General features: G+C 57.3%; 13 protein-coding genes and 1 long non-coding RNA gene across 35 annotated transcripts; 8 read left to right on the forward strand and 6 right to left on the reverse strand.

Annotated features, from left to right (window-relative positions):
• The first annotated feature begins 11502 nt into the window (after window positions 1–11502).
• KREMEN2 (kringle containing transmembrane protein 2) lies at window positions 11503–16145 on the forward strand. Of its 7 annotated transcripts, XM_005591011.5 has the most exons (9): window positions 11503–11866; window positions 12111–12285; window positions 13395–13486; window positions 13563–13687; window positions 13879–14032; window positions 14126–14458; window positions 14536–14661; window positions 14742–14820; window positions 15026–15620. In XM_005591011.5, the coding sequence occupies exons 1-9, from the start codon at window positions 11773–11775 to the stop codon at window positions 15234–15236; spliced, it is 1389 nt and encodes a 462-aa protein (XP_005591068.2). In that variant the 5' UTR covers window positions 11503–11772; the 3' UTR covers window positions 15237–15620. The 7 variants fall into 7 exon arrangements, with proteins under 7 accessions (XP_005591068.2, XP_005591070.2, XP_065393494.1 ...); XM_005591013.5 differs by lacking the exon at window positions 14742–14820 and having other exon boundaries at window positions 11531–11866; window positions 15026–15325; XM_065537422.2 differs by having other exon boundaries at window positions 11562–12285.
• Window positions 16146–16613: 468 nt separating this feature from the next.
• On the forward strand, window positions 16614–20735 carry PAQR4 (progestin and adipoQ receptor family member 4). Of its 2 annotated transcripts, XM_065537427.1 has the most exons (4): window positions 16614–16703; window positions 16896–17093; window positions 18409–18630; window positions 18766–20735. In XM_065537427.1, the coding sequence occupies exons 2-4, from the start codon at window positions 16928–16930 to the stop codon at window positions 19197–19199; spliced, it is 822 nt and encodes a 273-aa protein (XP_065393499.1). In that variant the 5' UTR covers window positions 16614–16703; window positions 16896–16927; the 3' UTR covers window positions 19200–20735. The 2 variants fall into 2 exon arrangements, with proteins under 2 accessions (XP_065393499.1, XP_065393500.1); XM_065537428.1 differs by lacking the exon at window positions 16896–17093.
• Window positions 20033–32891, reverse strand: PKMYT1 (protein kinase, membrane associated tyrosine/threonine 1). 3 transcript variants are annotated; one of them, XM_065537426.1, is made up of 10 exons: window positions 32340–32891; window positions 28984–29117; window positions 28258–28522; window positions 23907–24274; window positions 22562–23055; window positions 21788–21894; window positions 21483–21655; window positions 21240–21397; window positions 20387–20464; window positions 20033–20306 (listed from the first exon to the last, which is right to left on the reverse strand). In XM_065537426.1, exons 3-10 carry the CDS (start codon window positions 28265–28267, stop codon window positions 20195–20197), a joined length of 1500 nt encoding a protein of 499 aa, XP_065393498.1. In that variant the 5' UTR covers window positions 28268–28522; window positions 28984–29117; window positions 32340–32891; the 3' UTR covers window positions 20033–20194. The 3 variants fall into 3 exon arrangements, with proteins under 3 accessions (XP_065393498.1, XP_073884768.1, XP_005591073.3); XM_074028667.1 differs by lacking the exon at window positions 32340–32891 and adding an exon at window positions 29703–29823; XM_005591016.3 differs by lacking the exon at window positions 32340–32891 and having other exon boundaries at window positions 28984–29175.
• A 3813-nt stretch (window positions 32892–36704) lies between these two features.
• On the forward strand, window positions 36705–49653 carry GREP1 (glycine rich extracellular protein 1). The gene is given in 33 exon segments (XM_065536990.2): window positions 36705–36738; window positions 36741–36764; window positions 37014–37046; window positions 37942–37971; window positions 38403–38435; window positions 38518–38553; window positions 38985–39020; window positions 39482–39535; window positions 39807–39866; window positions 40827–40862; window positions 41261–41290; window positions 41387–41419; window positions 42872–42901; window positions 42980–43012; window positions 43101–43136; window positions 43454–43486; window positions 43790–43825; window positions 43909–43941; window positions 44025–44078; window positions 44633–44668; window positions 44809–44841; window positions 45081–45221; window positions 45939–45971; window positions 46489–46521; window positions 46627–46656; window positions 46989–47120; window positions 48020–48061; window positions 48204–48236; window positions 48406–48470; window positions 48553–48580; window positions 48668–48727; window positions 48829–48942; window positions 49388–49653. Coding segments are annotated over 33 exon segments (1626 nt in total). The 3' UTR covers window positions 49540–49653.
• A 14672-nt stretch (window positions 49654–64325) lies between these two features.
• CLDN9 (claudin 9) lies at window positions 64326–65899 on the forward strand. Its single transcript, XM_005591021.5, has one exon. The coding sequence runs from the start codon at window positions 64760–64762 to the stop codon at window positions 65411–65413; it is 654 nt and encodes a 217-aa protein (XP_005591078.1). The 5' UTR covers window positions 64326–64759; the 3' UTR covers window positions 65414–65899.
• Window positions 65900–66109: 210 nt separating this feature from the next.
• CLDN6 (claudin 6) lies at window positions 66110–69672 on the reverse strand. The gene is made up of 2 exons (XM_005591023.5): window positions 69550–69672; window positions 66110–67417 (listed from the first exon to the last, which is right to left on the reverse strand). Exon 2 carries the CDS (start codon window positions 67394–67396, stop codon window positions 66734–66736), a length of 663 nt encoding a protein of 220 aa, XP_005591080.1. The 5' UTR covers window positions 67397–67417; window positions 69550–69672; the 3' UTR covers window positions 66110–66733.
• A 2340-nt stretch (window positions 69673–72012) lies between these two features.
• Window positions 72013–74030, forward strand: TNFRSF12A (TNF receptor superfamily member 12A). Of its 2 annotated transcripts, XM_005591024.4 has the most exons (4): window positions 72013–72136; window positions 72864–72968; window positions 73204–73338; window positions 73420–74030. In XM_005591024.4, the coding sequence occupies exons 1-4, from the start codon at window positions 72043–72045 to the stop codon at window positions 73473–73475; spliced, it is 390 nt and encodes a 129-aa protein (XP_005591081.3). In that variant the 5' UTR covers window positions 72013–72042; the 3' UTR covers window positions 73476–74030. The 2 variants fall into 2 exon arrangements, with proteins under 2 accessions (XP_005591081.3, XP_073884771.1); XM_074028670.1 differs by lacking the exon at window positions 72864–72968.
• A 245-nt stretch (window positions 74031–74275) lies between these two features.
• On the reverse strand, window positions 74276–75615 carry HCFC1R1 (host cell factor C1 regulator 1). Of its 2 annotated transcripts, XM_005591029.3 has the most exons (4): window positions 75492–75615; window positions 75119–75175; window positions 74878–75006; window positions 74276–74643 (listed from the first exon to the last, which is right to left on the reverse strand). In XM_005591029.3, exons 1-4 carry the CDS (start codon window positions 75584–75586, stop codon window positions 74508–74510), a joined length of 417 nt encoding a protein of 138 aa, XP_005591086.3. In that variant the 5' UTR covers window positions 75587–75615; the 3' UTR covers window positions 74276–74507. The 2 variants fall into 2 exon arrangements, with proteins under 2 accessions (XP_005591086.3, XP_005591088.3); XM_005591031.3 differs by lacking the exon at window positions 75119–75175.
• Window positions 75616–75687: 72 nt separating this feature from the next.
• On the forward strand, window positions 75688–80020 carry THOC6 (THO complex subunit 6). 3 transcript variants are annotated; one of them, XM_065536979.1, is made up of 14 exons: window positions 75688–76010; window positions 77576–77845; window positions 77998–78109; window positions 78211–78275; window positions 78350–78453; window positions 78538–78575; window positions 78653–78701; window positions 78804–78875; window positions 78967–79069; window positions 79155–79204; window positions 79294–79356; window positions 79453–79563; window positions 79649–79783; window positions 79860–80020. In XM_065536979.1, exons 3-14 carry the CDS (start codon window positions 78027–78029, stop codon window positions 79938–79940), a joined length of 954 nt encoding a protein of 317 aa, XP_065393051.1. In that variant the 5' UTR covers window positions 75688–76010; window positions 77576–77845; window positions 77998–78026; the 3' UTR covers window positions 79941–80020. The 3 variants fall into 3 exon arrangements, with proteins under 3 accessions (XP_065393051.1, XP_005591082.1, XP_065393052.1); XM_005591025.4 differs by lacking the exon at window positions 77576–77845 and having other exon boundaries at window positions 77994–78109; XM_065536980.1 differs by lacking the exon at window positions 77576–77845.
• BICDL2 (BICD family like cargo adaptor 2) lies at window positions 79981–89221 on the reverse strand. Of its 5 annotated transcripts, none has more exons than XM_074028658.1 (10): window positions 89172–89221; window positions 87476–87771; window positions 83180–83395; window positions 82966–83082; window positions 82718–82864; window positions 81821–81889; window positions 81556–81705; window positions 80971–81101; window positions 80619–80739; window positions 79981–80544 (listed from the first exon to the last, which is right to left on the reverse strand). In XM_074028658.1, exons 2-10 carry the CDS (start codon window positions 87755–87757, stop codon window positions 80377–80379), a joined length of 1401 nt encoding a protein of 466 aa, XP_073884759.1. In that variant the 5' UTR covers window positions 87758–87771; window positions 89172–89221; the 3' UTR covers window positions 79981–80376. The 5 variants fall into 5 exon arrangements, with proteins under 5 accessions (XP_073884759.1, XP_005591094.3, XP_045238363.2 ...); XM_005591037.5 differs by having other exon boundaries at window positions 81821–82015; XM_045382428.3 differs by having other exon boundaries at window positions 87476–87787.
• Window positions 88388–89029, forward strand: LOC107128353 (putative uncharacterized protein FLJ46214). Its single transcript, XM_015442615.3, has one exon. It carries the CDS (start codon window positions 88388–88390, stop codon window positions 89027–89029), a length of 642 nt encoding a protein of 213 aa, XP_015298101.3.
• Window positions 89222–91230: 2009 nt separating the features above from the next.
• LOC141409360 (uncharacterized) lies at window positions 91231–104303 on the reverse strand. 2 transcript variants are annotated; one of them, XR_012429646.1, is made up of 5 exons: window positions 104173–104303; window positions 98857–99180; window positions 97274–97345; window positions 91948–92042; window positions 91231–91367 (listed from the first exon to the last, which is right to left on the reverse strand). It is a non-coding gene; the product is annotated as an uncharacterized lncRNA (long non-coding RNA). The 2 variants fall into 2 exon arrangements; XR_012429645.1 differs by lacking the exons at window positions 91231–91367; window positions 91948–92042; window positions 104173–104303 and having other exon boundaries at window positions 96587–97345; window positions 98857–99797.
• Window positions 104304–104950: 647 nt separating this feature from the next.
• MMP25 (matrix metallopeptidase 25) lies at window positions 104951–119302 on the forward strand. 4 transcript variants are annotated; one of them, XM_015442612.4, is made up of 10 exons: window positions 104951–105600; window positions 105799–105931; window positions 108689–108824; window positions 108934–109226; window positions 115599–115775; window positions 115875–115959; window positions 116096–116178; window positions 116748–116900; window positions 116978–117235; window positions 117395–119302. In XM_015442612.4, the coding sequence occupies exons 2-10, from the start codon at window positions 105892–105894 to the stop codon at window positions 117664–117666; spliced, it is 1497 nt and encodes a 498-aa protein (XP_015298098.1). In that variant the 5' UTR covers window positions 104951–105600; window positions 105799–105891; the 3' UTR covers window positions 117667–119302. The 4 variants fall into 4 exon arrangements, with proteins under 4 accessions (XP_015298098.1, XP_005591090.2, XP_065393039.1 ...); XM_005591033.4 differs by having other exon boundaries at window positions 104951–105386; XM_065536967.2 differs by lacking the exons at window positions 104951–105600; window positions 105799–105931 and adding an exon at window positions 107132–107393.
• On the reverse strand, window positions 112586–113389 carry LOC123570542 (uncharacterized). The gene is given in 2 exon segments (XM_065537661.2): window positions 112586–113307; window positions 113309–113389. Coding segments are annotated over 2 exon segments (690 nt in total). The 3' UTR covers window positions 112586–112698.
• Window positions 119303–124028: the final 4726 nt, after the last annotated feature.

The raw sequence follows: 124028 nt of genomic DNA on the forward strand, positions 1-124028 counted from the left end.
CCTCAGCCTCCCAAGTAGATGGGATTACAGGCATGTGCCACCACCCCCGACTAATTTTGTATTTTTTTTTTCATAGAGACAGGGTTTCACCATGTTGGTCAGGCTAGTCTCGAACTCCTGACCTCAGGTGATCTGCCCGCCTCAGCTTCATAAAGTGCTGGGATTACAGGCTTGAACCATGGCCTAATTTTTAAATTTTTTTGTGGAGACAGAGTCTCTGTGTGTTTTCCAGGCTGGTTTCAAACTCCCGAACTCAGGAGATCGATCCACCTGCCTCAGCCTCCCAAAGTGGTGGGATTACAGGTGTGAGCCACTGCTCCTGGCTCTAAAAATGCAAATTGAAGCATACAACACCTGCCTCAGGTGTACTCGCCCTGTTTTTCGCATCAGGTGTGACTACCTGGTTCAAGGACCAGAAGCCAGACGTACCCAAGGGGGTTCTCTAGAGCCCAAGGGGACGACAGTCCCTGGCCTCAGGCTGCTAGCACCAGCCACGGTTGCCTCCAGATACCCGTTCCACTGGCCCTCCTCCTGCCTCCAGCCACCTGCTCTGCTTCCCAACCTGCGTGGCCAACAGAAGACATCCAGCTGCCCAGGAACGAGACCAATCACCCGGTCCCCATTCTGAAGCCCCAGAGGAATAGGTCCAGCTGGGGGCACTTAACCATAGTCAGGGCCACTTTGTGCACACTGCCTACCAGGCCCCTGATGAGGAGGGCGTTGGGCCTGAGCAGCCTGTCATTGCAGCCTTTGGGGGTCCACACCCTGCCTAATGAGCCTCGCCCCTCACCACCCTCCACCCTGCCAGCTCCTCCACACTCCAGCACACAATTGCTGCAGAACAAATCACTAGAAATTTATCATCTCGAAACAATACCCACTTACCTCACGGCTTCTGTGTGGCAGGAGTCCGGGGAGGGGACTGCTGAACCTCTGCTCAGGGTCTCACAGGCTGCACTCGAGGTGTCAGCTAGGGCTGGGATCTCAACCGAGGCCTGAGGTCCTCTCCTGAGCGCTTGTCGTTGTGTGCAGAATCTTTTTCTTGCAGCTGTGGAGCCGATGGTCATATGCTTCTTTGGCATCAGGAGGGGGCGGCTCTGCAGTTTCTAGCCTCTTAAAGGCTGCACCTGAGCTAGCCAGGCTTAGCCAGATCAACCTCCCTTCTGATTAACTCCAAGTCACCTGATTAGAACCTCCGGTTACACCTGCAGAAACCCCTTCACTGCAACACCACAGGAGAGGCAAAAAGAAAAACAGGAAAAAGGCCCTCCAGCGGTGCCACAGAACAATCCGATCACAGGAGAGGTGGCCCATACTCTAGGGAGGGGGTCACAGAGCACAGAGACCCCGAGGGGGAATCTCAGGGCCACCTCAGAATCCCGCTGGCCACAGCTCCCAGCCCACCCCTCACTAACCACCAATCCCCTCCCTGACCTGGGAGGAGCGCCACACAGGGAAGGGGTGTTGGGGGCCTGCCTGTGGAAGTGCCCTGGCTTGGAGGGACCCCACTGGGCTGTGCCCCTGCCAGCCGTGTGGTTCCAGACAAGTCCCTGTGGGCCCCACTCTCCCTGGTACTGCCCAGTCTAAGGCAGGAAGCCTTGGGGGCTGTGTGGGGTGCCCGAGTGGCCCTTACTGGGGTCCTGAGAAGAGGCCTGCCTGGACCTCACAGATCTGCTAGGGGTGCAGGGGTCGAGGGAAGGCCCCCCTGGGGGACAGGCCGGACACCAAGCCATGCCCCCTGCGAGACCTGAGGACAGCATGGCATGCCAGGACCCAGGGACCCCACCTGCTGGATGCTCACCTGCTCCGGCCTCCACCAGCCCTCTCCTCACCTGCTCCGACCCCCACCAGCCCCCACCTTTGGGGTGCCCATCCACCCACCCCTGCAGGGGAGGGTGCCGCCCAGCGGGGAGGAGCGGCCTCTGCTACCTCCCTCAGTGTTTCCCGGAAGAAGCCCAAGCCCCACGCTGGGGACGGGCCGCTTCTGCCCAGTCCCTCCCTCCTCCACGCCTGACACCTGTGGGGCCGGATCAGGAGCCCCACCTGTGTCTACACCGCCCTCCCCTCCTGGATTCACTGTCACTCAGGCTACAAGAACAGTTGTTCTGAGCACTTATGTTCGAGGCAAATACTCCTCCCTTCTATGAAGCGGTGTGGGCTGGGGGTCCTCCTTCTATCCAAAGCTGAGGGCCCTTCTAGTGCCCCTCAGGCCCTCAGGGAGGGGATGGCGGGGTAGGCAGCTAGGAGGGACTGGACCCCGCTGAGGGGGCTTCCAGTCACCCCTCATTCAGACTGGGTGGAGACCAGCTGAGGCCTTCCTGGGGAGAGGGCACCCCCAGCCCTGCCAGCGAAACTTCACCGGGCCTGCAGGCCTGGGGCAGGGGGGAGCCGGTGGACAGGGGGAGCCACTGAAAGTCCGGGGGGTGGGCACCGCTTTTTAGGCAGCAGCAGGTCAAAGTCAGGAGGGTGAGGGTGGCCAGGACTCTGAGGGCAATGAGGGTCCCCGGGAAATGCGAAGCCCCCCACCTTCCATGGTACTGAGGGAGGAGCCCGTGGAGGAAGGAGTGGGCGGGGTGGGGGTAGGTGGCTCACCTCCTTGTTACCCCTTCCAGGAACCAGGTCATGGTCATCCTCGCTTGTTGGGAAGGGCCGAACTGGCTCTGCTCGCCCCCACACCAGCCCCCAGACCAGCTAAGGCTCTTGGTCTCTCACCTTCCAGGGGTCCCGTGCCCCCACACCCCACTCAGGCCGTGCACCACTGACCAGGCCTGGCCTACCTGTGGACAGCCTCCCTCCCCAGGGTGCAGGAAGGGGCCTCTCTTGATGGAAAGTGAAGCCTCAACCTGAGCGGGAAAGAACAGGAAGAAAGGGCTTGGCTCACCCGCCCCCAGCCCCTGGAGCTGCCCGTGTGGACCCCTCCCTGGCCCTGCACAAGAACACAGTGACCTATTCAGACAGACAGAGAGACACACAGACTCCTGCGTTCAGACAGAGCCCCAGCCCAGCCAGGGCAGGGCAGCTTCCAGCAACTCATGCAGACTTTTTGGAGGCCGAGGCCACGAGCTCCCCAGAAGCCATTCTGAGCCGGCTGGCCTGGGGCCCAAATGAAGTCAGCCAGCCCTGGGCACTCCCAGACCCTGCCAGCCTTGGGGTCCTTATCTGAGAAGGGCAGGTCCTGCAGACCAAGCCACTGGGGTGAGGGCCAGTCATCCAGCATCCCCATGGGAAAACCCCTCCACATCCACCCGGGAGTTCAAGGGCTGAGTTGAGCTCTGAATTTCCAAATCAGGGCCCCTTCCTGGCTCTGCCTATGCTGGTGACCAGAGCATCTAGGACAAGCCGGCAGCAGGTGACCCCATCCCACCAAAATAAGCCTGACTTTGGGCATCTCGCCCCCTGCTGTGTCCCACCCTCACCTGTTCCCCAGGTGGTAGGAGAGGCACAGAGGAACCAGGCAGCTCAGGAGGCAATGGCGGGTGGGGCAGACAGCAGGCTGGAGGTGGAGGGGTGGAGATCAAGGAAGGCTTATCAGAGGAGGCAGCTCTGAGCTCCGAGGCACGAATTTACCAAGTGAAGATGCAGGCAAGAAGCACATCAGGCCGAGGGAACCGCAGTACAGCAGCCCAGAAGGCAGAAAGGACCAGACCTGGGGAACCAGGAGGAGATCATGCTGGGGTGTGGGGGATGCGGTGGGGGTGAGGTCAGGGAGGGAGGCATGAGCCAGTCCAGGCAGCACCTTGAAGTGTTCTGAGAGCTTCCAGAGCGTTCTTTTTTTTTTTTTTCTTCCCTGCTCCCTCACCCAGGCTGGAGTGCAGTGGCGAGATCTCGGCTCACTGCAACCTCCGCCTCCCAGGGTCAAGCGATTCTTTTGCTTCAGCTTCCCAAGTTGATGGGACTGCAGGCGCATGTCACCACATCCAGCTAATTTTCGTATTTTTAGTAGAGATGGGATTTCTCCATTTTGTCCAGGCTGGTCTCGAACTCCTGAACTCAAGTGATCCGCCCACCTCGGCCTCCCAAAGTGCTGGAGTTACAGGCGTGAGCCACTGAGCCTGGTCAGTTTCCAGAGGATTCTTATCAGACCAGCGACACAATCTGATTTAAAGTTTAATGACTCTCTAATCACTTATCTGATAGTTCAGTGTTTAATTACTTGAGAAAACACTGGTTGCTGGTGAGGATGACAGAGGGTGCGAGTGAGGAGTTAGACATCAATAGGGTGTTCAAGGGTATCCCAGAACTTTGGGAGGCCAAGGCAGGTGGATGACCTGAGGTCGGGAGTTTGAGACCAGCCTGGACAACATGGCAAAACCCTGACTCTACTAACAATACAAAAACTAGCCAGATGTGTTGGCAGGTGCCTGTGATTCCAGCTACTTGGGAGGCTGAGGCAGGAGACTCACTTGAACCCGGGAGGTGGAGGTTGCAGTGAGCCGAGATGGCACCATTGCACTTCAGCCCGGGTGGCAAAGCACAAAAATATATAAATAAGTAAATAAATAAATAAAATTTACATGTTCGGGCCGGGTGTGGTGGCTCACGCCTGTAATCCCAGCGCTTTGGGAAGCTGAGGCGGGCGGATCACTAGAGCCCAGGAGTTCAAGATCAGCCTGGGCAACATAGCGAAACCCCATTTAAAATTTAAAAAATAGGGGCCGGGTGCAGTGGCTCAAGCCTGTAATCCCAGCACTTTGGGAGGATGAGGTGGGTCGATCACAAGATCAGGAGTTTGAGACCAGGCTGCTCAACATAGTGAAACCCTATCTCTACTAAAACTACATAAAATTAGCTGGGTGTGGTGGTGGACGCCTGTAATCCCAACTACTTTGGAGGCTGAGGCAGGAGAATCGCTTGAACCCAAGAGGTAGAGGTTGCAGTGAGCCCAGATGACACCACTACACTCCAGCCCGGGCCATAGTGCAAGACTCCATCTCAAAAATACGTAAATAAATAAAATAAAATAAAACAAAAAAATAAGGCCGGGTGCGGTGGCTCACACCTGTAATCCCAGCACTCTGGGAGGCTGAGGTGGGTGGATAAACTGAGGTCAGGAATTCGAGACCAGCCTGGCCAATATGGTGAAACCCCATCTCCACTAAAAATACAAAACAGTAGCTGAGTGTGGTGGTAGATGCCTGTAATTCCAGCTACTTGGGAGGCTGAGGCAGGAGAATCTCTTGAACCCAAGAGATAGAGGTTGCAGTGAGCAGAGATCGTGCCATTGCACTCCAGACTGGCCAACAAGAGTGAAACACCGTCTCAAAAATAAATAAATAAATAAATAAATAAATAAATAAATAAATAAATAAATAAGCTGGCCAGGTGCGGTGGCTCACACCTGTAATCCCAGCACTTTGGGAGGCCAAGGCAGGTGGATCACGAGGTCAGGAGTTCAAGACCAGCCTGGTCAAGATGGTGAAACCCTGTCTCTACTAAAAATACAAAAATTAGCTGGGTGTGGTGGCACATGCCTGTAATCCCAGCTACTCGGGAGTCTGAGGCAGAGAAGTGTTTGAACCTGGGAGGCGGAGGTTGCAAGGTTGCAGTGAGCCAAGATCATGCCACTGCATTCCAGCCTGGGCGATAGAGCGATTCTACATCTAAAAAAAAAAAAAACCCCACACACAAAACACAAAAAAAAAACAGCTGAATGTGGCAGCACGCCCCTGTGGTCCCGGCTACTTGGGAGGCTAAGGTGGAAGAATCTCTTGAGGCCAGGGGACTGAGGCTGCAGTGAGCCATGATCGCACCACTGCATTCCAGCCTGGGCGACAGAGCAAGACCCCATCTCAAAACAATAATAATAATAATAATAAAAGAAATAAAAGGTGACAGGGGCAGGGGTGGAATTTGGACACAGCTGCAAACAGGAAGAACGGCATGTGAAGATGAAGGCAGTTAGAGTGAGGCTTCCACAACCAAGGAAGGCAACACAAAAGAAAAGAATGGGATGGGCAAGGGAGGAGGCACTGGGCCAGGTGCCATACACAGCAAGCTCCCAGTCTTGGTAACTTAACCCACAGATGTTTGTTTTTCAGTCATTCAGAGATTTGTGCCAAGACTTCTGTTTAGCAGGCACCTTCCACCAGGTCACTCAGGGATCCAGCTCCTTCCATCCTCCCCTACGTATCCCCTCCGCTCAGTTGGTGAATGGTGAAGAGAGAAGCTGAGGCTATGGCAGGCCAGACCTGGCAGGGACTTTCCAGGGATCTTGTAAGTGTTCTAGCTGGGTGTGGTGGCTCACACCTGTCATCCTAGCACTTTGGGAGGCCAAGGTGGTAGATCACTTGAGCTCAGGAGTTCCAGACCATCCTGGGTAACATAAGTAGAGTATGTCTCTATTTATTTATTTGTTTGTTTATTTGTATTTTTTTGAGATGGAGTTTCGCTCTCATCACCCAGGTTGGAATGCAGTGGCGCCATTTCGGCTCACTGCAACCTCTGCCTGCTGAGTTCAAAATATTCTCCTGCCTCAGCCTCCCGAGTAGCTGGGATTACAGGTGCCCACCACCATATACAGCTGTTTGTATTTTTAGTAGACACCGGATTTCACCATGTTGGCCAGGCTGGTCTCAAACTCCTGACCTCATGATCTGCCTACCTCGGCCTCCCAAAGTGCTGGGATTACAGGCATGAGCCACTGCACCTGGCCAAGAACCTTCCTCCCTCCCTCCCTCCCTTCCTTCTTTCTTTCCTTCCTTTCATCTTTGAGACGGAGTTGCCCAGGCTGGAGTGCAATGGCACAACCTTGGCTTACCACAACCTCTGCCTCCTGGGTTCAAGCAATTCTCATGCCTCAGCCTCTTGAGTAGCTGGGATTACAGGTGCGCGCCACCAGGCCCGGCTAATTTTGTATTTTTAGTAGAGATGGGGTTTCTCCACGTTGGTCAGGCTGGTCTCAAACTCCCAACCTTAGGTGATCTGCCTGCCTCAGCCTCCCAAAGTGCTGGGATTACAAGCGTGAGCCACCATGCCTGGCCCAAGAACCACATTTCTAACAAGCTCCCCAGTAATAATGGCGCTGGTCCAGGGACCAAACTTTGAGTACTGAGAGGTGTCATTCCTGCTGTTGCCCTTCTAGCCACACCTCATGTAGGGGAAGTGGGGAAATGAGTCCAGTGTTTGTGCAGGAGCTGGAGGAACCGGGATCAGTAAACAAAGGTAGGGGGTGACGCTAGGAAGCAGGCAGGAGGAACACAGCTGTCCCAGGAAGGGGGACAGGGCAAAGTATCATTGCTGCTGAGGATGGGTGAGGTCACAACTAGGACTTGCGGCCCCTCAGCAGGGGCCTCTTTCTGAACTCCTGGGAAGGCCCCGAAAGATCCCCCGGGGCTGCTTTCAGGGGCTCAGAGGGGCCCATGAACCCCTACCCCACCCATTCCTCATCCAGCTGTCACCCTGGAGAGGTGCCCCACTGACCCACTGCCCTTCTGAAGACAGAGTGTGGAGGTGAGGCCCAGCCTGGTTCATCTCTCCCAGGGCCTCCCCAGCCTCCAGGGGGACCCCCTGCCCACAGATTTCTGGGGCCTCCTTTTGCCTTGGTGGCCCTGATGTGCCTCTGCCATGAGGAGTGGGCCCCAGATGGAACACTGTCCTCACCAGAGAGGTGAGAAAAAGGAAGGAAGGGCCAGGCACGGTGGCTCACGCCTGTAATCCCAGCACTATGGGAGTCTGAAGGGGGCAGATCACCTGAGGTCAGGAGTTCCAGACCAACCTGGCCAACAGGGCAAAACCCAGTCTCGAGATTGCAATGAGCCAAGATGGCGCCATTGCACTCCAGCCTGGGCAACAAGCAAGAGACTCTGTCTAAAAAAAAACAACACAAAACAAAAAAACCTGTCTGTACTAAAAATACAAAAATTAGCCAGGCATAGTGGCGCCCACCTGTAATCCCAGCACTTTCGTAGGCCGAGGGGGGCAGATCATCTGAGGTCAGGAGTTCAAGACCAGCCTGGCCAACATGACAAAAGCCCGTCTCTACTAAAAATACCAAAATTAGTCAGGTGTGGTGGCGCCCGCCTGCAATCCCAGCTATTCGGGAGGCTGACGCAGAATCGCTTGAACCCAGGAAGCAGAGGTTGCAGTGAGCTAAGATCGTGCCACTGCACTCCAGCCTGGGCAACAGAACAAGACTCCGTCTCAAAAAAAAAAAAAAGAAAAAAAGAAAAAAAGAAAAGAAAAAGAAAAAAAAAAAGCAAGAAGACCAAGGGCAGCTGAGCAGCCCCAGGTGGAACCCAGGTATCCTGATTGCACCGGGTGTGGCCCAGACCCAGAGCTTCGGGCAGGAAAGGTCTGGGCTCAAACACGCCCACCCTGCATTGCCTTAAGAAGGGCAGGGCTGAGGCCGGGCGCGGTGGCTCACGCCTGTAATCCCAGCACTTTGGGAGGCCGAGGCGGGCGGATCACAAGGTCAGGAGATCGAGACCACGGTGAAACCCCGTCTCTACTAAAAATACAAAAAATTAGCCGGGCGCGGTTGTGGGCGCCTGTAGTCCCAGCTACTCGGGAGGCTGAGGCAGGAGAATGGCGTGAACCCGGGAGGCGGAGCTTGCAGTGAGCCGAGATGGCGCCACTGCACTCCAGCCTGGGCGACAGAGAGAGACTCCGTCTCAAAAAAAAAAAAAAAAGAAGAAGAAGGGCAGGGCTGGGCTGGGAGCGGTGGCTCACGCCTGTAATCCCAGCACTTTGGGAGGCCGAGGCGGGCGGATCACGACGTCAAGAGATCGAGACCATCCTGGCTAACACGGTGAAACCCCGTCTCTACTAAAAATACAAAAAAAACTAGCCGGGCGAGGTGGCGGGCGCATGTAGTCCCAGCTACTCGGGAGGCTGAGGCAGGAGAATAGCGTGTACCCGGGAGGCGGAGCTTGCATTGAGTCGAGATCGCGCCACTGCACTCCAGCCTTGGCGACAGAGCGAGACTCCATCTCAAAAAAAAAAAAAAAAAAGGGCAGGACTGAGCCTGCTCCTCCCTTCCTGGGAGGCTGCTTCCTGGGAGGCTGCTTACTGGGGCAAAGTGGCCTGGTCCCTCCTCTTGCTCAGGTCCCCCAACTTCTCAATTTCTCCCACCTTGGGCAGGGCAAAACCTGTGTTCCATGTTCCATAGGAGAGAAAGGCCAGGCTGGCCTCTGGGTTGCTTCTGCACCTACCTCTTTGGCTCCTTTCTCTCTGCCGCCCCCATGTGGCCAATGTACACCAGCGAACCTGCTTCCCTCAGAGATGACAAGCCAAGCCTGTCAGGCCCTAGGGACCCCACGCTGACCCCTGCCCTGGTCTGGCCTCAGTCTCCCTGTCTGTGAAATAGGCTGCTGGAGATTCTGCTTCGAAGGTGTCAGCTGGCGGCAAGGATATTCGAGGGGTGAGGAGCAGGCATGAGAGTATCTCTGTGTACCCAGAGATCCCTGAAAAATCAGATACCCTGGAAGCCAGATGGAGGTGTCAGTCAGCGTCCAGAACCTGGATCAGACTAAGCGGAGTTTGAAGCCCAGTTCCAACATTTAATAGCTGGTGACGCCCACGAGTCACCAGTTACCACCTCTGCGCCCCATCTGCAGAATGGGGAGATGAAGTTGTCCCCCCTCGCAGGGTGTCAGGAGGGCAGACATGCTGCTGCTTGCAGAGCCCTGAGTGCCAAACGCTTGGGAAGTGGTGGGGGGGTGGGCTTCTTAGTTCTGGAAGTTTCCATGAGTGACCTGAGACTGGAGTTTGCCGCAGGGATCTCCACCCCACTCCATCTCAGTGTCCCAGCCTCAGCACTGAGCACCCCCTTCCTCTCACCCACCGCCCCCTCTGGAGGAGACAGGCCTGGGCCAACTGAACCGGGTGTCACAGTGCCAGGGACAAAGAGACAGATTTTTTAGACAGTGCTCTCTCGAGGGAAGGGGCCGATTCCTCCACCAGCGTCCCAACCCGGCCCCCTTTCCCCACATAGAGTCCTTAATTGTCCCTGTCCCCACCTTGCCCCATCATCAGAGAGTGAAGCTCCCCACGCACCACCATCGACCAGGCCTGCCCCTAGGACACCCTCTGTGGACTGGAGCCTGGGAGGACTTCACTCAGCCCCCTCCAAGAGAGACCGGGCAGACAGGTGGTCTCGGCTGCTCCCTCCTCAGAAAGCGCAGTTGGGTTCCAGGAAGTCAATGGGTGATGGAGGACCCCAGCTCAGGGCTCAGTGAGCCGGACCAGCCTGGCCGCTGAGAGAGCTCCCGGAGGAGGCGACCCGACCGGGACCCTGGCTTAGAGTCTCAGCAAGCCAAGCTCCTTCAAATGCCCCCACCTTGGCTCCACACCCCTCCTCCAGACCGCACTCGTGTGAGGCGCTAGCTGGAAGATCCCTGCGGGTGCCAGCACCGCAGTGGGTGCCCGGGCCTGGCAGAACCTCCCTGAATCCCATCTTGCTTCTCCATCGGCAGCGGGGCAGAGAGGGTGTGGGGGCTGCAGGGCGGGGACAGGTTGGCCTGGGCTCAACAGCTTAGCGAGGGCCTGGTGCGGGCTGGGCAGGCTGGACTGAGGGGCAAAGGGGTCTGGGCGGGGCGGGGCCGCTCTGGGCGCCTGGCCCCCACCAGTTCCTCCCCCGGCCCCCGCCTCTGCCCTCCCACGCACCTGCGCTGGCCTCCCCCCAAGCCCTGGGGGCAGCGGGCGGGTGGCGCTGGGAGATCAGAGGACTCAGAGGAGTCGGGCCCAGGGGGAGGGGGCGGGAATTTCCCCCCACGCCTGCCTGGGCCTGCTCCCCTCCCCCTTCTCCGCCAGGTGGGGGGCGCCGCTGGGGGAATTCCACTGCAGTGCGAAGGCTCGGGAGAGTCTGGGCTAGGGGTCCCAGGGAAGGGCGCGGGGGGAGGAGGGGACAGACTGGGACCTGGGGCACAGCTGCCTTTCTCCCCAGACACCAGCTGCCCCTGCCTATCCCGGACTGAGCGTCCACGACTCCCGCCTGTCTCGTGGGCGCAGGGGCAGGGAGTGGCGCTTCCTCCTTCAGGCCAGCGGCATCTGGACCAGGGGCGGGAGGGGCGTGCGGATCCGAAGAAAGTGTGCGCGTGAGCACCTGGCAATGAACGGGTGAGAGTGCGAACGCGTGCGTGCACTGGAAGGAGGGCGCTTGTAACTCTGACATACCGGGGTATCCTGGGGCGCCTGCGGCCACGGGAGGGGGTTCTGTATCTCCCATTTTAAGGGCCTTCCGTCCGCTTGCCCCACCTGTCCCCCTCCACACCCTCCCACTTGAACCGGCACCGACCTGAGGGAGAGGGGGCGGGGAGGCGCGGGACGCCTGGGGTCTGGGGAGCGGGCGTGGGAGGCGTCTGGACCTGCTGCCTCCGCTCCAGTCCTGGGCGGGGCTTCCCGGCCTCCCACGGGGGGAGGGAGAGACCCAAGGGGAGGGACCCAAGGAGGGATGCGAGGGGGGCAGGAGTCAGCGTGTTGGAGACCTGGGCGAGGGAGACGCCGAGAGCGAGGCGCAGTGAGAGGGGGCGGGTGTAGAGGCCGAGGCACCGCCCAGAGCTCCCTGAGACGGAGACTGAGAACGCCCCCGGCCAGATCCCCTCCGGAGAGACCCGGGTAGGGACAGGGGCAGAGAGACGCCTCCAGGGGCAGAGGCCCTGGGAGGCAAAGACCCCAGGAGAGATTTACCCACCCCAGACCGAGAGCGCGGCTCAGTCGGACGAGGGCAGACTGTCAGAGGACAACGCCCCCCAGGTCTCCTGGGAGAACCCGGAGCGACCCCGGGGGCAGCCCGGGCCGTGTCCGGGCGAGGAGACCTATCCTTGGTTGGGGGCGATGGGGACACAGGACCTGCAGGGCTTCCTCTTTCTCCTCTTCCTGCCCCTGCTGCAGCCGCGTGGGGCCTCGGCTGGGAGCCTGCACAGTCCAGGTAAGTATGGGCACGGCTGACTGGCCGTGTTCACCACGCTCTTCTCGGCCTCCGCCCCCAGGGCCAGACCCCCAAGGCTGGGGAAGGGAACAGAGCAGGTGGCCGGAGCAGCTGAGCAGCCCGAGGGTTCCCGCAGGGGCTGGTGCGGGGAAGCTGGCTGGGGACGCAGGCGGGAGGTGGCGTAGGGGCGCGAGGATGCCCGGCGTGGGTCTGGACCTCCCCAGGCCCCGCCTTTGCCATGCAGGCCTGTCCGAGTGTTTCCAGGTGAATGGGGCTGACTACCGCGGCCACCAGAACCGCACTGGCCCGCGCGGGGCGGGCCGCCCGTGCCTTTTCTGGGACCAGACGCAGCAACACAGTTACAGCAGCGCCAGCGACCCCCAGGGCCGCTGGGGGCTGGGCGCGCACAACTTCTGCCGGTGAGGGGCGGGGCCTGCGCTGGGGGCGAGGCTGGGCTCGCCATTGCGGGGATGGCCCGAGGCGGGGTCTCTGTGCGGGCGGGGTGGAGGTCTGCGGCGGACCGGCAACCCAGCTGCCCAAAGAACCTGGGGGCAGGGCCAGAACGAGGGGCGGGGCAGGGCCAGAACGAGGGGCGGGGCGAGGCGGGGGGGCGCGGAACCCTGGCGAAAAAGGGGTCCTCCTCAGGTGCACAATTTCTGCAGAGCCTCATTTCAGGGCCAGGAGAGAAAAGGACCGGGGCACTCAAAGGACCCGTATGGGCGGGACCTGGTCGGGGGGCGGTCCCTGGAGTGAGGGGACCGGCTCTTGTCACACAACTTATTTTGGGGTTCAGAGCCACAGCTGCAGTCTGAGGCAGGATGGACCGAGCGGGAGGAGAGCCGCAAAGCTCTTCTGCTTTTAAGTGGGGTTGGAGGCCAGGCGCGGTGGCCAAGCCTGTAATCTCAGCACTTTGGGAGGCCAAGGCGGGCGGATCATCTGAGGTCAGCAGTTTGAGACCTGCCTGGCTACCATGGTGAAACCCCATTTCTACTAAAAATACAAACAATTAGCCGGACACGGCGGGCGCCTGTAATCCCAGCTACTCAGGAGGCTGAGGCAGGAGAATCGCTTGAACCCGGGAGGTGGAGCTTGCAGTGAGCAGAGATCACGCCACTGGACTCCAGCCTGGGTGACAGAGCAAGACTTGGTCTCAAAAAAAAAAAAAAAAAAAAAGGTGGGGTTTGAGGGATGGAAGTGGCTGAGGCCCACGCTGGGTGGGGGTGAAGACTACAGATGGCCTCAAAGTCCTCATATATGGAGTCAAGTCTAGCAACAGCTGAAGCCTAAAAACAGCTCTCAAGGCCCCTTTAATGACTTCCCGCTGTCCACTCGGAAGTCTGCGGTCCAGTTCCTTCATCAGGCAGAGCTCTGCGTGGACAAAACTGGAATTTGTGGGTGGACAGCAGGGAGCACAGCCACTTACAGGCACAGAGCCTTGAAGGCCACTTTGAGTATAGGCCACAGGGCCAGACCTGGGTTTGCTATTCTTGGGGTGGTGGGACCCCCACCACCTCCCTCCCACCCGCAGTAACCCAGACGGTGACGTGCAGCCGTGGTGCTATGTGGCTGAGACAGAGGAGGGCATCTACTGGCGCTATTGCGACATCCCCACCTGTCACAGTGAGTGGCGCAGCTGGACAGAGGTGGGAAGGAGGGTTGTTTTTGGAGTCATGGAAGTCTGACTCTCCCCCCTCAGTGCCAGGCTACCTGGGATGCTTTGTGGACTCAGGGGCACCCCCAGCCCTCAGCGGCCCCAGCGGCACCTCCACGAAGCTCACGGTCCAGGTGTGCCTTCGCTTCTGCCGCATGAAGGGGTACCAGGTACTGCTCACGGGCCCAGACCAGTGACCCCTGACCTGGACCTAAAGACCCCACTCAATTCCTATCACTCAGTTGCCAAACCCAGACACCGTTTTCTGAACCTCCAGCCCGATTCCCACCCCGACCCCAGGCCCCACCACTTCACCCCTACCCCAGCCCCTGCCCTGGGGTCACCCAGACTGTGCTCCCAGCTGGCGGGCGTGGAGGCCGGTTACGCCTGCTTCTGTGGCTCTGAAAGCGACCTGGCCCGGGGACGCCTGGCCCCCGCCACCGACTGTGATCAGATCTGTTTCGGCCACCCCGGACAGCTGTGTGGCGGAGATGGGCGGCTGGGCGTCTATGAAGGTGAGGAGTGGGCGGGGACCAGCGGGGCCTGGCAGGGCAGGGGAGCCGCCGTGTCTTGGACCTCAGGGTCCTGACTGCCGGCTCCGCCCTCAGTGTCCGTAGGCTCCTGCCAGGGGAACTGGACGGCGCCTCAGGGCGTCATATACTCCCCGGACTTCCCAGACGAGTACGGGCCGGACCGGAACTGCAGCTGGGCCCTGGGCCCGCCGGGCGCCGCGCTGGAGCTCACCTTCCGCCTCTTCGAGCTGGCCGACCCCCGCGACCGGCTGGAGCTGCGCGACGCGGCTTCGGGCAGCCTGCTCCGCGCCTTCGATGGCGCCCGCCCACCGCCTCCCGGGCCGCTGCGCCTGGGCACTGCCGCGCTGCTGCTCACTTTCCGAAGCGACGCGCGGGGCCACGCGCAAGGCTTCGCGCTCACCTACCGCGGTGAGCCCCGGCCCGGTGCGCCCTGCCCGCTGTTCCCACCCCGTTCTCCCCACCCCGCCTCACGCCCCTCTCCGCAGGGCTGCAGGACGCCGCCGAGGACCCAGCGGCCCCCGAGGGCTCGGCCCAGACCCCCGCGGCGCCCCTCGACGGGGCCAACGTGAGCTGCAGCCCCAGGCCTGGGGCTCCGCAGGCTGCGATGGGGGGTGAGGCGGGCGCGCGGGACGGGAGGGAGTCAGGGAGCCGCCCTCTCAAGCCCATCCTCACCGCAGCCGTGTGCCCGCAGCCCGGGTCTTCTCGACGGTGACGGCTGTCTCGGTGCTGCTGCTGCTGCTCCTGGGGCTGCTGCGTCCGCTGCGCCGACGGTGCGGGGCGCTGGGGCAGGGCCTGAGGGCGGACCTGTGGTGGGGAGCTGGGGCCCCAGAAGGGAACGGAGCTAGGAAGGAACTCCTGGGTTCTTAAGGGAGCGAGGCTTTGGGTCCACACACAGGATCGCGCGGGGGATCGCAGGTAGAGCAGGATGCTGCAGCGGGATTGGTCGGGCTCGGCTGATGTCTGCTCCTTCTCTAGGAGCTGTCTGCTGGCTCCGGGAAAAGGGTCCCCGGCGCTGGGGCCTTCCAGGGGCCCCAGGAGAAGCTGGGCTGTGTGGTACCGACAGCCCCGAGGGGTGCCCCTGCCCTGCTCCCCCGGGGACCCCCAGGTTGAGGGTTCTGCTGCGGGCTACCGGCCTCTGAGTGCCTCCAGCCAGAGTTCCCTGCGCTCGCTCATCTCCGCTCTCTGACTCTGGACCCCCAGGGTCCGCTGGACTCGCCACCAGCGAGATACTGAGATGCTGTGCTGCGCCACGCCCTACCTCGGCCTTGCGCCTGTTTAGGGGCAGCTCGGCCTCTGGTCATCTTGGGGAGACCAGAAGTCGGACAGGAAACATCTGGTGCTATTATCTGGGACTTGCCCTTACCGTGGGGGTCCAGATGGTCCAGACCAAAGGGCAAGAGAAATCCAGTCCCCTCTCCATGGACCTTTATGTGGGGGTGGTCTCTGGTTTTAGAGGTCTTTGAACCCCTCTGGGGGTGATCTTAGACTGCTGTCCTCAGTGAGAGGTCACAGGTCAATAAAAACGGTCAAAAAGACCCCCACAGACTTTGAATAAAGGATCTACTTTGGTCCGGGCCTCGAAAGTTCTTCCGCGGTGGGAGGAGCATGTTAATGACCATATAGGCGCCGAGGGTTGCATGTGTCCATGCAAATGAAGGGCGTTGCACGCAGACTTTGGTGGAGCTGCCTAGAATGCAGAGAAGGACCCGGAACGCAGACAGATGGGTGGGTGGGTGGAGTCCTGTAGAAGGCGGGGGCTCAAGAGGAGGAGGATCGTGGGCAGCGTTATGCTGAAGAAGGGGTGCCTTCCTGGTCCCTGCTCAGGGTGGACGGGGCGGAGGCCAACTTTGCTTCCTGGGCCTCCAACCTTACATCTTTTCTGTTTCCTGTCTGTCCTGGGCAGGGCCCCGCAAGGATGCGCCTTGTGGGCGGTAACTGGGAGCGAGTTGGGCTGAGCCCACGCTCCGAGAAGCCTGGCGCGAAGGGCAGGGCCTCTCCGGACAGCTGCGGGCGCGTGAGGCACGCCTTCACAGGCCTGGGTACCGTGGAGCGCCTTGCTGCACTCCGGAGGAGTCCGGCCGGCGGAAAGATCACTCTGGAGTGGGGGCGCACCGAATCTAGGCCGGACCCAGGCCGGACCCGTCCGGCAGCACCTTGGACAGAGCCCGGTCTGCAGGGTGGGGCTGGGTGGCGGGACTGTGCCCTCGAGGGTGGGTGCCCAAAGGTGCGGAGACCTGGGTGTCAGGCGGAAAGCCCGGATGCACAGCTCTGAGGGACACGAGGTGCCAGGGTCATTCTAGCGGAGCTCGCAGGACCCGGAACGTCGGGTCGCAAGCCCCCAGCCACCCCATGCAAATGAGACTGGGATCGCGCATACTATGCTAGGAGGCGAGGCCTGGGCGGCCTCGGGGCGGAGCCTCCCCGCCGGCCGCGCCCATTGGCTCTCGCTGCGCCGACGTCAGGAGCCCAGCGCGCGAAACGCTGGCCTGCCGGCGGGGACTATGAGCCTGGGCGGAGCCTGGCGTCCCCTCCCGCGTCCGGCCGCGCCCGTCCTCCCGGCTGCAGAGAGACTACCGGCCACCGCTGCCGCCGCGAGCAGTCCCTGCGGCGCGACCGCCTCGGCGAAGCCGACCGCAGTGAGCTCAGGCGTCCGGTGCGTCCCCAGCCTCCACCCCGGCGCGGGGGCGTCGGACTCGCGCGTGCGCAGCGCGGGAGGGGCGCGGGCTGGGACCCCCTAGCCAGCGCGTGCGCCGATCGAGCGCAGGGCGGCGGGTGGGCGCCGGGCGCCTGGCAGTGATGGGCCTCCCCACGCTGCGGCCCCACTGAGGCGGCGGCTCGGGGACAGGAGGAGCACGGGCTGCCCGCGTGGTACGGACCATGGCGTTCCTGGCCGGGCCGCGCCTGCTGGACTGGGCCAGCTCGCCGCCGCACCTGCAGTTCAATAAGTTCGTGCTGACCGGGTACCGGCCCGCCAGCAGTGGCTCAGGTTGCCTGCGCAGCCTCTTCTACCTGCACAACGAACTGGGCAACATCTACACGCACGGTGAGCCGCATCCCGCAACGCGCTTCCCACACCCGTGGCCGCCCTCCCCGCGTTGGGCCGGGGGCTTTGAGGCCGAGGAGGGCCCCAGCGCCCAAGTCCTGGGCTGCCCCGGCCCTGGCACGGCCAGTAGCCGCGGTGACAAAGCTGCCATTGTCCCGGGCCGCGCTGCCAGCTTCCGCTTTCCCGGCGGGTGGGGGCCGGGTCAGGAGAGCGAAGCAGAGTGGGGTCTGAGCCTGCTTAATCCCTCTGAGCCCCAGGGGTAGGGAGCCTGGTGTCCAGCCTCTGTAATCCCAGCGCCCTGGGCACCGTCTCCCGCCAGCACCCAGCCGGGAGATGGTGTTGACTGCGGTGAAGAGGGCCCAGGAGGAGCCTCCCAGTGCAGCCGTCCTGACGCCCCCGCCCCAAGCAGCTCTGTCGTGGGGCTCCGCCTGGTGGCGGCTCCTTCTTCCCCCAACAGGCGCCCGGCCCCTCCTCCGCGCCCCGCGGAGCTCTGCTGACACAGCCCTGCCCGTCCTTGAGCTGCCCCAGGCAGGCAAGGGACCCTGAGCGGCCGGGCCTGGCCTGGGTGCCTTCCCCGAGTTTTTGCCAGGCCACATCCCACAAGAGTGGGCAGCCTTCGGAGCCCCATTTGGCCCCCGGGAGGCCAGTGCTAGAGGCCGGCGGGGAGGGGTGGAGAACTCCCAGAAAGGGCTAGGCTGGAATGAAACTCCCCGGGGAGAGGCCTGGGGAGATGGGACGAGCCCCTCACAGCCCCCTTCCCTTCATTCTGGACTTGTCTTCCCCTGCCTGGTCTCATCCCTTTTTGGAAGATAAAAAGGCCCAGTGCCTCTATTTGTCTGGACACTTATGAAGAGGGGAGGACTTGGGTTGGGAAGAGCAAGCTAAGTGGCCCTGGGCTGGCATCACTGCTCATGTGTCCTCTTCACAACTCAGCTTGAGGTTTCACTGCCTTAGGCTTCTCCTGTGACCTGCTTGTGTGGGGAGAGCAGTATGAGGGTGGGAGGGCGCAGGCTTGTCCTCTGCCATTGCTTACTTGCTGGGCTCACCTGGGGCCTGTTGCTCAGCCCCTCCAAGTCTGTTTCATCACCTGCAAAGTGGGGATCATGATCTCTACTTCCCAGACCATCCTGAGCCATGATAAGTAACCAGTGCCAAAAGCCGTTTGCCCAGGGCCTGCCTCTGGCCAAGGCCAGGCGACCAGCTGGATGACAGCATTACCTGGACCTGTCTTGCTCTGCCCTGTGTTGTGTCTGGACTGTGGTTCCCTTGAGGATGTGACTGAAGCTATCTGGTAGATGACTGTCTCCCTCCCTAGGGTTGGCCCTGCTGGGCTTCCTGGTGTTGGTGCCAATGACCATGCCCTGGGGTCAGCTGGGCAAGGATGGCTGGCTGGGAGGCACACACTGCGTGGCCTGCCTGGCACCCCCCGCAGGCTCCGTGCTCTATCACCTCTTTATGTGCCACCAAGGGGGCAGCACTGTGTACGCCCGGCTCCTCGCCCTGGACATGTGTGGGGTCTGCCTTGTCAACACCCTTGGTGAGTCAGGGTCCGAGGGATGGGAGCTGGAGCCCCTGGTGGGGGAGGCATGGGACACGCATACAAGCCATGGGTAGGGAAGGGCGGGCGGACTCTCACACTGACGTGCCCTCTCCTGTTCTCTCCTCTGTGCAGGGGCCCTGCCCATCATCCACTGCACCCTGGCCTGCAGGCCCTGGCTGCGCCCGGCTGCCCTGGTGGGCTACACCGTGTTGTCGGGTGTGGCTGGCTGGCGTGCCCTCACTGCCCCCTCCACTAGTGCTCGGCTCCGGGCATTTGGTTGGCAGGCTGCTGCCCGCCTGCTGGTATTTGGGGCCCGGGGAGTGGGGCTGGGCTCAGGGGCTCCAGGCTCCCTGCCTTGCTACCTTCGCATGGACGCACTGGCGCTGCTTGGGGGGCTGGTGAACGTAGCCCGCCTGCCCGAGCGCTGGGGACCCGGCCGCTTCGACTACTGGGGCAATTCCCACCAGATCATGCACCTGCTGAGCGTGGGCTCCATCCTGCAGCTGCATGCCGGCGTTGTGCCCGACCTACTCTGGGCTGCCCACCACGCCTGTCCCCGGGACTGAGCTGCCATGCCAGCCTGCCCACAGCAGCCACCAGGTGTTCTTCCCAACTTGTCTGCAAGGGGTTGGCTCCCTGGATGCTTCCAGCTCACGAGACGTCTCAGCAGGAGCCCTGTTCACCCGTTCTTCCCTGTGGAGTGACCTCTTCTGCCCATGCCGTGGCACTCCAACTTCCTTCCCTGCCTTTTCCCTCCAAGCTCCTGTTTTACTGTGTCAGCTGGAAGGAAATCTTTCCCTCTTGGGACCTCTTTACCCTCTGTGACCTGTGGGGTTGGACCAGAGGGACTCTGGGGTCATGTCTTGCTCTGAGAGTTCAAGTCCTGCCAGGCCGCCAGCCCGGAGCCCTCACCCCATCCTCCTCCTCCCACTAGGCCTCTGGCCAGCCCTTTGGGCCCAGGCTTCCTGACCTCCATCTTTCTGCTCTGCATACCAGCCCTCCCAGCAGCCACAAGCTTGCCTGCCCTGGCTCCCTCCGCCCAGAGACTATGGAGTAAGGCATTCAGGGCAAAAAGACCAAGGGGGCGTGGACCCTTCTTGTACCAGCTGGCCATGGGCACAAGGGCTGCTGCTGCTGCTTCTAGGAAACTGGCACATGGAGCTCAGTGGCCTCGGATCCTGGGACCTCTGGGCCGTGCCTGCCCTCCACCTTGAGTGCCATACTCCAACAGCTCCAGGTGCCCACCAGGGATGTGCCTGCTCAGGAAACCTCTTTGTTCCACACAGCATGGGGCTTCAGCTGCTGGCCCAAGGCTAGGAGTGCTGGGTTCTATAGCAGGGCTCAGCCTCAGGGGCCTAAGACCCTGGATGACATCAATAAGGGGACAGGAAGGGCCATGTTGCCACATGAGCAAGCTTGGGTGCTCCCAAGGCTCAAATACTTTTTATTGGACATGGCCAGGCAGCGAAGACCATGGGAGTTCCCGAGGGGCCCCAGCTTTCAAGGGCGGTGGGAGGGGCACAGGATAAAAGGTTAAAAGTGCAGAGGCAGAGCCTGGGGCTCAGGTTGGGTCTAGGGTGTCCTCAAACAGGCTGAGGAGGTTCCGAGGCTCAAAGGAGGGGAAGGAGCCCCGAGGAGGCTCTGAGTCGATGTCACTTAGGTCCAGGGCATCCCTGGGAGTAGGGAGGAGAGAGTAGTGACACTCAGGATCCAAAAGCCAGCCCTGCCCACCCGAGCCCATGGATCTGCTTACCTGGGTGTGCACCTGCTCCGGGGGGTGGAGGTGCTCCCCACAGTCCGGGCCAGGACAGCCTCAGGGGAGAGTGAGGGCCTGCAGGAGGGCGGGCAAGACAAACAGGGTGTCCAGGGCTAGGGAGTACGGGATGAAACCAGCTCCGTCCCTACACAGGCTACAGGCTCCCGCCTGACAAACAGGCAGGGACCAGAGTCAGGGACAATAAAAACTTGGTGCACTCTGAAAGCAGCACTTGGACAGCCTTCAAAGTCCTTCCATCTGGCTGCACTCCAAGGCCCCCTCTGTCCTTTTCAGAACACATGGACTTGACTGAGGCAGATCTGAAGTAAACTTTTAGTGAATGTAAGCCTTCCTGGAACTTCTTGTTCGCTATCAAGTGCCCCCGAGGGAGGAGGTGATGTTTGTCAGGAAGGGGCTAACTGGAGTCCCCAAGAGCTGCCTGCCCCGAGTGTGTGGTTTCCTAATTACAGCCTCTCACTCAGCTACCACGCCCCAGGGACCAAGGACTTGTTCCCGGGGCAGTGCTCCCCAGACTCTAGAGGCTTTCTCTTCCCAGAGAAGGGACAATGTTTTGTCCCTGGGCACTGGCAGCCTCCACTGGTGTCGGGGATGCACGGCCGGCCACTCCCTGGGTGCCTGTGCCCTAATGTGAAGCCATGCCCTGAGCAGCCAGTCCACATGCCCAGCTGCATTAAGCCCGGCCGCACCCCACCAGTCTTGGTTCCCTTCCCCAGGGTGTGATGGGGGCCAGGTTTGTGGGAGTGGTCCCCATTCACCACAAATCTCCATGGAGCCCCAGTGATATCCCCCACCTTCCTCCCAGCCCCCCATACCCTGCACTCAAACCCACCCTAAGCTGTCGTCATCCCAGTTACTGGAGAGACTGCTGTCCAGGAGCAAGCTGCAGGGTGGTGAGCCAGGCGGGGTGGCTGGCGGGCCTGGGGGCTGTAGCCAGCTGGCAGGGTGAGCCAGCCCATGCCAGAGCCAGCAGAGCAGGGCAAGCAGGGCCTGTGGGGGAGAGAAGCTCAGGATGTGGGCAGGCAGACCCTGGGGCTGGGGGCAGGGCAGGCAGCCGCCACTGTCAGGAGCTTACCTGCCACAGGGCCCACCCTCGGCTCAGGGCCTCCGCTGCCATGCACCACAGCACACCCCAGGCCCGCGGCTGCCTCAACATAGGCAGTGCCAGCAGGGCCTCGGCCGTGGCCCGCAGCTTGGGGTCCGGCTCCAGCATCATGACAAGGACAGAACGCAGCTCGGAAGACAGACCTGCCCATGAGGAAGGACCACATCAGGGTCCCAGAATGCCGACTGCACCCTAAGCCCAGCAGTGCCTCCATGGCCAGCCACTGTCTCCCCAGGAGCCCATGGCAGCACCCCCTCCCGCCCTCACCCACTCACCGGCAGTGAACTCAGGGGGCAGGTAGCCCTGGCGCAGCTGCTGCCAGCCCTCCCCACCATGGGGCAGCTCCATGTTGCATGCCACTTCCAGGATGGTGAGGCCCAGACTGGCAGGGACAGGATGGGGACAGAAGGGGGCAGGGTTGGCCCTGGGACACAGACCCAGTCCGGGGCTGCCTCTTGCAGGTGGGTGGGAGAGGGATGCTGCCTTCCTTCATCAGTCAGGGAAGGGCGGAAGCAGGGGGAAGGGAGGCCCCAGCAGGGCTGATCATGAACCCTGGGCAGGATGGGGACATCATGGAATATGGGCCCTGTGCCCAGGGAACCCACGTGCCACAGTGGTGAGTCCGCCCAGTGCCCTGATGGACAGACACCAGTTACTGCTGACAGGTATGACCATCCTGATGATCAGGGCAGTGGTTACCAGTGTGGACCCTGGAACCCAGTGCCTGGGGCCAGTCTCAGCTGCGCCACCTGCTAGCAGTGGGTTCCAGCAAGGCCCTTAACCTGGCTGTAAACAGAGTGACAATTGTTTCTCCCGTAGAGCTGTGAGGAGGCGGCAGGTTACACAAAGTGGCTCTGGAGGGTTCGAGGCTCACAGGCAGCCTGACCAGAGAGCCTCTCCACTGGAGGGCAGGGACAGTGTCTCAGCCTCGTGGCTCTGAGGCCGGGTGTCCTGGGCTAGGGTGGAGCTTCCCTCCTGAGGAACAGAGCTTCCGTCCCAGGAAGGGCCTCCCACAGCCTGCCAAACACCTGGCATGCCCTGGTCCCCACCTGAACACATCCGCTGCTGTCCCATAGGAGCCCTGCAGCAGCTCAGGGGCCATGTAGCGGGGGTCTCCCTCCTGGACCTCGCCAGCTCCTGCTGTACCCAGCTCCACCAGCAATCCGAAGTCACCCAGCTTGCAGCGGCCCCGGGGCCCCAGGAAGATGTTGGCAGGCTTGACATCAAGGTGCACCAGGCCCTGGCCATGCAGGTGGGCCAGGGCAAGCAGCATATCCCGCAGGTAGCCCCAGACCTGGGCCTCAGGCAGGCTGGCGCCCCAGGCCTCACAGTGCTGCTGCAGGCTGGGCCCGCACAGCTCCGTCTGCAGGTACAGGATGCCGCCCTCCTCCCAGGCCTGCTCCAGCCTCACGCAGCATGGGTGCTGCCCCACCTTCTCGTGGCTGCCCACCTCGGCCAGCTTGCGGGCCCGGTCCTTGGGGCCCCGGAATGGTGACATGGAACGCTTTACCGCATAAAGCCGCCCGTCCTCCTTGGAGCGCACCTGGAAGGGAGGTGGTACCCACACGCAGGGTGGGGGTGAGCCACAAGTGGCACAATCAGGTAGGGGGACAACCTGACAGATCCCATTAAGGGTTCACACACGGGGGACAGTGGTATAGCCGGTATCTGTCTCAGACCCCTGCCCAGGGCAACAGCAAAACCAGACAAACCTCCATCCCTGAGGCTGGGTCTGTGGAGACCCAGCGATGGAGGAGCCAGGGCCGACCTGCACTGACCCCAGGGGACCTCCTGGATGTGTCAGAAGGTAGAAAAAGCAGCTGCAGAGCAACACAGGCAGCACAGGCTGTGATGTGAAAAGTGGGCTCCGCTGTGAGAAAGCTGACCTGGGGGCCAATGTTGTTTGTACTTTTTAACAAAATCGTCTTCATATAGGACTCGTACGAGGGAAAACTATTCTTTAAAAGAAAATATAAATGACTGGAAACTGTGTTTAAGAAAAACAAGGTGGCAAGCAGGGGGTAGCTCAGAGCCTGCCAGCCTGGGGAGGGCTGGCCAGGCACTGCACTCAGGGCTGGTGCCAGGGGCCAGGCAGACTCGCCAAGGACCCTGCACAGCTGGCGCCAGGGCCTGAGGAGATGGCACAGGGGCTGCCACAGCACGTGCCAGGTTCTGGACAAGGGGCCAGTGTGCACAGAGCAGCCCCTGGAGGGGCCAGCATTGGGGGTGATGGGAGCAGTCAAGTCAAATGTGGAGGGAGCCTGTGAGCCCAGTAGGGACAGGATGTAGGGAACGGAAGGGGATCAGGCTGCCCAGGACCCTGTCCCGCCACAGGAGGGGCAGAGACACAAAGGAGGTCCTCTAGATGGGCCTGGAAGGTGTTCCCTCACTCACCTTGAAGACCTCTCCGTAGGAGCCGTGGCCCAGGCGGCTGAGCCTCTGGAAGCTCTGCTGGAAGAAGGACTCTGGCCGGCTTGGGTCATACCCAGGGCTCTGCAGAGTCTCTGAGACCTTGCCCCGGAATGACACCCGCCGGGGCTGCAGCTGGTGCCAGCCTGGGGTCCGAGGAGGGAAGAGGCGGCTGATGGGGATGCTGCCCTTGGCAGGGGGCGGGGGTGGGAGGCTCCGGCTGAGCCCCCTGGGTCTCTTGAGGGAGAATCCAGGTTCTGCGTGGCGGAAGTAGGCCGGGACTGGGATGGGGGTGCCACTCAGGGGTGGTGGGGTGCCCTCCGTGGGCATGGGCATGGCCAGTGCAGGAGGCCCTGGGGGCAGAGACAGAGGCTGAGTACACGGCAGTGTGTCCACTCTGATACCACCTGACCTTGTGGTCCCAAAGAGGCCACAGAAGAGAGCTGTCTACACCACACACTTACTCTGCTTCAAACCGCCATGGGGGCAATACGCACCTACCAAGAAAAGGCAGAGGACAGACTCACACTCACCTGCCCACTGGGCTGTTGTATTTTAGAGACGATAGAAACATAAGAGGAAAACCATGGGGCCCGTGTTCTTGAGGGTCTTGCGGTCGGGTAGAGGTTAAGACCAAGGCAGTTTGGGGTCAGACGGGCTGCGCCTGCATCCCTGCCCTTGTCTTGGTCAGCTCTTTGACCCTAGACTACACAACCTCTTCCAAGACCACACGGGCCCACGATCCCTTATCTCCAGTTCCAAAGTGAAAACCCAGAATCCCTCAAGTATCTTTCTTTTTCATATCTGTCATGCCAAAACCCAGCTAGTGGTGTCCACTTCCAGAATGGCAGTGTGCACAGCCCCATGGACGCCTCCCCCAGGGAAACAGCACAACTGGTGATGATTATTCAAAAGCAAGCACTGAAAGCCTCTGGGCATGGTGCCCAGGGCACACAGCAAACAAAGGTTTACACAAGAAAACCTGCCAAGGCCTGGGAATAACAGCAAGCCTATTGGTACCTGAGCCATGACACTCCTGCCCTGCCACCTCCAGCACCCCTCTCCCCCCGCCTAGCACTGTGGGCAGGTGTGGCCAAGAAGAAGGGCTCCCTCTCCCCCAGCTCCCTGTCAAGGGTTAGGGTGTTTGCCCAGGACGGCCAGGTTCTCAGCACTTCTCAACCCTCCAAGCTCCACGTGGCAGAGGCTAAATTCCAGCTGAGTGTGGCAGACAGGCCGGGGGCTCCCTTCTTCCACCTGCCCCCACACACAGAATAGAAGCTGTATCTCAGGCCTGGCAGGCTGGGAACGTGGAGGCCCAGCTCATTTGTAGGAAGGAGGTTCCACACTGGGAGAGGGAAACCAAGAAGGCCAGAGGCTCCTGCATGACCCAGCGACCTGCTCCTAAAGCAACAGCAGCGCTCAGAGAGGTGCACTGCTGTCCTGCCCCCAGTTTCACAGCACGGCTCAGACAGAGATTTAGCCTAAGGGTAGACATAGGTCATAAACAGAGTTCTAGGCCGGGCATGGTGGCTCATGCCTGTAATCCCAGCACTTTGGGAGGCCGAGGCAGGTGGATGGCTTGAGGTCAGGAGTTCAAGACCACCCTGCCCAACATGGTGAAACCCCGTCTCTACTAAAAATGCAAAAATTAGCTGGGCATGGTGGCGTGCGCCTATAATCCCAGCTACTCGGCAGGCTGAGGCAGGAGAATTGCTTGAACCTGGTAGGCAGAGGTTGCAGTAGGCCAAGATCGTACCATTGCACTTCAGGCTGGGTGACAGAGCCAGACTCCGTCTCAAAAAAAAAAAAAAAACCACACACCAAAAAAACAGAGTTCTCCCCACCCACCACCCCCCTGAAAATTGGCTTGATTTGAAACAGTGCATAGGGAAGTTCAAGTTTAAAGGGGCTGTCAAAATCAGTGGAGGTTTTGGTGGTGAGCTGTTAAGAGACTGGTACCTGTATTAGGGCAACCAGCTGAACCATAAGCCAGCTGGTTTACCACAGAGAAGTGGGGAAAGAGATAGGTAGAAAAAGTCTGCCTGCAGTCAGAACAAACCTCACTGACCTCAAAAGCCACCCTGTCAAAGGAGCTCAAAATTAATTGGATCTGGCCGGGCACAGTGGCTCATGCCTGTAATCCCAGCACTTTAGGAGGCTGAGGTGAGTAGATCACTTGAGGTCAGGAGTTCAAGACCAGCCTGACCAACATGGTGAAACCCCATCTCTACTAAAATACAAAAATTAGCCAGGGGTGGTGGTGCATGCCTGTAGTCCCATCTACTCGAGAGGCTGAGGCAGGGGAATTGCTGGAACCTGGGAGGGAAAGATTACAGTGAGCCGAGATCGTGCTGCTGCACTCCAGCCTGGGCAACAGAGCGAGACTCTGTCTCAAAACAACACAAAAAAAAATTTAATTGGATGAGCCTGTGGAACAATTTATGCCCCAAGGTATTGTTTGTTTGCTTGTTTTTGAGACAGGGTCTCACTCTGTTGCCCAGGCTGGAGTGCAGTGGTATGATCTCGGCTCACTGCAGCCTCCAACTCCCAGGTTCAAGTAATTCTCTTGCCTCAGCCTCCTGAGTAGCTGGGAATGCAGGCATGTGCCAACACACTAGGATAATTTTTATATTTTTAGTAGAGATGTGGTTTCACCGTGTTGGTGAGGCTGGTGCACCAAAGTATTATAAAAAACAATAGAGCAGCCTGGCATGGTGGCTAACACCTGTAATCCCAGCACTTTGGGAGGCCGAGGCAGGTGGATCACAAGGTCAGGAATTCAAGACCAGCCTGGCCAAGATGGTGAAACCCCGTTTCTACTAAAAAATACAAAAAAAAAAAAAAAAAAAATTAGCTGGGCGTGGTGGCGGGTGCCTGTAATCCCAGCTACTCGGGAGGCTTAGGCAAAGAATTGCTAATTGCTTGAATCCGGCAGGTGGAGGTTGCAGTGAGCGGAGATCATGCCACTGCACTCCAGCCTGGGCAACAGAGTGAGACTCCGTCTCAAAACAAACAAACAAACAAACAAAAAACAATAGAGCAACAAACTGGTCACTGGTGGAGCCTAATAGTTGGGTGTGATTGGGGGAAAAAAATAGAGTGGGCACTCCTAAAACCATGCTTGTCCCAGGGTGGCTGTGCACATGCCCATGGCTGCATCCTCAGGGGAGTGGCATGAGAGGCCTCACATTACAGGGTACATAGACTGCAATACAATAGTCCAGCCAGTCACCAACAAATAAACGATCACAGACCCTGGAGGAGGGTGGAGAGCCAGTATGCACAGTTACTACAACATATTACCAAAAATGTCCAGTTTTCACCAATAAACTACAAGATATACAGACACAAGAGGGTATGACCCATACACACGAAAGAACAAAACAGGCAACAGAAACTGCCCCAATGTCACTTTTTTTTTCTTGAGACAGGGTCACACTATATCACCCAGGCTGGAGTGCAGTGGTAGGATCTCAGCTTACTGCAACCTCTGCCTCCCAGGCTCAAGGGATCCTCCCACTTTTGCCTCCTGAGTAGCTGGGACTACAGCCTTGCACCATCATACCTGACTAATTTTTGTATATCATGTAGAGACGGGGTTTCACCGTGTTGCCCAGGCTGGTCTCAAACTCCTGGACTTGAGCGAACTGCCCACCTCAACCTCCCAAAGTGCTGGGATTACAGGGGTGAGCCACCACATCCGGCCTCCAGATGTCAGATTTAACAAAGACTTCAAAGCAGGCTGGGAGCGGTGGCTCACGCCTGTAATCCCAGCACTTTGGGAGGCAGAGGCAGGTGGATGACCTGAGGTCAAGAGTTCGAGATCAGCCTGGCCAATACGGTGAAACCCCATCTCTACTACAAATACAAAAATTAGCCGGGCGTGCTGGTGCATGCCTGTAATCCCAGCTACTCAGGAGGCTAAAGCAGGAGAATTGCTTGAACCCAGGAGGCAGAGGTTGCAGTGAGCCAAGATTGTGTCACTGCACTCCAGCCTGGGCAACAGAGTGAAACTCCATCACAAAAAAAATATATAATAATAATAATAAATAAAAATCTAAAAAGAGCAGTCTCCAGTATCTGAGGGAGTAGAGAGGGAAGGGGAGGGATGCTACCTGGGCCTGGCTGGCAGGCTGCCCTCCATCTTGCGGAGACTCTTCCTCTGATTCTAATTACCTCAGAGTCCCAGACCAGGGTTTCTCCAAGTCAGGAGCCACCGTATTGGGATCTTCGAGGTCACTGGTCACAAACACAGCCTCCAGGCCCAACCCTGGCACCCTCGGGGACCTGGACCTGTGCATCTTAACCCAGTTCTCCCACCATCCCTATGACTTACGTTCTAGCATGACTGGCCTGGCCCAACAGCCTCAGTGGTGGGATGCGGGAGGTAGGAGCAGGGGCTCCCACGTGAATCCAGGGTGTCCCTGAGCTAAGGCCAGGCAGGGGTGACCTCCGCAGCTTCCAGGGCCCTGGGCGATTGGGCCGTCTCGCCTCACCCTCTCACCAGGCCCAACACATCTGCGGGCCACCTTTCCGGGTAGACTGTAAGTTCCTTCCAGGCAGGGCCGCGGCTGAGTTCACTCCGTGGGTGTGGGGAAACCCTGGCAAACAGAGCAGTGGATGGGCTGTCACGGGAAGGGGCTGTCACCAAGGAAGAGGGGCTGTTGCAGGAGAAGAGGGGCTGTCACTGGGGGAGGGCCTGTCACCAGGGAGGGGCTGTCACTGGGGGAAGGCGTGTCACCGGGGGAGGGGCTGTCTTTGGGAGAGGTGCTGTCACGGGGGAAGGGCCGTCACGGGGAGCGCGGTGGCGCGGGGTTGATGGACAGCAGGCGGGGTCTCCGGGAGGGACGAGTAGGGCGGGGCTGCCGCTGGGAAAGGGCTCGGGGCAAGGGAACCAGGAATTGGGGAGGACGAGAGGCAGGGGCTGGCGGGGGCGGGCCTGAGGGGATGCGGGCGGGCGGCCCGGGAGGCCTGAGGGGCAGGGGTGACGCCGACCGGGCGAGGCGGAGGGGAGCGGCGAGGTGGCCACGCCGAGGCCCCTCATGGCGGGGTCTGGACTTACCTGGGGCGGCTGGGCGGGGCGCGGGTCCGCGAGGGCCCAGATTCCGGGTCCGCGGAGGCCACGGGAGCCCTCGGGTGGCCCAGCGGGCCGGAGTCTGCCGTCGACTGCTCCGGACGCCCGGGCGGAGGACACCCCTGAGGGGGAACGGCCCGTGAACGCGCGCGGAGCCGCTCGCGCCAAAAATTCCAAACCGGCCTCGAGGCCCCTCCCCCTCCCCTGTGCAGCCCGTCAGGGGTGCCCAGGCTCCGGGGCTCCTCCCCTCGTGCTGCGTGCGCGCCGCCGCCCCGCCCCGCCGCTCACTGCGCAGGCGCACAGGGTCCTCTGCGCTGGCCCAGGGCGTAGGCGGCCGGGCCTCACTCGCCCTCTAGCGCTTGCCGCCTAGTCCTTGGGACGTCCACTGCACTCCAGGCCTCGCTCCCGACACCCACCGCCCTCCCTGGGCTGGTGTAGTGTTTGGGTCCATGAAAGGGACGGCTATCCCGATGCTCGAAGCAGGCATAGCCCCAGGGTTACTCCGGGTAGGACCAGGAAGTCCCTACGACCTCCCGGGTCCCGGCACCCTACTTCTCACTCCGGTCATGTTCTGAGCCAGGGTCGCAGTGGCAGGCCAAACACACGACCCCCAACTCCTAGCGCGCGGCTTCGGGAGCCAGAAAAAGCCGCCTCTTCCAGGAAACTCTCCAGACAGGCAGGGCTCTGCTTGGCCCGACCTCGCCTACCTGCAGCTTCCCTGCCAACAGGCCCCAGCCACTTTTTTTTTTTTTTTGAGACAGGGTCTCACTGTCACCAAGGCTGGAATGCAGTGGTGCAGTCCCCAGGTTCAGGCGGTCCTCCCACCTCAGCCTGCGGAGTGTGTGACATCACAGGCCCGCGCCACCGCACTCGGCTCATATATTTTACTTTATTTTGAGACAGTGTCTCATTCTGTCGTCCAGGCTGGAGTGTAGTGGCGAGATCTTGGCTCACTATAACTTCCGCCTTCCAGGCTCAAGCGATCCTCCCACCTGAGCCTCTTGAGTGGCTGGGACCACAGGCGCGCGCCACCACACCCAACTAATTTTTGCATTTTTTTGTAGAGACGGTGTTTTACCATGTTGGCCAGGCTAGTCTCGGACTTCTGACCTCAAGCGATCCGCCCGCCTCGGCCTCCCAGAGGGCTGGGATTACACAGCGACTGGCCGCAGGATCATAGTTCACTGCAGCCTCGAGCAGCCACTTCCGGGGCAGCTCCTCCAATCTCTGAGTTTGAGACTTGCTCTCGGCTCAAATCCCTTCAGCGCCGTCCTGGCTGAACGACCTTGGGAATGCACTGAGCCTTTCTGAGCTTGGGATTAGTCTCCTCTCCTGAAAAAAACAGCTGAGGATGCTGAGATGATCCCCTAATGTGATTAGTAGAGGCCCTCGCGGGGCAAGCCGGGCTAGGGATTGTTACTTCCCTCACCGAGGGGCTCTTTATCCGTTTAACTGGGTGGGAGGAGTCACGCTTCCGGCCAACCCTCCCCCAAACGCTGGCCTTCTCACCCACACCTCTCCTTCCGCCTTATTTTTGCTATCCTTCTGCCTTATTTTTGCTATTGTCCTAATCTCTGTCTGATGTTCTATCTTTTGTTTGTGAGTTTACTTGTTGACTACCTGCTCCTCCTAGCCCTGGCCTCCAGAACCAGCCCCCCAAACCCTTCGTGCCCCCCAGAAGTCTCTGACAGGTGATGGACTGCAAAGCTTCCCACCCATTCGGTGCCTCCACCCTCTGTAAACGCTCTGTGCATGGAGCAGCAGTGTAGGGGAGGAGAGGCTGGGATCCTGGCTGGGGGCGGCAGCCCACCTGCCTGCCCCTTTCCTTGTCCTTTGCATTTCTGGCAGCTGTGCCCCAGTGACTCAGGCAGGATCCTTGTTGATGACTCCAGACTGGCCCCCAGGAGGCCTGGGGCACACACAGGCCCCTCCCCAGCGCTACCTCTGCCAGCCCCATCTCCCCGACAGGTCCCCTTCCAACCGCCCATTTTTGAAAATCTGATTCACAATGATAATTAAAAAAAAAAAAGCATTGAAACACATGCTTCCGATGTAAATTTCACTGTGTGAGGAAAGGCTGTAATATAAATATATGTAAATGGAAATAAGGAGAGGGAGCAGGTAAGTGCGTGGACTGGTGTGAGGGAAACTAGGGCTGCGATCCTGTCTGTCCCAGTTTCTGCATGTGTAAAATGGGGATAAAAATAAAAGTGTTCTAGCGGAGGCAACATAGCAAGGCCCTGTCTCAAGAAAGAAAAGAGAAAAGAAAGGAAAGGAAGGAAGGGAAATAAAGGAAAGGAAGAAAGGGAAAGAAAAAGAGAAAGAAAAAGAAAGAGAGAGGGAGCGAGGGAAGGAAGGAAGGAAGGGAGGGAGGGAGGGAAGGAGGGAGGGAGGCCGGAGGGGTGGCTCACGCCTGTAATCCCAACACTTTGGGAGGCTGAGGCGGGCGGATCACGAGGTCAGGAAATCAAGACCATCTAAACCATGGCTAACATGGTGAAACCCTGTCTCTACTAAAAATACAAAAAATTAGCTGGGCGCGGTGGCGGGCGCCTGTAGTCCCAGCTACTCGGAAGGCTGAGGCAGGAGAATGGCGTGAACCCGGGAGGTGGAGCTTGCAGTGAGCAGAGATCGTGCCACTACACTCCAACCTGGCCGACAGAGGGAGACTCCGTCTCAAAATTTAAAAAAAAAAGAAGAAAAAGGAAAGAAAAGGAAGGAAGGAAAGAAAGAGAGCGAAAAGGTAAATAAAGAAGAAATAAATCAGTGCGGCACAGTGGCACACACCTGGAGTCCCAGCTCCTCAGGAGGATGGAGCAGGAGGATCACTTGATCCAGGGAGTTAAAGGCTGCAGTGAGGGCCAGGCGCGGTGGCTCACGCCTGTAATCCCAGCAGTTTGGGAGGCTGAGGCGGGTAGATCACCTGAAGTCAGGAGTTGAGACCAGGCTGGCCAAAATGGTGAAACCCCGTCTCTACTAAAAATACAAAAATTAGCTGGGTGTGGTGGCAGGCACCTGTAATCCCAGCTACTCGGGAGGCTGAGGCAGAATTGCTTGAACCTGGGAGGTAGAGGTTGCAGCGAGCACAGATCGAACCACTACACTCCAACCTGGGTGACAAGAGCAAGACTGTCTCAAAAAAAAAAAAAAAAAAAAAAAAAAGGCTGCAGTGAGCCATGATTGAACTACTGTACTCCAGCCTGGGAAACAGAGTAAGACCCTGTGAAAAATATAGAGTAATAATAATAGTAGTTCCTCCTTCCTCGGGGAGTATGAGCACTAAATGAGAAAATGCCTGTGAAGTGCTTAGCACCGAGCGGAACACACAGTAGGGGCTTACTCACTGTTTAAGAATAACAGGCTGGGCGAGGTGGCTCACGCCTGTAATCCTAGCAGTTTGGCAGGCTGAGGCGGCAGGTCACTTGAGCTCAGAAGTTTGAGACCAGCCTGGGCATATGGCAAAACTCCATCTCTACAAAAAATACAAAAATTAGCTGGGCATGGTGGTGTGTACCTGTGCTCCCAGCTACTCAAGAGGGTGAGGTGGGAGGATCCTTGAGCCCAGGAGGTGGATGTTGCAGTAAGCCGAGGTGGCACCACTGCACTCCAGCTTGGGCGACAGAGCGAGACTCGGTCTCAAATTAATGATAATAATAATAATAAAACAGTAAGACCCCCTCATCTGTACAGTCTGTTGCAGTTTTCAACGCTGCAGTCTGGGCCAAAAAGAGGCCCCAGGAGGAAAGAAGCCGGGACTCCTCTAACCACCCTGGGGTCACAGGGACCGAGGCACTGGCCCGCAGGGTTCCGGACCAAAGCGCTTGGCCGACCTCCTTCCGGGAGGAATCCTCCCAGCCGCAGCCCAGGAACGCAGTTCCCGCTAGTCCCACCCGTACGATAGGCGCGGGCCGCGCGCGCCCCCATGTGTCCCATTGCCGCCACAGCACCCGCGGCTCCGCCCAGACTCTCCCAGGAAGGCGCACATCCGGTTTTGGCCACAAAAGGAAAGGAGAGGCCCGGCGCGGTGGCTCGCGCCTGTAATCCCAGCACTTTGGGAGGCCGAGGCGGGCGGATCACCTGAGGGCAGAAGTTTGAGACCAGCCTGGCCAACGTGGCCCCTACTCTACTAAAAATACAAAAATTAGCCGGGCGTGGTGGCGGGCGCCTGTAATCCCAGTTACACAGGAGGTTGTTACACAGGAGGCTGAGGCAGGAGAATCCCTTGAACCCGGGAGGCAGAGGTCGCAGTGAGCCGAGATCGCGCGACTGCACTCCAGCCTGGGCGACAAGAGCAAGACTCCGTCTCAAAAGAAAAAAAGCGAGGGAATGACGACCACAAGGGCAAATGTGGCTATCCTAATGGGAGGGAGGGGACTGTGATGGGTGCTTCTGCGGAACTGATTTCTTGACCCAGGTGCTGGGTGCATAGGGGTTGTCTCATAAGTACGATTGCTACACAGCACATTCTCGTGTGCGCTAATCTTTGCATGCTATGTTTCACACTTGAATAAGGTTTTTTATTTTATTTATTTATTTATTTTCAGATGGAGCCTTGCTCTGTCGCCTGGCTGGAGTACAGTGGCGCGATCTCGGCTCACTGCATCTTCCACCTCCCGGGTTAAGCGATTCTCTGGCCTCAGCCTCTCGAGTAGCTGGGACTACTGGCGTGCACCACCATGCCCAGCTAATTTTTGTATTTTTAGTAGAGACAGGGTTTCACCACGTTGGCCAGGAATGTCTCGATCTCTTGACCTCGTGATCCACCCACCTCGGCCTCCCAAAGTGCTGGGATTACAGGCGTGAGCCACTGCGCCAGGTCTGCATAAGGTTTTAATGAACTGGCAGATGGGTGGGGAGAAGGAGTTCATAGAGGTCAGCTTTGCTGGTGTGAGTTGCCTTGGGACGCCTAGGAAGGTACACTAGAGGCTCCGATGCTTGGGTATGGGCTGAAGAGCTGCCCAAGCAGAGTGGCCTGCAGGACCCTCAGCACAGCTGCGAGTGCAGAAGGTGTCAGCCCGGCTGGCGCCTGGCCACCGCTCCAGCTGTCCTCCCCAAATTCCTGCCCTCACAGGTGCCACTGGTGTCAAGCAGCTGGCAGGGAGTCTCTTGCCATTTTTGGGCAATGCACTTCCTGGGCCTGGGTCCTGCACTTTCAACATCCCTGCTGTCGCCCTGCCCTTGGCCCTCAGCCCTAGCCCCTCATAGCTGCTCCTCTGTTCAGAGGCGGTGCTGTGTCCCCCTCAGGCCAGGGTGCCTGGGAGCAAAGGGTAGCCCAGGTCAAGACTCCATCAGGGGCTCTCCCAGCCCACACATAGACTCTGTGCTGTCAGGCAGGCCCTGCCTGGGTGGGTCTGGGGGTGAGTAGAGAGGACTGGCTGTGCTAGGAGTACAAGTGGTGACATTGCGGGGGCTGGGACACCCAACTGGACCCAACCTGGTCCTGAGTGACTGTCAGGCTGGCCCGAGGCCCTGGGCTGGCTGGCATTTTCCAAGGCCATGCTAGCACCAGGCAGACTGGCAGTGGTGGCGGGCACTGGTGTTCCCTCTGGCAGTGGCCAAGCAGGCGCCCATCCTTTACCTCCCACAGGGCACCTCCTGGTTTCCTGCCTGCCTCCTCCTGGGCTACGCTTTCCCAGTGCCCTGCAGGGCAAGCCATGTGTCTGTGTAGGAGCTCTCAGCTGGCCTCGGTCTCAAGCAGATACCTCATCCCGTCTGGCATAACTGGGCCTACTGCCCGCCTGTAAGCATGTAAGATGCTTGAGAGCAGGGACAGCAGGCATGGGGATTTCCAGACTGCTGGGGTTCAGATCTCAGCCCCACCGCTCGGGAGGTGCACAATCTGAGCCAAGTCCCTTCCCCCTGCCTCTGTTTCCTCATCTGTAAATGAGGAAGAGCAGCAGCTCCTCCTAGTAGCCCCAACATAGAGGTGCTCTTATTGTCATTTTAGGGGAGAGTGAACACACACGCGAAGGCCCCAAGCCAGATGGAGTGGGTGTTTGCACCCTGTGTGAATCCAGCACTCAGCTGCTAGCCACGGGGCTATTCGGCTACCCTCCATGAATATGCGGGGGACATGTGCCTGCTGCCATGGGCGGGGCAGGTGGCCTGGCAGGAAAGTCCTCCCAGGGAGTCTGAATGGACCGTCCCTGCTACCCTGGGCACTCATAGGATGGATGGGGCCAGGGGGCATCCCTGAGCCCCTGTCAGCCACCCATGAAGGTCCAGCCTCTGGGACCCCAACTCATGGCTGTCTGCCAGGCAGGACAGGAGCGGGGCATTCAGGGCACTGTTCTGAGGCGCTGGGCTGAGGGGCCCTGCCGTGAGCACGCAGGCCTTGTGCAAAGGTGGGTCTGTAGTGGGGAGGTGGGCACCACAGGCATCATAGTGTGCCTGTGGGTGTGAGCCCTGTGGGGGGCTTCATGTGTGGGGAGAGAGAGCAGCAGTGGGGTACAGCCTACAATGTGGGTGAGAGGGGAGGCAGAGAGGGAGGGGGCGCAGGGACCTAAGTGCTGGGCTGGCCTATGAGTAAGGGTACCTGGTGGTAACTAACCCTGTAGTCTATTGGCGGCTGGACCTGGCCACAGAGGTGTGGGCTCAGGAACCTCTCTCGGAGAAACCTCTGCTGCCCCTTCCTCATTATAGCCCTCTCCAGACCCCCAGCCTAGCTGCGCTGCCTGGCTTGGCAGGCTGGACTCCTTAGCCAGAGGTGCCAGGAGGGGCTGGCTGGGCCAGGGACAGGCCAGCAGACAGACAGGGTGTGGGACCTTCTGGACGAGGGTGCAGGGGCTAGGGGCTGAGTCACTGTCATCCCCAGCCAGCCTGGTGGGGTCTGAAGGCTCATTGAGGGGTGGTGCCTGTTGTCCAGACCTCCATGCCCGGCGCCTCCCTTCCAGGCCCCCAGCACGGGGCCCCAGCTCCAAGTCCATCCACCCAGCCCCAAGCATGGAGAGCTGCTCCAAGCCCTCCACGTCCCCTTCTCAGCCTCTCCTGCAGTCCCGCCCCCCAACCCTGATCGGTGGCTCCGCTAGTCTGTGATCCAAAGTTAGAGTCGCTGCTGAGGCAGGAGATGAGGCAGAGCTGGAGGGCCTCCAAGGACTCTCAGAGAGGCTGGGCACAGTTGGTCCATCCTCATGTGTCCCTGCCCCTCCTGGAAGGAGGAAAGAGGAGGAAGGGGTGGCTCTGAAGTTTGGGGCTCTGGCCCACTCTGGCAGGCCGAGCCTCCATGAGGACAAAGGACCCCCCGGTGGGGTCTGTGTAGTCTCAGGACTAGACGGGATGACTCCTGGCTTTTGTTGGGACCACCAACCGCCTGTCAGACAGGGTCTGAGATGCTGTCACCTCCACCCCTGCTGTCTGCAACACTCCAAAGCCCTGGTTCCTGCCCTCTCCCCAGCTGTGTTTGGGCTGGGCCTAGGGTGCCTGCCTGCCCCTTGCTGGGGGGACATCTGAGCTCTCTGGGCCTGGAGCCAGGGCCTGAGTCGCTGACAGGGGTGGAGAAGTCTAGGGGGCCTGTCCTGCTGTCAGCGCCCATGATGGATGAGGAGCCAGAGCTAGACTTCTGCCACAGGGAGAGGTGGGGGGCTGACCCCCCAGGGTCTGCAGGCAGAGCCTCTGCCTCTCGCAGCTGGGGTGCCTGGGTGAGGGTCCCCACCCAGCCAGGGGTGTTTAAAGGCCCAAAGGCTGTGGGCACTCCCACTCTGCCTAGAGTCATGGGTGCCTGGGCCTTCCCTGCAGCCCTTTTCCTTCTCTGACTTCTAAGAGCCTGCAAGGTGGTGAGGGCAGCTCAGGGCTAAGGGTTGTAGAGTGGGCATCTGTGACTGGGGCTAGGGGTCCAGGTGGGGCCCTGGCCGGATACTGGGGTTCTGGAGACAAGGAGGGCTGGGGTGTGGGAAGCCTGGTCTGGGCAGAGAATTCAGAAAGTGAGGGTTTCTGGGGGCTGGAGGTTAGATGCCTGGGCCCTTCCCCATCTCAGCCTCTGGGGCCCCCAGCCTTGAGTCAGCACCACTTTGCTCCCCCAGGGCTGCCCCCGCTGCCTCCTGGCCTGGGGAAAGGTAGTGGCCCCTCTGGCACTGCGGTCAGGGAAGAGTCTCCCATCTCTCCCGCCCTGGGGTGCGTGGGAGCTCTCTGGGACTCCTGATGCGGGGCCCAGGAGAGCTCAGGGCCCTTGCTGTCTTCCAGGCAAGGAGTCTCATCAAGTATCCACTCGGTGGGGAGCACAGACACCCTGCGCTCTGGGAAGAGTCCACCAGGCAGAACATACAGCCCTGAGGAGGGGCCTGGGCTGCCTGAGAAGGGTGGGCAGGTGTGACAGCAGGGGCGGACCTCACAGCAGCCCAAAGGAGCCTGGAGGGGGAGAAGAGGGAGTGGACAAGAAGAGCAGAGTCTGCTGAGGGGCAGGAGGCGAGTGTCATGGAAGGGTCTTTACTTCAGGGACCTGGGGGGTCCTAAAGGTAGGAGGAGGGGCTCCCCCCAAGCCCTGATGCATCTGAGCTTCAGGAGAGAAAGATTGGGGGGCGGAGGCGGTGAGAGGCGGAGGAGGAGATTTCCAGGAAGGGAGGGGAGCCTAGTACTGAGAATGGATGGGAGAGGAGAGGAAGAGGGCGGAGTGGGATCTGCCCCACAACCCCCCAGAGCCCCAGCTCAGACACCTTCCTCCAGGTCCAGGGACCCTCTAGCCTCCACTGCCCTGGCCCCAGACTACTTACCTGCTTTGCCCTCTACCCTCCTGTGACAGCAGGGAGACTGAGACCTGGAGAAGGGGGTGGCATCCAGATTTGGGCCCCTTTGCCCCCATAAGTTCCCCTGCTTCTCCCTGAACCCCACAGGCTTAGAGAGCCCAAATGACTACCGATCCGTTAAAAGCTGGTGGCGGGGTGCTCGGGGAGGGTGGCACACCAGTTCCCAGCTGCTCCAGCACCCCAGTTCAACATCTCAGTTTTCCCACAGCCTATGGCCCCCACCGTGGTCTGGGAGCAGGTGAGGCCTGGCATAGGGAAGGGAGGCATCTGAGGGCAGGGTACAGGGCAGGGAGGAGGCAGGGCAGGAGCAGGGAAAGCTGGGTAGGGGGCAGGTAAAGGGGAAAGCAGTCATCTCAGAAATACCAGAAATACGCGGGGACAGAGCTGAGCCCCAGAGTGTCCCCCAGGCACCCTGGCTGGGGAGAGGGGAAGGCAGGCAGGAAGAAATGGAGCAGGGCAGGGAAGAAAGGAAAGAGAGAAGAAAGGAAAGAGAGAGGGAAGGAGGGAGGGAAGGCGGCTGAAAGCACCCACCTGTGCCCCACAGCCCTCCACCCTCATGGGAAGGGACTGAGTTCCCACAGGCCCGCTGCTTGGGCAGGTTGTGGGCCAGGTGCGGGGTTCTGGGGAGATCCTGGGAGAAGGGTATCCCTCACCTCCCTGTCTCTCCAGGATCTGAAGGGGGTGTGAACCCACAGAAGCCAGGTGAGCCCTGCCCTGGCCCCAGCTCTTCCTGTCTCCCCCTCTTTCTCTCACACTCCTAACCTCACCTCATCTGTCTCTCCAGGATTCAGGGTCAGGCATGGGCTGGGTACCCAGCCAGGTGCGAGCCGTGGGGTCCCCTCCTTGCCTCCCTCCCAGGCCTCAGAGGGAAGAGGCAGGATTGGAGAGTCATTGTGGTGGGGGGATGCACAGGGAGCCTCTCAGGTTTGCTGTTGTCTGGCTTAGTCCAAGGAGGGGTCCAAGAGTCTTGTACCCCCACCTCAGCTGGGACCCCAAACCTTCTCAACTCACCTCTCTCTCTCCCACCAGCCCTTCCACTCAGATTGGCTATGGAGCAGGTAGAGGTGGGAGTGGGGGAGCTGGGAGCCAGGATTCTAGGGGTATCCCTGGGATGGAGATTCCTGAGCCCCTCATCTGATCCCCCTCTTTCCCAGACACTGAAGGGGGCATGAAACCCCAGAACCTAGGTGAAGCTCGCCCAGCCCCTGCCTGCCTCACTCCTCCTAACTCCCTCCTGCCTTCTCACCCCAGGGTTCAGGACCTTCCCAGGTGCTGCAGCCCAGCCAGGTGAGGCGGGGATGTGGGTATGGAATGGGAGGGGCTTGGGGGTGCCTAATCTTTGCCTGATACTGTGGGGGAGGGGATGCAACCAGATCAGCATTTCCAGGTTCCCCTCCAGGCTCCCCCAGGCCTCAGAGAGGGCAGAACAGGTGGGTGTCTCACAGGAGGTGGGCAGGAGGGGAACCATGAGGAGTTCTGATGTCTGGCTTTGTAAGGGGACGGGGCACCTGGGCCTCACCCCTGCCTCAGCTCAGTATGACTGTGGAGCAGGGAGCCCGGGGCAGGAAGGCAGGGCCCCTTCATCTGCCCATCTCTCTTCCCAGGCTTTGGAGGGGCTGTGAAACCCCAGAAGCCAGAGGCGAGCCCACCCCACACCTGTCCCAGTGTCCACTTCCCGCCCTCTGTCTCTGTCTCTGCTCGACGCCCCATTCCCCCCTCCTCATGTTCCTCTGGCTCTGTCTCCCCAGGATATGGAAACGGGCTGGGAGCAGGGGCCTTCCCAGTGGCTGGAGCCCAGCCAGGTGAGGACACGTGGGACAGGACCTGGGCTTCCAGGAGGGAGGGGGAAGAGGTAGAGCAGAGTCAGGGAACCAGGAGCTGGGAGAGCTGGGCTCTGGAGGGAGGGCAGGGCTCGGCCACTCTGTCCCTTCCCAGGCCCGGGAGTGGGCGTGAAACCTCCGAAGCCAGGTGAGGCAGAGCCCTGTCCCGCCCTGCCCACTTATATCCAGGCGCCTCTGTATCCCCCAAGCCTGCCCACCCCACTGCTCATGGCCCTCACCTCTGTCTCCCCAGGATTGGGGAGCAGAAGTAGTTTGGGCGCTGGCATTCTTCCAGGGGCAGGAACCCCACCAGGTGAGGGTGGCTGGGCAGGGGCCGCAGGGAGGGGCGGGCAGGAGGGTTCAGGGTCCCAACTCTCATTCTTAGGGGAGGAGCTCTTGGGGTCAATGTCAGCCTCTTTCTAGCTCTCCCCATGCCTGGGGGAGAGGGAACCTCAGAAGCGGATGAAGGAAGGACCCCGCCCACATACCACCTCCCTGCTATGCTCACCATCTCTCGTCCCTCTCTGTCCCCTCTCAGTCTGTGTTATCCTCCCCAGGCGCTGGTCCCTCTCTGGCCTGCCAATGCCATTCCTGGGGTGGGGACTCCTGTGGAGGTCTCTGAGTTGCTCCCTGGGCATGCGCCCTTAGAGAACTGTCAGAGCATGGGGCACAGCGGCCCTGGGGTGGTGTTCAGACCCGCACTACACATGGCCTAGCTCCAGCCTCTGCCTCCCTCGCCCCACAGGCCCAAAACCAGGTCAGGGAGAGTAGGGTGGAGCTGAGGGCCTGGGCTTGCGTCTGGGGGCTCCAGGGAGGAGCAGGCTCCTTTACCTGGTCTCTCTCTCTCTATTCCTGATGTGGGGTGGGGGGTGAAACCTCCGAAGCCAGGTGCGCCTCTCCTTTCCTGTGTCCCTGTCCTCCACTCCCCGCACACACACATCCAGCCCCAGCCTCTGCTTCCTCCTTCCCCTTGGTCTCCCAGGATCTGGTGATGGGAACAGGATGGGAACTGGGGCCTTCCCAGGAGCTGGAGCCCAGACAAGTGAGGGCACCTGGACCACACTGGGATTCTAGGAGGCACAGGGAAGAGCCAGGGGATGTCAGAGGTCCAGAGGGCAGAAAGCTTATTTCTGGGGGAGGACAGGGGATGGGTGGGGTCCGTGAGCCCCTGCTCTTCCCTCCCCTATCTTGACTGTTTCCCCTGAATCTACGGCCTTGTCCCACCCTCAAGGCCTCCCCATATCCACCCCTCACACCCTGCTTTTCCTCCCAGGATACGGCAATGGAAACAGACCGGGAACCCAGCCAGGTCAGGGCCGAAGGGGCTGGGGTGGCTAGGAGGGAGAAGTCAGGGGCCCGGGGCCACACTCTGGGTACCAACGGATGGGCTCTTGGGGTTCATTCATTCACCCAGTCTCCCCTGAGCACCTGCCCCAAGTCAGGCCTCGGCTGGGCATGGAGGACACCCGAGCTGGTCAAGCGTGGCCACGGTCTGGACTCCTAGGTCAAGAGCCAAATCCAGCTTCAACTGCGGTCGGGCCTGGGAGGGAGTTCACAGAGACGGAAAGGGAGAGGGCAGGGGTCACACGAGACAGGAAGGGAGAGGGCAGGGGTCCTGCGAGACAGAAAGCGGGAGGGCAGGGCTCCAGGCCCTAGCTCATTCCCACTGCACCACCATCCACACTCCTGTGTCTGCCCCTCAAATAGGTCCTGCCACTCAAAATGGCTTTGGACCAGGTAAAGAGGGTGGGGACGGAAGCGGGGAATCTGGGGCTGAGATTCTGGGCACAGGTCCAGAGGAAAGGATCCCTCACCCTCTCATCTTTCCCCCAGGCTTTGGAGGGAGTGGAAAACTCCAGAAGCCAGGTGAGCCCCACCCTGTTCCTGTCTCGCTGCCCATTTCCTATGCATCTGCCACTGCTTCCCTAGAGTCCTGGATCTCCCCATTCTCTTCGGCTCTTTCCCGTGGGATTTGGGAATGGGAATGGGCGGGGAGCCGGGGCCTTCCTGGGAGCTGGAACCCAGGCAGGTGAGGCCCTGGAGTTCTGGGAGCATGGAGGTCTTAGGAGTTGGGAGTTACTGATATGGGGGCCTGTCCCTGGTCCTGAGCAGAGAGGAAAGGCTGGGTGGACTAACAGAAAGTCCTTCCCCTTCTCTTCCCAGGCCTGGCAGGGGAACTAAAGCCTCAGAGAGCAGGCGAGCCCCAACCTCTAGCCTCCCAACTTGGTCTCACACAACAAACCTCATTCGGCAAACCAATCCAGGCCTGGAGCGGTGGCTAACACGTGTAATCCCAACAGTTCGGGAGGCGGAGTTAGGTGGATCACTTGAGCCCAAGAGTTCAAGACCACCCTGGGCAACATTCCCAAGCTGGTCTTGAACTCTTGGGCTCAAGCAATCCACCTACAAAAAAAAAAAAAAAAAAAAAAAAAAAAAACCTAGGCAGTTGTGGTGGCACATGCCTGTGGTCCCAGCTACTCTGGAGGCTGAGAGGGGAGGATCACTTGAGCCCAGGAAGTCGAGATAGTACTGAGCGGAGATTTCACCACTGTACTCCAGCATGGGTGACAAAGGGAGTCCCTGTTTAAAAAACAAACAAACAATCTGTGAACCATGCCTGTTCTGAGCCAAGCAGGTGCTGGGGACAGGCCCTCCCCAACTAGGGCCACGCTGGGGTGTACAGTATGAGCTGAGGCTGCCCCAGAGCTGGGCCCTGGGCATTCTGGGTAGGAGGCAGTGGAGGCCAGGGAGGAGAGGAGAGAGTGGCCCAAGCCGCTGAGAAATTGGACCAAAAACAGAGTTTTGAACAAAGAAGGTACCGGCTCCAGCAAGAACTCAGACCTAGCCGGGCACGGTGGCTCATGCCTGTAATCCCAGCATTTTGGGAGGCGAGGTGGGTGGATCACTTGAGGTCAGGAGTTCGAGACCAGTCTGGCCAACATGGTGAAACTCCGTCTCTACTAAAAATACTAAAAATTGGCCGGGCGTGGTGGCGGGCGCCTGTAATCCCAGCTACTCAGGAGGCTAAGACAGGAGAATTGCTTGAACCCGGGAGGCGGAGGTTGCAGCAGTGAGCCAAGATCACGCCATTGCCCTCCAGCCTGGGCAACAAGAGCGAGACTCCATCTCAAGAGAAAAAAAAAAAAAAAGTCAGACTCAAGATGTGGCAGGAGCTGGAGCTTGACAGTTGGAGGCTGCTGAGGAAAGGAACCCATCTTTCTGGCTGGTTGAAGTTGGAAGTGGGGACACCCCTGCCTGAGGTGGCTGGAGATGGCATCCAGGGCTCCGAAGGGCCTTAACCCTTTCTCTCCTCCACAGGCCCCACTGCTCAAAACGGCTATGAACCAGGTAGGGGCGGGGCTTGGGTTTGGGGAGACCCACAGCTAGGGCCCCAGGTTCCTTAGCTGCTCCCTGTCTCTCCACCAGGCTATGGGGGGGCCATGAAATCCCAGAAGCCAGGTGAGCCCTGCCCCGGCTTGTCCCTCTGCCTCCCCAAACCCTGAGCTCTCTCCTCTTATTCATACCCCGTCTTGATCTATTCCCCCAGGATTCCAGTACAGGATTGGGCTGGGAGCCCAGCCAGGTGAAGGGGGTAGAGTCTGGGGTTCCGGGGTCCGCATCTGGGCGGCCTCTTCCTCCCAGAGGTGGGATTGGTGAATGATGGGGAGGGGTGACGGGGCGTCTCCAACCCTGGCTTCTGGCTTGGCCCTGAAGGGGAACCATAGGCACTGTATCCCCAGCTTAGCTCAGCCCTCCCTCCCCAGTAAGCCCCCCACCTCAGAATGGCCCTGGAGCAGTTCTTGAGGGGATGGGAGGAGCTGGGGTCCGGATGCTGAGGTTCTAAGGTGGATCTGAGTTGGGGGCTCCTGGGTACCTCATCTGCTCCCCATTTTCCCGAAGGCTTTAGAGGGGGCATGAAGGCACAGGAGCCAGGTGAGCCTGACTCTCCCTGGGCTTCTGTCTCCCCAATGTTCAGAGCCCCCTTCCCGCTCTCATCCCCACCTCCATCTGTCCCCCAGGATTAGGGAATGGGAATGGGTTGGGCGCTCAGCCAGGTGAAAGAGGTGGGGTCTGGGGGTCTACCCCTGGGGCGTCCTCTCCCTGCCTCCTTTCCCAGTCTCATGGAGGGCTGAGCTGGTGAATACCTGAAGGGATGCTGGGAGGAAGCCTCCAGTATTCCCTCACCTCCACCTCAACCAAACCCCAAATCATCACCCCACCCTCCTCTCCCCATAGTCTTGACAGCCCAGAATGGATTTGGATTTGGAGCAGGTAAGAGCAGGGGTGGGGAGGGGCTGGGGGAGAACGTGGGTGGGGCCCCTGAGTCACTCACCAACCCCCCATATCTCCTCCAGGCCTTGGAGGGAGTGTGAAGCCTCTGAAGCCAGGTGAGCCCCACCCTGGTCTGCCTCTCCATGCACGCACCCCTGAAGCCATAAGCATCCGGTTCATGCTCCCTCTCCCTCTCCAGGATATGGGAAGAGGCTGGGAGCAGGGGCCTTCCCTGAGGCTGGAACCCAGCCAGGTGAGGACACCTGGAATAGGAGCTCAGGCTTTTTATTTATTGATTTTTTGAGACGGAGTCTCGCTCTGTCGCCCAGGCCTGGGTTCAAACAATTCTCCTGCCTCAGCCTCCCGAGTAGCTGGGATTACAGACATCCACCACCACACCTGGCTAATTTTTGTATTTTTAGTAGAGACAGGGTTTCACCATTTTGGTCAGGCTGGTCTCGAACTCCTGACCTCAGATGATCCACCCGCCTTGGCCTCCCAAGTGCTGGGATGACAGGCGTGAGCCATGGCGCCGGACTGAGCCCAGGCTTCTTAGAAGGAAGGGGGAAGACAGAGAGCGGGCCAGGGGGCCAGGAGGGCAGAGTGTGGGTCTGAACCCTGAGGAATTAAGTGCCACTGTCTGGCCCAGTGTGGCTCTGTCTCCGGAGTGAAGCCTCAGAAGCCAGGCTGGGGAGGGCCCTGGCCCCCCGCCCTGTCTCTAGAGCTGCCCACAGCCGACTGAGCTGCCTCCTCCTGATGCCCCCTCCGAATGCCGCTGTCTCACACCCACCCCATCCCTCCCCCCAGGATATGGCCACAGAAATGGACCGGGAGTCCAGTCAGGTGAGGGTAGCTGGGCCTGGCTCGCAAGGGGTCAGGAGGTGGGCAGGCAGAGAGAAGCTGGGGCCACAGGGACAGAGGGCTGGTGTCTGAGGATCAGCAGCACTGGCTGGAGTTGATGTCAGTGTCTCTGTCTCTCCTAGGCCTAGGAGCAGGGATGAAGCCTCAGATGCCAGGTGAGGGGACTGCCTGCGTCTGTGGCCCCACCCCCCCTAGATCCTGGCGCTCTAGTTGGTTCCACGTGGGACTCCCAGGGGAGGGGTGACCCCTGCCTCATGAGTGAGGGGAGGTCTGTAGGAGCACCGAGGACCGAGGGGAGAGTAGGTGGAGGAGAGACTGAGAGCCCCCTTCCTGGGCCCTGCCTCCCTGTCCCCCACTGGCCCAGCCTTACTACTCTTCCTTTTTTGCCCCACAGGCCTGGGAGCTCCAAATGGCTATGGACCAGGTAGAGGCGGGGCTGGGGTTCCAGGAGGTCCGGAGCGGAGGCCTTGGGTCCCTCACTTGCTCCCTGTCTCTCCACCAGGCTATTCAGGGGTTGTGAAGGCCCAGAAGCCAGGTGAGCCCTGCCCAGCCTGTCCCTCTGCCTCCCCCAAACCCTGAGCTCCCTCCCTCATTCATACCCCATCTCAGTTCCACCGGGATTCAAAAGGGGCCTGGGAGCCCAGCCAGTGAGGGGGTGTCGGGCTGCTGTTCCTGTCTCGCTCCCAGGCCTCCAAGGCAGGTGGGCACCAAAATGAGGGAGGAGAGGCGGCTCCAGGATCCCTGGTTTCTGACTTGGCTCTGAAGGGGGATCCAAAGGCCCTTCGCCCTCTCCTTAGCTAGAATCCCAAACCCCCTGCTCACCCCTCCCTCCCCACAGGCCCCTCAGCCCAGAATGGCTACAGAGCAGGTACTGGGGGGCTGGGGTTGCTGGGAGTGCAAAGGAGGAGAGAGGTAGGGGCCTGGGTCTCCCCTGACACTGTTCTGAGGGTTCTCTCGGGGGCTCCTGCAGCCTGAGAGGGGGTGGAGTCTGGAGAGGAGGTGGCACAAGGTGGACGGAGGTGCCGCGAGCTCCAGTTCCTAAACTGAGAGGAAAGGGGGGCCAGGCTCCAGCCCCCTTCTGTACCCCAGCCTCTCCCTGTACCGCCCCCACAGGCCCTGCAGTTCCCACTGGCCATGAACCAGGTAGGGTAGGTTGGCGTGGGCACCGGGTAGGGGGGCAGATGCTGGGACTGCAAAAGGCCCCTCAGCAAGGGGTGGACCAATGGTCTCTCACCTGCTCGCATCTCTCCAGGCGTTGGAGAGGGCATGAAACTTCAGAAGCCAGGTAAGCCCTTCCCATTCCTCCTCACTCTCCCTGCCTGCAGAAACTGCCTACCCTTCCACTCTTTTCCCCTCCCAAGCCGCACCCTGTCTCCCCAGGGTGCAAGAATGGGCTGGGGCTGGAGCCTTCCTGTGGGAAGGAGCCCAGCCAGGTGAGGGAGGTTGGTGGGAACTGGAGGAGAGGGGAAGGAGGACGGGCTCCAAGGGGCAGAGGTAGGTCTCAGAAGGGGAGGGGTGGGGTCGGCCTGTCCATCATTCTCCATGGGTCTCTGGACTGGGAGGGAGCCAGAAACCTCCAAAGCTGAGTTCCTCTCTGCCCCTCTTCCTGCCTCCTCCAAGGTCCCTCACTCCAAACCCGCCCTCATGCCCTGCTCTCCCTCCCAGGATACACACCAGGGACCCAGCTGGGGCTCCTGCCAGGTGAAAAGGCGCGGCTAGGGGAATCAGCAGGGGAGAGAGGGGTTCACTACACCCCTGGGGTGGACTGGTGTCTGAACTGGCCTCTTTCTCTCTCTCCCCAGGCCTGCGAGGGACTTTGAAGCCTCAGAAGCCAGGCGAGTGGGGGACCCCTGGCTCTGCCCCACACCTCCTTCTGCCTCTCAGCCCTTCTAGCCCCTGCCCCCAGTGTTGCCACACTCATCTCTGCTTTCCCTCTCCAGGATATGGCCATGAAAATGGGCCCCAGCCAGGTGAGGCCACTGGGACCAGGGTTGGGGGCTCAGGAGGAAGGGAGAGGGAGGCTGCTGAAGGATGGACAGGCTCGTGGACCAACACCAGGAGCCCCATCCCTGACAGATCCCTATGTCCCTCTATGCCCTGCCTGGATTCCCAGGTCCCCCCAGCAGGGTGTGGCCCGAGGGAGCTGGGCTTTTTCCAGCCTGGCTAATGTCCCCCTTAGGTGCTGGGTCTGCCCTAGAAGCCACTAGAGGCCGGTAGCTTGGCCAGGCCAAGGCCTCCTGGGTGGCGTCGGTGAGGACTGGCCTGGAGCATAGCTCCATCCCTCCCTTCCTTCCCATCTTAGGTCCCTGCAATGCGAGGGTCGCTCTGAAGCTCCTTCCCAGGCTTCCCACTCCAGGGGTCCCTTCGGACAAAGAGGGTGGCTGGGGCCTGAAATCCCAGCCCCCACCTGCAGTGCAGAATGGCAAGTTCCCAGGTCAGTGTGGAGTGGGGGTGCCTGGGGAGCACTGGGAAGCACCTGGCCGCCATGTCCCACTCTGTCCTCGGACGCCAAGGTTCAGAGAGGGCAGTGACTTGTCACACAGTGATCTGCTGATGAGAAGCTCGAACTCTTTCCCTGGGACCCCATGTATCCCCCAGTATGGGAGCCCTTTCAATCTCTGCCCCATGGCATCCGCAGCCTCTCAAGCCCTGGGCTGGGCTCACTCCTGCCCCTGACTTTCCTCCTAGCACCGATGCCAGCCATCCAGTGGGGACTGCAACCTCAGAAAGCAGGTGTGAGTCTGTCTGCCCCCAGGCCCCACGTCCTAGAGGGACAAACTCTCAGCTAGGTCTGTCCTCTATCCCACCCCATATCAGGGTCACTCCTCCATCACCCTTGTTCCCTAGGCTGCCTCAGCTATTCAGGCACCCTAAGGCCAGGAAGTCCCTCCCCGAGTCTACCCTCTTCTACTCTCTTGCTCCTTTTTTTTTTTTTTGGAGATAGTCTCGCTCTGTCGCCCAGGCTGGAGTGCAGTGGTGCAATTTTGGCTCACTGCAAAATAAGCCTCCCAAGTAGTTGGCATTACAGGCACGCACTACCATACCTGGCTAATCTTTGTATTTTTTGTAGAGACGGGGTTTCGTCACATTGGCCAGGCTGGTCTCGAACTCCTGGCTTCAAGTGATCAGCCCGCTTCAGCCTCCCAAAGTGCTGGGATTACAGGCGTGAGCCACCACGCCCAGCCTCTTGCTGCTCTCTGTTTCTTCTGGTTCCATTCCCTGTGGACACAAAAAGTCACTGCTTCCCCTCCAGAGTCCCTAAGGTCCATCTTTGGCCCCCCAGGAGTCAGGGGAGACCTGGATCCTCTGCACTGACCTTCTTTCTCCTCACAGGGCACCAGCCTCCAAATGGCTATGGACCAGGAGCAGAACCGGGTGAGGAGGCCCTTCCTGGAGTTCCTCCCCTCCCTTCCCCTCCTCTTCCCTTCTCTTCCTTCTGGCATCCCAGGAAGAGGGGAGGCCAGGGCAGTGGCTCTCGCTGACCTTCATCTCTGAGTCACAGTTTTCTCTCCCCCAAGTTTTAATGGTGGCCTCCAGCCACAGAAAATTGGTGAGTCCTCCTGGGCTCCCCCATGTCGGGCAGAAGCTGGCATCTCCCGCATGCCTGAGTCAGTCTGTCTGTCCGCATCCCCCGTCTATGAGCTGGTCACCTGGCCCTCCTGATGCTGTCCCTGTTCCACTAGCCTGTCCCTAGCTCCTCTCCAATCTCTGTCCTGCAGGTGTTGGTTATGGGAATGCTGTCCTGGGAGCCAGGGTCTTCCCCGAGGCCCACCCACAGCCAGGTGTCTGGGGAGCAGGGGTGGGGGTAGGAGAGTTGGGCTTAGAGCCCCAGCCTGGCCTCTGACACCCTCTTTCCTCCTCCAGAGTTCCCTGGGGCCAGAGGTTTTAGGAATGGTGAGTCAGACCCAGGGGACAAAGTGCAGTGGGGTTGGGGAGACAACAGCCCAGGGGCTAGGCGGGAATGACCAGAGTCTCTTGCAGGGGATGAGGCAGAAGCTCTGGTGTACCCCAAAGCAGGAGCTCCAGCCCCTGAAGGAAATGGTAAGAAATAAGCCTTCCGGGAGCAGAGCCAAGTCCAACAGGGGCCAGGGGATCCCAGCTCCTGTGGGCAACGGTGCCCATGCCAGCTTTCCTCCCCACAGTGCAGGCCCAGGTGCTGTGGGACTCTTGCTGGCCCACCCTTCAGGCCTGGGGGGCTGGCTTGAAGCCTGGATATCAGGCTGGAGGTGAATATGCTGAGGCCAGGAGCCAGCCAGGTAATGGGATGCCTGGATGAGTGTGTTGGAGCCATTAGAGGTGGCTTCAGGGAACTGGGCCCTGGGCCCAGGTCTACCCACAGCCCCACAGAGATGGAAGGTACAGCCCTCTTGGTGGAGGGGATAGAGTGAGTGGGAAGAGGCCAGGAGGGCATAGGCAGGAAGGAGCAGGAAGGAACGGGGCTGGAGGAGAGGCCAGCAGAGCCCAGGACCCTGAGAGCCAGCCCGGACACTGGACCAAGAAGGGGAGGTGATGGAGCTGGGCCATCAGGGACTCAGTTCTCCACACTCTGTCCCTCTCCCCACGGTCCTCTGAGAAGCTGAGGCAGAGCTGAGCCCTGGGTCCTCCGGAGAGGGGGGGTCTCCCAGAGCCTGGGTTGAAGCTTGGGTGGACGGAAGCTCTCTGGTGACCCAAGTGCCCCTGATCTGTCCGTCTGTGCTGTAGGGGGCCCTGAGGTGAAGAGAGGCAGCAACGGCCAGCTGGGGAATGGCTACGGAGGTGAGAGGGAGGTGCAGTGGCCGAGCCACCTGCCCAAAGGCCCCCCATGGTCACCCCTCCAGCCGCACTGGGGGACACCCAGCCATTGGGAAGGATAGCAGATTCTGCCACCTGTAGGTGGCTGCTGAGTGACTGACCCCAGAAGCTCAGATCCCTGGGAGGGGAGGAGGGGCAAGGCCTCACCAGGGCCCCACCCCTCCCTAGCCTGGCTCTCTCTCTTCCCAGGCCACTGCCCTCTGGGGAAATGCTGAGCACTGCAGTGCCCCTGCGGGTCCTGAGGGCCTCTGCCTCACACCTTAGCCTGCCCAGCAATGAAGACAGACCCTGGGGCTTGGAGTCCAGTGCCTCCTGGCCGTCGACCTCCTCCGTGCTAGCACCACAAACACGCTTCCCTGCTTGCCTCTGCGTGCCATGCAAGGGGCTTGCTGACCAGGGTGGGAGTGGCATGGGCCTGCAGCCACTGCCCAGTACCTCATTCATTCATTCGACAAACATCAATGAGGCCATGTGCCAGGGACCATGTTCCCAATAGGAGAAACCATGAGAAGCAAACAGACTCCATCGACGCCTGCCCTCAGGGAGGGCATCACTTGGTCACCGCCTAGTGGGGGAACCACATCCAAGTTAGGGGACTTATGCATGGAAAAGAACACTTCATTCTTTGCGTTTTAATTTATAATCGATTTGTTAAAGTTGTTAGATAAAAATCTCATTTTCCTTAAGCCTTTATAGTGGCCTTCCAGATATGGTATTGACTAATAATTTGGAAAATTATAAAATTCACTTTCACATTTTTTGACGAATGATCATTAGATTATAAATTTCACAGCTTGGCCAGGCATGGTAGGTCACACCTGTAATCCCAGTATTTCGGGAGGTTGAGGTAGGAGGATTGCTTGAGCCTACAATTTTAAGACCAGCCTGGGCAATATAAAAAATAAATAAGTAAATCAAAACAAATATGAATTTCACAACTTGACTTTTCCCTAAATATTTTGCATGCCTTAAATGCATGCCCCATCTCTATAAAAAATAAATAAGTAGGCCGGGCGCGGTGGCTCACGCCTGTAATCCCAGCACTTTGGGAGGCCAAGGTGGGTGGATCACAAGGTCAGGAGATCAAAACCATCCTGGCTAATACGGTGAAATCCCGTCTCTACTAAAAATACAAAAAATTAGCCGGGCATGGTGGCGGGCGCCTGTAGTCCCAGCTACTCGGGAGGTTGAGGCAGGGGAATGGCGTGAACCCAGGAGGAGGCGCTTGCAGTGAGCCAAGATAGCGCCACTGCACTCCAGCCTGGGCGACAGCATGAGACTCCATCTCAAACAATAAATAAACAAATAAATAAATAAATAAATAAAAATATTAATTTCACAGCTCAACTTTTCCCTAAATATTTTGCATGCCTTAAATGCCTGATTAACAAAATACCCTTAGACATCTCAAATAACAATTAGAAACATAATCGACTCGACTCTTGATTCCTTTTTTTTTTTTTTTGAGACAGTCTTGCTCTGTCGCCCAGGCTGGAGGGCATTGGCGCAATCTCGGCTCACTGCAAGCTCCGCCTCCCGGGTTCAGGTGATTCTCCTGCCTCAGCCTCCCGAGTAGCTGGGACTACAGGCGTGTGCCACCATGCCCAGCTAATATTTTTTGTATTTTTAGTAGAGATGGGGTTTCACCATGTTAGCCAAGATGGTCTCGATCTCCTGACCTTGTGATCTGCCCGCCTCAGCCTCCCAAAGTGCTGGGATTACAGACGTGAGCCACCGCGCCCCACTGATTCTGCTGATTCTCTTAATGGAGCTGAGCACAAATCCAAAATCAACATCTTCCTAAGCACTGATGGGGCTCTTGGAAATGAATAAATCAGATATTTAGTATATCAGATGACTGAATTCTCTTATTTATTTATTTATTTATTTTGGACACAGGGTCTCACTCTGTGTCCCAGGCTGGAATGCAGTAGTGTGATCATGGCTCACTGCAGTCTCAACCTCCTGGGAGAGTCAAGCACCCTTCCACCTCGGCCTTCCGAGTAACTGGGATCGCCAGCATGTACCACCACACTCAGCTAAATTTTTCTATTTTTAGTAGAGTCGGGATCTCACTATGTTGCCCAGACTGGTCTCAAACTCCTGGGCTCAAGCAATCCTCCTGCCTCGGCTCCCAAAGTGCTGGGATTACAGGTGTGAGCCACCATGGCCGGATGAACTCTTTCAAACATCTTAAAAAGCCAGTTACTAATCCTGGATCAGTGTCAGAGCTACAGGACAGCTTAATTTTTCATCTCATGATTACAAATTTACTCGAACAGTAAATGCAGAGGCAAGGCAAGGTCCAGAGTGGAGACCTTTCCACAAGGTCCATTGTGGAAATCGACCCACAATGGCCAGGCCCGGTGGCTCGCGCCTGTAATCCCAGTATTTTAGGAGGCTGAGGCGGGCGGATCACGAGGTCAGGAGATCGAGACCATCCTGGCTAACACGGTGAAACCTCGTCTCTACTAAAAATACAAAAAATTAGCTGGGTGTGGTGGTGGGTGCCTGTGGTCCCAGCTACTCAGGAGGCTGAGGCAGGAGAATGGTGCTTGCAGTGAGCGGAGATCACTCCACTGCACTCCAGCCTGGGTGACAGAGTGAGACTCTGTATCAAAAAAAAAAAAAAAAAAAGAAATTGACCCACAATGCTGAACTTTGACTCAGAGCCTGGCCAATCCCAGAACCTTTTTTTTTTTTTTTTTTTTTTGAGATGGAGTCTCATTCTGTTGCCCAGGCTGGAGTGCAGTGGCGTGATCTCGGCTCACTGCAACCTCTGCCTCTGGGGTTCACGCGATTCTCCTGCTTCAGCCTCCCAAGTAGCTGGGATTACAGGAGCACACCATCACACCCAGCTATTTTTTTTTTTTTTTAGTACATACAGGGTTTCACTGTGTTGGCCAGACTAGTCTCGAACTCATGATCTGCATGCCTCAGCTTTCCAAAGTGCTGGGATTACAGGTGTTAGCCACTGCGCCAGGCCTTTTTTTTTTTTTTCTGACAGAGTCTTGTTCTGTCACCCAGACTGGAATATAGTGGCGCAATATTGGCTCGCTGCAACCTCTGCCTCCTGGATTCAAGGGATTCTCCCTCCTCAGCCTCCCAAGTAGCTGGGACTACAGGTGCACGCTACCATGCCCGGCTGTGTCCCAAAACTTTTACTTTCTTCTTCTCTTTTCTCTCTTTCTTTCCTCTCTTTCCTCTCTTTTCTCTCTCTCTCTCTTTCTCTCTTTCTTTTCTTTCTTTCTTTTGAGACAGGGTCTCTTGATCATAGCTCACTACAGTCCCAATCTCCCAGGCAGGCTCAAGTGATCCTCCTGCCTTGGGCCCCTGAGATGCTGGGACCATAAACACATGCCAACAGGCTCAGCTAATTTTTAAAATTTTTAGTAGAGACAGTCTCACTATGTTACCCAGGCTGATCTCAAACTCTAGCTCGAGTGATCCTCCCACCCAGACCTCCCAAAGTGCTGGGATTACAGGTGTGAGCCACTGTACCTGGCTAAATCTTTACGCTCTGAGTTGAGCCCTTCCAAATCCAAACCTCTTCTTGCAAGCTGGTTCACTGATGGGATCTGGCATTCCTATCTGGCACCTAGCTCTTCTTTTCTTAGTCCGATTTATGATAATGGTATTTGGGTGTAGACCAAAGACTTATCTCAGTATGCACAAGGTTTTGGGTTGATCAACATTCAGGAGATTCTGTAAATAGTACTGGAATTCCAGCCTGATTTTTCTTGACTACTTCATCTGATTTGCTCTATTGGAGAATCATAGACTTTTGCTTTTTCACAGAATTACTGATTCTTTAAAAATATTCAGCTGGGCTCAGTGGCTCATGCCTGTAAACCCAGCACTTTGGGAGGCCAAGGCAGGCAGATCACCTCAGGTCAGGAGTTCGAGACCAGCCTGGCCAACATAGAGAAACCCCATCTCTCCTAAAAATACAAAAATTTACCAGGCGTGGTGGCAAATGCCTGTAGTCTCAGCTACTCGGGAGGCTGAGGCAAGAGAACTGCTTGAACCCGGGAGGGAGAGGTTGCAGGGAGCCGAGGTCTCGCCACTGCACTCCAGCCTGGGTGACAGAGGGAGACTCTGTCTCACAAATAAATAAAAAAATAAATAAAAAAATAAAAATATTCAAACAATCTTGTCTTTCTCTGCACAGCATGGAGTAAACCACATTCCAAGGTTTTTCTCTTTACTGTAGAATAGGATTAGGAGCCAACATCTGCTCAGTGGCCACTGACCAGACTCTCAGGGCAGTGGATGATATCCCTTAACACCAAGAAACACTATTGTAATATTGTTTTAATTGTTCTTACAAACGTCTCCACCAGGTGCAGTGGCTCACGCCTGTAATCCCAGCACTTTGGGAGGCTGAGGCAGGAGGATTGCTTGAGCCCAGGAGTCCGAGAGCAGCCTAGGCACCATAGTGAGACTCCCATCTCTTTTTTTTTTTTTTTTTGAGATGGAGTCTCACTCTGTAGCCTAGGCTGGAGTGGCACAATCTCGGCTCACTGCAACCTCTAATTTTTGTATTTTTAGTAGAGACAAGGGTTCACCATGTTGGTCAGGCTGGTCTTGAACTCCTGACCTCGTGATCTGCCCGCCTCAGCCTCCCAAAGTGCTGTGATTATAGGCGTGAGCCACCGCGCCTGGCGACTCCTATCTCCCCAAATAAAAAAATTAGCCTGGCAGGGTGGCGCATGCCTGTAGTCTTACTTGGGAGGCTGAGGTGAGAGGATTACTTGAGCCCAGAAAGTCGAGGCTGCAGTGAGCCATGATGGCCATACGCACTCCAGCCTGGGCGAAAAAGCAAGATCCTGTCTCAAAAAGAAAAAGTTTCTATATTCCAATTTTGAATAGATTGACCATTTTATCCTTTTTGTTCTGAGCTACCAGATTCTCACCCATCTATCATTTACAATGGTTCTTAGGAACTTGAACACAAACACTAAGTATATTATCACCAAACTTTGCTTTTGAATTGTGATACCGTTTTATCTTTCTTATAAGGTAACTGAATGGAAATCTGTGTACCATGACCCATCCACACAGGATCCTCATACCTGAGTTGCAATGGGTAAATAGCAACGAGAGGACAATCTCACACTCCAAATTGGTGGCGTCGCGGGGCGGGCGCGGTAGGTCATGCCTGGAATCCCAGCACTTTGGAAGACAGGCCGGCGGATCGCTTGAGCCTTGGAGCTCCAGATCAGCCTGAGCAACATGGTGAGACGCCATCTCTACACAAAATGTAATAATTAGGCCGGGCGCGGAGGCTCACGCCTGTAATCCCAACACTTGGGAAGGCCGAGGCGGGTGCATCACCTGAGGACATGAGGTCAGGAGTTCGAGACCAGCCTGGCCAACACGGAGAAACCCCGTCTCTACTAAAAGCACAAAAATTAACCGGGCATGGTGGCGGGCGCCCATAATCCCATCTACTCGGGAGACTGAGGCAGGAGACTCGTTTGAACCCAGGAGGCGGAGGTTGCAGCTGAGATTGCGCCAATGCACTCCAGCCTGGGGGATAGAGCAAGACTCCATCTAAAAACAAAACAAAAAATTTTTTTTTAATTTAAAAAGTATAATAATTAGCCGGTGTGGTGGCGCGCGCCTGTAGTCCCAGCTACTTGGGGAGGCTGAGGCAGGAGAACTGCTTTAGTCCGGGAGGTCGAGGCTTCACTGAGCCGTGACCGCATCACTGCACTTAGCCTGGGCGCCAGAGTGAAACTCAGTCCCCAAAAAAGCCACCTAAAAATCAAACAAAAAAAACAAATCTTTGAGCCGAGGCGCCTCGGGATCGCAGCGAATCTGCAAACCCTCAGGCCAAGTGGGGGCGCTCACTGCGCGTGTGCAGCGCCTGGTCTCCAGGCTAGTTGAAGGCGGGGAGCAGCTGCGACACCTGGGACACAGCAATTGGCTGGGACCAGGAGAGGGCGGGAAGAACTTGGAGGAACGCGCTGATACCTCTGATTGGCTGCCAAGGGTAGCCCTTGCCAGCTGCCGGGACGGAACCGTAGGCCGCGAGCGCACTGGCCCCTGGTTGGTTGGAGCGCGGCGGCGGGCGTCTGCCATTGGCCGGGCCGGTCGGAGCGAGGCGCGTGGCCACCTCCAGAGGTACGAGGTCACGGCGGGCGGCACGCTCAGGAGCCTTGAGGTGGCGGCCGCAGCCAAGCTGGCGGCGCGACTGTCCCGCTCCAGCTCGCACCCGCGGCGCGCCCGCGCCCACTCGCGACTGGGCCGGGCCCGCTCTACGCTGCCGCCAACCCCGCTACCCGCGCCGTCTCTGCCGCACCCGCCGTTGCCCGGCCTGCCGCCCGGCCTGAGCCCCGGGCCGTCGCCGCCCTCCATGCTCTCCCTGGCTGAGCTGCCGCCGCTTCCCGCGCTCCCGCTGCGGCCCGAGCCGCTGCTGCCCTGGGGCCCCAGCGCGTACCTGGCGCTACCGGAGCTCCCGCCCGAAGCCTGCGCACCCGCCCCGCCCCCCGCCGCTCTCGCACTGCAGGACCTGCCGCGCCTACCTGCGCCCGCGCCACCGTCCGCGCACCTGCCGCTGCCTCCGCTGCCCGAGGCCGCCGTCGCCGCCGTCCCCGGGCCCGTGGGCGCGCGCGGCCTCCCGCCTCTGGTCTCCGAGCCGCCCCCGCAGCCGCTGCCTCCGCTGCCAGCGCAACCCTCTCCTTTCAGCCTACTGGCGCCCCCCGCGACCCGCGACATGTGGCCGCTGCCCGCCTTCCCTTCGCCCCCGCCGCTGCATTTTTTCCTGTCGCCACCCTTCTGACCCGGCCCCTCCCGCGGCGGGTGAGTAGGCAGCCCCCGACAGGGCCAGTGCCCCTAGCCACCTTCCCCGAGCATGGATTCAGAGGACGGGGGTTAGAGCCCAGTTTGGGGAAGAGAGAAGCGGAATCGGAAGCAGCCCAGGTTCGCTAGAGACAGAAGCGAGACTTTCTCTACCAAATAGAAAATAGACTCGTCTAAAGATTCGGGTCTTTCTTCCATTTTCCCCTCTAGCCCTCCAGCGGGCCTCTTGCTCGGTTATTTGAGAATGTAACCCATCCGCTGAGCTGATAACCTGGTTAGTGATCAGAGCAGCGAGCGGGGCCCACAGCACATGTCTAAGGGCATGGGGATCAAGGGTATAAAAACAAAAGTTGAAAGTGCTTTATGTCCAAATATTTCATTTCTCTTATTTTTTTTTTTTTTTGAGACGGAGTCTCACGCTGTTGCCCAGGCTGGAGTGCAGTGGCGCGATCTCGGCTCACTGCAAGCTCTGCCTCCAGGGTTCCCGCCATTCTCCTGCCTCAGCCTCCTCATTTCTCTTATAAATAAAGGGTCTGGATGCCATGGTTAAGGCCATCCTCAGTGTATGGCTCTTCAAAATTCTGATACTGTCTCAAAAGTCTTTTTTTTTTTGAGACGGAGTTTCGTTCTTGTTGCCCAGGCTGGAGTGCAATGGCACTTTCCGCCTCCTGGGTTCGAGCGATTATCCTGCCTCAGCCTCCCGAGTAGCTGAGTTTACAGGCATGCACCACCACGCCCAGCTAATTTTCTATTTTTAGTAGAGACGGGTTTCTCCATGTTGGTCAGGCTGGTCTGGAACCCCAGACCTCAGGTGATCCGCCCGCCTCGGCCTCCCAAAGTGCTGGGATTACAGGCGTAAGCCACCGAGTTCGGCCTCTCAAAAGTCTTCAGAAGTCAAATTTTCAACTTGACAGATCCAGGGGTCGGGCTGGCTGTGCGCACCAGGGAAGCAGCGGTGTGGATCGATACTGGACCCGAGGGTCACATGCAAAGGCTGTGAATCATCCCCACGGGACAGGAGAGCTTCCCCCACCCCCACCCGCGCTGGGCCCTGAGAGGAAGCTCCTGTTCTTTCCAGCTTTGCCTGCACCCCACCCGCCAGTTTCTGTGCAGCCTCAACAACTTAATAAAGTTCTCTTTGTTCCCTAGGTGGCCTGAGCTCAGGTAATCAGGCAGAAGTTCTATCTCAGTGGGCTCCGCTCCAGCAGCCCAGGACTGGTATCAGGAAGCCAACCTTGACCCTAGGGGACCTCAGAGAGCCCGAGACCCACCACCAAGAAGGGCAGTGTACTAGTTCTTTGTGACTGCAGTAACAAATTTATACACATTGAGTGACTTCAAACAACAGAAATTTATTCTTTACAGTTCTGGAGGCTAGAAGTCAAAAATCAAGGTGTGGGCAGGACCCTGTTCCCGTCACAGGTGCTAGGGGAGGATGCCTCCTGCCTCTCCCAGCTCCTGCTGGCTCCAGGCCCTCTGTGGCTTGTGGCCGCATCACAGGAGTTCCTGCCTCCGTCTTCACATGGCCGCCTTCCCATGTCTGTCTCCAATCTCCCTCTGTTTTTATCTTGTAAGAGGTTGGATTGTCGTTGAATGTAGGACCTGCCTGAAATCTAGGATAGCCTCATTTTGATATCCTTAGTTTAATTACATGTGCAAAGGCCCTTTTATCAAGTGAGGTCGCATTCACAGATTCCAGGGCTTAGTGGGTGGAGGTATCGTTTTGCCTGCCCTCATCCAATCCGGACAGGTAGTGTCCTCTCCCCTGTGGGGCTGGCCTATCTTTCCAGCTGTCTTCCCAGAAAGTAATTTTTTTTTTTTTTTTTTTTTGAGACGGAATCTTGCTCTGTCCCCCAGGCTGGAGTGCAGTGGCACGATCTCGTCTCACTGCAAACTCCCTCTCCCGGGTTCACGCCATTCTCATGCCTCAACCTCCCGATTAGCTGGGACTATAGGCACTCGCCGCCACGCCCGGCTCATTGTTTTGTATTTTTTAAATAGAGATGGGGTTTCACCTTGTTAGCCAGGATGGTCTAGATCTCCTGACCTCATGATCCACCCGCCTCGGCCTCCCAAAGTGCTGGGATTACAGGCGGCCTCCCAAAGTGCTGGGATTACAAGCGTGAGTCACCGCACCCGCCGAACACAATGTGTTTTAAATCTGTCTTGCTGACCTGGAGCCTTGGGTGCCTTTGGGTAGGAGCTGATGGCACTAGTACCTTGATAAAGTTCTTACTGGCACCAGAAGAAAAGAGAATAAAGTGACTCCTTCCTCTTCTCTGACTTATGGCCAGGTGCCCATTCCCATTGGCTTGCCGCTCCCCAGCTCCCCGTACTTTATATTGTTGAGGCCTCCTCTCTCAGCTAAGAAACAGGAAGTACACGGACGGATGTGTATTCTTAAAGACAGCATTAGCCATGGGGCCCCCACCCTCAAAAGGGTGGAAGCCACAACTGCTGCTGGTTGAAACTGACAATTTCTACTGATAATAAAGTTAATTGTTACCCAGTCAATGGAGTCTGCCCAGGTTTACAAGTGAAACCTCCATTATGCTTCTGACAAAATATGCTTGCCTTGAGTCAATATCTACTTCGATCCCCAAGGCACTAGCCCAGGGATGTGCCAGGGTTGAAGCAGAACTGTCCCCTCTCTGCTTTACAGCCAGGAGGCACCTGAGGTTTGGGCAGCTGTGACTTGCCCAGGGATCCCTGGGGTGGGGCCCGCATGGGGTTCTGGGAGTCCAGCTCGCTGCCTCCTGCAAGTGGGGAGCAAAGGGCACGTCCCTTGCCAGGGACGCGGCAGTGAGAGTGAGCCAGCAGGTGAGTGAGCCAGCAGGTGGAGGGGGCCTCCTCCGTAATCAGATCCAGATGCAGTTCTCTGCAGAGGTTTTCCTGTACTGGGAGCCTCGAATAATTTGGGAAAAGGAGGAACGGGGTGCTGCTTGGGAGGCCCAGAAGGAGAGGCCCTGCCCGGCTGCCTGTCGGGAAAAAGGTTCAGGAGGCTCTCTCAGCCCACCCAGGGGGCTGGCTCCAAAGTCAGGGTCTGGGTTGGTGTCAGGCGTGTCCTGCTCCCTGCTGTGCACTTGGTCAGGTTTGCTCAGCTCCCTGAGCTTGTTCCTGTCGTGAAGGTGGGCAGTGAACCCGTGAGGGTGACGGCCATGCCACCGAGATTTAGCTGCACGTTTTGGTCTGGGAGCCAGGGGACCGGCTTCTCTACCTGTAAGATCAGGGTCTCAGCTCCTCCAGGCGCAGTGGGTGACTCTGCCCTTGGGGTTCTTAGTGTGCAGTCCCCAAACCCACCCCCGCACCATTCCTGCCTCATGATAGCTCCTGGTAACTTAGTTCCCTTTCTTGGTCGTTGGGCCCCACTTCCCCCTCTTAAGAGCCGCGGGTTAACCCACTTCGACCCTATCCAAGCTGATCCCTGGTTTCTTCTGCCCACCTGAGTCTCCCTGCCCCTCTTTCCTCCTAGACGGAACAAAAACAAGGTCCATTTTGTCGCTCCAGGAAGGGGCTGGTGGAGGGCCGACTTCCTTTCCTCCCAGGGTAGTACAGTGGGGAAGGTTCCCCTCCCCCACCTCTTTCCCCCGACCTGGCGGATGGGGGAGGGGACTTCACTGGATGTGTTAAAGTGCCATTGAGATGGTAACTACACCAGGGGGCTCCCACTTCTCCATATCAATGGCATTCCGGCCCTTGAAGTCTCGGATTCAGCCCCAACCTTAACCCTTCCGTTCCCAAGATCCAACTGAATCCAGGTGCACGGGGGCCTAGGAGAGGGTCTGGGACCTCCCCAACCCAGGCCTAGCGAGGGCTGAGGACAACAGGTGAATTGCTGCCCATGTGTCCTGGGAATCCTCCCACCGTGGGCAGGTCCCCAACCACCCTCTTCCAGCCTCTCCTAGGCTCCGAGATGTTTCCCCACTTTTACTCTCCCCAAGGGGCTTGGAGAGATACTTTGTTTTATCTTAGAGACCTGGAGTGGGAGTCGGGGTGGGAGGAGGCTGAAGCCACACCAGACCACTGTGAAGGCAAGTCCAGCGGGTTGGTCCCTGAGGTGGGGGTATGTGTGTCCACTGAGCAGCCGCCACACACGCAGCTGGCTAGTCCCTGGAGTGTTGGCTTGCTTTCCTCCTTGCTCCAATCTGGAGATGTTGGGTCAAAGAGGAATTGGAGTCTTAAAAACCTGGGGTTGGCTGGATGCGGTGGATCACACCTGTAATCCCAGCACTTTGGGAGGCCGAGGCAGGTGGATGACGAGGTCAGGAGTTCGAGACCAGCCTGGCCAATATGGTGAAACCCCATATATCTAATAAAAATACAAAAATTAGCTGGACATATTGGTGCATGCCTGTAGTTCTAGCTACTCGGGAGGCTGAGGCAGGAGAATCGTTTGAACCCAGGAGGCGGAGGTTGCGAGGTTGCAGTGAGCCAAGATCACGCCACTGCACTCCAGCCTGGGCGTTAGAGCGAGATTCCGTCTCAAAAAACAAAATTTAAAAAACCTGGGGTCGCTGAGCAAGTGTGGCGGCGCTCGCCTGTAATCCTAGCACTTCGGGAGGCTGAGGCGGGCGGATCACCTGAGGTCAGGAGTTCAAGACCAGCCTAACATGGTGAAACCCTGTCTCTACTAAATTAAAAAAAAAATAATAACTGACTGTGGTGGCACATGCCTGTAATCTCAGCTACTTGGGAAGCTGAGGCAGGAGAATAGCTTGAACCCGGGAGACAGAGGTTGCAGTGAGCTGAGATTGTGCCATTGCACTCCAGCCTGGTCAACAAAAGCGAAACTCACGTCTCAAAAAACAAAAACAAAAAAACCCTGGGGTCCTCTTATGCCCTTTCCAGGCACAATGCTCACCGGATGTGTGCAGCCCGCCACTGGGCTACAACGTAAGGGTTTAGAGCTGCCTGTGGAACCGCAGGGCCCGATGGCAAGTGGACCAGCTGTCCCGGTTTCCCTGGGATGCAGGACCCAATATTCAAACTGGGAATGTCCCTCGAAAAAGTGGGATGAGCCGATCACCTTAGGCCCTAGGAAGAGGAGGATTGGTTCTGGCCTAGGGGAGAGAATAGCCCCTAGGATGGGGCTGCAGGGTGGGGGGCCTTCCAGAGAGCCAGGCTTGCTGCTGCCTCCTGACAGCTGCCCAAACCTGTGCGACTGGATTCCTGGAGGCCCCTGGAAGGCTGCAAGGGAGCCCACTGACCGGCTTGCCTCCATCTGCAATTCTTCGCTCTCCCCACCCCCACCCTGTGAAATCCAAGCCCCGGGGGCTGGGTGAGCTAGACAAACCCACCACAAGATTCCCTGAGTCCATGGACAGCCATTTTCCAGCCCCTGTCATCACCCCCCATTCTCCAGACTCTGTGGGGCCACCAGGTCAGCCCCTCATACCGGAAGAGCCCCCCTCAGTGGAAAGGGGTGGTGAAGAGGAGGTGAGGCTTCTGTTTACCTTACAGACCAGCTGATTGGCGCTGGCCTCAGTCTCTGTGTTTGCAGAGGAGGATCTTAAGTTGTTTTGGGTCAAGGCCCCTTTGCAAATCTGAAGGAAAGTATAAATCTCTCTTCCAAAAGTATCTTTTTTTTTTTTTTTTAAATAGAAACAGGGTCTCACCTAGGATGGACTGCGGTGGCATAATCATAGCTCACTACTCCTGGGCTCAAGAGACCCTGCCACCTCAGCCTCCTGAGTAGCTGGGACTACAGACAGGAACCACCTCACTCAGCTAATTTTTGTATTTTGTTTGTTTGTTTGTTTTAGAAATGGGGTCTCACTATGTTGCCCAGGCTGGTCTCAAGCTCCTGGCCTTAAGCAATCCTCCCACCTTGGCCTCTTAAGCGCTGGGATTAAGGGTGTAAGCCTCAGTGCCCAGACCCAAAAGATGCTAAAACCTTTCACAGAAGTGATGCTCATACTCCTGGATTTGAACCCTGAACGCTCCTTGAGGTTAGAGCCCTTTATACATAATGTCCCACCGAATAGGTGAGGGGCACTGAGCAGGGGCGTGCCTGGCCACTGGCTCCCTGAAGGCAGTGCCGTGAAGTGGTGCAGCCACCAGATGTGTGTGGTGGGCACCCCTGCCCTGCCCGCACTGGCCAGTGGGCTCCAGCACACCCTAGCCCTCCCAGCACCAGGCGGGTGAGAGGCAGTCCCAGGTGAGGGCCCACTCTGAGGATCCTCTGTACCTCCCTGGAAAGTGTGTGAATGGAGGGAATCTTCCTCACATCGCCTTTTCTTTTTCTTTTTCTTTTCTTTTCTTTTTTTTTTTTTTTTTGAGACAGAGTCTCCCACTGTCACCTGGGCTGGAGTGCAGTGGTGCGATCTCGGCTCACTGCAACCTCTGCCTCCTGGGTTCAAGCGATTCTTCTGCCTCAGCCTCCCAAGTAGCTGGGATTACAGGCACCCGCCACGACAGCCAGCTAATTTTTTTTCCGAGACGGAATCTCACTGTGTCGCCAGGCTGGAGTGGAGTGGTGCGATCTTGGCTCACTGCAACCTCCGCCTCCTGGGTTCAAGTGATTCTTCTGCCTCAGCCTCCAGAGTAGCGAGTAGCTGGGACTACAGGCTCGTGCCACCATGCCCAGCTAACTTTTGTATTTTTAGTAGAGACAGGGTTTCACCATGTTGGCCAGGATGGTCTCGATCTCTTGACCTCCTGATCTGCCTGCCTCGGCCTCTCAAAGTGCTGGGATACCTAATTTTTTTGTATTTTTAGTACAGATGGGGTTCACCATGTTGGCCAGGCTGCTCTCAAACTCCTGCCCTGGTAACTCACCCGCCTTGGCCTCCCAAAGCGCTGGGATTACAGGCGTGAGTCACCGCACCCGGCCGTCACACCCCCTTTTCAGACAACAATCTTCAGAGGTTCTTAGCACCTGGGCAGGGGCTTGAGGGAGTTCATGAATACTCCCCCACAAATGAGGGGCACATTTTTGTGGGTGCTTTTTCTGTGAGTCCCATGGGGTTTCTCAAGTGGGTCTTTGACCAAAGGAGGTTAAGGACCTTGACCTTCCATGATCTGTCCCAGATAGGGGTCAGGATTTGAGCTTCGGTCACTGGGACTCCCAGGCTGTCTCCGTGAGTGGAATCACAGGCTCTGAGGGAGTTTTTCCAGAGGAAAGGATTTCCTGCACACTGGAAGGCAGGTCTTGGGGACACTTGAGTCCCCGGACTTAACTCCCGTGCCCACCTCTGGGGTGTCTTGTCCCGGGAGGCCTGACTGGCCACTCACTCACCCACTCATGGAAGATAATTGTATCCTGGGCTGCGCCTCACCCTGGGTTCCAGCCCAAGCCCCTCCCACCTCCATCCCCCTTCCTGAGGGTCCCCCAACTTCACAACAGGCCCCTTATCCTCTGGCCTCTGGAGACCTTAGGCAGCTCAGCTCAACCTTGGTTTCAGCAGCGGGGGTGGCAAGAGCGCACCTGAGCTGAGGTTGAAGGGGGGGTAGTTTTCTAGGCCGTTGCCAGGGTGATGCCACCTGAGCTGGGTGCCAGGCACCTGTTGTCCAGGGAACAGTACGGGCGGGGCTCTTCCCCTGGGAGCTAGCAGGGCCACTGGGCTGAGACGGGGATGGATCAGATTCCTGAGAGTCCCAGGCGGGTGGGGGTGTGTGATACTCGGGGAGCTGGGGCATGTTTGCATCACGAAACTGGGCTGGGGGAGAGCAGAGGCGGCCAGAGGGGCTGTGGGAGGAGGAGGCTCAGGAAGGCAGGCCAACGCCCCCTGTGTGTGTTTCTGTCCTGAGCCTGTTACTTTTTTGGCCCCCAATCCCTCTCTTCTTCCTCAGCTTGTCCTCCATCTTCCCCTCCTTTACCCTTGGTTCCCACATGCACAGATGCTATGGATGCTTTTCCTCCCCTGACTCAGTCGTGGCGTCCCCCACTGACCCCCCAGGCCCCTCATCCACCCGCTGCCCATGAATCCCCAGCCCCGCACCCTCCCCATGGCTCAGGTCTCCCCTATCCTGGCCTCCCTGCACTTCACTCTGCTCCTCCCCTACCTGGGCCTTAAAACCCCGCCTGCAGCTGAGAGCCTGCAGAGTCCTCAGGTGGCACTGTCAGAGTCGCTTGGTGGGAACCTGTGCCAGCCCGCAGGGGACGCAGATGTCCTCAGCCTGGCAGTGCATCCGGAGGGCCCGTGTGAGCTCAGCCCAGGTGTGACAGCAGGGTGGCAAGAGCAGCAGCACCCTCACGGCATTTGATGGGCAGAGGCCCCTCAAGGTGACACCCACCACTCAGCTGAGTGGGACCAGGAGTCTGCTTTGTACTCTGCAAGAACCAGAGACACCTGCAAGAGGCACGGAGAGGAGGAGCCTTTCAAGAGGTTCACAGAACTGAGGACTGGCCTGGCCTGGGGACACCAACAAGCCTTCCCCTCCTGCTGGGCACGGAGACACCCACCCAGCACACCAGACACACCCTTTGAGTCACCTAGGCTGCCTGGGGCTGAGAAGACCTAACCAAGGGGCCAGATGGCTTCGACTGGCTTAGAACTGCTGGGCATGACCCTGGCTGTGCTGGGCTGGCTGGGGACCCTGGTGTCCTGTGCCCTGCCCCTGTGGAAGGTGACCGCCTTCATCGGCAACAGCATCGTAGTGGCCCAGGTGGTGTGGGAGGGGCTGTGGATGTCCTGCGTGGTGCAGAGCACGGGCCAGATGCAGTGCAAGGTGTACGACTCGCTGCTGGCACTGCCACAGGACCTGCAGGCTGCACGTGCCCTCTGTGTCATCGCCCTCCTGCTGGCCCTGCTTGGCCTCCTGTTGGCCATCACAGGTGCCCAGTGTACCACATGTGTGGAGGATGAAGGTGCCAAGGCCCGTATCATGCTCACTGCGGGAGTCATCCTCCTCCTCGCTGGCATCCTGGTGCTCATCCCTGTGTGCTGGACGGCGCACGCCATCATCCAGGACTTCTACAACCCCCTGGTGGCTGAGGCCCTCAAGCGGGAGCTGGGAGCCTCCCTCTACCTGGGCTGGGCGGCAGCCGCACTGCTTATGCTGGGCGGGGGGCTCCTCTGCTGCACGTGCCCCCCGCCCCAGGTCGAGCGGCCCCGTGGACCGAGGCTGGGCTACTCCATCCCCTCCCGCTCAGGCGCGTCTGGACTGGACAAGAGGGACTACGTGTGAGGCAGAGGCTTCCCCTGGGAGCCCGCTGCTCCCCACTGCTCTGCACCTTCCACCTTGGCCTGGTGACCAGATGCGCTGCTCCACCACAACCTCCTTCCCCAGGAAAACCCACTTTCCAAAAGCCTAAGCTATACCTGGCCGCAGGGCTGGGTCAGCTGGCCTGGCTGAGCTCTTCTCAGTGGGGTCCCCTTTGATGTTCTCCCCCAAGCTGGGCAGCCTAGAGGTGTTGGGCACCCTGGCCTGCCCCCGCCTCCCCAGTAGTTGTTTCCTTCCGTTGCCCAGGATACTGGCTGGCCTTCCTTCTCTTCTGAGCCCTCCCCTGTCCCAGGAACCCTGACCTCACCGAAAGGGCAACAGCTCATTGGCTCCAAAACCAAGGAGCAGATCATGCCCTCCCAACCCTGGAGTTGGCAGGGAGGGCCTGCCCATAACCTCCCCTCCCCAACACCCCCACCCGCGAGTTGGAAATAAAGAGCATTTGTAACTGGGCTCCCTCTAATCTGTGTGCCGCCACTAGGGCTGGGCAGGGATAGCCAGGTAGCCTCCCTTGGTGGCTGTCAGGCCAAGGTCTGGCTCCAGGTTCTGCCTGGTAGGTATGCTCACTCAAGCCATGGGCAGAGGAGATCATGACTCACTTATGCCCACCTCTTCCCCTAGCCAGGGTGGGCACTCAGTAACCCCCTGCAACACCAAACGCACTAACAAAACATGCTTTATTTGGTAAAAATGTGAGTGTAAAGGGGCGGGCAGGGCAGAAGGGTGCAGTGTTGGAGGTGGAGGTGGGGGTCTACATAGCTGGGACCTGGCCCCGGGGGTGGACGTCCTATCAGGATGGAAGAGCCAGAGGTCAGAAGTTCCGGGGGTGGGCAGTCCTTTGTTAGCAGGTCACTCGCTTTTCCAGGGGGTGATGAGAGGAGCTCCGGAGGCCCAAGTAGGATGGGGGGCAGCTGTCCAGTGACGTTTAGGGAAGCCCAGCCCCCAGCAGCAGCAGGAACTCTTGGGGACAGTCTGTCTTGTTGCAAAGGCCAGCACAGCAAGCAGCCCCCACGTTAGTTCCACAGCTCGACTGGCTTCTAAGATGGGCATGTCAAGATCCAAAATCTCAAAGCATCCCCTCTTTGGCTCCATCATCCAAGGGTGAGAAACAGCAGAGCCTAAGTGGGAGTCTGAGCCATCTTGGTTCAGTTTTCAAATGAATTTTAAATACCCTCAGTCAAAAGAAAAACAGCAGAAGGCAGAAACAAAAGATACCAACCTATCCCAAAGCTGTTGGACTTCTGGATGGCTCTAGTGCCAGCGGAGCCCCCATTCCCCTCCACGTCAGACGTAATTCTTGGTGGGGTACTCAGAGGGCCCCCGAGAGATGGCAGGGGCAGATGTCGAGTAGCGGGCCATGTAATGGCTCGGGCCCCGGGACCCCCCTGAGGGGCAAGTGCAGCACAGCAGCCCCCCACCCAGCAACAAAAGGCCTGAGGCTGCCCAGCCCAAGTAGAGGGAGGCCCCCAGCTCCCGCTTTTGGGCCTCAGCCACCAGGGGGTTATAGAAGTCTCGGATGATGGCATGCGCCGTCCAGCACACGGGGATTAGCGTCAGGACCCCTGAGATGACAAAGACAATCCCAGAGGTGAGCACCAGGCGGGCTTTGGAATCCTTCTCCTCCACACAGGTGGTACACTTGGCCCCAGCAAGGTAGACCAGCAAGCCGAACAGGGCCACGAGGAGGGCAATGACACAGAGGGCACGTGCAGCCTGCAGGTCCTGCGGCAGTGCCAGCAGTGAGTCGTACACCTTGCACTGCATCTGGCCGGTGCTCTGCACCACGCAGGACATCCACAAGCCCTCCCACACCACCTGGGCCACCACGATGCTGTTGCCGATGAAAGCGGTCACTTTCCACATGGGCAGGGCGCAGGAAACCAGGCCATTCACCCAGCCCAGCAGTGTCAGGACGACTCCCAGGATCTGCATTCCGGCAGAGGCCATGGCGAGGTTGAAGGAGCTGCACTGTATTTGGGACAGAAGCACAGCAAGGTGAGGCCTGGCAGGCCCAGACCTCAGGCCACATGTGGACAGGACACTAGGGGCATACACCATGGAAAGTGGTCATCACATCCCGGAACTCGGTCAAGACATGCTCCCTGAGCCTCACTTCTCATGGGCAAAATGAACACTTAATGCTTTAGCATTTATTATTCTTTCTAGTTATGTGATAGGCACTGGCTCATAACAGTGAATGTGCAAGCAGCCCTGCCCTGGCTATTCTGAGTGCAAATGAAAAATAACAGGATGAAACCTATGCAATGACAGTCCAAGGCCAGAGCCAGTGATGAGGCTGCAAGGCAGCAAAAAGCAGGATGAGAAGACAGTGTGATTTCCAAGCAGTCTCCGTGTAGAATGGTTCAGTTCTAGCCCTGAGTTTAAGGCTCAAAACTTGTCCATTTCTTTTTGTTGTTGTTGTTTGAGACAAGGAGTCTCGCTCAGTGGCCCAGGCTAGAGTGCAGTGGTGTAATCTCAGCTCACTGCAACCTGTGCCTCCCAGGTTCAAGTGAGTCTCCTGCCTCAGCCTCCCAAGTAGCTGCGATTACAGCTGCACACCACCACGCCCGGATAATTTTTTTTTTTTTTTTTTTTTTTTGAGAGGGAGTCTCGCTCTGTCGCCCAGGCTGGAGTGCAGGGGTGCGATCTCGGCTCACTGCAAGCTCCTCCTTCTGGGTTCACATCATTCTCCTGCCTCAGCCTCCCGAGTAGCTGGGACTACAGGCGCCCGACACCATGCCCAGCTAATTTTTTGTATTTTTAGTAGAGGCGGGGTTTCACTGTGTTAGCCAGGATGGTCTCGATCTCCTGACCTCATGATCTGCCCGCCTCGGCCTCCCAAAGTCCTGGGATTGCAGGCATGAGCCACCGCACCTGGCCTTAATTTTTGTATTTTTAGTAGAGATGGGGTTTCACCAAGTTGGCCAGGCTGGTCTTGAACTCGTGACCTCAGGTGATCCGCCTGCCTCAGCCTCCCAAAGTTCTGGGATTACAGGTGTGAGCCATCGCACCGGACCAAAACTTGTTAATTTCAACACTAAGATTGAAGATCCCAAGCTTCCTCCCACCACCCAACATTCCTCACAACTTGGTTCCACACCCTAGGCTGGCAGACACCAGGGGCAGGAGAGATGAAGAAAAACATCATTAATCCTCCACCTAAAAGCAGTTCCTTCCCCAAAGTCACTCAATGACTCCCTGGTCCCACCCTTCTGACCTCCCCTAGGGGCTGGAGAGCATAGCCTCAAAACTTGAGGGCCTTTTCCTGTGAATTCTAGACCAAATGCTGTGCTAGATTCCCCTCGACAGCAGTTCTCCCACCACCACCTGGCCTGCACCTGTGTCCCCTCATATCCCAGGCAGTGTTGGAGGTCGCGGAGGGGATCATCTCTGACCAGGGCTTCCCACTGCTGGGGCCTCCCACTGCCCAGAGTTCTTCCATTGTACAGCTTGGACCTAAACTTATCCCGGCCAGCAGTGGCCGGAGGGCAGGCTCTACTCATTAGCCGGGAGTCCCAGGCCTGGGCAGAGCAGGCCACCTTGGGGAGACTGGCTGGGGCAGGCTGCCCCAACGCCCAGGTCCGGCCGTTAGGCCTCTGGCTGAGCTAGGGTCGGGGCCACGCTGGTCTAGGCGCCCCAAGCCTCTCCCCTGTGAGTGTGCCCCTGCCCCTTTCTTTTCCATGCACTGCAGGCCCGACTCTGTCCGAGGGCGCCCGGGCCCACCCGACCCCTCCAGCCTGGGAGCCGCTCGCCCAGGAAGGGTTCTATAGCTGCAGTGGCCGCAAGGTCTGCTCCCCCAAGCGAGGGGGAAGGGGGAGGGGAGCCCCGCCCCGCCCCGAAAGGCAAGACAGGTGGGGGAGGGGCGCGCGGGGTTTCGGTGTCTTTGTCCCTGGGGAGGGGGGAGGGGCGTTTAACCCTTGGGAGCCTCGAAGGACCCGATCACCTCGGCGGCTTGGGCGCAGACCGCCCGACCCCCTGAGGGACTCGCGCATCCAGGTGGCCGCAGCCCGAGTTCGCACGCACCCCTACCCACGCCGCCAGCACCCTGCACCCGGCCCCAAGAGGCGTCTCTCCAACACTCACACTTGCCCGGGACTCACCTGCGAAGACAATAAGCGAAATTCCTAGGCCGAGTGTCGGGATAGGGCGGAGGCAGGGGTCTTAAAGAAGCGGTGACGTCACTGGACCACCGCCCCGGAGGAGGGGCAGAGACCCTGTCCCCGACGGCAGCGGACGTGCGAATCCCAGGCTTGTCAGAGGGGGGCGCTGGAGGCTGAGGTAGCTGCCAGACTCACCCAGGGTGAGGGCGCCAGGCTTAGGGGAGAACAGAGCTTGAGTCTCCGCTTTGCCACTTAAGCAGCGCGATGACATGGGGAACTCACCTAACCTACCCGAGCCTTCGTTTCCTACTCCGTAAAATGGAGATAAGTCTGCATTTTATTATGTAACTACGTCCTAAGTTACAAATTACAGGGCAAACTATTGGTATTATTTTAGAGAAATATTTTCACTGTGTCACCCAGGCTGGAGTGCAGTGGTGCGATCACGGCTCACTGCAGCCTCGACCTTCCAGGCTCAAGCGATCCTCCCGCTTCAGCCTCCTGAGTAGCTCGGACTACAGGCGGCACACGCCACCGCGCCCAGCTAATTTATGTTTTGTACAGACAGGGTCTTGCTATATTGCCCAGGCGTCTCGAACTCTGGGGCTCAAGCGATCCGCCCACCTTGGCCTCGCACTGCGCTGGGATTACCGGCTTGAGCCACCGCGCCCGGCCAGATAATATTATTTTTATGTTGTTATGATTTTTTTTGTTGTTTTTTGTAAAGAGTCTAGCTCTGTCGCCCAGGCTGGAGTGCAGTGGCGCGATCTCTGCTCGCTGCAAGCTCCGCCTTCCGGGTTCACGCCATTCTCCTGCCTCAGCCTCCCAAGTAGCTGGGACTATAGGCGCCCACCACCACGCCTGACTAATTTTTTGTATTTTTAGTAGAGATGGGGTTTCACCATGTTAGCCAGGATGGTCTCGATCTCCTGACCTCTGATCCGCCCGCCTCAGCCTCCCAAAGTGCTGGGATTACAGGCCTGAAACACAGCGCCCGGCCTATTTTGATTTTTTGAGATGGGGGCCCTTTCTGTCGCCCAGTCTGGAGTGAAATGGCGCTATCTCAGCTGACTGCAACCTCCGTCTCCCGGGTTCCAGCAATTCTTCTGCCTCAGTCTCCCAAGTAGCTGAGATTACAGGTGCCCACCATCACGCCCAGCTAATTTCTTTCTTTTTTTATTTTTGGTTTTAGTAAAGACGGGGTTTCACCATGTTGGCCAGGCTGGTCTCGAACTCCTGACCTCAGGTTTAATTGTTATACCCCCAGGGGCCTTAAGAAAGCTGCAGTGGCCAGGCTAGTCTGGGCAACATAGTGAGACCCTGGTCTCTACAAAAAATACAAAAATTAGTCGTGTGTGCTGGTGCAGTGCCTGTGGTCCCTACTTGGGAGGCTGAGGTGGAAGACTCGAGCCCAGAGAGCCGTGATCATACCACTGCACTCCAGGCTGAACAAGAGGAAGACGCGATCTCAAGGGGAGGAAAAAAAAAGGAAGCTGCAGTGATCTCTGCATGGATTGTTCATGTGTCTGATTTTATTTATTTATTTATTTATTTATTTATTTATTTGAGAAGGACTCTCTATCGCCCAGGCTGGAGTGTAGTGGCGCCATCTCGGCTCACTGCAACTTCCGCCTCCCGGGTTCAAGCGATTCTCCTGCCTCAGCCTCTTGAGTAACTAGGATTACAGGCGCGCGTTGCCACGCCCGGCTAATTTTTGTATTTTGAGTAGAGACGGCGTTTCATCACGTTGGTCAGGCTGCTCTCGAACTCCTGACCTCCTAATCCGCCTGCCTCAGCCTCCCAAATTGATGGGATTAAAGGCGTGAGCCACCGCGCCCGGCCGTTCATGTCTGATTTCTTTTTTTTTTTTTTTTTTTTTTTTTTGAGACGGAGTCTCGCTCTGTCGCCGGGGCTGGAGCGCAGTGGCCGGATCTCAGCTCACTGCAAGCTCCGCCTCCCGGGTTTACGCCATTCTCCTGCCTCAGCCTCCTGTGTAGCTGGGACTACAGGCGCCCGCCACCTCGCCCGGCTAGTTTTTTGTATTTTTAGTAGAGACGGGGTTTCACCGTGTTAGCCAGGATGGTCTCGATCTCCTGACCTCGTGATCCGCCCGTCTCGGCCTCCCAAAGTGCTGGGATTACAGGCTTGAGCCACCGCGCCCGGCCTCATGTCTGATTTCTATATGAGATGCCGAAGAGAGCACTCGTGTCTGATTTTTTATTTCCCCACCCCACGCGCGCTGGACTAGATCACCTGCTGGGCAAGGGAGGGGTCTGCGTCCCTGCGGGGTCCTGGCAGCTCCCGCACCAGGACTTTGTTGAATGAATGACTGAACTGAGCGGGCCCCGCGGGGCGGGGCGTCCCGCAGCCAAACTCAAGGCGGGCGGAGGCGAGAGCTCCGCCCCGGAAGGCGGGGGCGGGGGCGGGGCGGCGGCCGTGGGTCCCTGCCGGCCGGCGGCTGGCGCAGACAGCGGCGGGTGCGGGACGTGCACTATGGCTCGGGGTTCGCTGCGCCGGTTGCTGCGGCTCCTCGTGCTGGGGCTCTGGCTGGCGTTGCTGCGCTCCGTGGCTGGGGAGCAAGCGCCAGGTACGCGGGACTTGGGGGTCGGAGAACCCCAATCCGGGGCTCGGGAGCCGGATTGGGTGCCTGGAGAACAGCGCGGAACTGGGGGAACAGGCGGATGTGGGTATCTGGGTTCAGGTGGCCTTCTAACAGCTCGCTCCCGGCTGTGGGAACTTCCATCACTCTCCAAGTTTCATTCACAATCCGGGCCTCAGTTTCTCCCACCGTCCAATTGGGGTTGGGGTGGGTTCTTCGGTTCCGAAAGTCCGAAAGTACTTGGAAGTGGAGAGAGAAAGTAAGTGAGGGCGGGATGTTTAGTCTAGGAAGGGGCACGCCCCCAGCCTGGTCAGTACAGGGTCTAACTAGCCCCAGTGACCGACGAGTTGGGGAGGCCGTCGAGAGGCACTAGGGTCTGTGCCCTCTATACCATGTGGGGTGCCCCCTTCCATCCGGTGACTTCAGTGCCCAGCTATGCGGGGGGAGGGACCGGGGTCGGGCCCGGTGCCCAGGAGTGAGTCACTCGCCGGCGGCAGGGGGGTTGTGGGGACCTGACCCCCCCCCACCCCCAGCGTCCCGCGCTACGCCCTCCCTCCCGGAGCTGCCGTGTCCCGGTCGGGCCGTGCGGTCACCTGTGAGGAATGCGCGGGGAGGGCGCCAGTGACTCACGTTATTCGAGCCGGCCGACCCTGACCTCAGACCCCAGAATAGCCGAGTCCCGCCCCCAGCCTCTGACCCGAGGCCCCCTCCCCAGGCACCGCCCCCTGCTCCCACGGCAGTTCCTGGAGCGCGGACCTGGACAAGTGCATGGACTGCGCGTCTTGCAGGGCGCGACCGCACAGCGACTTCTGCCTGGGCTGTGAGTGGGGGCCAGGGCCAGTGGCCAGCGGACCCCAGACTGGGAGAGAGGGTGGCTGGTGCGGAGAGGGGGGCCGAGAGCTTTGCATCGGGGAAGTCAATCGGGAGAAGGTGGGAGTTGGAAGGTGGCCCGGGTCAGGGAGGAGGCCACGGTTGGGAGAAGGCTGAAGGCTCAGTCTTAGGGGGCAGGGCTGGCCTGGAGAGGGGCGAGGTCTGACTCCGAGTCCCGCCCCCAGGCTCTGCGGCACCTCCTGCCCCCTTCCGGCTGCTTTGGCCCATCCTTGGGGGCGCTCTGAGTCTGACCTTCGTGCTGGGGCTGCTTTCTGGCTTTCTGGTCTGGAGACGATGCCGCAGGAGAGAGAAGTTCACCAGTAAGTGCGCCCTGGCCTGCCCAGCCCTGTCAGCACTCGACCTTTTCTCTGCCCCTGACGACCCCAACTCTTATCTTGCAGCCCCCATAGAGGAGACCGGCGGAGAGGGCTGCCCAGCTGTGGCGCTGATCCAGTGACAATGTGCCCCCTGCCAGCCGGGGCTCGCCCACTCATCATTCATTCATCCATTCTAGAGCCAGTCTCTGCCTCCCAGACGCGGCAGGAGCCAAGCTCCTCCAACCACAAGGGGGGCGGGGGGCGGTGAATCACCTCTGAGGCCTGGGCCCAGGGTTCAGGGGAACCTTCCAAGGTGTCTGGTTGCCCTGCCTCTGGCCCCAGAACAGAAAGGGAGCCTCACGCTGGCTCACACAAAACAGCTGACACTGACTAAGGAACTGCAGCATTTGCACAGGGGGGGGGTGTCCTCCTTCCTAGAGGCCCTGGGGGCCAGGCTGACTTGGGGGGCAGACTTGACACTAGGCCCCACTCACTCAGATGTCCTGAAATTCCACCATGGGGGTCACCCTGGGGGGTTAGGGACCTATTTTTAACACTAGGGGGCTGGCCCACTAGGAGGGCTGGCCCTAAGATACCGACCCCCCCAACTCCCTAAAGAGGGGAGGAGATATTTATTTTGGGGAGAGTTTGGAGGGGAGGGAGAATTTATTAATAAAAGAATCTTTAACTTTAAATGGTTTGGAGAGGCAGTGATCCCCGACTGACTCCCCTGAGCTGGAGGGAGGGAGTGAGTCAGCCAGCCGCGGGGGCGGGGGTGAGGCTCTGACTCACACATTCTCAATGCCTGGAACTCAGCCGGCCAGGACCTGGCTGGCCCTAACAGTTTTCCAGGGAAGATCTTGAGGAGAAACCCCAGCATCCCGCACCTCTGCCCTCTCCACCATCCCCAAAAGCCCCAGGTTCTAGACTGAAGCCTTCCTTTGCTCAGCAATCTTTATTCAGTTCTTCTTGGGGGTGGGATGCCTCCCTTCCCATGCTCCCACCCCTCCCATCCCAGAGCTCCGTTGGGCTCAGTGTCCTCTGTTGAGGGAAGGTCTTGGTGCCCAGATGCCTGGTCTGCAGGAGAGGGAGGAACCTTGTCCCTTTGCAGGAGTCGCTGGTCTCTTCTGTTGTGGGGAAGAAGGAAGGTGGGAGGGGCAGTCCACCAGCACTCAGAGCTCCGTTATGTCTCCAGCTGGGGTTGCAGGGTAGGGGGGACTGGGGGTGTCCCCCAGCCTCAGCAGACGGAGGGCCTCGGGGATGAGGCTGCCAGGGTAGCGCCAGAGAAGCAGCTCAGAGCAAGGGCTTCTAGAAGAAGAAATGACTGTCAGGGCATGGGGCTAAGGCTGGCCTAGCTGAGCACCTCCCACCAGGTCCAGGTCCCCAGGGACTCCTGGGTTCCCAGCACTTTCCGAAGAGCGAAGATGAGAAACAACCCAGAGGTCAGCTAGAGCTAAAAATGGCACGATGAGGCAGGGCCTGAGGTCAGCTGCGAGGACCGCCTGTGATTCTGCAGAAGGCCTGGCCAGTGGAGGAGCCTACCTGAGTGGGGGCAGGGCTTGGGGGAAGGCCATGGGGGGGCTGCAGTAGGGGTGGTCATTGTGCAGGCTGAGTTGAGAGAAGTGGGTGGCCATGTTCTCCTCAGACAGAAAATGCTTGCGCAGAGGCTCCCTGGGGAGAGATGGGAGAGAGGCAGGCTGGGATATTGAGACAGGAGGCAGCCTGTTGGGGACCAGAGGTGACAGAGCTCTCGTTGGGAGTCCCTCCCTGCCCCCAAACTCACTGCTCCTCCTCCAGGCGCCGCTTGGTGCTCATGGGCACAGCTCCTCGGAGAGGGGAGCTGGGGAAAAAAGAGAGCCTGGTGCACCCCACCCTCTTGGCCCCTTCCCAAGGATATGCCTGCCTGAGCCTGCAGCATCAGCCAGGAGCCCCAAGCCCATTACTGTCTCAGCTGGTGCTGGTCCCCCCTCTCCTGGGCCATCCAGCAGCGTACTTCGGAAGTCTGGACCCTGAACTGCAGCCCCAATACCATCTCAGCTCACGCCTAAGCCCCACCGATTCGCCCCACCCCGTGTTCATCCTGCAGACCAGCCCTGAGCACCCAGCCAAAGCTCCTGCGGCCCTTGGTCAGGCCCACCCTGGTCCCCCACACGCACCTGGCGTCCAGGCCCCGAGTCACCCCCAAGGCGGCCCGCGGGAGGCGCTGGGCCCCACCCTGGGGGCCTCGCTCCAAGGGCTGCTGAAGGATCATTGGGTTTTGGGGTCCTGCGGGTGGGATCTGGGCGACAGGGGAGGAGTCTCTGAGGGCGTGGCCCAGCGAGGATGGGCGTGGCTTTAGGCGGGCACAGCGGCGAGGTTCTGCGCGGGCGCCGAAGAAGGGCGGCGCGTGGCGGAAGGCAGGCTTGCTCCTCGGGGTGGGGGAGGGTATCCGGCTTAGCGGGGCTGCGGTGGACACCACTTCTTAATGTCGGGGGTCTTCGCGGCGCTCACCTCGGCTCCTGGGGTTCAGGACGGTACGCAGCAGCCCCCTTCGCGCCGAAGGCAGTAGGGCGCCACGGAGAGGAACCGCTGTAGGCACGTAAGGCCTCGTGAAGTTGCGTCGCACGCGAAGCACTCTGGGACTTGTAGTTCTGGAGATGGAGCGAGCTGTGCCGCTCGCGGTACCGCTGGGTCAGGTGAGACGGACGTGGGGCGCGTTGCCTTCTGGGATTTGTAGTCCATTCATGGCTGGGACGGGGCGGGCAGGGAATTGTGCCCTTTGAGTCCTATTTTGCCTGGGCTATTTGTGGAACTCAGACGCTGACCGGGGGGCGGGAGAGTAACCCAGAAGTGCCTCAGGGGCTTAACGCAAGTCAGAGAGTAGGGATTATAAATCAGTACGTTTTTCTATGTTGGGGTAGTAGAGCCACCCCTATTTTTTTTTTTAATTTTCTAGTTCCTGCAAAGCACTTTTTTTTTTTTTGAGACGGAGTCTCACTCTGTCAACTAGGCTAGAGTGTAGTGGCACGATCTCAGCTCACTGCAACTTCCGCCTCCTGGGTTCAAGCGATTCTCCTGCCTCAGTTTCCTGAGTAGCTGGGACTACAGGCGTGTGCCACCATGCCCAGCTAATTTTGTGTTTTTAGTAGATACAGGGTTTCACCGTGTTGACCAGGCTGGTCTCGAACTCCTGACCTCAGGTGATCCTCCCGCCTCAGCCTCCCAAAGTGCTGGGATTACAGGTGTGAGTCACCATGCCTGGCCACATTTTTTTTTTTTTTTTTTGAGACAGAGTCTTGCTCTGTGCCCCAGGCTGGAGTGCAGTGGCGCGATCTCGGCTCACTGCAAGCTCCACTCCCCCGGGTTCACGCCATTCTCCTGCCTCAGCCTCCCGAGTAGCTGGGACTACAGGCGCCCACCACCTCGCCCGGCTAATTTTCTTGTATTTTTAGTAGAGACGGGGTTTCACCGTGTTAGCCAGGATGGTCTCGATCTCCTGACCTCGTGATCCGCCCGTCTCGGCCTCCCAAAGTGCTGGGATTACAGGCTTGAGCCACCGCGCCCGGCCATTTTTTTTTTTGAGATGAAGTTTCACTCTTGTTGCCCAGGCTGGAGTGCAATGGCTCCATCTTGGTTCACCACAGCCTCCGCCTCCCAGATTCAAGCAGTTCTCCTGCCTCAGTCTCCCAAGTAGCTGAGATTACAGGCATGCGCCACCACTCCCAGCTCATTTTGTATTTTTATTTTTTTTTATTTTTTTTATTTTTTTTATTTTTTATTTATTTTTTTTTTTTTTTGAGACGGAGTCTCGCTGTGTCTCCCAGGCTGGAGTGCAGTGGCGTGATCTCGGCTCACTGCAAGCTCCGCCTCCCGGGTTCACGCCATTCTCCCGCCTCAGCCTCCCAAGTAGCTGAGACTACAGGCGCCCGCCACCACGCCCGGCTAGTTTTTTGTATTTTTAGTAGAGACGGGGTTTCACCATGTTAGCCAGGATAGTCTCGATCTCCTGACCTCGTGATCCACCCGCCTCGGCCTCCCAAAGTGCTGGGATTACAGGCTTGAGCCACCGCGCCCGGCCTCATTTTGTATTTTTAGTAGAGATGGGTTTCTCCATGTTGGTCAGGCTGGTCTGGAACTCCAGACCTCAGGTGATCCGCCCACCTCGGCCTCCCAAAGTGCTGGGATTACAGGCGTGAGCCACTGCGCCCGGCCCCACATTTTTAAATTTTTTGTTGAGACGGAGTCTCACTATTTTGACCAGGCTGCTCTCGAACTCCTGGCCTCCCCAAGCAGTGGATGACAGGCATGAGCCACCACACCCGGCTTCAGCACTGAGTGACAGCCCCATGGAAAGCTCTTGTCTATACACTAGCTCATCTAATGGTGATGGAATCTTCTGTGAGCTCCACTTGACAGTTGAGGAAGCTGGTAGGAGAGTGCTGGGTGCTTGCTCAGAGGTCCCTGAGGCATCACCTCGACTCGCCCCTTCTTCAGTGTCTTCTTGGAGCCGCCCATGGGACTGCATGGGCAAGTGCTGGCTTGGGGCCGGGCCGCCTCAAAAGAGGGCTGAGAAGTCAGGACAGTGGGAAGCCTGGCAGGTGTTGGGGGAAGCAGGAAGGAGTCTGTGGCTGGGAGGTTTCATACATCCCAGGCAGGCCTCATCCAGTTCTTCCCTGCAGACAGAGGTGTTCCAGGCCTTGCAGCGGCTCCATATGACCATCTTCTCCCAGAGTGTCTCACCGTGTGGGAAGTTTCTGGCGGCTGGCAACAATTATGGGCAGATTGCCATCTTCAGGTACCCTCTGCCGCTGTCCACCCATTAGCCCTGGCACTTGGCCCTCATGGGACGGATGTCCCTGTTTCTGACTCCTGGGTCCCCTCCGCTGTCCCCTGCAGCTTGTCCGCTGCTTTGAGCTCCGAAGCCAAAGAGGAAAGTAAGAAGCCGGTGGTGACTTTCCAAGGTGGGTATAGCTGTGGAGTCTGGCTTCGGGACTTTGGGTGGAATTGGTCAACTCAGTTCTGCATTTCTCTTTAGCCCATGATGGGCCTGTCTATAGCATGGTCTCCACCGATCGACATCTGCTTAGTGCTGGGGATGGGGAGGTGAAGGCCTGGCTTTGGGCGGAGATGCTCAAGAAGGTAAGGAGTTGAGCTCGGGAAAGGGCTGGGGTGCCGGGACCCAGAGAGAGCCTTTGAGGTCAACTGGTATTTTCCCTTTTGAAGGGGTGTAAGGAGCTGTGGCATCGGCAGCCTCCATACAGGTGAGCCAGGGCCACATGGATAGAGGGGGCATCGGGGTGAAGTGACTTCCTCACTGACCCTGCCTTTCCTTCCCCAGGACCAGCCTGGAAGTGCCCGAGATCAATGCTCTGCTGCTGGTCCCCAAGGTCTGAGCCCCATGTGACTGTTCTTGTCCAAACTTTGATCCTTCACCCTCTGCCTACCCTGATTTGACATTGACTTCCTGCCTCACCCTGCTCCCTCCACAGGAGAACTCTCTCATCCTGGCTGGGGGAGACTGTCAGTTGCACACTATGGACCTTGAAACTGGGACTTTCACGGTGAGCAGGGTCTTGGAGCCCTAGAGCAGGTCCAGGCCAGGGAGAGGCACTCTTCCTAGGTCTCCTCCTGATATCGCCCCTCTACATGCAGCGGGTCCTCCGGGGCCACACAGACTACATCCATTGCCTGGCACTGCGGGAAAGGAGCCCAGAGGTGCTGTCAGGTGGCGAGGACGGAGCTGTTCGACTTTGGGGTAAGGAGGTGGCTGGCTGGAGGGCAAGATGGCAGTGAAGGAGGCTGAGGTGAATGGGGCACCACTCACAGTTCTTTCCCCGCAGACCTGCGCACAGCCAAGGAGGTCCAGACGATCGAGGTCTATAAGCACGAGGTGAGGGTCTGTCCATGGCCATTGTCCTCTTCCCCTCCCGCTCCTTGAATTCTGCATGTCTTCACCTCTTTCCCTCCCCCGCCGCCCAGGAGTGCTCAAGGCCCCACAATGGACGCTGGATCGGATGCTTGGCAACTGATTCCGACTGGATGGTGAGCTGGGCAGACTGTGGGATTGGATGGCAGCTCCGGGCCCTGTCAGCTGTGGGCCTGTAATTCACAGCTGGGGACTCCCACCTTTCTGTCCAGGTCTGTGGAGGGGGCCCAGCCCTCACCCTCTGGCACCTCCGATCCTCCACACCTACCACTGTCTTCCCCATCCGGGCGCCACAGAAGCATGTCACCTTCTACCAGGACCTGGTGAGTCCCTCTCTCTCACTTCTGCCACCCCAACTGACTCTTCCCTTCAGTCGTGACCCCCGAGCACCTTCCCTGTCCTCTGCAGATTCTGTCGGCTGGCCAGGGCCGCTGTGTCAACCAGTGGCAGCTGAGCGGGGAGCTGAAGGCCCAGGTGCCTGGCTCCTCCCCAGGGCTGCTCAGCCTCAGCCTCAACCAGCAGCCCGCCGCGCCCGAGTGCAAGGTGGGTCTGGCAGGGGCCATGGGGTGGCTGGGAGGCAGGGGTGTGGGCAGGCCAGTCATGCCCCTCTTTCCTCCAGGTCCTGACAGCTGCAGGTAACAGCTGCCGGGTGGATGTCTTCACCAACCTGGGCTACCGAGCCTTCTCCCTGTCCTTCTGACCTCCGACGACACCCCCAGCCAGCCCAGGGTTTTAGAGTGTTTTTCATTTTCTTTTTTACAATAAAGTTTCAGGCTTTTTTTCCATGCTCTTTCTTTCCACGAATGGAGGCTAAATCGGTGGAGTGATTTATATATTACTCTGTCCCATCTTGATACATAAATACCCAGCCCCATCCCTGCCCTAGAAAAGATAGACCTATATTGATTCGGAAAATAGCTCTGTTCACCTGCCCCTGCCACCCACTAGGGGCTCCTGCCCCACAAAGCTGGCCCCTGCTCCGGATGAGCCCCTGCTCCCGATGAGCCCTTGCCCAGCATCCTGGGGTGGGGAGGGCATCATCTCCTTTTGGAAGATAATCCAGGCCCTGTCACTTAATTGGCCAGAAGAGGAAAGTGAGCCCCTAAGCGGGCAAGGGCAGCCCCTGGGCCCAGCCGTCAGGTCCTTCGGAAGAGGTTGCTGAGAAAGCCACCGGCGGGCCCGGGGCCCAGGCGCAGCGAGAAGCGGGGCGCGGCACGGCGCGGGGTCGACGACGACGCGGCGGCGTTCAGTTCCTTCTGGCGCTGTGAGCGCAGCTGCTGCCCGATCACCACCTGCATGTCGTCCTGCGGGAGGCCGTGGTCGGCTCAGCACCGGTCCCGCCCCCTGCCCTCCTCCGCACACGGACCCCGCCCCTCACCTGCCAGGCCTCCAGCTCCTGCGTGAGCGCCACCTTCTGGCGGATGGCGCGCAGCAGCTCCCGGTACAGGGAGTCTCGCTCCAGCGAGACGCGGTTGAGCTCCAGGGACAGCTCCAGGGCCCTAGGCGGGGAGGGGCGGACGACGCGTTTGAGGGCGCTAGGGCTTCAGGGAGCCGGGGTGGCGGGGGAATTCTGGACCCGAACGGGAGGAGGGCTGCCAACACCTAGCTCAAGGAGGTCAGTGGGCCCCTGGGTGGGAGTGGGGATCATTATAACCCGTATCAGAAGAGGAATCAGGAGCCCAGGAGGGCCCAGAGGGCGCTGTGGTGGTGGTGGATGGCTTGAGGCTTACTTGTTCACGGCCTCGTCCCGGTCTGAGAGGGCACTGTGCAGGGCCTCCCCAGGGTCTTCCTGCGCCCGCAGCTCCTTCTGCCTCTGCAGCTCTTCCCGCAGGGACTGCAGCTCTGCCTGCTGCAGCGAGATCTGTGAGCAGAGGAGGGGCCGTGCGGCAGATGAGCCAATGGGCCTTTCAGTCCCTGCTTCTCCCAGCAGCCCCGACTCTGGCTTTCCCCAGCCCTCCTCTGCCTGCGACAGACACCCCAGGCAGCTGTAGCCCTGTGCTGGAGACTCCAAGATGAGCCCTCTGAGACCCTCAGGCTGGTGCAGGGTGGGGTGGAGCAGGGCTAGTGGGAGTGGTATAACCCTGCAGGAGGGATGCAGGGAGAAGCAGTGGAAGTGGAACTAAGCGGGGAGGTGCTGTCTAGGAAGTCTTCCTGGAGGAGGTGGCATGCAGGCTGGCTCTTGAAGTAAGTTTGTTGAGATGAAGACCGATCCAGGTATAGGGGAGCTTAGTGGGCAAAGGCTGGGAAGTGGACATGGGAGACAGAAACTGACAGCTAGAGGGGCCCTGCATCCAGCACAGTGCCCTCTCCCCCACCTCATCTTGCAGCTTGGCCACTTCCGCCTCCTCCTCCTCCAGTATCTCCGCTGGGCTGAGGGATGTTCGCTTCTTGGGGGGCTCTAAGCTCTCTTCCGGGGGTGAAGGCTGGGGACTGGATACCTCTCGGGTCTTTGGGGACCGGGTGGTCTGTGGGCCAAAGAAATGGGTTAGTGGTGTGGAGTCTATTAGGGAAAGGAGGAAAGGCGGAGCCTGCGACCCTCTCGATGGCACAGGTAAGGGGGCTGAGGGCCCACGAGCTCACCGGGGTGTCTCCGCGTGCTTCGGCGCTCTGGCCCTGGTCGCCGTCCTCGAGGCTGTGGGCCAGTTCTGACTGCAACGAAGCACCCGACACGTCGGCGTCCTGGAGGCGTGACTCCTCCTCCAGTTCGGAGACGCGCCGCTGCAGCCTCCGCAGCGCGCTCAGCGCCTCCTCGGCCTCGGACCGTGCGCGTTCCAGCTGTGGACGGTCCCGCAGACGGAAGCGCAGGTGGTCAGCGGGACGCACCCAGCGCCGGCATCCCGCGGCAGGTCCACGCGGGGGCGCCGTGGAGGGCCCCGCACCCCATCGGCCCAGGCTGTTCCCGTTCCTGGATCGCTGGGAGCCTTGGGCCATGCACCTCCCTCAGCAGACACACAATTTCCTCGCCTATAAAGCAGGGCCCCACCTCGAAGAGCCCTATTCCCTCCCCTGCGCAGTCTACCTCCTCATTCACTAATTGTTTCATGCAGCATTTATCGGTGCTACTGAGGCTGCTTGTCCCACAGTAGCAAAAAGGGGCACTGGGATGTGAAGGCAGGCAAGCTGACCCCAAAGTGCAGACTCCTTTGATCTCTAACATCAGACCCCGCGTCCTCTTTTCATTTCTTTTTCTCCATCTCCATTGCCCAGCCATGGTCTAGGGGCTGTCATTCCTGGCCTGAGCTCTGGCATCAGCCCCCTCCCTGCCCTTTCAGCTGCCAGGCTCTGATGTATTCTAAGAGCATGCCTCCCCTGCTTAACAGCCTTCCATGGCTCCCACTTGCCCATGGGCTAATGCCCATGCTCTTGTGGGCCAGCCTCTGGACCTCCCAGTGATCCAGCTCTGGCCTCATCTCCCAGAAAACCCTGAAGCCATTGCTAAGGGTCCAGGCAGTTGTATCCCCTAGCCCTGCAGGTCACCTCCAGGTTGTGCTCCCGCCTCTCCCGCCTCAGCAGCAGCAACTCCTCGTGCGTGGTCTGCAGTCGGCCCTGGCCCTTCTCCACCTCCTCACGCAGGCCTCGGATCTGGGCCTCCAGGTCCTGCCGGCGGCTCTGCAGCATCTGGTTCTGGGGAAAGGCCTGAGAGCTGGGGAGGGGGGCAGCCCCCTCCCAGCCCCTGGCCCGGCTTTTTTGTCTCAGACAATCCCCCAGCCCCAGCTGAAACTCACTTCCCCCTGCAGACTCTCCAGCCGCGTCCTCAGCTCTGCCCCAGCCAGTGCCTGAGCCTGGCACTGTCCCCGAAGGGTGTCCAGTTCCCTCTGAAGTTCCTGCTCAGTCTGGGAGGCCTGAGGAGGTAGAAAGGGGGGCAGAGGAGCCTCAGCACCATGCCCAATGCACCCACTCCCCACTGGGGACCAAGGCGTCCTCCTCCACCTTGTCCACCTGAGCCAGCTGCTGGCTGAGCCGGAGGTTCTGCTCGCTGAGCTCGCTGAGGGCCCGTGCCCGTTCTCGCCCACTGTCCTGCTGCTCCGAGCGCTGCTCCCCGAGCTTGGCCCGCAGGGCCTCCACGTCCCCCTCCAGCTCCACGGCCCTGGCCTCCCACTCGGCTCCTCGGGCTGCCAGGCCTCGCCGGAGCTCATGGTTCTCCTGCTGGAGCCGCTGTAGGGGCCAAGGCAGAGGGACAGAGGCAGAGAGGCACCGATGAGACTGGACAGGCACAGAGAGATGGGGATGGAGGGACAGACACCTAGGGAGAAAGCCTAAGGGGGCCTTGTGTCCAAGATAGACACAAAAGCAAGGGAGAATGAGGGAGGAAGAATGAGCAAGACCCAGAGATTTAGAGGGAAGGTTCCGGGCAGACAGGACGCGTGGGCCCAGGGCAAGGGTGGGGATGGGGCTCTCTGATGACCACTCACCTCCAGCTGTTGCCTGGGCTTCTGGACCCGAGGTCGCAAGCGCCGTTTTTGGCGCCTGAGTCTGGCAGAGTTCAAACCCCGGCCCATGGCAGCACACACCTGCTGTGTCCCAGGGGCTCTGGAGGCCTGGACTCTGCCCAGCCCCCTCCCCAGCTCCTGCTAGCCAGTTCCCTCTAATTAACCCTGGTCAGCCCCGCCCCGGCCCCAAAACTTGTCTGACCAGCGGGGGAACACCCTGGCACACCCAGATGCCCAGCGTGGGGAAGCAGATGAGTCGGGGGTTAACCTCTGGCCCACTCTCTCTAGGCCCTCAAAGCGGGATGGGCTTGGACGAAGGTGACAATTGTCACAGCTACTGCAGTGACTGGCAGGTACCCTGCATTAGGGGTTTATCTGCATTACTTCATTTCATCCACTAGAGGGAGAATCACTAATGTCCTGGGTTTAGATGAAACTGAAGCTCATAGTTGCTAAGTGCCTTGCCTAAGGACACACAGTCATTTATTTTTGTTTTTATTATTTATTATTATTTTGTTGAGACAGATCTTCACTCTTTTGCCCAGGCTGGAGTGCAGTGGAACAATCTCGGCCCATGGCAATGTCCGCCTCCCAAGTTCAAGAGATCCTCCTGCCTCAGCCTCCCAAGTAGCTAAGATTACAGGTGTGCACCACCTTGCCTGGCAAATTTTTTTTTTGTTTTCTTAGTAGGGATGGGGTTTCACCATGTTGGCCAGGCTGGTCTTGAACTCCTGGTCTCAAACAATCCACCCTCCTGGGCCTCCCAAAGTGCTGGGATTACCAGCGTGAGCCACCATGCCCACACAATAACTTCACAAAGCAGGGATGCCAACTCAGGCAGCAGAACTTTTAACCAAATCCTGTAGGGACAATACAGCTTCAGGATTAAGCTGTCAAGTTCAAGGTCACATTGTCCTGGCTGATATTCAGCTCTGCTGATGCCTTGTGGCCTGGACACAATATCTCTAAGTCCATTCACCCACACTACTATCAATCCTCCCATATTTCCTGAGCTCCGCTTGCTCTGGGGTCTGCTGTCAGCGGCACATGAGACCACCAAGTTCACTGCTTCAAGTAGCTTAGAGTCCAGAGGGCATGGACACATGCCGGAGCCAGGTAATTTCAGGGGGACAGTAAGGGCTGCAAAGAGACCCAGGAAGTGATGGAGAGTAAGGAGTGGGGTGGGGGTGGAGGGTCCTTCAAGGAGGATGTCGTGTTTGAGTTGACTTCTGCAGGACAAGAAGAGCCACCAGAAAGAAGGCTAGGCATTAAGGGACAGCAAGTGCAAAGTTCCTGAGGGAACAAGCGTGAGTTCTTGGAGGAACTGAAAAGAGCCCTCATTGTCGGGGAGAGGGTGGATCGGCTGCCCTTCTTGGAGGAAGGGAGAAAGGGGTGGTGTTGCTGTGGTGAGGTCAGGGAGGAGCCCAGCTCGCTGGGACTTTTAGGCTCTGGGGAAGAGTTTCGGTTTCATTCTAAGTGTGAGGGGGAGATTCTGGTTGAGGAGTGAAATGATGTGATTTGCAGCTTTTGAAAATTCCGGGCTGTCCCTTAGAGAATGGGCTCCAGGGGTCAAAGGTGGAAGCTGGGGGCTGGGCGCAGTGGCTCATACCTATAATCCCAGCACTTTTGCAGGTTGAGGCAAGTGGATCACCTGAGGTCAGGAAGTCGAGACCAGCCTGGCCAACATGGTAAAAACCCGTCTCTACTAAAAATACAAAAATTATCTGGGCTTGGTGGCACACACCTGTAATCCCAGCTACTCGGGAGGCTGAGGTGAGAGAATCACTTGAACCCGGGAAGCAGAGGTTGCAGTGAGTTGAGATCGCACCACTGCACTCCAGCCCGGGCAACAGAGTGAGACTCCATCTAAAAAATAATAATAATAAAAGAGTGGAAGCTGGGGACTCAGGAGCAGGTGGCTGGAGTGTCTGGGGCAGAGGTGATGGAGGCTGTGATCTGTGATCAGCTTGGAGGCTGCAGAGCCAACAAGTGGGTGGTTGGAGTCTAGTCTAGAAGAATCAAAAGGGCTTGTGGATATTGGGGGGAGTTTGTACATTCAAGAAAGTTTGAGCGCATTGACTCACACCTGTAATCCCAACACTTTGGGAGGCTGAGGCAGGTGGTTTGGTTGAGCCCGGGAGTTTGAGACCAGCCTGGGCAACATGGTGAGACCCCATCTCTACAACAAATGCAAAAATTAGCCAGGTATGGTGGTGCATGTGTGCCTGTAGTCCCAACTACTCAGGAGGCTGAGATGGGAGGATTGCTTGAGCTCATGAGGTTGAGGTTCCAGTGAGCTATGATTGCACCACTGCACTACAGCCTGGGTGACAGAGGGAGCCCGTGTCTCGCCAAAAAAAAAAAAAAAAAAAAAAAAAAAGGCCAAGGAGGTGCACAGGCCCTGGTCCTCAAGTAGGAAGGCAAGGATGGGGACAGCAGGTGATGTGGGCATGGAATCGAGGGTGTGGAATCAAGTGCCACTTGTGTTGAGATGCCCACTAGGTGGCCTGGTGGAGAGAGTTAGCTACCCAGGTCAGGCTCAGGGCAGTGGTTGGGGCCAGTGCAGCAGATGAAGGAGGGTGTTCAGGAGACCAGATGTGAGCCCCAGAGCAAGAATTTGGCCAAAAATAGAACCTGGGTAGAGGGAACTGTTCCTGCCTCATTGGGCTGGGCAAGAATCAATGGAGAGTCATGGAAAGCACTCAGCCCAGTGCCAGGCAGGGTGTAGACACCCATGACTGTTGCCTGGTGTTCTGTGATACTGCTGAGGAGCTAGACACAAGATCCAGAGAGGGCCAGCAGCTGACCCAGGGTCACACAGCTGGACAAGGGTCTGAACCCAGTTTTTTATTTTTTATTTTTTATTTATTTTTTATTTTTTTTGAGACGGAGTCTCACTCTGTCACCCAGGCTGGAGAGCAGTGGCATGATCTTGGCTCATAGCAACCTCTGCCTCCCAGGTTCAAGTGATTCTCCTGCCTCAGTCTCCCAAGTAGCCGGGACTACAGGTACACCCCATCATGCCTGGCTAATTTTTTTTTGTATTTTTAGTAGAGACGGGGTTTCACCATGTTGGCCAGGCTGGTCTCGAACTCCTGACCTCAAGTGATCCTGCCACCTCAGCCTCCCAAAGTGCTGGGATTACAGGTGTGAGCCACCATGCCTGGCCTGAGAATTCACGCCTTTTTTCCTTTCCCTTCCCTTCCTTTCCTTTCTTTTTTTTCTTTCTTTTCTTTTCCCTCCCTCCCTCCCTCCATCCATCCATCCCTCCCTCCCTCCCTCCCTCCCTCCCTCCCTTCCTTCCTTCCTTCTTTTTTTTTTTCAGGATCTTACTCTGTCATCCAAGCTGTAGTGCAGTGAATCATAGCTTACTGCAGCCTCAAACTCTAAAATTCCTGGGATCAAGTGATCCCCCTGCCTCGGCCTCCTGAGTAGCTGAGACTACAGGTGCCACCACCACATCCAGCTAATTTTCTTATTTTTTGTAGAGACAGAGTCTCGCTATGTTGCCCAGGCTGATCTTGAACACTGGGCTAGTGATCTTCCTGCCTTGGCCTCCCAAAGTGCTGGGATTACAGGTGTGAGGTACTGTGCCCGGCACCCAGAGTTCCTGTTATTTACCACTAGGCAACACTGCCAGGGGGACTGGGCCCAGCTCTGATCTGTTCCAATGTCCTCCCCCTGCCCCGCTGTCCTCCCCGGCTCCTCTCTCCGTCCTGTGCCTGACCCCCTTCCCTTGTCCTCTCCAGGCCCACCCATCCTCCTCTGCCCACCCGGCCACCCACCCAGTCCAGTGCTAGCTCACTTCCTCACGCTCCAAGTGCTGGGCGCTCAGCGTCTCCAGCTGCCGCCGCAGCTCCTCATTTCGCTCCAGAAGCATCTTGCCGAGCTCCGCCGCCAATAGCAGGTCTTTCTCCTTCTGCTGCAGCTGCAAGGCTAGGTCCTCGGGCTCCTCAGGCCCTGGGCCCCCTCCCAGGAATGAGTCCCTCCGCTCCAGCACAAAGGGGAAGAAGCCCTCGTCGCCGCTGGGAGAGGCGCCCCCCGAGAGCAGCCCCGACGGGAAGCTGGGCCCATCTGGAGAATTCATGTCACCTGCAGCATCTGCGGGGACAGGTGACTGCGGGACACTCTACTCTGCAGTCTGACAGGGGCTCACCCTCCGCCCAACACCTGGCCCTCCAGGAATTCTCCACCTGCTGCCAGCCTGCCAGGTCCTGCAGCCAGGGCTTCCTGAGCCACGAAGGGTTAATGACCTGTGTTTTGGCCACCCAGTTCCGTTAATGTCCCTGGGGTAAACTGAGGCAGCAAGCAGAAGGAAATGACCTGCCCAGCCTTTGGCCTCTGCTAGACAATCTCTGTCCCCAGGAAAGTTCATTCCAGTGCTCCAGGGCCACAGGCCACCTCCGCTCCCTCTCCCCTCTCTTCCCAGAACCTAGCAGTTTGGCTCCTAGCCCCTTGCCATCTGAGACAGTTCCCAGAACCCAGGTTCTCAGGGACTCAGCAGTTGGTGTTGAGCCCAGCCCCTTCTCCTCCCAGGAATGCAGGACCCTAAGACTTGGGAACTGAGGTGTCTTCGCCCCCAGGAATCCAGCTCCCTTCCCTACCAGAAGCCCGGATCCCGGCTGCTGACCTCCCAGCTCTCTGGCACTCATTCTCCTGTTACCTCCTGAGCAGGTGCTTTGACTCCACCCTCCAGACTCAGAGGTCCCCACCTCCAATGTCCCCCACCAAGGATTCCCACCTCAGTCCCCACTTTCCACAGGACTCAGGCATTCATGTCCCCACCCCTCCGGAGTCAGGAGTCCTGACCCTCAACCCCCCAGTTTCCCAGGGCCCTGGCGTAGGGCCCAGGACAGGGCGAGGTAACAGGTTGTGCCGGCCGCCCGACTGCAGCGCGGCTCGGAGTTTCTGTTTACTTCCTGGCCCGCCCCTGGGGACGGGAGCCCCGCGCTCCCCTAGGGTTGCTCAGGGGTTGGGGTTCAGGGGCTCAGGTCAGAGGGCCCGACGCACCGGGCTTACCAGCCCCGGCCCTCAGGGGGGTCTCCACCCACTAGGTGCACACACCTGTGCTCCCCCTCCTCCTCTCGCCCGATGTCCATGTGCAGTCCTGCTCGCAGGACCTGAGTGTCACCGTGGTCCTAGCCCAGCCGCCCCTAGGCCGCTCCCGAGAATCTCCCTGACTTGGCCCTCGCTGGCCCCGCTCCCCCCAACCCCTCCACCCAAGAGACCCGGACATGGAAACCTCTCCCCCTACCCTTCCGCATTTAGCTGCCCAGGTGTTGGGGCCTCCAGCCCTCCGACCCCTGGCCCCAGGTGTCGGAAGCCCGGAGAAGGGGCTGGGCTTACCCCCGACGGCTGAGTTCCTGCCGGCGCCCCCGGTTCCCCGGCGATCTCGGTTCCCCTGCCCCCGCCCTGGTTCTCCAACCTTCTCTGCCGACGCGGCCGGACAAGTCCCTCCCCAACTCGAGGGGCCCTGCCCTCGGCGTCCCCCAGACTCTCACCCGAAGCCGCCGGGCTCCCTCCGAGGTTCCCGCGGTCTCCCGTCCCCTCTTCCGGAGGCGGCTCCAGGTGTGCAGCCGACACAGGTGAAGGGGCGGGGCCGCGGGAGAGGCCGGGGCGCTCCCTAGCTGCCTGAATGGCCGGGCGGGGTCGAGGGAGAGTCGCTTCCACCTGGGTGGGGGGCACTGGCCCATCCTGCTGTGGTTGCAAATGGCCCGGCCAGTTAACTGAGCACCTACTGTGTGCAGATCCTACATTGAGGTAGCCGCCGCTTCTTTGCCGTCAGGACTGCCTTGTCCTGTGGGGGTAGGAACTCATTAGCAATGACAACAACATAGAATCTGACATCTTAAGCACTCGGCTAACTAAACTTTTTTAGTTTTTAGAGATGGGATCTTGCTCTGTCACCCAGGCTGGAGTGCAGTGGCACCATCACCGCAACCTCGTCCTCCCAGGGTCAAGTGATCTTCCCACCACAGCCTCTCCAGTAACTGGGACTATAGGTACATGCCACCATGCCCGGCTAATTTTTGTACTTTTTGTAGGGGTGGGGTTTCACTATGTTGCCCAGGCTGGTCTCAAACTCCTGGATTCAAGTAATCCTCCCGCTTCGGCCTCCCAAAGTGCTGGGATTACAGGCATGAGCCACTGCTTCTGGCCAAGTAAACTATTTTATAGGCATAACTTGTTGACCTTTTTTTTTTTTTTTGAGATGGAAATTTACTCTTCTTGCCCAGGCTGGAGTACAGTGGTGCCATCTCAGCTCACAGCAGCCTCCTCTCCTGGGTTCAAGTGATTCTCCTGCCTCAGCCTGACCAGTAGCCGGGACTACAGGTGTGCAACACTACACCCAGCTAATTTTGTATTTTTAGTAGAAACAGGGTTTCAACGTGTTGGCCAGGCTGGTCTCAAACTCCTGATCTTGTGATCCGCCCACCTGGGCCTCCCAAAGTGCTGGGATTACAGAGTGAGCCACCGCCCCGGCTCAACTTGTTGACTTTCATGATGACCTGATGAGGAGGAACTGTTGTCATCCCCATCTTACAGATGAGGAAGCTAAGGCTCGGGGGCGGGGGGGTCCTCCACCTTGTTTGGGGTCCCTGGTCAGAACTTGAAGGCGAACAGCACAAGTGTGGCTTTAGGGTCATGCTCTTTACTGATTCCCATACCACAGACAAGGACACTGTAGCACAGGCAGTGAAAGTGACTTGCCCAGAGCCATGCCCGAGTCCGCATGGCTCCAGACCTGGTGCTCTCAGTTCCTGAGTTATGCAGAGCTGAGGACCATGCTGTTGTCTGGGACAGGGGCCTTGGTGTGGAGATGGGAAGGTCTGGGACTAGGGACCCAGGGTGGCTTGGGCAGCAGTGATGCCCCAGCCATGGCCTTGTGTCTTGTCACGATTTATCTCCAGACTCCAGGGCTCCCTGGGCCTCGTGACAGGGGCTCCTGGCCTGGAGAGCAGGTCAGATGGAAGGCTGGGAGCAGCGATGTGCTGGTAAGCATTTAACAACAGGCTCCCTGGTTAAAACAGAAGCCCTCGCTGGTTGCATTTGCCAATTTCCATGATGCAATACACGCTCCTTGGCTGACTTCAGCTACTCACCTGGCCTCACTGAGTTCGGAGGTAGAAGGGGCCGTGCACATCAGCTGTGGCTGGCCGGTGTCAGGTGGGTCCGTTCACCTCTGGCTGGGGGTCAGGACCCCTGAGTCTTGGGGGACTGGGGGCTACTTACCTGGGTTCTAGAAAAATAGGAGGAGGGTGGGCACTGGGACTCCTGGCTTGTGGGAAAAGGGGAGCAAGGACTCCTTGGAGGGATGACTTAGGAACTGGGACTCCTGGGTCCTGGGGCTGGGACAGGGTTTTCTGCCAGCAGAGAGTAGGGGAGCTGATTTGTCTTAGAGCCACATTGCCCAGCAAGGCTGCCACTTTCTCCCACTGCACCTGTGGGAGCAGCCTGGTAGCCTCCGGAGGGCTGAACACATCCCAGCCTCCCCGAGTGCTGCTATGTGACCCTCTGGAAATATAAGCTCAGTGTCCCCTCCAAATGCCAGTCACCCTGGGCCCCACTCACACCCACACTTAGCACATCTTGAGCGTCTCCTGCCAGGCAGACTGAGCTCATCCCGGGATGAAGTGATCACAGCCCTACTTCCAGAAGGTTCATAGTTCACCTGGGCCATGGGAGGGAGCATAGTCCTATAAACCAGAAATGAACCAATAAAACAGTACAGCAAAGGTGCTTGGCCCATGGGTGCTGGCATCACATGGCTTCAGTCCAAGAGCCAGTTGGCCACATACCAGATGTGATGTGTGTGCCTGTGCCCTTCAGCTGATTAACCTCTGCAGCCCTCAGTTTCCCCATCTGTAAAATGAGGATGATAGTTCCTAGCTTATAGGGATGTGAGGATTTTTTTTGAGATGGAGTCTCGCTCTGTCCCCCTGGCTGGAGTGCAGTGGTGAGATCTCGCCTCCCTGCAACCTCTGCCTCCTGGGTTCAAGCGATTCTCCCACCTTAGCCACCTAAGTAGCTGGGATTACAGGCGTGCACCACCACACCCAGCTAATTTTTGTATTTTTAGTAGAGACAGGGTTTCACTGTGTTGACCAGGACGGTCTTCAACTGACCTCAGGTGATATGCCCACCTCCGCCTCCCAGAGTGCTGGGATTACAGGTGTGAGCCACCGTGCCTGGCCAGGTGTGAGGATTAAATGAGGGTGAAGTGCCAGCACTTAGTCCTTGCTGGTGATCTCCGCATGGCCACCAGAGATGACTCACCTGCATGTCACAATGTATTTCATCCTCAGAGCAACCCCATGAGGTCATGCCATTCACAGGTGAGGAGGCCAGCTCAGAAAGGCGAAGTCATTTGTCTGTGGGTACATAGCACAGCCTTCATCACAGCTTGCCTAGCTCTCAGCCTCAGTCACTCTTGGGAAATTTGTGTTGTTTTTGTTTTTTTCGGAGACAGGGTCTCACTCTGTCACCCAGGTTGAAGTACAGTAGCATGATCATAGCTCACAGCAGCCTTGAACTCTTGGGCTCAAGTGATCCTCCTGCCTCAGCCTCCTGAGTGACTGGGACTACAGGCAGATGCCACCATGCCCTGCTAACCTTTTTACTTTTTGTAGAGATGTGGTCTTGCTATATTGCCTAAGCTGGTCTCAACTTCTGGCCTCAAGAAATCCTCCTGCCTTGGCCTCCCAAAGTGATGGACTTGGAGGCATGAGCCAGTGTGCCTGGCTTTGTATATTTGAATCTGGTCCTCAGTCGACTCTGGACCCAGGAGTCCTGGCCTCCATCTCCCTGTTGGGCCTAAGAGTCTTGGCCACCCAGCACACAGGGGCCCTCAGCCCTCGCCTCACCCCCAGGCTCCTTGCTGATCCCAGGAGAAAGATGAATAGGAGGGACACAGTGACCTCAGGGAAGGCCCAGGGAGGCTGGGACATGTCTGGTTAAGAAGGGAGGGATTGGCCGGGCACGGTGGTTCATGCCTGTAATCCCAGCACTTTGGGAGACCAAGGAGGGTGGATCGTGAGGTCAGGAGCTCAAGACCAGCCTGGCCAAGATGCTAAAACCCCATCTCTACTAAAAATACAAAATTTGGCAGGGCGCAATGGCTCACGCCTATAATTCCAGCACTTTGGGAGGCCGAGGTAGGTGGATCATGAGGTCAGGAGATCGAGACCATCCTGGCTAACACGGTGAAACTCCGCCTCTACTAAAAATATAACATCCTGGCTAACACGGTGAAACCCCGTCTCTACTAAAAAAAATACAAAAAACTAGCCGGGCGAGGTGGCGGGTGCCTGTAGTCCCAGCTATTCGGGAGGCTGAGGCAGGAGAATGGCGTAAACCCGGGAGGCGGAGCTTGCAGTGAGCTGAGATCCGGCCACTGCACTCCAGCCCGGGCGACAGAGCGAGACTCCGTCTCAAAAAATAAATAAATAAATAAATAAATAAAAATAAAAATAAAAAATTAGCCGTGTGTGGTGGCACGCGCCTGTGGTCCCAGTTACTCAGCAGGATAAGGCATGAGAATCGCTTGAACCCAGGAGATGGAGGTTGCAGTGAGCCAAGACCATGCCATTGCACTCCAGCCTGGGAGACAGAACGAGACTCCATCTCAAAACAAAAACAAAATCAAAAAACAAAACAAAACAAAATATAAAAATTAGCTGGGCGTGGTGGCACGCGCTTGTAATTGCAGCTACTCAGGAAGCTGAGGCAGAAGAATCAGTTGAACCCGGACAGCAGAGGTTGAAGTGAACCGAGATCGCACCACTGCACTCTAGCCTAGGTGACAGAGCGAGACTCCATTCCAAAAAAAAAAAAGAAGGGAAGGATGATCACCCAGCCTCACCTGCTCTCCAGCCCAAGCAAGCCAGCTTCCCAGGTGCTTAGTTTGGAATGCCCTCACCGCCTTTCCATCCACCCACTGAGCCCTGGGGGGTTCTGAGTCTTGGCTGGGAGTTGAGGAGGGGTCGTCCCTGGGGAAGCTTTCTCAGATCTCACAATGCCTTGGGAGTCTATGCTGGGCATCCAGAGGCCAGTAGGACCCCACTCTGCTCCTTGCCCTTCCCCAGAAGCAGCCTGGTAGAAATAACTTGGGTCCAGATCCAGGTGCCTCCAGGCTTTTATGACATATGCTAAGTCCATGAACAGTAGGTAGTATTGTTTGGAACAGTAAAAACCTTTATATAAAATATTTCACACAGAATTCATTGTTCTGCAGCTTGGTTTTTTGTTCGTTTTTTTTTTATGTATGCTTATGTTTCCAAGTGTTTTCTCCCACTTATTTAAAAAAAAAAAAATCAGGGCAAGCATGGTGGCTCACGCCTGGAATCCCAGCACTTTGGGAGGCTGAGGAGGCGGGTGGATCATGGGGTCAGGAGTCCAAGACCAGCCTGGCCAAGATGGTGAAACTCCCTCTCTAATAAAAATACAAAAAATTAGCTGGGCATAGTGGCAGACGTCTGTAATCCCAGCTACTCGGAGGCTGAGTCAGGAGAATCGCTTGAACCTGGGAGACAGACAGACGTTGCAGTGTACTGAGAATGCGCCACTGCATTTCAGCCTGGGCGGCAGAACGAGACTGTGTCTCAAAAAAAAAAAAAAAAAAATTAGCTTTGGCTAGGCACAGTGGCTCACACCTGTAATCCCAACACTTTGGGAGGCTGTGGTGGGCAGATAACTTGAGGCCAGAAGTTCCAGACCAGCCTGGGCAACATGGCAAAACCCCGTTTCTACAAACAAATATAAAAATTAGCAGGGCATAGTGGCATGTGCCTGTAGTCCCAGCTACTCACAGGGCTAAGGCAGGAGGATCACTTGAGTCTAGGAAATGGAGGCTGCAGTGAGCTGAGATTGTGCCACTGTACTGCAGCCTAGGTGACAGAGCAAGACCCTATCTCAAAAAAAAAAAAAAAAAAAAAAATCAGCTTTATTGAGGTAGGTATTAGCTTCCTAGGGCTGATGTATGTAACAAAATATCCACCAGCTTGGGAAACAGAGCAAGACCCCCTCTCTACAAACAAAAATAATAATTAGTGGCACATGCCTGCGGTCCCAGCTACTTGGGAGGCTGAGGTGGAAGGATCCCTTGAGCCCAGGAGGTCAAGGCTGCAGTGAGCCATGATTGCATCACTACACTCCAGCCTGAATGAGAGAGCAAGACCCTGTCTCAAACAATAAAAGGAAACAAACAAACCGAAAAAATACAAACTGGGCTTACACAACAGAAAATTATTGTATTACAGTTCTGGAGGCCAGAAGCCTGAAATGAGGATTGGTTCCTTCTGAATTTCCCTCTTCTATAAAGATGTCAGCTGTTGAATTTAGGGCCCACCCTAAATCTAGGATGATCTTATCTTGAGATTTTTAACTTATGTCTGCAAAGACCCATTTTTCTTTTTTCTTTTCTTTCTTTGAGATGAAGTCTCGCTCTGTCACCCAGGCTGGAGAGCAGTGGTGCGATCTCGGCTCACAGTAACCTCTGTCTCCCCGGTTCAAGCAATTCTCCTGCCTCAGCCTCCTGAGTAGCTGGGACCACAGGTGCGTGCCACCACGCCCAGCTAATTTTTGTATTTTTAGTAGAGATGGAGTTTCACAATGTTTGCCAGACTAGTCTCAAACTCCTGAGCTCAAGCGATCTGCCTGCCTTGGCCTCCCAAAGTTCTGGGATTGCAGGCATGAGCCACTGCACTCGGCAAGACTCTATTGTCAAATAAGGCCACATTCTTGCAGACCTGGGGTTAGGACTTGTACATATCTTTTTTTAGGGGGGACACAATTTTTTTTTTCTTTTTTTGAGACGGAGTCTCACTCTGTTGTCCAGGCTGGAGTGCAGTGGCACAATCTTGGCTCACTGCAACCTCCACCTTCCAGGTTCAAGCGATTTTCCTGCCTCAGCCTCCTGAGTAGCTGGGATTACAGGTGCACGCTGCCATGCCTGGCTAATATTTGTATTTTAGTAGAGATGGGGTTTCACCATATTGCCCAAGCTGGTCTCGAACTCCTGAGCTCAGGTAACTCACCGGCCTTAGCTTCTCAAAGTGCCAGGATTACAGGTGTGAGCCACTGTGCCCAGCTTGGGGGATGCAATTTAACCCACTACAAGGAACACTTTACATATAATTAAATTTATCAATTTTATGTCTTTCAGTTGACAAGTTTTGACAAATATATTCAGCAACAAAACTACCACCACAATCATGATGAATCACCCCAAAAAGTTGTCCTTGCCCCTTGGCAGTCCATCTGTTTCCCCACCCCAGCCTCTGGCAACCACTAATCTGCTTTCTTTTTTCCTGTTTTCTTTCCAACTCTCCAGGAGTGGGGGATGCAGTGTGCTGTGATGGAGCCTGTGAATAGTTACTGCACTCCAGTCAGAGCAAGACAGCAAGACCCTCTCTGTTTTTTTTTTTTTTTTTTTTTTGAGACGGAGTCTTGCTCTGTAGCCCGGGCTGGAGTGCAGTGGCCGGATCTCAGCTCACTGCAAGCTCCGCCTCCCGGGTTTGCGCCATTCTCCTGCCTCAGCCTCCGGAGTAGCTGGGACTACAGGCGCCCGCCACCTCGCCTGGCTAGTTTTTTTGTATTTTTAGTAGAGATAGGGTTTCACCGTGTTAGCCAGGATGGTCTCGATCTCCTGACCTCGTGATCCGCCCGTCTCGGCCTCCCAAAGTGCTGGGATTACAGGCTTGAGCCACCGCGCCCGGCCTTTTTTTTTTTTTTTTTTTTTTGAGACAGAGTCTCTCTCTGTTGCACAGGCTGGAGTATGATGGTGTGATCTCAGCTCACTGCAACCTCTACCTCCTGGGTTCAAGCAATTCTCCTGCCTCAGCCTCCTGAGTAGCTGGGATTATAGATGCGTGCCACCACGCCCAGCTAATTTTTGTATTTATTATTATTATCGTTATTTTTGAAACAAAGTCTCACTCTTTTGCCCAGGCTGGAGTGCAGTGGTGTGATCTCAGCTCACTGCAACCTTTGCCTTCTGGGTTCAAGTGATTCTCGTGAGTCAGCCTCCCGAGTAGCTAGGATTACAGGCATGCGCCACCATGTCTGGCTAATTTTTTTTTTTTTTTTTTTTTTGAGACGGAGTCTCGCTCTGTCGCCCAGGCTGGAGTGCAGTGGCGCTATCTCGGCTCACTGCAAGCTCCGCCTCCCGGGTTTACGCCATTCTCCTGCCTCAGCCTCCCGAGTAGCTGGGACTACAGGCGCCCGCCACCTCGCCCGGCTAATTTTTTTGTATTTTTAGTAGAGACGGGGTTTCACCGTGTTAGCCAGGATGGTCTCGATCTCCTGACCTCGTGATCCGCCCGTCTCGGCCTCCCAAAGTGCTGGGATTACAGGCTTGAGCCACTGCGCCCGGCCATGTCTGGCTAATTTTTGTATTTTTAGCAGAGACGGGGTTTCACCATTTTGGCCAGGCTGGTCTTAAACTCCTGACCTCAGGTGATCCACCCACCTTGGCCTCCCAAAGTGCTGAGATTACAGGTGTGAGCCACCGCACCGGCCTAATTTTTGTAGTTTTAGTAGAGATGCGGTTTCACCATGTTTGCCAGGCTGGTCTTGAACTTCTGACCTCATGTAATCCACCCACCTCGGACTCTCAAAGAGCTAGGATTACAGGCATGAACTACCACGCCAGCCAGCAAGACCTTGTCTCTTGTCTCTAAAAAAAGAAAAGAAAAGAAAAGTTGCAGGAATAGTGCAATGAATAGCCTCCAAGTAGGCTTACAACTATGAATATTCTATTAGATTTTGCATTATGTTCCTTTCAGCCTACACACACCCATAAACATTTTGCTAAACCATTGGCTACTTCAGCTGGCATCTCCCTAGGATAAGGATGTTCTCCTACATAATCTCGAACATTATCTCATTCAAAAAAGTGAACACTGGTAAAATAGATACAATGACCGTATCTAATATACAGCCCATGTTCCCACTTTCAAATGTTCCCAGGAATGCCCTTTTTAGATTACTTTTTTAAAAATCCAGGATCCAGGCCAGGTGCGGTGGCTCACGCCTATAATCCCAGCACTTTGGGAGGTCCAGGTGGGTGGATCACCTGAGGTCAGGAGTTCAAGACCAGCCTGACCGACATGGTAAAACCCCATCTCTATTAAAAATACAAAAATTAGGCCAGGCGCAGTGGCTCACGCCTGTAATCCCAGCACTTTGGGAGGCCGAGGCGGGTGGATCACAAGGTCAGGAGATCGAGACCATCCTGGCTAACACAGTGAAACCCGTCTCTACTAAAAATACAAAAAATTAGCTGGGCGTGGTGGCGGGCGCCTGTAGTGCCAGCTACTCGGGAGTCTGAGGCAGGAGAATGGCGTGAACCCAGGAGGCGGAGCTTGCAGTGAGCCCAGATCGCGCCACGGCACTCCAGCCTGGGCGACAGAGCGAGACTCCGTCTCAAACAAACAAACAAACAAACAAAAATTAGCCAGGCGTGGTGGTATACACCCATAACCCCTGCTAATCCGGAGGTTGAGAATCGATTGAACCTGGGAGGCAGAGGCTGCAGTAAGCCAAGATGGCATCACCACATTGTAGCCTGGGTGACAGAGCGAGGCTCTGTCTCAAAAAGAAAACAATTAAAAATCCAGGATCCAATCCAAGGTCATATATTTCATTTAGCCATCTTTTTTTTTTTTTTTTTTTTTTTTTTTTTGAGATGGAGTCTTGCTCCGTCGCCCAGGCTGGAGTGCAGTGGCACAATATCGGCTCACTGCAAGCTCCGCCTCCCGGGTTCATGCCATTCTCCTGCCTCAGCCTCCCGAGTAGCTGGGACTACAGATGCCCACCACAACGCCCAGCTAATTTTTTTGTATTTTTAGTAGAGACGGGGTTTCACTGTGTTAGCCAGGATGGTCTTGATCTCCTGACCTCGTGATCTGCCCGCCTCGGCCTCCCAAAGTGCTGGGATTACAGGCATGAGCCACTGCACCCGGCCTTTAGCTGTCATTTTTATTTAGTCTCTCTTTTTTTCTAAGACAGAGTCTTGCTCTGTTGCCCAGGCTGGAGTGCAGTGGTGCGATCTTGGTTCACTGCAAGCGCTGCCTCCCGGGCTCACACAATTCTCCTGCCTTAGTCTCCCTAGTAGGTGGGACTACAGGCACCCACCACCACGCCCAGCTAATTTTTTGTATTTTTAGTAGAGATGGGGTTAGTCACCTTGCCGTCTTCTGTGTCTTTCAGGGCATTCACATGTTTTGAATAATTCAGGCAGTTGTTTCTAAAATGTTTCTAAGACCAGGTGCAGTGCCTTGTTCCTATAATCCCAATGCTTTGGGAGGCCAAGGCAGGAGTATCAATTGAGCCCAGGAGTCCGAGGCTGCAGTGAGCTGTGATTGCGCCACTGGACTCCAGCATGGGTGTCAGAGCGTGACTCTGTCTAAGAAAAAAAAAATTATTTCTGAGATGTATCCAGGATGACGCATCTGGGTTGAGCTTGCGTTTATTAACCACTGTATAGTAACCCATCCAATGTTTAAACTCCTAGAAAAAAACAAAACAAAAAGATGAAAAAACAAAAATAACCCCCCCGAAACACAAAGAAAAAATAATAAATAAATAAAAGCAAACAAACAAACATAAAGAACGTAATATGATAAAAATAAACTCCCAGTATTTCTCCACTCCCATTTCTCATAGGAGTATGAGAGAACATCCTTGTACATAGATCTCCATAGACACACGGCGGAATTCTCACTCTGTCACCACCTAGAAGTCAAATTAGTGGGTGAGAGTTCCAGTAATCTCTTGTGGCATCACTACTCCACAATTTACAGGCTTATGACAACAGTTTGTGGCCAGGAGCAGTGGCTCATTCCTGTAATCTCAGCACTATGGGAGACTGAGGCAGGAGAATCACTTAAGCCCAGGAGTTCAAGACCAGCCCGGGCAACATAGTGAGACCCCGTCTCTCTCTCTCTCTTTTTTGATACGGAATCTCACTTTGTTGCCAGGCTGGAGGGCAGTGGCACGATCTCAGCTCACTGCAACCTCCACCTTCCGGGTTCAAGCAATTCTCCTGCCTCAGCTTTCCAAGTAGCTGGGACTTTTCTTTTTTTTTAGTAGAGACGAGGTTTCACCATGTTGGCCAGGATGGTCTCGATCTCTTGGTCTTGTGATCTGACCACCCTGGCCTCCCAAAGTGTTGGGATTACAGGCGTGAGCCACCACGCCTGGCCAATGAGACCCCAACTCTATAAAAATTAACTGAGCATGGTGGTGCATGTGTATAGTCTCAGCTACTTGGGGGCTAAGATGGAGGATTACTTGAGCCCAGGAGGTGGAGGCTGCAGTGAGCTGTGATTGTGCCACTGTACTCCAGCCTGGATGACAGAGGGAGACCCTGCCTTAAAATAAATAATAAATAAAAAGACAATTGGCTTTTCTCTCTCTCAGTTTTGCAGGCAGGTTGAGTTGTGTTGGGCAGTTCTTGCTGCCATGATCTCATTAAGTTGCAGGGAGACATGGCTGGGGCTGTTTATGCCCATGTCGAGTGCCTGGGCTGGATGGCTGGATCAGCGGGGCCCGGCAGCATTTCGCTCTCCACACAGCCTCTGCATGTGGCCTGCCTGGACCTCCTCACTGCAGGTCTGTCCCAGACTTCCTATATCATGGCCAACTTCTTCTAATGTGAGGTTCCGGAAGGCTTTGGTAGAAGCTGTAAGGCTTCTTAAGACCTACCTTGGATGTCCTAGAACCATCACTTCTATACCATTCTGCTGGTCAAGGGAGGCACTGAGGCCCGCCCAGGCTCAGGCAGAGAAGATGAGATTCCACCTCTACTGAGAGGAGCAGCAAAGGAATGGCAGCCATCCTGATCACAGATGCCCGGCCCTTCGACGCTAGTCAGTATAGCCAAGCTGGTTTTCAAAGCACAGGTATTATCTTCATATTTTATTATTATTTTCTTGAGAGAGGGTCTTTCACTGTCACTGAGGCTGGAATGCAGTGGCATGATCATGGCTCATTGCAGCCTTCATCTCCCTGGCTCAAGCGATCCTCCCACCCTAGCCTCTCAAGTAGATGGGACTACAGGCACACGCCATTGTGCCTGCCTATTTTTATTTATTTATTCATTTATTTCAAGATAGAGTCGTGCTCTGTTGCCCAGGCTGGAGTGTAGTGGTGTAATCGTGGCTCACTGCAAACTCCACCTCCCGGGTTCAAGTGATTCTCCTGCCTCAGCCTCACCAGTAGCTGGGATTACAGGTGAGTGCCACCACATCTGGCTAATTTTTTGTACTTTTAGTAGAGATGGGGTTTCGCCACGTTGGCCAGGCTGGTCTGGAACTCCCGGCCTCAAGTGATCCACCCACCTCGGCCCCCCAAAGTGCTGGGATTACAGGCATGAGCCACCTTGCCTGGATTATTTATTTTATTGTTTTATTTTTATTTTATTTATTTATTTTTTGAGATGGAGTCTCTCTCTGTCACCCAGGCTGGAGTGCAGTGGCGCAGTCTCAGCTCACTGCAAGCTCCGCCTCCCAGGTTCATGCCATTCTCCTGCCTCAGCCTCCCGAGTAGCTGCGACTACAGGCGCCCGCCACCACGCCCGGTTAATTTTTTTATCTTTTTAGTAGAGACGGGGTTTCACCGTGTTGGCCAGGATGGTCTTGATCTCCTGACCTCGTGATCCACCCGCCTTGGCCTCCCAAAGTGCTGGGATTACATGGCTGAGCCACCGCGCCCGGCCAGCTTATTTATTTTTAAGACAGGGTCTCACTCTGTCACTTAGCTGGAGTGCAGTGGTGCAGGAACAGCTCACTGCAGCCTCAATGTCCCAGACACAGGTGATCCTCCTGCCTCAGCCTACCAAGTAGCTGGCACTATAGGTGTGCACCACCATTCCCAGCTAATTTGTGTATTTTTTGTAGAGATAGGGTCTCACTATATTGTCCAGGCTGGTCTCGAACGCCAGGGCCCAAGCTATCTGCCTGTATTGGCCTCCCAAAGTGCTGGGATTACAGGCATGAGCCACCATGCCTGGCCTAACGCATAGGCTTTAATTTATACTAGGTAATAAAGTATCCGACTCCCTTTCTGATGTTTTACAGCTGGCAGCTTTAAAGCCCCTGCCTCTCTTCTCCTTGTGCCCACATCTAGGCAAGCTAATCCGAAGGCCCTGGTGCTCTCTCCCTTGCACTACAGAGGAATTTAAATTAGGAAAGCCCTGACTGGTTGGAAGGGACCTTCATCCCACTTTATCCCCTAACAACAATAAAAGCCCCTCCTTGAATTACTTGAACCTGGGAGATGGAGGTTGCAGTGAGCCCGGATCGTGCCACTGCACTCCAGCCTGGGCAACAGAGTGAGATTCCATTAAAAAACAAAAAACAAAAAACGACACACACACACACACACACACACACACAAAACAACAACAACAAAACCCTCCTTGCTCTCTCAAACCACTTTCAGAGCTGCCTGGGAGCCCACTCTGCTCTCCCAGAAAGCCTCATCGTTGAGTAATCAAACTCTTCTTATTCTCTTGGTGTGCTTGTGGCCTTATTGGTCTCTAATCTGAACCAAATTTGGGACATAGGGTAAATCACAAAACATGCTTCTATCTGCAGAGAGTGAATTTCTTTTTATTTATTTATTTTATTTCTATATGAACAAATGTTGCCTCTCCTGCAGAGCATCAATTTATTTCTTTCCATTTTTGGTAGAAATGGGGTCTCAGTATGCCGCCCAGGCTGGGTCTCCCTCAAATTCCAGGCCTTAAAGGATCCTCCTGCCGGCCGGGCGCGGTGGCTCAAGCCTGTAATCTCAGCACTTTGGGAGGCCGAGACGGGCGGATCACAAGGTCAGGAGATCGAGACCATCCTGGCTAACATGGTGAAACCCCGTCTCTACTAAAAAAAATACAAAAAACTAGCCGGGCGAGGTGGCGGGCGCCTGTAGTCCCAGCTACTCGGGAGTCTGAGGCAGGAGAATGGCGTGAACCCCGGAGGCGGAGCTTGCAGTGAGCTGAGATCCGGCCACTGCACTCCAGCCTGGGCAACAGAGCGAGACTCCGTCTCAAAAAAAAAACAAAAAAACAAACAAACAAAAAAGGATCCTCCTGCCTTGGCCTCCCAAAGTGCTGGGATTATACGTGTGAGTCACCACACACCTGGGTACAGCACAAATTTCATCTGGGCCACACCTGGCCAATACTTGGCATTGTCAGACTTTAAAATTTTGCCAATCTGATGACAAACATGGGATCTGTTATGGAATAAATTGTGCCCTGTCAACATTCCTATGTTGAACCGGGATGGTGGCTCACGCCTGTAATCCTAGCACTTTGGGAGCCTGAGGCAGGAGAACTGGTTGAGCCTAGGAGTTCAAGAAACCCCTGAGCAACACAGGGAGGCCCCATCTCTACCAGAAAAAAAAAAAAAAAAAAAAAAAAGATGGGCATGGTGGCTTGGGCCAGTAGTCCCAGCTACTTGGGAGGCTGAGACAGGAGGACTGCTTGAGCCTAGAAGTTCGAGGATGCAGTAAGCCATGATCACACCACTGCACTCCAGCCTGGGAGACAGAGCAAGACCCCAGCTCGAAACCAACAGACAAACAAAAAACAAAACAAAACAAACAAAAACACCAGAGAGAGAAGAATAATTTGTATGTTAAAGCCCCAATACCTCAGAATGTGATTGTAGTTGGAGATAGAGCTGATCAAAAAGTGATTAAGTTAAAATGAGGCTTTTAGGGTGGTCCCTTGTAAGATGGCTTTTAGGGTGGTCCCTTGTAACATGATTGACTTCTTACAATAGGTCGATGGCCGGGGCGGTGGCTCACGCTTGTAATCCCAGCACTTTGGGAGGCCCAGGAAGGCGGATCACGAGGTCAGGAGATGGAGACCATCCTGGCTAACACGGTGAAACCCCGTCTCTACTAAACATACAAAAAATTAGCCGGGCCTGGTGGCAGGTGCCTGTAGTCCCAGCTACTTGGAGGCTGAGGCAGGAGAATGGCGTGAACTCGGGAGGCGGAGTTCGCAGTGAGCCGAGATCGCACCACTGCACTCCAGCCTGGGCAACAGAGCGAGACTCCGTCTCAAAAAAAAAAATAAAAAATAAAAAATAAAAAGTGGAGACCTCTGAGGTGTGCAGGCACAGGGGAACGACCGTCTGCGGGAACAGCAAGAGGACGCCCATCTGCACGCCCAGGAGGAGGCCTCAGGAGAAACCAGCCCCGCAGGCACCTTGATCTTGGTGCCTTGATCAGCTACCAGAACTGTGAGAACGTAAACTTCTGGTTGAGCCTCCCAGTCCGTGGTGTTTTTTTCTGGCGGCCCCTGCGAGCCGGCGCTGGATCGCAGTGTTTGCCTTTGCATCTCCAGCTCCGCATCCTGCTCGCTGTTTATTTTGTGAGCAGCCCCGGCGGGTGCACCTCAGCTGCTCCAGGACTGAGCAGTTAGTAACTCACACTCGCCCACCCGCCCTCCCCAGGAAGCCTCCCGCCCGCTTCCTCCAGTTCCTTCCCCACCTGTCCGGCCTCCTAGCCCTGTGGTCTCGGCGCGGGAGGGGGTGGCTCGCAGACCCCCAGGTCTCAGCTTCCCGGATCTCCGCCGCCCACTCACTCCCCAGTCTCCGGCTCCCGGCACTGGCCGGCGCTGCGGCTTCCGCGCAGTGGTTGCTGCATTTAAATGTCCGGCACCTGGGGAGACGGGCGCAGTCGCAGAGCAGCTCCTGTTCCTGGGATCTAGAGCGGCCCAAACCCCCGCTTGCCCAAGCCGAGTCCCGCGCGCAGCCCACGTGGGCTGGGGGACTGAGTATCCGGCCCTCTGGCAGCTGCAACCGCGCACAGCTGGAGCTGGCGGGGCAGAGGGCGGATCGGGACCCCGTAGGGAAGGAGGCTTCCTTCCCAGCCTCCTGCTGCCCGGAAATCCCCCCGGCTCTCAGACAACCCGCAGCACCGGTCCTGGGGGGAAGGAGCGGGGCGGGATACAGGGATGGGGAGGGCTGGCTAAGTCGGAGGCCCGGGCCGCCCTCCCCCAGGCCGCGCGGCTTCAAGAAAGCAGAAGCGAACCCTGCCCCGGGGAGTCCCACAGGAGGGGGGATCTAGGAAGAGAAACTTGCGAGCGAGGGAGTTGGAGCCGTGGACCCCCGGCCCCCGCCCGGGCGTCCTGCGTCGGAGGAGGGTCTCTGGGTCGGGCAGGGGCCACCTCTTGGCCCGCCCCTTGTCCCTGGACGTCCGAAGATTGGGCCATTTCCCTTGCCGCGCCCTTACCGCTTATCGGGGTGCGCCCGGCCCGGCCCGCCCCACCCAGCCCTCAGCTCGCGCCCAGAGAGGAGGGGCCGCCGGCGCAGAGCCCCGGGACCCCGAGAGGCTGCGCCGCTCCCGCGTCCTCTCTACCGTCCTGGGATTCCCAGGCCCACCCCACCCAGCGGCGCGACCCTGGCCCTCCTGGACCCTCCGTTGACTCCACTGCGCGTTTTCCAGGACCCTCGAACATACCCCAGCCCTCCAGCCCATCCCTCCCTGCTCCGTGCCGGGTGCCCCCGGCCCTCTCCAGACCCGGATCTCTTTCCCCAGGTTCCCGGGGAGGCCCCAGCCAGGCCCCCTTCGAACCCCGCCGGCGGCCAGGGCTGGGGCGCGCCATGCGGCTGCGGCTCCGGCTTCTGGCGCTGCTGCTCCCGCTGCTGCCACCACCCGCGCGCGCCCCGAAGCCCTCGGCGCAGGACGTGAGCCTGGGCGTGGTGAGCGCGGTGTCCGCAGGCTCTTGGGGTCTGCAGTTTCTTGGGGTCTGCAGGGAGATTGAGAGGGAAACCGGGTCCGGACTCCTGGGTCCGGAGAAAGCAGGGGCAAGATTCCAATATCCAAAGAGTGACTGAGGATGGAGTCTGGGCTCCCAGATTCTTGGTCTGTGGGGAGGTTTGGGGCTGGGATTTGGAGCTCTGGAAAGGAGCTGAGGTGAGGAGCTGAAGTCCAGACAAAGACTGACAAACCCGGGACTGAAGTGGGGACCTCCGGAGGGGAGCAGGCAGGCATCCGGGGCTGGGGCGCTCGGCTCTGAGTGCCTGAGACGGGCAGGGCTGCCAGGATGGTGGTGGGCAGGGAGAGCCCATACTTTTCACCAGCCCGCTTCACCTGTCCCCTCCGATGCCCTAGGACTGGCTGACGCGCTATGGTTACCTGCCGCCACCCAACCCTGCCCAGGCCCAGCTGCAGAGCCCTGCGAAGTTGCGCAATGCCATCAAGGTCATGCAGAGGTTCGCGGGGCTGCCTGAGACCGGCCGCATGGGTAGGTGGCCCCCACCCCTCCCCAGCCCTGCCTCTGCATACAGCCTGACCACCGCCCTACAGTCTTTAGACCTCGGCGTGCTCCTGGAACACGGAGCTGTGAAGATGCTGATTTCAGGCCCCAACCCCAGAGGGCCTCAGACATTCATCTCTCCATAAGCATTTATCAAGAACCTGGTGGCTCATGCCTGTAATCCCAGGGCTTTGGGAGGCGGAGACTCAAGGATTGCTTGAGGCCAGGAGTTTGAGACCAGCTTGGCCAACAAAGTGAGACGCCTCCCACTCTCTAAGGATTTTTTTTTTTTTTGATACAGAGTTTTGCTCTTGTTGCCCAGGCTGGAGTGCCATGGTAGGATCTTGGCTCACCGCAATCTCTGCCTCCCAGGTTCAAGTGATTCTCCTGCCTCAGCCTCCTGAGTAGCTGGGATTACAGGCATGCGCCACCACGCCAGGCTAATTTTGTATTTTTAGTAGAGAGGGGGTTTCTCCATGTTGGTCAGGCTGGTCTCGAATTCCCGACCTCAGGTGGCCAGCCTCCCAAAGTGCTCGGATTACAGGTGTGCCACCGTGCCCAGCCCTCTAAGGATTTTTTTTTTTTTTTTTGAGACGGAATCTCACTCTGTTGCCCAGGCTGGAGTGCAGTGGCGCAATCTCGGCTCACTGCAAACTCCACCTCCCGGCTTCACACCCTTCTCCTGCCTCAGCCTCCGAGTAACTGGGACTACAGGTGCCCGCCACCCGGCCCGGCTAATTTTTTGTATTTTTAGTAGAGACGGGGTTTCACTGTGTTAGCCAGGATGGTCTCGATCTCCTTACCTCGTGATCCTCCCGCCTCGGCCTCCCAAAGTGTTGGGATTATAGGCGTGAGCCACCGCACCTGGCCTAAAGCCTGATTTTTTTAAACTTAGCCGAGTGTAGTGGCATAGGCCTGTGGTCCCAGCTACTCAGAACGCTGAGGTGGAAAGATTGCTTAAGCTCAGGAGTTCAAGGCTGCAATGAGCTATCATTGCACTACTGCACTCTAACCTGGGCAACACATGGAGATCCAGTCTCTCTAACAAAATATACTTTGAGCATCTCTTAGATGGCATGCCCTTTCAGCTCCAATGGTATAGTGATAAATAAAGTAGGTAAAGTTCCTGCTCTCATGGAGCTAACTTTCTCGAGGGAGAGAGAGACAGATCAAGAACATAAATATGCAAGATAATTTCAGATAGTGGTGAGTGTTTGGAAAAAAATAAAATGCTATTGGCACCGAGGGGCTGGTCAGGTTAGGGTAGGTCCCTCTGAAAAGTGTCATATGAGCTGAGACCACAAAGAGGAGGAACCAGCCATGGGAAGATGTGGAAGAAGAATGTCCCGGGCAAGTGCAAAGACCCCATGGCACGCACAAGCTTGTGTGCCTGGAGCGAAAGGAGCATTGAAGAGCTCTGGCGAGAGGCCTCAGCCAAGGGCCCTGAAAGGTGATTGGGGTTGATTCCAACGGTGATTAGCAACTGCGCAAGTGTTCTCAGAAGGGAAGTAACTTGGAACTTGGTATGACTTGCAGTTCTTTTTTTTTTTTTTTTTTTTGACAGAGTCTCACTCTGTTGCACAGGCTGGAGTACAGTGGTGCAATCTCGGCTCACTGCAACCTCTGCCTCCCAGGTTCAAGTGATTCTCGTGCTTCAGCCTCCTGAGCAGCTGGGACTACAGGCACCCGCCACCATGCCCAGCTAATTTTTTTTTATGTGTAGTCGAGACAGGGTTTTGCCATGTTGGCCAAGCAGGTCTCAAACTCTGAGTCTCAAGCAATCAGCCCACCTTGGCTTCCCACAGTGCTGGGATTACAGGCATGAGCCACTGTGCCCGGCCTTGACTTGCAGTTTTAAGCTTCCTCTGAGTCCTGATGGAGAACGAAAGGCAGGAGCCCTGAGACCAGGCAGAAGATGGCTGCGGAGTCCACACGAGGGATGGTGGCAGGAGGATGGGTGGCATATGTGGCCAGGAGTAGTTAGATTCGGGGTGTATATTTTGGAGGCAGGGCCAAGGAACTCTTCTGTGGGGTTAAGTGGGTAAGAAGAGGGAATTTGAAGGATCTGGCTCACTACAAGGAAAGGTAGGCCCTTTCTCTGTCCTGGTGACTCACGAACAGCCTAGAACAGTGTCTGGCATCTATATGTCCTTCACTACTATTTGCTGTCTCAACAAATGAGATGCAGTTTGACCTTAATTTGGAAATGAGGCTACTGGGGATGGAGCCTGACTGGGAAAGGGGACCCCAGAGAGACCTAACCCCGGAGGAGGTGGCTTGCCACAGGAGGCCAGAGACCCAGCCGGCCTGGGGACTTTGGACTTAATCTGGGTTTGAGGAGAGCTTGGCAGTGATGGTGTGAGGCCTGCACAGCTCCCAGAGGGTTCCAGCCTCAAAGGTCCTCACTACATACCCAGGGTTCCTTTCTCCAGAGTCTGCCCACCAGGGCCCAGGAAAGCTGGATGCGAAATCCTGGCCTGAGCCTCTGAGCACCACCTGCATGCAGCCAGTTTGTCCCAGGCCAAGTGACGCCGCTCCAAAGGGCAGTGGGAATAGCTTGGTAGGAGCTGGCTTCTAGAGACAGACTGCCTGGGTTCAAATCTGGGCTGTGGGGCCTTCGAGGACACGTTTCTTAAGCCCTCTGAGCCTCAGTTTTCCCATGTAGAAAGTTGACTGGTGCTTTGATTAAGGCAGGCTCTCCTATTGTGCACCCCTTTCCCCCACATCGCCAAATGTCTCCCACAGACCCAGAGACAGTGGCCACCATGCGAAAGCCCCGCTGCTCCCTGCCTGACGTGCTGGGGGTGGCGGGGCTGGTCAGGCGACGTCGCAGGTATGCTCTGAGCGGCAGCGTGTGGAAGAAGCGAACCCTGACATGGAGGTAGGTCCCGGGGCCCACCCGCACCCTGGGCCTGCCTGCTGGGCTCCAGCTTTGAATGGCTGCCTACTCCCTCCACGGCTACCCTTACGCCTTGCTCCCCTCTCCCCAGGGTACGTTCCTTCCCCCAGAGCTCCCAACTGAGCCAGGAGACCGTGCGGGTCCTCATGAACTATGCCCTGATGGCCTGGGGCATGGAGTCAGACCTCACATTTCATGAGGTAGATTCCTCCCAGGGCCAGGAGCCCGACATCCTCATCGACTTTGCCCGCGCCTTCCACCAGGACAGCTACCCCTTCGACGGGTTGGGGGGCACCCTAGCCCATGCCTTCTTCCCCGGGGAGCACCCCATCTCTGGGGACACTCACTTTGACGATGAGGAGACCTGGACTTTTGGGTCAACAGGTAAAATCTCCTTTCTTATGAGAGATCCTCTTGCCAGGTCTGGTCTCGGCCAGAATAAGTTTTCTGGGAGGCTGAAGCGGGCGGATCACAAGGTCAGGAGATCGAGACCATCCTGGCTAACACGGTGAAACCCCGTCTCTACTAAAAATACAAAAAATTAGCTGGGCGCGGTGGCGGGTGGCCTGTAGTCCCAGCTACTCCGGAGGCTGAGGCAGGAGAATGGCGTGAACCCAGCGGAGCTTGCAGTGAGCCGAGATCGCGCCGCTGCACTCCAGCCTGGGCCACAGAGCCAGACTCCGTCTCAAAAAAAAAAAAAACAAAAAAACCCCACAAGGTCTCGCTCTGTTCCTTAGGTTAGAGTGCAGTGGTGCAATCAGAGCTAACTGCAACCATGAACTTCTGGCTCAAGCAATCCTCCCACCTCAGTCTCCAGAGTAGCTGGGATCACTGGTGCACACCTTCATACCTGGCCTTTTTTTTTTTTTTTTTTTTTTTTTTACCTTTTGTAGAAACAGGATCTCATTATCTTGCTCAGGCTGGAGTGCAATGGCACGATCATAGCTCACTTCAGCCTTCACCTCCTGGGCTCAAGCAATCCTCCTTCCTCGGCCACCCACGTAGCCAGGACCACAGATGTGCACCACCACACCTGGCTAGTTTTAAAATTTTTTGTAGAGACCAGGCTTCACTGTGTTGCCAGGGCTGGTCTTGAACTCCTGGGCTCAAGTAATCCTCCCATCTTGGTCTCTCAAGGCGTTGGGATTATAGGCATGAGCCACCACTCCTGGCCAATAATTAGGTTTAAGTTATATTTATTGATGGAGGCTCTATCATCTAGGGGGTCTCCAGAGAAACAAAACCAATAAGATGTGTGTGTGTGGGATGTGTCTGTGTGTGTATGTGTGTGTGGGGAGGGGTGTGTGTGTGTGTGTGTGTGTATGTAAAGAGATTTATTTTAAGGAATTGGCTCATGTGATTGTAGGGGCTAGCAAGTCCAAAATTTGTATGGCAGGCTGGCAACTCTGGATTTCAGTGACAGTCTGGAGGCAGAATTCCTTCCTCTCCAGAAAACCTTAGCTTTTGCTCTCAAGGCCTTGAACCGATTGGCTTTGCCCCCGCCCCACCCCCAGCCACACTATGGAGCATGATCTACTTGACTTAAGGTCAACTGATTGTAGATGTTAATTGCATCTACAAAGCACCTTCACCATAGCATCTAGACTGGTGTTTCACCAACCAGCTGGGCACGACAGCTGGGCCAAATTGACCATCACAGAGGACTAGCAGGTGCCTAGCTCCAATGCAGAGCTGGGGGCTTACAGAGATGAAAACAAACCTCTACCTGGCAGCTGAGTCAGAAGAGTGACTGGCAATGACAAAACCCACAGTGACACAGCTGCACAGAGTCCCAGCAGAGGAAGTCCTCAAGCCTGCAGGGGCTCAGAGATGTTGGCCCAAAGCTCTTGGGCAAGAGGAGGCTTCCTAGAAGAGGTGACTTCATTCCCTCAATATATATATGAATATAGGCCGGGCGCCGTTGCTTCCGCCTGTAATCCCAGCACTTTGGGAGGCACAGGCAGGCAGATCACCTGAAGTCAGGAGCTTGAGACCAGCCTGACCAACATGTTGAAACCCCGTCTCTACTAAAAAATACAAAAAATTAGCCGGGTGTGGTGGCGCACACCTGTAATCCCAGCTACTGGAGAGACTGAGGCAGGAGCATCTATTGAATCCAGGAGGCAGAGGTTGCAGTGAGCCGAGATCGTGCCACTGCACTCTAACCTGGACAACAAGAGCAAAACTCCATCTCAAATATATATATATGTGAATATCCACACATACACACTGAGCGCCTACTAGCACAAGACCAGACATACAGGGTTCCGCTCTCCCCGGGCACACAGGGTTGAGATCCAATAGGAAGGCAGCGAGTCAGCTCAGTCAAGGGTACGAGGAGCCAGTGAACAGGGAAATGACCCGGGACATCTGAGGCCGGACGCCAAAACTATGGCATCAGTAGGGAGACTGCAGAAGGTGGCAGGTCCCAGATCACCAAGGACCTTGAAAGCATGTGGAAGACTGTTCAGTTGGGGAATCATTAAGGGGTTTTGCATTCTGGAACTATCATCAACTTCAGCGGGGTCCGGGGGTAGGATAGAGGCAGGGAGGCAGGAAGTTCTCGCACGGTCCAGGCACGAGATGGTGGAGTGTGCTCCCGGGGAAGGGGGCAGTGAATGGATCTAAGGGAGGTTCAGTTACGATGGGCACGGATTGAGATCTGGCTGGATCCTGGTGACAGGAGAGATGAGGCTGGGGCCTTTGGAGGATGGTGTCCTAGTGGTGCTGTTAATGCAGGTGGGAGAGTGGGAGAGGGAGGAGCAGGCTTGCAGAAGGCAGGCATGAGTGCAGGTCTGGGTGGGAGTCTGCAGAGCTCCGGGCTGGCCATGCAGGTGGGGCCCAGGAAGTTGAGGATCCTGCCCTGGAGCTTGGTCTCCTCTGTCTGAGGTCAGGTTCCCTAGAGGTGGAGCTCCAGAGGGAAATTCTTGTGCAAGCAGTTTCTCAGGGGCCATGTGCTGAGGGGGATGGTAAGCAGGAACAGTCTAGAAGCTGAGTGAGGATGTGGTCTCAGCTGGAGCCTGATCCCATGGGAGCTCTGCAGCAGGGATGGCAATGCCAGGGAGGCGATCCCGCCTGAGGCCAGGCCCAGCTCTTTGTAGCCCCATATTAACTACATTGGCTGTGGGCTGCTGGGGAGCCTGAGTGACGGGGGGAGAGGGGCAGCCAGGGAGGTGCCTAGGTCCTGCAGAGGGCTTGGGCGAGGCAAAAGCTGGGGAGGCTGTGTGCCGCAACATTAACATGTGGGCTTCAGCCAGGCGTGGAGGCACATGCTTGTAGTCCCAGCTACTCAGGAGGCTGAAACGGGAGGAATGCTTGAGTCAGGGAGGTTGAGACTGTAATGAGCTGTGTTCACACCACTGCACTGCGGCCTGGGTGACACAGTGAGACCCTGTCACACACAAAAGGAGGATGTGGGCTTCAAAGTTGAATTCAAGTAAGTCAGGGTTCTTCCCCTCGTAATGAATAACTTCCTTCACCTCATTGTCTCAGGTTCCTCGCCTGAGAAATGCAAGGAGAATGGTGCCTGCTGGTGGCATGGGCTTGCCGATGAAATGAGCGATTCACCCGTGCCTCTCAGCACAGGGCCTGCCCCGGGCCACATAGTGTGCATTGCCATCTGCTGTCAGAGCTGGGCTAGTGGCCGCCTTGAGAGCCAGCAGTCCATGGGGGCTGGCAAGCTTCTGGGAGGAAAGGGTGGAACGTGACGGTCAGATACAGAGCTACAGAGAACCCCACCATGAAGGGGTAGGTGGCATCAACAGAGATGGAGAAAGACTGAGCCCAAAGGTGATCAACAACAAGAGTGAAGGAGGAAGTGGTCAGCCGTGGCTGGGACAAAAACAAGCCCAGTAAATTACATTGGCTTGTATTTGGTCATCCAGGGACAAAGTCACCTTTTTAGTGCCTGTAGACCCAGCGCGTTGGGGAAGAATTTAGGCCACAGTGGGCTTAGGCATGAGAGGAGCAGAGGAAGTGAAGATTGAGTTGAGACCACTGGCTGGAGAACTTGACTGGGAAGGGAGGGCAGAGAGCCGCGTGGGGTGAGGGGAGGGAATAGGTCCAATGAGCGTCTTAGGATGAGGGAGTTGTGAGCACTGAACACTGGATGAGCTGATACAAAGAAGGGGTCAGGGATGGATAGACTGACAGATGCATGCACAGAGGCAGGGATGGATGGATGGACAGATGCATGCACAGAGTCAGGGATGGACGGACAGATGCATGCACAGAGGCAGGGATGGATGGATGGACAGATGCACGCACAGAGGCAGGGATGGATGGACAGATGCATGCACAGAGGCAGGGATGGATAGACTGACAGATGCATGCACAGAGGCAGGGATGGATGGATGGACAGATGCACGCACAGAGGCAGGGATGGATGGACTGACAGATGCATGCACAGAGGCAGGGATGGATGGATGGACAGATGCATGCACAGAGGCAGGGATGGATGGACTGACAGATGCATGCACAGAGGCAGGGATGGATGGACGGACAGATGCATGCACAGAGGCGGGGGATGGATGGATGGAAGGATACATGTCCAGAGGCAGGGATGGATGGGTGGGTAGATTGGATGGACAGATGAGGGTAGGTTGTTCTTGTCCTGGAGGAGGTGATCCAGGCTAAGTCCTCACACTGAGCACAGCAAGAGGCAGGAGGTGAGCATGGGGAGATGCAGCTGTGTGCCCCAGTGCACCGGAAGTTACAGATAACATTGATGTCCTGTCTTGATGAAACAGGAAACACATTTATCATCTGAGAATTGGGGGCTGGGGTTGACTGGAAGCTCGAGGGGCTGTGAGCCTGCCATGGGGCTGAGGGAAGCGTGCAGGAGCTGCCTGCCAGAGCCTGGGGCAAGGATGATAGGAGGTACTGGGGCCCCTGTGGACTGCCCTCTGAGAATCTCGTAGGGCTGGGGCTGCACAGTTGTGGTTGTGTAATTTCCCCGAGATGCATGGCGTGACAAGGGTGCAGGAAGGGGTGCAGGGTCCGGAAGCTCAGTATGGCCAAGGAGAGACAAGGCAGGGAAGAAGGTGAGAGATGAATGATATCGCTCTGATTGAAACACCAAACTTCCCCCAGTTTCTCAGAAAAAGAACTCAGAGCAACAAGAGAACCTACAGTCGACAGGGAAATTCATCAGTGCAGATGTGATTTGACCAAGACCATTGAAACCCCTGATGAAAGGCAGGCCGGCAGAGCCAGGGTACCTGGCCACCTACCTTGAAGTCTCTGTGCCTCAGTTTCCTCCTCTGTAAAATGGGCTTAGGAGACAGGTTTGGTGAGAAGTGAATGAAAACGTGTTTGCTACCCCTCTTAGGACTCACATTTCATGCTTAGACGCTCAGCAAGTGGCTTTAGCGAGTGCGATAAGTTTGCTTTTCAGTTCACCAGGTCGTTACCTACGAGCCTGCCCTGAACAGTGCTGACCTTAGTTGGAGATGGCCATGAAACTCATCCGCATGGGGCCATCGGGGCCTCCCTGTGGTGCTGTGGGGCTGTGTCTCTGTCTTGGTCTCTTCTGGCCTCTCAGCAGCCAGAGCAGGAGGCAGCAGGCGGCTCACCAGTTGATGAGGAGCTGGGCTTCAGCCAGGCTGGCATGTGAATCCTCTGGGTCCTGGCGGTCCTGAGCGCCTGAGCTGAATCTGGAGGGAAGAGGCTGCTGTGGTGGGAAGAGGCTGGGAGTGAGGCCGGGTGCTGGGGCCAGCAGGCTGTGGTCTGAGAGTGCCTGCTAGAGGAGCTCTGTGTTCCCAAGGAGATGCAGGAAGACTTGGGGTGGGGGTGGTACAGGGTAGGATGAGGAGGGGTAGAGGCTGTGGACAGGGAGATGGGGAGGGGGGATGGAGGACTCAAGGAATGTAAGGGGTATGACTTGAGGAGGGATGGGGGTAGGAATGGGGTAGGAGGCAGGAATGGGAGAAGGTCTTGGGTCAAGGACATGGACCTACATCCCCAGCGGATGGGGGTGGCAAGGGGGAGAGGGGTGGGAGTCGCTGACCATAGACTGTAGCTGGGAGGAGGGGATGCTCCCAGGGCTGGGGCTGTCTGCAGAGAATGGCACGCACCTTGTAGGCTCCTGCCCTCGCCCCACCGCCCTCTCAAGTTTCTTTTATTTTCTGTTTTCTTTTTTTGAGACGGAGTCTTGTTCTGTCGTCCAGGCTGGAGTGCAATGACACGGTCATGGGTCACTGCAGCCTTGACCTCCCGGGCTCCAGCAATACTCCTGCCTCCCTGCCTCAACCTGGGACCTGAGTAGCTGGGACTACAGGCGTGCGCCACCATTCCTGGCTAATTTTTTTATTTTTATTTTTATAGGGATGGGGATCTCCTTATGTTGTCCAGGCTGGTCTTGAACTCCTGGGCTCAAGCTATCCTCCCACCCAGGACGCCAAAAGTGCTGGGATTATAGGTGTGAGTCACTACATCCAGCTCCTCCCCTCAAACTTCTGTGCAAAAAGTGCTCCCTTCCCAGAGGAGGGGCTCCATCTGTGTGTAAGGTGGCCTCTTCCTCTGCGTGTTCTCTGGGTCTTTTCAGCCTTGTGGTCCAGTGTCCAGCACAGCCATGCTGACTGGGTGACGAGACAGGGATGATGGAGAGTTCGGGGGGGTCCCGGGCAGAGGAGGCTGGGGCCACCTCTGGAGGGTGTCCTGCTGTTCCTGTTGGCCATAGCCGCACTCGCAGGGCCTTCCTGTGCCCCCTTTCCCCAGGCAGGGGCAGCCTCAGCTTCCGTCCACTTTCTCCTGCAGACGGCGAGGGGACGGACCTGTTTGCCGTGGCTGTCCATGAGTTTGGCCACGCCCTGGGCCTGGGCCACTCCTCAGCCCCCAACTCCATTATGAGGCCCTTCTACCAGGGTCCGGTGGGCAACCCTGACAAGTACCGCCTGTCTCCGGATGACCGTGATGGCCTGCAGCAGCTCTATGGTAGGAGGAGAGGGACCCGCCGTGAAACCATCATTGCCCCATCCAGTGTCCTCTGCAGCAGGCCAGGGGACCCACACTTGCTTGACTCTTTCCCCACAGGGAAGGCACCCCAAACCCCATATGACAAGCCCACAAGGAAACCCCTGGCTCCTCCTCCCCGGCCCCCAGTCTCACCCCCAGACAGGTGAGTCCCCCACTAAATGGGTGACCTTGGGTGACCAGCTGCCCAGCCTCAGTGTCCTCTGAGATGGGGATGGTGGGTGTCTCCGCCTTGGAGGAAACAAGCCCCCTACCCCGCTCACCTTTCCTTTCCTCCCCAGCCCATCCTTCCCCATCCCTGATCGATGTGAGGGCAATTTTGACGCCATCGCCAACATCCGAGGGGAAACTTTCTTCTTCAAAGGTGAGTCATTTCATGTGGCCTCATGTATGTTGGCTTCCTGCCCACTTCAGTGACCCACTGGGGTTGTGGACTTACCCTGGAAGTGGAACTTTTTTCTTCTTCTTTGAGACGGAGTCTTGCTTTGTTGCCTGGGCCAAAGTGCAGTGGTGTGATCATGGCTCACTGCAGCCTCAAAATACGGGGATCAAGTGATCTTCCCACCTCAGCCTTCCTAGTAGCTGGGACCACAGGCACATGCCAACATGCCTTGCTAGTAATTTATTTTTTTATTTTGTAGAGATGGGGTCTCACTATATTGCCCAGGCTGGTCTCAATCTCCTGGCTCAAGTGAGTCTCCATTGTCAGCCTCCCAATGTGCTGGCATTACAGGTCTGAGCCACCAGGCACGGCCCTGGGACTTTTAGTGCTAAAAAGGGAAAAGTCCCAGGCAGGCCAGGATGGGCTGGTCACCCTAGATCCATTGCGCCCTTGATTTCCAGATGGGACCCCTCCCTACCCAGCCACACACGCTGCGGGAGGAGACCTCCTGCTGTCTCATGCCTTCCTGTGAACCCCTTTGTGCCCTGCAGGCCCCTGGTTCTGGCGCCTCCAGCCCTCTGGACAGCTGGTGTCCCCGCGGCCTGCGCGGCTGCACCGCTTCTGGGAGGGGCTGCCTGCCCAGGTGAGGGTAGTGCAGGCCGCCTATGCCCGGCACGGAGACGGCAGAATCCTTCTCTTCAGCGGTGAGTGGGGCCGGCCGTGGAGCGCGCTGGGGCCGGCGCGGGGAGCCCACGCTGACCTCCCGGCCTCCGCTCTGCAGGGCCCCAGTTCTGGGTGTTCCAGGACCGGCAGCTGGAGCGCGGGGCGCGGCCGCTCACGGAGCTGGGGCTGCCCCCCGGGGAGGAGGTGGATGCCGTGTTCTCGTGGCCACAGAACGGGAAGACCTACCTGGTCCGCGGCCGGCAGTACTGGCGCTACGATGAGTCGGCGGCGCGCCCGGACCCTGGCTACCCTCGCGACCTGAGCCTCTGGGAAGGCGCGCCCCCCTCCCCTGACGATGTCACCGTCAGCAACGCAGGTGGGAAGCGCGGTGACCTGCGGGTTACTGGGCCTGGCGTGGGGAGAGGGGTGTGGGGAATGGGGACATGGAGACCACCCTGCGGGGATGGGGGTCCTTGGGCAGCAGGGAGGGGGGGCGGGGCGGGGCGGGACCGGGACTCAAGCTCTGCTCTCCCAGGTGACACCTACTTCTTCAAGGGTGCCCACTACTGGCGCTTCCCCAAGAACAGCATCAAGGCCGAGCCGGACGCCCCCCAGCCCATGGGTCCCAACTGGCTGGACTGCCCCGCCCCAAGTTTTGGTCCCCGCGCCCCCAGGCCCCCCAAAGCGACCCCCGAGTCCAGAGCCTGCGATTGTCAGTGCGAGCTCAACCAGGCCGCAGGACGGCGGCCCGCTCCCCTCCCGCTGCTCCTCTTGCCCCTGCTGGTGAGGGTTGTCGCCTCCTGCTGATGGGGGGAGCGATCCAGACGGAACAGCGCCCGCCACGGCCGAGTCCCCCGCAGCTGGACCTGGTCGGGGGTTGTGAGGCGCTGGGCGGAGGCCCCTTGTCTGTTCCCACAGACTGGGGCTTGGGCGCGGACTAAGCGGGGTGGATCTCCCGCGCAGGGGCGGCGGCAGCGGGGACTGGTCGCCCTGGCGCTGGGCTCAGTCTCCGCGGGATCTCCCGCCCCCTGCGATGCCACCTGAACCGGCCGCCAGGGGGCGCGCGCGCGCGCGCTGGGTCCACGTGTCGGTCGCCGCCCCCGTCGTTCCCTCGCGGCAGCCGCCCGGGGGATAGGACCGAGCCCGGGGAGGACAAGGGGCGGGCCTGCGGCCTCACCCGGAGGGTCGGCGGTCCCTGGCCGCGAGCTGCCCCCGAAGGACTGTCCTTTTCCAGGAAAAGGCAGCTTTTCTCGGAGCGCAGTCCCGGGACTCTCCGCAGCCCCGCCCTGCCTGGCCACTGTGCCTGGCGTTCCTGGGTCGTTAGAGGACAGGCTTTACTGCGAAGCTGGGCCCTGCCCTCTCCCACCCGCAGTTTCTCACCCCGTTCTGCTCCCACGATGCCCCTCTACAGTCATTGCCACATTGGTGGGAACCTGGGACCCAGACCCGGAACCAGCCCAGATACCACCCTTGAGGACCCATGCGCCACGTCCTGGGTGGTGGCATCAGTGGCTGGAGGGATGATCCTTGCTCTCCAGACCCTGTTAACCTTGTTTCCATTCCTCCCCTGCCGCCCATCTCCTCCTCCTCAGGCCACCCAGCCTGGGCACCTCCCTGGGCCCAGAACTGCCTCCCATTGAATGGAGCACCCTTCTATCCCCAAGAACCCCTTCCCTGCTTGCACCCTGGAGAGAACAGCTTAACTCCCATCAACTCAATGCTGGTGGAAAGACAGGGACGGAACCGTGGCTCAAGCCTGGTCATTGCCCCCTAAGCACTCTCTCCTGGAAGGCCTTAGTTCTAGAGTGAGGGGTGGGTGGAACCTGGGGGCACCTGATTCACCCTGTCCCTACTCCCCACAGTTTTAGGATCTAAATGATTGCCTCTGGAACTATTTTTCTAGGCTATCCCACATCAGGATCACTGGGAAATTTAAGTTTGCAGATCCCACACCTCACCCTGAATCCTCACTCAGGGTGGGGTCAGGAATCTGCATTTTAACTAGTTGCGGGGATTGTGGGGGGCAGTAGCTGACTGTCTTGTGGTGTTTCTGTGGCTCTGAAGTGTTCCCCCATCCCAGGACCAATCTCTTCATATCTTCTCTACAGAGCCACACTGACGGCCTGACCCCCATGGGTAGTCACTTGGGGGCCACTTCCTAAGTTGCTGTCCAGCCTCCGTGACCCCCTAGTGCTTCCTGGAGCTGAGGCTGTGGGCAGCCATCCCCGCGACCAGGGAAGGGGTTCCCCCAATTTCTCATACAAACAGATCAGCATGAGGACAGAGGCAGGAGACTTTGGTCAGTCAGTTACCTGGGAATTCTGGGCTGCTGGGAAATGATTTGGGCCTCTGTCGGTTTCTTTTCCATGTATGAGGAGGGAGAAATGTGTATTTTAGAAACTTATTCATCCTAGTCAGGACAATAAAAATGAATGGACAAAAAGCCCTTTCATTCTTCTGAGCATTGATGGACTTAGGGAGAAATGTGGTGGCAGGAACTGGACGACCTGAATCTCCCTGCTTTGCAGAAGAAGGAATCCAGGGTTGATGGAGAATCTAAGAAGGAAGAGTGGGGCTGGGTGTGGTGGCTTACACCTTAATCTTAGCATTTTGGGAGACCAAGGCAGGCAGATCATTTGAGGTCAGGAATTTGAGACCAGCCTGGCCAACATGCAGAAATCCCATCTCCACTAAAAATAGAAAAAAAAATTAACCAGGCATGGTGGTGCATGTCTGTAATCCCAGCTATTAAGGAGGCTGAGACAGGAGAATCTCTTGAACCTGGGAGAGGGAGGTTGCAGTGAGCCAAGATCTCATGATTGCACTCCAGCCTGGGCAACAGAGCGAGACTCCGTCTCAAAAAAAATAATAATAAAATAAAATAAAAAGAAGAAGAAGAAAAAGAAGAAAGAAGAGTGGGAGGAAGAAGTAGAGAGGAACCCAAAAGTTGGTTATGGGGCACCTGGAGGACAGTCGGCCACTGTGGAATTGAGACTGCCTCATGGCTCCATGTAGACTTCCAGAGCCTTTAAAATTTTATAACTGCTACACAAAAATGTCATGTCAAAGCAATTATTTTTATTTTTTAAATGGTCTCATAATCAAAATTTCAAACTTTTGTGCTTCAAAGGACATCATCCAGAAAGTTGGAAAGAGGCTGGGCGCAGTGGCTCATGCCTATAATCCAAACACTTCGGGAGGTCAAAGTAGGAGGATGGCTGGAGCCCAGGATTTCAAGACCAGCCTGGGCAACATAGTGAGACCTTGTCTCTACAAAATAATCCAAAAATTAGCCGGGCGTGGTGGCGACTCGTGTCTGTAGTCCCAGCTACTTAGAAGGCTAAGAGGAGAGAATCACTTGAAGGCGGGAAGTCTTGGCAACGATGAGCTGTGATCACACCACTGCGCTCCACCCTGGGCAACAGATCTGTCTCAAAAAAAAAAAAAAAAAAAAAAAAAAAAGGCCGGGTGCGGTGGCTCACACCTGTAATCCAGGCACTTTGGGAGGCTGATGCAGTCGTTTGAGAGGCAGGTGTCACTTGAGGTCGAGAGTTTTAGACCAACTGGCCAATATGGTGAAACCCCGTTTCTACTAAAAATACAAAAATTAGCCGGGTGTGGTGGCGCATGCTTGTAATCCCAGTTACTTGGGAGGCTGAGGCAGGAAAATCGCTTGAACTCGGGAGTTGGAGGTTGCAGTGAGCCGAGATCACGCCATGGCACACCAGCCTGGGCGACCAAGCAAGACTGTATCCAAAAAAAAAATTGTCACATGATACCATTTCAGCCCACTAAGATAGCTAGAATTAAAAAGACGCAGAGCATAACAAATGTTTCTGAGGATGTGGAGAAACAGGAACCCTCGCACACTGCTGCTGGGAATGTAAAATGACAGACATTTTGAAAAATGGTCTGGCTGTTCCTCAAAAGGATAAAAACACATTTACCATGTAACCCAGCTATTCTTCTCCTTCATACATATCCAAGAGAAGTGAAAACATATGTCTGCACAGAAACTTGTGCGTGAATGTTCACAGTAGCATTATGCAGCATAGCCAAAAAGTGGAAAGAACCCAAGTGTCCTTTGACGGGTAAATGGAGAAACCGCTTGTGGTCTATCCACACAGTAGAATATTATGCAGCCAGAAAAAAGGAATGAAGGACTGATCCATGTTACAACACAGATGAACCTCAAGAACACGATGCTCAGTGAAAGACACTAGACACAGAAGGTCACCTAGTATGTAATTCTACTTACAGGAAACGTGTGGGGGAGACGCATCCATTGAGTGAGAAAGCAGATGAGGCCTGACTCAGTGGCTCACGCCTGTAATCTCAGCACTTCGGGAGACCGAGGCAGACAGATCACTTGAGGTCAGGAGTTCGAGACTCCTTGGCAACATGGTGAAACCCCGTCTCTACTAAAAGTACAAAAATTAGCTGGTTGTTGTGGCATGTGCCTGTAATCCCAGCTACTCGGGAGGCTGAGTCAGGAGAATTGCTTGAACCCGGGAGGCAGAGGTTGCAGTGAGTTGAAATCGTGCCACTGCACTCCAGCCTAGACAACAGAGGAAGACTCTAAGAAAAAAAAGAAAAAGTAAAAGAAAGTAGATGAGTGGTTGTCCAGGGAAATGAGGACTGGTGGTGATCTCAGAGGGGCAGAATTTCTCTTAGAAGTGATGAAAATGTTCTAAATGGGTTGTGGTGATAGCTGCACAGTTCTGTGCTTTAAATTGCACAGGTCAGTGAGTGAATTGCTTTGCCTGTGAATTGCATCACCGTAAAGCTATAAAAACAAGGTACAGGCCGGGCGCGGTGGCTCACGCCTGTAATCCCAGCACTTTGGGAGGCCGAGGCGGGCGGATCACAAGGTCAGGAGATCGAGACCACGGTGAAACCCCATCTCTACTAAAAATACAAAAAAATTAGCCGGGCGCGGTGGCGGGCGCCTGTAGTCCCAGCTACTCAGGAGGCTGAGGCAGGAGAATGGCGTAAACCCAGGAGGCGGAGCTTGCAGTGAGCCGAGATTGCGCCACTGCACTCCAGCCTGGGCGACAGAGAGAGACTCCGTCTCAAAAAACAAAAAACAAAAAAAACAAAAAAACAAGGTACAGTCTGGATGGATCCCAAGATGCCTTCGGATGGTGGCCTTTGTGAGAGTCATGGAGGGTCTAGGATTGGGGGGCATGGAGAGACAGTCTCTTGGAGCTGAAGCCTAGAGCATGACTTAGCTGGTGCAGGAGTGGCCTCCTTCTCTCCTGCCCTGGGAGAGGCTCCGCCCACTACTCCCCACTTCCCCCATGAAACCAGCTGTGTCTTTGTGCCAGGAAGACTGGGTGTAGAAGGTGACTGTCTCAGTGGAGCTGGGTCATCTCAGGTGGGGAGTTGGGGTTTCTGAAGGTGAGGACCCTCTGGGGAGGAGGGTGCTTCTCTGAGACACTTTTCCTCACACCTGTTCCTCGCCAGCGGGCCCTGGCTCCTGGAACTTTTGGCCACCATGTGCTTCATGAAGGTGAGTGAGAGGCTGCATGTGTTTTGTGGGCATGTCTGAAAACAGACCGTAAGGGTGCGGGTGCCCTCAGTATTTCCCGAGGTGCCTGTGTGTCAGGGCTCAGTCAGGGACGCCCAGTGGCAGGAGGATAGTGATGGGGTGAGAGTGTCACTGGAGGCGCTGGAGGTCACATCTGTCGGGGGCGCTGGAGAATGGCAGGGGTGCAGATGAGAGGGAGCACCTGTCCCAGGAGCCCCTCACAGCGCAGAAAGCCCAGGGCAGGGATGGGGCAGGGCTCTCCTGGAAACGACTCAGAGAACGATCCTCTCAGAGGCTGGCTCAGCTGGGCAGGCCCAAGAGTAGGGCCTGTGTGGGTCCGGGTGTCTCTTCCTCCTTTCCTGGGTTCCCTCCGACCTCTCATTCTCTACCACTGCCCCACCCCAAATGTGAGGCACAGCACACCCTCCAGGGAGCTCTGCGGCCTGTGCCAATGGGTGAAACCCTGTCTCTACTAAAAATATAAAAATTAGCTGGGAGTGGTGGCGTACACCTGTAATCTCCACTACTAGAGGGGCTGAGGTGGAGAATCGCTTGAACCCAGGAGGTGGAGGTTGTGCTGAGCAGAGATTGCACGATTGCTCTCTAGCTCGAGCAACAAGAATGAAACTCCATCTCACAACAAAACAAAACAAAGCAAAACAAACAAGAAAAGCGTCAGATCTCGTGAGAACTCACTCGCTTTCACCAGAACAGCATGGTGGGAAGTGCCCCCATGATCCAATCACCTCCTACCACGTCCTTCCCTTGACATGTGGGGATTACAATTCCAGATGAGATTTGGGTGGGACACAGAGCCAAACCGTCTCAATTGCACCCCGGATGTGCTGACCCCTGTGATTTCCCCAAGTGTGGGACACCCGGCTGCATAATTTGTGGTAGTGGGGTACTGCACTCATGCTTTCCCCTGAAAACAATAAAATAAAATAACAGTTGCTTAAATGGAATCAGGTGCGTATCTCCAGGCTTCTCTGACAGGCAGGCACAGGGAGGCAGGGGGCCCAGTAGTGACAGCAGAGACTGTGGCTCCGATGGACCTACCCAGGTTCTAGATGTGGAAGAGCAAGGCCAGGCCCCTGACTTTCTTACTGATAATGGTGCATGGGTCTCCATGCCCTAGTGGGTTGGTTGAGGACTAGAGGATTTCAGCCTGGTGTGTCCTTGATCACAGAGCTGGAAGCACAGAACTCCTCCCTGATCGCCACCCCTGGGCCCCCGGCGTGAGGGGACTTTGGCCCCCACATCTTTCTTGTCATGACTCCCTCTTCCGTCCTCATCCCCCGGGCAGGCCTGGGGCCACAAATTCTCCTTGGTTTTCTCCCAAGATCAAGGGCCCCAGGGGCTGAGGCAGAGGGGACTCCGGAGTCCCCCACCAGGCCCTGGTTTCAGGGGAGAGGCAAGAAGGCAGGGGTCAGATCTCTGGATCAGCACCCTGCAGTTGCAAAGCCCGGGGCAGCCAGGAGGAACAACTGGGAGGGCACTTCTCACCATTTCGGAGGCCACGCTCAACTGGCCCTGCAGAGGCTCCCGTCGTCCTCCACTTCCTGCCTCTGCTTACTCACACAGACCAGCCTACCCCATTTAGGGGAGGCTTGGCAGCCAGCAGCAGCTGGTGAGATAA

This window comes from Macaca fascicularis, chromosome 20 (genome assembly GCF_037993035.2).
Source record: "Macaca fascicularis isolate 582-1 chromosome 20, T2T-MFA8v1.1".
Taxonomy (NCBI): Eukaryota; Metazoa; Chordata; class Mammalia; order Primates; family Cercopithecidae; genus Macaca; species Macaca fascicularis.

Coding starts and splice junctions, on each gene's coding strand:
- KREMEN2 (XM_065537422.2), top strand. CDS start 11,873: ATGGGCACGGCTGACTGGCCGTGTTCACCACGCTCTTCTCGGCCTCCG. Junction 13,487..13,562: donor CGACATCCCCACCTGTCACA/GTGAGTGGCGCA, acceptor CTCCCCCCTCAG/TGCCAGGCTACCTGGGATGC. Junction 14,033..14,125: donor GCGGCTGGGCGTCTATGAAG/GTGAGGAGTGGG, acceptor CTCCGCCCTCAG/TGTCCGTAGGCTCCTGCCAG.
- PAQR4 (XM_065537427.1), top strand. CDS start 16,928: ATGGCGTTCCTGGCCGGGCCGCGCCTGCTGGACTGGGCCAGCTCGCCG. Junction 17,094..18,408: donor GGGCAACATCTACACGCACG/GTGAGCCGCATC, acceptor CTCCCTCCCTAG/GGTTGGCCCTGCTGGGCTTC. Junction 18,631..18,765: donor CTGCCTTGTCAACACCCTTG/GTGAGTCAGGGT, acceptor TCCTCTGTGCAG/GGGCCCTGCCCATCATCCAC.
- PKMYT1 (XM_065537426.1), bottom strand. Junction 20,465..21,239: donor TGGGATGACGACAGCTTAGG/GTGGGTTTGAGT, acceptor GCCCTCCTGCAG/GCCCTCACTCTCCCCTGAGG. Junction 20,307..20,386: donor CGGAGCAGGTGCACACCCAG/GTAAGCAGATCC, acceptor CCCTACTCCCAG/GGATGCCCTGGACCTAAGTG.
- CLDN9 (XM_005591021.5), top strand. CDS start 64,760: ATGGCTTCGACTGGCTTAGAACTGCTGGGCATGACCCTGGCTGTGCTG.
- CLDN6 (XM_005591023.5), bottom strand. CDS start 67,396: ATGGCCTCTGCCGGAATGCAGATCCTGGGAGTCGTCCTGACACTGCTG.
- TNFRSF12A (XM_005591024.4), top strand. CDS start 72,043: ATGGCTCGGGGTTCGCTGCGCCGGTTGCTGCGGCTCCTCGTGCTGGGG. Junction 72,969..73,203: donor CAGCGACTTCTGCCTGGGCT/GTGAGTGGGGGC, acceptor TCCCGCCCCCAG/GCTCTGCGGCACCTCCTGCC. Junction 73,339..73,419: donor CAGGAGAGAGAAGTTCACCA/GTAAGTGCGCCC, acceptor CTTATCTTGCAG/CCCCCATAGAGGAGACCGGC.
- HCFC1R1 (XM_005591029.3), bottom strand. CDS start 75,586: ATGATCCTTCAGCAGCCCTTGGAGCGAGGCCCCCAGGGTGGGGCCCAG. Junction 75,176..75,491: donor ACTCGGGGCCTGGACGCCAG/GTGCGTGTGGGG, acceptor TTTTTTCCCCAG/CTCCCCTCTCCGAGGAGCTG. Junction 74,644..74,877: donor CAAGCCCTGCCCCCACTCAG/GTAGGCTCCTCC, acceptor TTCTTCTTCTAG/AAGCCCTTGCTCTGAGCTGC.
- THOC6 (XM_005591025.4), top strand. CDS start 75,972: ATGGAGCGAGCTGTGCCGCTCGCGGTACCGCTGGGTCAG. Junction 78,110..78,210: donor GGGCAGATTGCCATCTTCAG/GTACCCTCTGCC, acceptor TGTCCCCTGCAG/CTTGTCCGCTGCTTTGAGCT. Junction 78,276..78,349: donor GCCGGTGGTGACTTTCCAAG/GTGGGTATAGCT, acceptor ATTTCTCTTTAG/CCCATGATGGGCCTGTCTAT.
- BICDL2 (XM_005591037.5), bottom strand. CDS start 87,757: ATGAATTCTCCAGATGGGCCCAGCTTCCCGTCGGGGCTGCTCTCGGGG. Junction 82,016..82,717: donor GGCGGGAGCACAACCTGGAG/GTGACCTGCAGG, acceptor GACCGTCCACAG/CTGGAACGCGCACGGTCCGA. Junction 80,740..80,970: donor CGGGACGAGGCCGTGAACAA/GTAAGCCTCAAG, acceptor CTCCCCGCCTAG/GGCCCTGGAGCTGTCCCTGG.
- LOC107128353 (XM_015442615.3), top strand. CDS start 88,388: ATGTCCCCCACCAAGGATTCCCACCTCAGTCCCCACTTTCCACAGGAC.
- MMP25 (XM_005591033.4), top strand. CDS start 105,288: ATGCGGCTGCGGCTCCGGCTTCTGGCGCTGCTGCTCCCGCTGCTGCCA. Junction 115,960..116,095: donor CCAGTCTCACCCCCAGACAG/GTGAGTCCCCCA, acceptor TTTCCTCCCCAG/CCCATCCTTCCCCATCCCTG. Junction 116,179..116,747: donor GGAAACTTTCTTCTTCAAAG/GTGAGTCATTTC, acceptor TGTGCCCTGCAG/GCCCCTGGTTCTGGCGCCTC.